At 48.9% G+C, this 138,158-nt stretch overlaps 9 protein-coding genes across 9 annotated transcripts; 2 read left to right on the forward strand and 7 right to left on the reverse strand.

Moving 5' to 3' along the window:
• Window positions 1-33,164: 33,164 nt before the first annotated feature.
• LOC128723724 (U-scoloptoxin(19)-Tl1a) lies at window positions 33,165-44,018 on the reverse strand. The gene is made up of 4 exons (XM_053817489.1): window positions 43,913-44,018; window positions 43,185-43,494; window positions 33,611-33,760; window positions 33,165-33,514 (listed from the first exon to the last, which is right to left on the reverse strand). The coding sequence occupies exons 2-4, from the start codon at window positions 43,306-43,308 to the stop codon at window positions 33,387-33,389; spliced, it is 402 nt and encodes a 133-aa protein (XP_053673464.1). The 5' UTR covers window positions 43,309-43,494; window positions 43,913-44,018; the 3' UTR covers window positions 33,165-33,386.
• Window positions 44,019-64,068: 20,050 nt separating this feature from the next.
• Window positions 64,069-66,500, reverse strand: LOC128727391 (nucleolar GTP-binding protein 1). The gene is made up of 4 exons (XM_053821301.1): window positions 66,369-66,500; window positions 65,969-66,243; window positions 64,416-65,895; window positions 64,069-64,341 (listed from the first exon to the last, which is right to left on the reverse strand). The coding sequence occupies exons 1-4, from the start codon at window positions 66,414-66,416 to the stop codon at window positions 64,186-64,188; spliced, it is 1,959 nt and encodes a 652-aa protein (XP_053677276.1). The 5' UTR covers window positions 66,417-66,500; the 3' UTR covers window positions 64,069-64,185.
• An 859-nt stretch (window positions 66,501-67,359) lies between these two features.
• LOC128727696 (cuticlin-4) lies at window positions 67,360-99,816 on the reverse strand. Its single transcript, XM_053821635.1, has 8 exons — window positions 99,801-99,816; window positions 98,728-99,097; window positions 86,345-86,408; window positions 82,757-82,802; window positions 79,996-80,228; window positions 68,999-69,643; window positions 68,768-68,917; window positions 67,360-68,668 (listed from the first exon to the last, which is right to left on the reverse strand). The coding sequence occupies exons 3-8, from the start codon at window positions 86,387-86,389 to the stop codon at window positions 68,471-68,473; spliced, it is 1,317 nt and encodes a 438-aa protein (XP_053677610.1). The 5' UTR covers window positions 86,390-86,408; window positions 98,728-99,097; window positions 99,801-99,816; the 3' UTR covers window positions 67,360-68,470.
• A 2,610-nt stretch (window positions 99,817-102,426) lies between these two features.
• Window positions 102,427-104,171, reverse strand: LOC128725012 (uncharacterized). The gene is made up of 4 exons (XM_053818730.1): window positions 103,507-104,171; window positions 103,218-103,428; window positions 102,991-103,158; window positions 102,427-102,639 (listed from the first exon to the last, which is right to left on the reverse strand). The coding sequence occupies exons 1-4, from the start codon at window positions 104,169-104,171 to the stop codon at window positions 102,427-102,429; spliced, it is 1,257 nt and encodes a 418-aa protein (XP_053674705.1).
• A 742-nt stretch (window positions 104,172-104,913) lies between these two features.
• Window positions 104,914-107,363, forward strand: LOC128723155 (uncharacterized). Its single transcript, XM_053816870.1, has 7 exons — window positions 104,914-105,615; window positions 105,685-105,931; window positions 105,991-106,132; window positions 106,194-106,276; window positions 106,345-106,542; window positions 106,614-106,880; window positions 106,963-107,363. Exons 1-7 carry the CDS (start codon window positions 105,496-105,498, stop codon window positions 107,172-107,174), a joined length of 1,269 nt encoding a protein of 422 aa, XP_053672845.1. The 5' UTR covers window positions 104,914-105,495; the 3' UTR covers window positions 107,175-107,363.
• A 123-nt stretch (window positions 107,364-107,486) lies between these two features.
• LOC128722535 (protein I'm not dead yet-like) lies at window positions 107,487-110,370 on the reverse strand. Its single transcript, XM_053816205.1, has 7 exons — window positions 109,738-110,370; window positions 109,169-109,673; window positions 109,040-109,104; window positions 108,733-108,978; window positions 108,448-108,654; window positions 108,270-108,367; window positions 107,487-108,152 (listed from the first exon to the last, which is right to left on the reverse strand). The coding sequence occupies exons 1-7, from the start codon at window positions 109,794-109,796 to the stop codon at window positions 107,596-107,598; spliced, it is 1,737 nt and encodes a 578-aa protein (XP_053672180.1). The 5' UTR covers window positions 109,797-110,370; the 3' UTR covers window positions 107,487-107,595.
• A 1,775-nt stretch (window positions 110,371-112,145) lies between these two features.
• Window positions 112,146-120,507, reverse strand: LOC128726989 (protein I'm not dead yet-like). The gene is made up of 9 exons (XM_053820845.1): window positions 120,334-120,507; window positions 115,170-115,267; window positions 114,565-115,078; window positions 114,414-114,496; window positions 114,099-114,347; window positions 113,819-114,025; window positions 113,640-113,737; window positions 113,299-113,579; window positions 112,146-113,238 (listed from the first exon to the last, which is right to left on the reverse strand). The coding sequence occupies exons 2-9, from the start codon at window positions 115,211-115,213 to the stop codon at window positions 112,948-112,950; spliced, it is 1,767 nt and encodes a 588-aa protein (XP_053676820.1). The 5' UTR covers window positions 115,214-115,267; window positions 120,334-120,507; the 3' UTR covers window positions 112,146-112,947.
• A 2,995-nt stretch (window positions 120,508-123,502) lies between these two features.
• LOC128722772 (neuropeptide SIFamide) lies at window positions 123,503-124,114 on the forward strand. The gene is made up of 2 exons (XM_053816452.1): window positions 123,503-123,748; window positions 123,811-124,114. Exons 1-2 carry the CDS (start codon window positions 123,610-123,612, stop codon window positions 123,897-123,899), a joined length of 228 nt encoding a protein of 75 aa, XP_053672427.1. The 5' UTR covers window positions 123,503-123,609; the 3' UTR covers window positions 123,900-124,114.
• A 101-nt stretch (window positions 124,115-124,215) lies between these two features.
• LOC128727565 (steroidogenic acute regulatory protein-like) lies at window positions 124,216-128,027 on the reverse strand. The gene is made up of 10 exons (XM_053821491.1): window positions 127,865-128,027; window positions 127,623-127,780; window positions 127,377-127,535; window positions 127,245-127,298; window positions 127,028-127,160; window positions 126,793-126,947; window positions 125,844-126,101; window positions 125,144-125,775; window positions 124,959-125,082; window positions 124,216-124,882 (listed from the first exon to the last, which is right to left on the reverse strand). Exons 1-10 carry the CDS (start codon window positions 128,025-128,027, stop codon window positions 124,778-124,780), a joined length of 1,941 nt encoding a protein of 646 aa, XP_053677466.1. The 3' UTR covers window positions 124,216-124,777.
• Window positions 128,028-138,158: the final 10,131 nt, after the last annotated feature.

Genomic DNA, 138,158 nt, shown 5'->3' on the forward strand with positions numbered 1-138,158 from the left:
CTAAGGGTGTCGCAGTGCCAATGGTTGAGAGCATTCGGAAGATTAACGACCGGGAAAACGGAACGAGGAGCAACCAAGTGATAAGCACCCAGATAGGGCCCCTTGCGAGCTTTCGAAGAAGAGTCACACGCAGGGCTTCCTCCGAAGAAGCGTATGTGTGTCATTGTTGGGGGCCAGGGAGGGTAGAGTTTTTTGTTTATTTTGTTCGAGTGCCCCCGCACACCCCGAGATGTGATGGCAAAAATTAGATTTGATCTCCCGAGCACCGATGACTGGAGAGGTGTTTGAATTATAAATCTGCACCTCAACGTAACGAATTTACCCAACGTGGAAGCAGGAAGCACGAACGGGGTTTGTTTCGTGGACGACCGTTGGGGTGGGTTATTGAAAATTATGCAAACTGAAGCGAGCTCTCGCTAAGATCTAAGAATGGTACCATGCAACCAACGTACGAGCCTCGTAGCGTGAGCATATTTCGATTCAACCAAAGCTACTATTGAGTTTGGCGATGCTACAAAGTATGCTTCGTTTTTATTCATATTTTGTCGACATCCACCCGACATTATTTGCCAATGTAACGGATAACGAATTGTTTGCCATCCACCTTACCCGATCGGGCCTGTTCGCTCTGGCCCCAAGAAGGCTGGCTGACGAAATTGAACTTTCGCCTTCAATCAAATTTTTATTACTTATTCATTTCTTCATTTGGCCCAACGCTCAGCAACCTTTATATCGGGGAATTTCTCTCACTCTCTCTCCCTCTCTCGCTTTTGGTCATATAAAAAGCACGGGACAGTCAAGCTTGGGAAGGACCAAAGAAGTCATCCGAGTGTGTGCACGGATGGGGCACATAAAACGCACCAGAGTGCGTGTCGGCATCCGGGTGCTTTGTTCCGCGGCGACGCGAACACTTCAACTCGACGTGATGGAAAGCTCTGAAAGTTGGAGCAGAAAGGAAAAGTGTAAGGATAGAAGAACAAACGGGAAAGCCATCCATCGCCATCACGTTTGGTTGGGCGCAAATGGAGTCGCTCTTGTGGTGGGAGCAAGAGTGAATTTGAATTTGATTTTTATTTACTCAAATTTTCCACACGATCGCTACACGCAAGCCACCATCGTGATCACCAATCCTTGGAACTCTTCATCATTCTGCCGGCTCGGTTGTGGTCGTTTTCCAGGAAACAGCCAACCGAGCACATGGGTCTTAGGGTTCGCAATGATGTGCGAGTTTTTGCACTTTTGCCCAAACCCTGAGCTACTGAGCGTGGATGGGGGAATAGTTTTCCTATAAAATCAAACCGATAGTAAATTAAATAAGCGCCCGAACCATCGGTTTTGAGACGAGGCACAAGGGTGCTAGGCTGTGGATTGATAAATTTCAAGCGCACTCAAAACCGGCCCCGGTTACATTCCCTAATTTTAACCAAACATGGCGCCGGGCGTATGCAAAAGTTTTTCCATCGCTTTCCCTGCTCAATGCAGGATTCTCCGAGCCGAGACTTTTTGTGTGATTTGTGTGGATTCATCGATGGAGTTAATAAAAGCAAAGTCAGAATGGTTTCTCTGTATTCGGATCATAAGATGGTGGAAGTCAAACAACTATTCCACCACGTTCGATCCGATCATGCTTTAGTGCGTTAGAATCAGGCAAAGGTATCAGGTTTTGCGAGGGCGCTGAGTAAACAATTGTTTTGAAAAGTTTTTTGAAAAGCCTTGCATTAGCTCTGTGACGCTCTATGCTACCTTTATAAAGGAACTAGAAATTTCCATCATGTGTGGTTTTCATACAAGAATGAATACGTCAGCACTCAGAGCTAATGCATGAAATTACCCAATGAAAACTTCTAATAGTACTCTGAATAACGCATAGTTGTTGATTAAAAGAACTACACAACAGAAACATGACGTAAGTTCATTTCTAGCTCAATGCAGCGAAAGAGTTCGAAAGCCACGCCAAATTCACGCCAGGACGCAGTGACACTTCGCGGTAATCGCGTTGCCACGTTGACCGTAAGTGGTGTTAGCGACTTCAGAAGCAGAAGAAGAAGTAGCATAAAAACAGGTTCCAATAACACTGCCAGCTCCTTGATCCGTTTCTATCCGCTTTTATAGCAAACGTGAGCATCCGGCAACAATCCGAGCCCGGTCCCATTCATCACGCCATCGCCCAAAGAAGCGAATATGGGTCACGTTCGGGCCGGTTTCGCTTGGTCCATGCACGCGGAAAAGGGGAAATAAACCTTCGCGACCTGGGTTGAGGAAAGAAGAAACATACACACGCATAAACAAACATGTCCTTGTGTGTGCTCGCGTGGGCGTGAATAACACCACGTTCCCGAACGTGTGCGCCATTTTCAGCACCATATGCCGGGCAGATTGATATTTTTCGTCCGGAACGGAATTAAATTGCACCCCCGTAAGAGACACCCCCGAAAGGCTTTCAGTGGTGGGTTCGCCTTTTCTTACTTTTAATATCATTCGACAAGCGTCAGCTTTTGAAATTGATGGATCGAGCCCTCACGCCGGGTGACACGCACCGCTCTGTCCGCACGATAAGCGTTTTTATGCCACACCCCGCCTAATGGTGCGCAGGATTTGGGCACGGTAATGAAGAAGCTCGGTCTCGAATAAACTCACCGTCCGCTTGTCCGGGGCATGTCAGCATCTTGGCGGACGGGTTGTATCACGATCCGCGCGGGCTTGCAAATCTCGTCAAGCGTCCTCCCACCGGTGACTTGCAGCTCGAGCGGCTCCACGGCTTGAAGTCGTTTATTTGACGGATCCTTTTCTCGCTGTTCCTCTCCGGCTACCCGAATAGCGAATCGTTCCTTATCGGTTTGGTGGCTGAAGTATTTTTTTCCTTTCTTACTTACCTCTTTGCTTATAAGCGAACGCTACGATCGTGATAAATCAAGCGTGTTTCGATGCGTGGCACGAACATCGCGCCACAAAGGACCACCATAAAGGCAAGGCGCGTTCGAGAGCAGTGTCAGTCAGGTGCCATCCCGGAACCCGGGATCACCGAAAGCCGACCGACCCGGCGGATTATTATAATTTTGATGGATATTTTATTGGCCTGTCCCCGAGCTGTTCGGAAGGCATCGATCACCTTTCGCACGGCGTGACGCAGCACCGGTAAAGGCAGACGAAGGTGGCTTTAAAGCACGAGTTCACGTGCTTTCGGTCGCTTTCATTTATGTTGCTACTAGAGGCCCTCGTTAACGACAGGCTGGTACCGTTTCAAACGTTCAGCACCTCCCCGAGAGAAGCGGAAATCCTCGTTTCAAGGTTGAACTTGCTGGATTTTTCTTTCTAAAGGTGATGGCGTGGCTGCTGAACGAATGGAGATGAAATTCTATTTTTTCCAGCTATTGAAAGAAGAACAAAAAAATACGAAATAGATGAACAAAATACATCCCCACGTGCATCTTTTCGACCATCGGCTATGGTATTTGGTGCGAGCATTTATTGAAACAACGAGACAGTGCGATAGCACACCGATAGGAAGCGCTCTATTTATTTCCCTCGTCTAACAATCGGAAGGAACTAGTTTCACGCTTGGAGAGAACCATTTTTGGGAGCTCCGATTGAACAAAGCGACAGATCGACCGCCTTTTCACGTAGTTTGGGGATTAAGCCCTTTGGCCAAACGGTATCGTGGAGTGGCGAATACGGAGTGTCATCGCCATGTTGCCATTACCGTCTCAAATGGGACTTCTCTTTATCCTTGCGACGTGACACAACTGACTACCCGTGTCGACGAAGCGTTCGAATGGGAAATTAATGCAGGTTAAGAAAGATGGAGTGGGTCAAAAATACGTTTTTATAACTTTTTGATCGATTTAACCACCTAAAACCCCATAACAAGCATTGGTTTGATATATTCACTTTTTAGTGCTGAAAACAAGCAAACATAAACACTCATGCAAGCAGCCCGGTATTCACTATCCACATCACAGCAATCGTCGACTTTTTGCAATTCCTTCACTACCTATTCGACGTCGCCTGCTAGGACTTGAGCTTCGTCAGCTAGACCAATGAAACATTGTTACATTGCGCTGACACCAAAGCAATGCTGGCTGTCTTATAGCGCTCTGGTTTCGTCTTTGCGTCGAGATACGTCGCCCTAATCCACGGGTTGCCTGCACGACTGATAGCACGTGCCAAAAGGGCTCCATTTGTTGCTATCAGAACACTTCGAGCGGAGCACAGCGATGACCGTCCCAAACAATGGCGCAGTGCAACTGCTGCGATCGCAGAACCAGCAGCTTAAGCGTCCCATCGTTCGTGACTGCCACGACGTCCTTTCCATGGCGATGATGATAAACGAGAAACTATCACCGAGATACGGCTCAGTTGGAGTCGCTTTCGATTGTCCCTTTGGTTCCAGAAAATGTACCCCGGTTTCGGTCCTCCAATGGAGCTGATACAAATGTACGCACCTGGCAGTGACAGGCAACGGATTTGGCTTCGAGTGTTTGGAAAATCGCAGCGATGCCAACACCGAACCGATAAGGGCCGACGGGTGAGCGATGGCTTCATGATGCACGGAAATTGCTGCACGGAGAAACCTATCTTTTTTGTTCCAGAACACGTCTTCAAGGGGAAGCTGGAGGATTTTGAGGACATTTCATGAATGTGTCGTGCTATTTCATCGGAGTGCAGCCATCGACAGCTGCCACTGGCGGTGGGTCACATGTTGTAGGGTTGGAAATTGATACGATTTCCACACCACGACATGGTGAAGAACACACGCGCCATGACAGGAAACAATTATAGATTGCGTTTTTGCAGCAAATGGCCCTCTTTCCTCTTTCATAAGCATCCCACGTCCGTCTTAGATGTGAAGCATCCCTACCTCAGATGTGGTAAGCATGTTGGACATGAAAGGTGGGCTGTTTCCAAACCGTATTCATGTTTTCCCTCACATGTTGTATGGCGTCTTTCATCTCAACCGTGCCGATAGTTAGATGAAATGCTTCACGCTGGACTGTAAATGGGTTTGATATATTTATTCAACGGATCATATGCTAATGTTTCACGAACGCATTTAGCCAGTCTCGCTCCAAAAGATGTGCTACGTTTCTCAAGCATTAGATTGCTGCTTGTTGGCAAAGAAACGAAACTCAAGGATTCATCTTTTACCCCATTAAACTGAGATTAAAGTCATAAAAGGATAAAAAGAAAACATATCTCTCACCGTTCCTTATTCGACCAAATCGCTTCACGCACCCATCTGGAAAACCCTGTGGCGTGTCTCGAAGAGCTGCGAAAACCTCCGCCACGTTCTAATCCTTTCAGAAGGTCGGTAAAAGGAGAAAAATCTTGCGAGTGGAAAAAGATAAACGTGTTCCTAGCAAAGCGGTCCGTACGGCCTCACGATGATTTTTAACCAATTTTTTAAAACCCTACGCCCAAAGCGAATCGGGTGCGATGGATGACGGTTTTTTCGTAGGCAATTTTATTTTCATCCTTTCACACACTCGGTTGACTTTGGGACGCTTTACTCGCCCGCAGTAGCTGGCTAGCCGATTTTTCTTCCGATGTTGCTTTTTCTTTTTTGTACCGCTTCCAAACGCTCCGTTGCGCGCTGATTTGCTACTTTGGACCAAACCGGATGTGTAACTAACATCGAGATATGGCTAGGCAACAGCAAAAAAAGCCGCCATGGTCATGTAAATAGAACGTACGTTTCTATCTGGTGGAATCGAAATATAGAAAAATACAAGCATCACCGCTGCTATAGGTGTTTTATTATTAAAAAGTGAAACTTCGGGATCTCCAACAGAGCAAAAAACTCCCTGCCAATCCTGCTGGATCACGGGATATTTATCAGCACGCTCATAGCCTGGATCTCGGGCATCTGCGGCGAAAGGTCGAGAAAATTATGATTGTTCCGAGAAAAATATTTATGGGCACATGGTGAATAAATTATTCATGCAATCAACGTCATGGGATTTATGGTGACATAACGTCATGAATGGTTTTCGGTTAAACTTGGTACAGTTTACAAAACGCGTACCCATCAAATGGGCTTCCGGGAGCTGCGTTACCGGTGGAGTGGGCTCGTTTTCAGTTACTCCTGGTCGAGGCGAAAGTGCGATCAATCATAGATAAATTAATTAATCTTCAAAGTGCGTAGGGCCTCATAGTGGGTGCGGAAGGACATTAATTGGGTGTTGGTTGATCAAAACCTGCTCCTGGCATGCTGTTGCGACATAAAAACTACCACCCGGAAGCAGCAGTTTAAAGCGTGACAATGGAAAAACGTTGCTTAACGAGCGGTGCCTAAATGAGAAAAGTTTCAAGCGCTGTTTCGTGTGGAAGCAATGTTGCTCGAATTAATGGATGCATGTAGCAGTTTCGAGCCAAGTGCGCTTAAAGGCGACTGCTCCATTGCTGCCAATTTTACGTCGAAAGCCACATGGAAAGCTCGCTTGCAGAAATTTAATAGAAAGGCGGTCGGAACGAAAGCGTAAATTCATCATCACCCCGGAAACCACGTGCAGTATAATGCATTGCGTATCTCGCTCTCGGGAGCACGACTCACATATATCATTACATCCATAATTTTCGGTCACATTTACCTCATAAATTACGGTCATTACTGTTACAAACGCAAGCGATACGGCACCGAAAACTAACGAGTCGGCCATGAGATTTTTTATTATTATTTTGCACTCGTTTATCTCGTTCCCGTAATTATTAACAAGCTTTTCCGGGAATCTTTTACCCAGTCTCTCAGCCGATCTCCGCTCATCAGCATGCTGCAAAAACGTGAAGAGAATCATTTAAAAGCGGCCATATTCGACCTTGCTTTGAGGGGGATTTTCCTGTCTTTTTTTTGCTTCTCGCTCATCGTTAGCTCGGACATATTCGCATGGTCGTTTCCAAAGCAACGTGAACCTTCATACAGGCTGTGTGAATGGAAATGAAGTTAAGGAGTAATTCAATTAACACCCATGACACGGTGTCTGCACGGCAATGAAGATTGCTACAGGGATGCGGGAAGGCACTCACATTATGTTTGCTTCCTTTCGCGCGGGATGGCTTCACGAAGGAAAACGGATCGACCAAAAAACCGACTACGTGCTTCGTAAAAAACCAACACAACGCCATAGTTTTTGTTTTGAGTGTGGGTATGTGTGAGTTTTTTGTTGCTTTCACACCAAAAAGACAGCAATGGCACACTCGGGGCCATCTTGTAGCGTGGCACAATAGCTCCTCCCACCTCCTTTACGGCACTTCTTATCACTTGTCCACCCTGGTGTCGCATCCCGTCCTGGTGTCCCATCTTATTTAATGTTTTATTCACACCAGTACTCAGCGGCTCCGGGGAAAAATTACTGCTTAATAAATTCATTATTTTTGCTTGCTTGAATTCCCGCGCTTCAGCAGTTCCTCCAGCATACGGGAGCGATGTTGCAGAGTAATCAAGTGCGAGTTTTACGACAAATCCCACCCCTGGTTTGGGGCATTCTTCGGCTTCCAAGAAAGACGCCTTCCCCTCATGTTAGCTCTGATAAGCGTAAATGAAATGATACGACGCTAGGTCCGAGATCGCACTCGATAGGATACGTGAAAGGTTGAGTGTAGACGCGAGGAAAACATGTTTTAAAAATGTTTCCACACCAACAACAGGTAGGAGATACACACACATTGCTAGAGCGCTGTTAATGTGCCGCGATTGTGATTCGATCCAGCCAACGATCGGAAGAATTCCATCAAGCATCGACAGAAGCACCTATTTGTCTTACTTAAGTGATTGAAAAAATTGGCGTTCATCTCACACTGGCGCGAAAATTGACACAAAAGCAGACGGAGAAAACTTCATCCAATCCGCTTCGGCCGGTTTTCTCCGCTTCTTGCTTTGCTCGTCCATCCTTCATTTTTGCTTCAATTTTCTCCCGGACGCAGTATGATTGATGCTTTAGCCGCGAAATCCCTGTAAACGATATGAGCAACACCGGCGCGCAAACCAAATTGCTGCAGATTTACGCCCTGTAACCCGCGAGCGTTTTCCCGCGACGTTGGATAAATAATAAACGTCCGTGGCGCGATCGGTGCCATGGTGCTTTTACGGGAGCGGTTTCCAAAGAAGCGCTCGGTTCGAGGTAAGTGGAGAAAAGAAAAAAGGTCAAGGAACAAACCTTCCTATAAACACGTCTCGCGCAGAACGATCGCACAAAACGGGAAAATCATTATTAATAATAATTCAACGTCAAGGTGGATTGTAAAAATTTCCAAACACCCACCACTACCAACCATCACGACGCTGTTCGTATTGTCTGGGACCTTTCGATAACATTTTTTGCTTTCTCCTGGCTCGATTGTGATGGATCTGAGGTTTCACGTCTGGGAAATTCTTACCATCAGTGCTATCGATTCATTGCATCGTGTGATCTGTAACCTTTTGGGGCAGATGAAGCAACGGAAAGCAGCGAATGGATTTTCCGGAGCCAAGAGAATGAACGTACAGCACCTTGGACCATTCTGTCCCACGCATTCGACGTACGGCGTGTGGAACAAGGCAGCTGTTGGAGCTGGTACAGAATGAAATTAAACTTTTTTCATCCACCCGAGGTGTACTGATCGCAAAATAACTTGGCAACACAGGCCAAATAGTGCGTCGGTGTATGTTTATGGTAGTCCGGGTCAACAAAAGCGAATTTTGCCAGAACGAAACCTACTCCGTTTGTATAGTGCGAAAACGCCGTTTGATTCCTGCACATTTAAAGCCGATAAAGCCATAGGTTGACTGGTTTCTATTTGGGCTGTTGGCCATCAATTTTGTAGAAGCATGTTTATAAAACAATCTGAAAATCAAGCCAGTTAAGCCTTAAAACAAGCCCACATAAGGAAAAAATAACTTAAAAATTCTGAGATTTGGAGGAAAAATGTTGGCTTAAATATAAGCTTTACTGAAACTGTTAGCTTGCTATATGAAATAAAATGACAACAAGCGAAGTACAAAGGCATTGTGCATCGACAACAATATAGAACGATTGAACATGCTCCGTAACTTTAAACATCAAGAAATCAAATTTTCACTCTCCACAACATCTTCCGTCTATTAAAAATGCTATGTGTTTGGCTTGCCTTCGGAAATAATCATCTTCATTAGGGAATCCGATCCATCACCGCTATTTCCGCATTTTCCCGCTACTGTAAAGGACCGCGCAGCTCACGATATAATCACCGCGTGAACATCAAATGCATGGAAAACTCGAGAAAACTAAGGCATCGTTTCCGCCCGCATCCGACGAATCAATTTTGTATCTTACTGAACCGTGGCACGTGTTCTCAGGCCGTTTTTCCACCATCCAACGGCGCCGTCACCACAGTTGCGGCCATTTCGCTCACGGATCGCTCTCGACTGCCACACGATCGACGCTCCATTCCCACCCGAAACCGGCCGCCTCCGCGAGTGTAATTTATCTTTTGCGTATAAATATTTATAAGATTATAAATAGCGTGAAAATAATTTCTAATCTCTCTCTCTTTTGCTCTCTTGCGAGCCATTCTCTGGTACAAACCCTACGAACGGCATCCATCCATCCGTCACTCGGTGGTACCGGTTTCACAGTGAGGTATTTATGGTGTTGGGTTGGGCAAAAACCGGTTTCAACGACCCTCTTTGGACCGTCTTATTCGGTCCTATATGCTGGTGCTATTCAACAAACGACACACATGGCTTGGGGGTGGAATTGTCAGCTCACATATTCAACCTTCTGGGTCGGGTTCGTCGTGCAGGCACATGGATGTCATCCATCCAGTTCCTAGGATCGAGAGCTACAAGGCTCTGTTCTCATTAAATACCCCTTTCCAGCTCGACCAAAGCCACCAGTACCATCAAACCTGGAGCTGGATTCGTTTGAAAGCTTTTACAATCTGTTTATTTTACATTTCCTCGAGCCACTTCCGCCGATGGAACGTGTACACTGAGTCTGGTTCGCTAGATGCAGGATGTTTCGCTAGCGTGCGGATTATGCGTGTTTCACGATCGCGTGCAACGTGGAAACCCTGTTCTCCTTTTCATGTGTGTCGGAAAATCTCTATCAATTTTTTTTAACGTCCCACCAAAGTGTGTTCGTTGAACTTTTTCACTCACTTCCGGTGAAAAAGGGCAGCATAGGAGAAACAACACTACACAAACAGCAACGACCTCCAGGGAATGAGCACGCTTCTCGCAATGTAACCTGTCAGGGTTTGGCTTTTCATCTCGCAATTCGGAGGATATCCGGTTTCAAGGACATTTTGCGCATTGAGCGAGCCTTCTCAAATGTGCTATAAATTCGTTTCCTCGACCACAACGGCACTGTCGGGGGATCGCGATCTGCTGACAACGATTCAAAGCCACAAATGCTGCTTGGTCTGTCACGCGTGACAAGTGGTAGGGTCGCGTTTGGCTGGCTGGTACTTACCGGAACTGAAAGGTCCACTGCCAGCAAGGTTGGATGGGTTTTTACGGACTACAATTAACGCTTGGCAAGCGCCAACCGTAAGCCAGTCGACCGTTACTGCGCTTGAAGGCACACGTGCCACCGACTAACGGCACGTCGAAGTACGCCCTACGGCCTAGCAGAGACCTTTTTCCGTTTGGTTCACAGCAGTTGCCTGCCGGTTCCGCAGTGTGGGTACGAATTATAGCCGCAATTAGTTTAATCAAACTAAATGCATCTCATGTTTGCTGACAACATTAATGGCTGTTCATGTCGGCTAGAATGGGTTTGAATATTGTTAATTTTTCACGAAACAAGCGCACTCTAAGGGGTGTTAAGGGCTCATGAAGGCACACTATTTGTAAAAGAAACGTCTTTTTAATTCAATATCTTTGCATCTGTAACTAGAAGGTTTGGTTGAACGATGGAGACGCCTGGTCGTTTGTAGCCTTCGATGGAGACCAAATCAATGCACGAACGTTACGCAAGTTTTCCAATATTCCTTGTAAAATCGCTTCAATCGGAAACGAGAAAAAACAACAATAACAAAACTAATTTTAAACGATTCGATAAAAAAGAATGGCACAATGCGAAGTTTTCTCTTCTCCGGTGCGCACTGTGCCGTAAAAACTTTTTCTCCTCAAACAAAAAATCCCATAGACTGTAGGCACCTTGTCGCTATAAAACGGGCTTTAAGCGCTCAAAATCCCACCCTTCGGGTGGGTGAACCAGGCTACGAGTGGTGTGGTAAGCCACCGCAGAACCGTAAACTTTTCCCGCCGAATCCTGGCCACGGCCCACCGCGTTCGTGGATGAAGTGGACGAAGCGAATGAAATTCCACCAGAGCCAGGGCGGGAACCGCATACCGAATTATCCCCTTGACTGGTCCGTACCTTATCGCCCCGTAGCCATGCGAACACATCGTCCCAGGATCCGCGCCGAAGCACTTTAGATAGGCATCGGGTTTGATTGACAAGCTCTAATTTCTGGAGCAGTAAAGAAGGAAGCTTAAACACGACGCACAACCACACTGGGTAGACTCTCCGAATAGATTCAGAGAATCGAAATGAACGGAAAGTTATTGGCAAAGTATCAAGTGGCCCCTGGCCACGGTGAGGTACGTGCAGTGGGAGTGAAGATTAAGAGATTAAGGATCTTTCCGGATGCCCGCAGGCTCTAATGCTTCCGAGACAAAGATGAGAGAATTTAAATACGTCTATTTTTGGCACGTCTAGAACCGAGAAACAACGAGGAAAAATCCTTCGGATCTTGATAGGAATTTCGTTTAGACGCTGCTAAAGCCTAAGCGTCCGGTGTTTCAGTGGCATAATTAACTGAGCTGCGTCCAGCATCAACCGTTGTCATCGACTGAACCATTTTCGCATTTCAATCAAACAGGACTTAGCGAACGGTCGTTGAGAGATACACTTTAAATTTATTGTTAAATTGCAATCACGGAGCTACACGGGAGGAAGGAAAGCCCACCGTAGCACACAATCCAGACAACAACGAACGATGCTTCCGGAAGGCAAGAAATCATCCCCAAACGAGCATTATGTGCGTTGGCATGATTCGAGCGATTTAAGCTCAACGAACACTATTTTCGTGTCCGATTGCTTCCGATTCCCGTTTTTTTTCACCCAGGCAGCCCGAGCTGGACGGGCCTCGTAATCTAGCCGTATTGTGGCGGCAAAATCTTCTGCCCTGATCCTTCCTGAGCTGGTCGGCCCAGGCAAACGATGGAGGCGCTTCATTTCTACCAGGCACCAGGCGTCTCCATCTCAGACAACGAACAACTGCCTTCGATGGAGACGCCTGGTGCCTGGTAGAAATGTGGCAAAAGAAAAGCGGTTTGCAAGCAGAACGAAGCAGATTACGTGGTAGGTTTGAACCGAGTCCCGGACGCACGCTTGGACTAACCCACCCACCCATTCACCCACTTACCCATCCGAACGGAGGTTACTTTGTCTTATTGCATTTACTCGCCCTTTTCGATGGTCTCTTCGCCCATCCGTCCTCGGGTTTGCCGGTAGACCAGCAAACATTATGCTGGTTGCTGGCGGACAAGATTAAAGCGTCCGATGGAATATGAAAAATGGTCAGCGTGGCGCACACAATGCCTGTCGATTCGAAGGCCGGACCCGAAACTCGTCAAAGCAATCAAAACACAAACCGATGATGAGGTTGCCATGGGATAGGCTCATTGCAAGGGCATCCCGTTCCTGCTCGTCATCGAGTGAAATCCGGCCAGAAACACAAAAGAATCGCTCAGTCCCACTCGGTCGTAGGATGGACGAGTGAAAAGCGAGATTGCAAACGAACGCTAGGAAACTCTCGCTCACTCTTCCTCTCTCTCTCTCTTTCTCTTTCTCACTATTTTTCTCTCAATCTCTTTCTCTCTTTCTTTCTTTCGCTCTTCAATGTGAAATTCTGCGTTTCGAGATGAAGAAACCAGCCAACATCGAGATGGCGAAACGAATGGAAATCCAAAAACTGGATGTTCATCCATCCCTCCCAAACTTACCACGAAGTCGTGCCATTCTTCTCCCGGGTACAGGAAAATGTGATGGAATTGCTTTCGCAAAGAATTCCAGCCAGACGGCCGTAAACCTCGTCCGGATGGGGGTAACAGTTGTCGTGAATGATCGGCCTTCGAGCGCCAACGACAACGACTACGAGCCCGACAACGAGCCGTAATGAGACACAGGCCTGTGGACACGGTCGAATTGGGAAGCGTACGTATCCAATGTGTACAAGCGCTCATTAACCTACATTACACCAGCTAAGGCTGGGTACGGGACAGGAGGGCGATTCACACCAGGCCACGTTTGATGCACGTCATTGCCTTTGTGACGTCAAGTGGAAACATGCATCCCTGCTGGACGACAATGGGGCAAACTCGTACCGATTGTTACCCAAATTGTGCCCTCGTTTGAGGAGATTGTAATTGCCCGGTGAAGGCGCAACGGGTCTCCGTCCGTACGGGTAGACGTACTTTTCATTACATTGTTTAACAACTGCCACATGACAATCTGGCCAATCGGTAAGCATTCTAAGGAAGGTTTGCTTCTGAACGGTGCTGGTGGGCGGTTGTCCCAAGAAGCTATCCCAACGGCTTGTCACCGTTGTTTCTACCATCTTGTGCGCATTGTCACGTACAGCGAAGAAAAGCAGCTGGTGACTCGGCGTTTGGGTGAAAGTTTAACGCTTATTAAACCGTCCCAGTGCAACTTTGTTGTCGGTTTTGTCGAGATCAACTGTCAAAAATGACACGTTTTCGGAGAGGAATAAAAAGGGCATGTTTATCGCCGGGATGCTTTCGATGGAACGTGTGTTTGTGTGTGTGTGTGCTTAGGTTGTGTCAAACAGAAGTTTTTTTGATTAGAAAAAGAACCAACATAGCCGAAAAGAAGATGCACACACCAAAGCAAACAATGTCAAACAGATACCGAACGTAATTTCACGCAAATTGCAAGCTAGCTTCTACGTCCCAGCGAGGCGACCCTCTTAACCATTTCCATCATAATGCTAGATCACCGAACCATTCGTCACAAAGCGCATCAAACAGTGTGTTGGGTGGTTTTACGTGTCTCGGAGATGGTGGCTTGTTAGCTTTTAACACACCGGCACAGCGAACACCGAAACCGAACAGCACAATAAATATTTTCCCATCGCTTCGTCTATAATTTTTTAAGAGCATCCGAAACGAGATTTCGTTACGTGCTCGTTGTCATTGGACAGCGTTCTGCGTTGCTTTTGCCTCCTTCTTTGCCATTTTGCTTTTGACGAGTGATGGAAAGATTGTAGCGGAATGATGATTGGAGTATGATATAACAGCGAGGCAAACAATAGTAAGCACATAATGCCGAGCCATCGGGCAAAAACAAATCGATCCATCCGACGTTCCAACGCTGGCTATCGATATGGCATGGCCCCAGCCCCAGCCCCAGCGATGGAGATGAAATACGACGGTTTATGTGCAGTATCAAGTTCATATCGCGCAAAAACGGTTTCCATTACTATTTGGTGCGTTCTTTGCGGGAAGCGGCCAGTACGGGGTGGGTTGAGCGGTTCTGACCATGAAACCGAGCAAGAAAATGAGCGCCAACGGACGGATGGCTTGCTTGGTGTGTTTTCTTTTGGTGCGGAACACCATCGAGCAGCGTTGGCGTGATAGCAGTAGGACAAGAAGGCAGGTAGGGTAGCATTACATCGTTCCATTGCACCCCCCATTTCCACCCCCAACTTGGTACCACCGGCCACCGAGGCAATGTTTCATCTCATTCCAAGCCCGCGAAGGGACGTTGTTTTTTCAACGAACCGCCACCTCACGCCCCCGGAAGGACGTTGTAACGGATCCGGTCCAGATTACGGATGACGGACGGACCACCGACGAAGACGCACACGAAGAACACGAAACATTAAAGCCTCGGATATATGATAATGGTTCGTCGAAGCGCCCTTCGCGCAAGGGCTCCTTGGGACGCGGTGTAGCATTTGTAACGGTTTCACGGTCGCGCTTACGCGCACTCGGACGCGATGCAAATGGAAGCTGGCAAAATGATGAATAATATGATGGAACGGAACCGGCACGCGCGTGGTCAATGTGGTGGAAAATGTGGTAGATAAAACTAAACTTCACTCATCGTGGGGGGGCGGAGGGAACGCAAGCACGAAGGTAAGTGGCATCCTTGAGCTGAGGGAGGATCTTTGCCGAGGGCAAATCGACGCTGGGACATCCGGCGTGCGATGGAGATTAACAAACGGTTTCCATATTTTTAATCCGACGGGTCGTCAAATTTTCAATTAATTTTGACCCACGGCTTCATTACGTCCGGTTCATTACGGTTGGCATGTTTGTGGACTGAAGGAGGAAAAAATTACATGCCAAGAGCATTAGAAACAGCCGAAGGTGGTCAAAATTAGTCCCCACGGAGATGGCGAGGCTGATGGAATGTTTTTCTTTTTGTTCTTTCCATTTAAATGACCCATATCGTAGCAAAATCGTGCCCGTTCAACTTGAAAGGCACTATTTCCACTCGATGGAGTCGCTTATCTACCGGTCCAGCAGTAACGGGAACTAATCAATCTGCTCGTGATTCAAGCTTACCGGCTCGATTTTTCTCATCCTGGCAAGCACGCCATGGCACGAACGCTACTCCAAACACAATAATCTATTCTTCGTGGTCCCGTGTACGTAAATCGATCACAACACGCACAGCCGCAGCACGCAATCGTCCGCGGACAGAGGAGTTGCTTCTTTTCACACTTCGTCCGGTTCGACGCATGGCAAAAGGAAGCGCTTGAAACCGAAAGCAGGTCGGAATCGAAACAAAGCGTCCATTGTTTCCCATCCGCTTGGAATCGCCGTCTATCTAAATCGAGTGCGCGTCGTGCAAGAGCACCCCCTGGGTGGATGATGATTTGATGCCACCATCTTAGGGTGAATCCTTGGAAAGGCGGATAAAAGACGCGCGAAACAAACCGGCGTTCAAAACCCGATTCTCGATTCTAAATTCCACCCGATTCTGCACCCGATCCGCGTACGCTTAGGATGTGGTGGAGTGCTGAAAAACGGTTGGCGAACCAACTCAAAGGACACGACTGTCATCGCTGGTGATTCGGCCGTTAGATAACGCGCGAGTAACTGAAGTGAATCACAATAGCGATCCCACGCGCACGTCGAGAGAGAAGGCAGTAATGATAATAGAAAGCGAGCAGCAGAAGTACTCCAAGACATCAAACGAGAGCGGCATGCGAACGAACGGCTTCCAGGGACCCAGCACCTTCGCATAGGGTAAGCGCATGGACAGTCGGGAGTGCGATAACAACCACAAGCGAACGGACGAGTGAAAGAAGAAAACGAAGGGGAACAAAAATAAACATAACACTTTCGGAAAATTAAATTGCTTCATCCGGAAAATTAATGCTATCAACGGCTTTATTAATGCGGTACTGCTGCCAGCAGCGCTGCAATCGGGTTTCAGTGTGAAAAAGGGCACTCAGAGGGCATGGCTGCTGGAACGGATGCGATCCTGGGAGCGTACGAGAAGCTCTGACGTTCCGTTTAAGGATAGGCAACAGAACGTTCGAACGATTCCCGGATCGTGTGAACTGGCGCTAGAACAACCGAACACTCGTCCGGAAGCCCCGGAAGCTCACTGGCATCGGTGTGGAAGGCTTGGGAATTAATTCTTTTTCCCGTAAACCGGACGTCAAGGATGATTTCACGTAAATTATATCATCATCAACGGCTCGCTCGCCAGCTTGGATGCTGGAATGAGAAGTGTGAGTGAGAGGGATGAAGCTCCGAGCTACCGAAGCTCAAGTGGAGCTTTCTGAGCTGAGGTGCTGATGAAAAATGGTACGAAAAGTTCACATCAGCACAAAATTCGCCTCAACCCGGTCTGTTCTCGTGGCATCCGCTTAATGGAGTCGGAGGCTAAGTTGGTAGGAATGTGCAACTTAAAGCACCCGGCGAACAGAGCCTTCGAGAAGCCAAGGGCCACTCGAGCGAACGATGAGTCTCAAGATATTGTACGAGTACCTGCTACAAAGGTTGCAAAAACACATTCAGCACTCTCGAACGATGGAAAAGAGCGTATTTACATGCCCATCGAGCAAAGGTGGCTGGCTTCGTTTCTCGAAAACCGGTTGCAGGATGATTTTAATTAGTTAAACGAGTTAAATTGAACCCCTTTTCTCCAAGCAGCTTTGTCCATACGGGCCAGCATCCTGAAAGCTTGCAGTTCGGCTAGTTTTTGATGTATTTTAAGCATCAAAACAGTTGAGTTTCATGATGCAAGCGACCGGCTTAAAGCTTCCTCGGTTCTTGGCGCCATGGAGAGTTGAAACACAATTAATTTTCGCCCCAACGAGACGCCATCCCACAAACAGACACTTTGCGGACCCAATGCAACCAGAAAGGGCGACATTGGATTGCGTTCGTGATCGTGTGACAGGGAAACCGAGCCGGACCAATGCTGCGACCGAACCTTGGCAAACCGCATGTGTTCGGTAGCTAGCATTTCTCATTTAATTTAAGTGGAGAAAACAAAACAACACCCGTTGGGGCGATACGAGAACTGGTATCCTAACCGAGGGATTAGCAGGGCTAATATTTATCGTGTGAAACTACGACACGATGTGTGTTTGAGGGAGAGTGAAAGAGAGAGGATGCTTTTTCAAGAAAATCATTCGACCGCCACCAGAGCGGTCCGTTCGGCAAACACAAACGCACTCCCTTCCCGTTCACGTTTGAAACCGACCCGATTGTTGGGAGACAAATTTGCATTCCATCCCCGAAAGCCTCCGGAATTAAATGGAAGATGGAATCTTCGACGCAGTGCCAGTGCCTGACCAACACCAGACAAGGCCCAGAAACCAACCGAGTACGATGGGTTTGCCATAATTCAATCACTTCCACTGTATAATGCTCGTCCCAACACACGCCAGCATCACATCTTTTCGGCTCGGGAACGTGTGATGTCACTCGAAAATTTCGCCCCAACGTTCCATTTCGGACGTACATCATCATGCAGGTCAACTCGGCATGCGTCATCCATCATGAGCCCCGTCCGTTCTTCGTCTTTAGGCTGCTGAAATAAACACCGCTACACACAATTCATTTGCTAATCCAACCAAAGTGGTACCCAAAACCGAACCCCTTTCGGAGGTGGGCAAGCAGTACGATAAGCGATCTATCGTTTTCCGGATCGCAAACGTCGACGTCACTCTGCCTTTGGAGTGAATCCGAACGATTGCCCTTTTCCGCAAAAATGGTGCATCACCAGCACCGGAGGGCTTTTGGATGCTGGCGAACACACGATATGAGCATCGGCCACGTCTGGGTTTCCACGCACCGGAAGCAAACATCAAAATTCACCTCACCGAGCCGAATCGGTCCGAGATCGCTCGCCCACTCGAGCCAATGGAAGCATTTACATAAATAATGCAGTCGAACTGAAAAGTAAACATCAGCACCAGGTAATGGATGTTTGCGCTGCGTGAATTGTCTGTCCGCCCTGCCCAGAGAGGGTGGTTTTGCAAATTAACCCCATCCCCAGTCGGATCCGGGCATCTCGGTTCAGGGGAATTGCATCAGTATCCCTCACGCCTGGAGGGCATTCGAGAGCAACCGGGAGAATTAGCAACCCGGTCGGATCTGCAGTTGAAAAGCTCATGGTCCATGTGGGCTTGTTTTGTAGAGATGTATCCATTCCAGGGCACCCTGTTATTGGGTGTGATCGATAAAGACACCGCCTAACAATGGCACACCTGCGTACGAAAAGCCGGTCGATGAAGGCGAGTCGATTTAATTGAATATTATCTGTTTTGGGATTTTTGGGAGCCTCCATTTATAACGCGAAATTCCTTTAGAGTTCACAACGAGTTTGTAGTAAGAAAAAAGATCATCCCCATGTGCTCTTTTGACTCTATCCACGTGGCAAATTTTAATCAGCAAATAGTGCCCAGTAAAGAAGAGAAAAGGAAGCTATGCGAGCAATCCAATCATGCAACGTTGAGGCGTAGCTCGCCGATGACCAGCGTGAGATGTATTACTAATCTCACTAAATCAAAATGCCCATCATCTTGACCGATTCTCGACCTCATCCATCACGGCGTACCATACAGAATGTTGGAGCTTATCCGCACTGACTCATCTGGTTTCCCACAGCCAGCAGGAGACCGGGAAAAATGGCTTCACCTACAGAAACATCATTCATATCCGACATCTAGGAGGCGCGAGTAGGCGCTCGACAAGCGCACCGAAGCGGGTATCAGGAAAACGGAAACACGCTTAAACAAACGCCTTTAAGCGGCTTTTGCAGGTGGGGAGTTCGCTTTTAAATACCCACAGCTCCGGTTGGCTTTCCCACACGTGGCAGGCCGATAGGTTCGTCCTTGCTCTATTCAACGGAGTTTCAACGCACCAGGTTTCAGATTCCTCGGGTTTGCTGACACGCCGTTGGCATTGTTACAACACACCGGAAGGTTGGGTGTCTGAATTCCAGCCGCTCGCATTACATCTCGGCTTGTTTTCGCTCAGCATCCAATCGGTTTCAGCTCACCTTCATCCCAGGCTCAGTCCAGTGTGTTTATTTACGATGGCAAGTGGTCGCCTTTGAAGTGATTAGGCAGGTGGGCTGGGCTCTAAATTAGCCATTCATTAGCCTGTAACAATACCCGGTAGCCCACCTCCCCCGTCAAGGCACCGAATTTATGTCCCTGTGGCCGTGCGACCCGTGCAGGATCCTATGGAAAAGAGGTGAACGAGGCGAAAAAAGCCCACCGCTACTGAACAAGCTCCTCCAGCAAAGACACTAGCATGACGGCCAATTACGGCTCGAAGCTCCCGGGCTCTACAAACAACCGAGTGCTGGGCCACGGACATGCGGTACGGACGCGTTGCAAGGGAGGGATAACATGACTAAGTCCCATCATACACGCTGACACGTCTGCCGACTCGGTGACGGACGGCCAGTAAAACTCCAAGGTCCTGATGCACAGAGAAAGAGAGAAAGTGGGCTGGTTTCAGGTTGTTCAAATATGAGGCAAAACAAATGATCCCCATTTTATCATCACCCTGTGGACAGCACGAGAGCACACAGGCGGAAAGGGAGCAAGAGAAAGAGAGAGAGAGAGAGAGAGCGAAAAAGCTCTTCTAGTGCTTGGAGAAACCCAAGGCCACCATCATGACCACCTGGCCAGGCTCCGGCGGAAGAAGCGACGTGAAAGCGTGCCTGCCAGTACGTGTTTATCTTTGACAAAGTCAAAACTGTCGTCCAGGGAGTTAGATGGACTCTTAGGGGGGTTAGATACGAGAGGAATGATCGAGAGTGGATGAAGAAGGGTTGTGGTACCAGTCCGTAGGCCAAAAGAAACAACATTGAAGCACATAAAATGAAAACCGTACGCATCAAAAGACAAAATATCACTCAAAAATAGCCGGAAGGATTAGGGCAAGGGATCCTTTCGCAGAACGTATTCCGATGGAGTGAGAAAAGGAGAGGGAACGAGTAGGGCGGCAACTTCTCATCCGGAGGAGCTTTTGCCGGTCGTGCAGGTCAAGGATTTTCGCTGGCAGTCGTTTTTCCCCTCCAGCGGAAGGCTTGTGTGATGATGGATTTTTTTCCACGCGCGCTTTAAAGCTGCGCTTGTGTTGAATAGACGGATTTCAGGCCTTCTTGGATTCCAGCCCTTTTTAATTCCCGTTTTTACTTTTCAACCCATCGTGCAGCGGAATATGAAATCCCACCGGGAGGCACGAGCAGATATTATTATTCACCTTACCTTGAGGGTATTTTTGTTCCTTTTTCGTTTGGTTTCTTTTTTCCAAGCTCACCTGGAAAATCGCCATTAGCTAACGAGCGGATGCTTTGTTTCAGCCAGCCAGAAAGTCAACGTGAAAAGGTCCTGCAATCGATAAGCACCTCGGATCTGAGTTGCGAGCGTTCCTTGACCAAGGTTGGTTATCTGCAAAGCCGGAACACCCTCGTCATCGATAGCTGAACCTCGGGAGCCCGAAAACCCCGTTGATAAGCCAACGCTCGTCCACTAATCAGACGCTGTCATCATACCCCATTCGGGGCACGTTTTGCTCGGCAATGCGGCGGCAAACTTTTGGAAAAGTTCTTTAAATCAACGCGCAAGATCGCAAGAAAAGGGACGCGTTTGTTTAGCGCTAGCCCTTCGTCCTATTGTACCTCATTCAGACAGGGCTTTCGAGCCTTAACCAAACTCAGTGTTCGGTGCGGATGGCATATGGAAATATCAAAGATCGCTAAACCTACGCCCAGCAAGAGTCAGGGCTTCTATTTGTTTCATTTTCTTTGCGTGAAGGTGCGGTCGAACGCTAATTCACCGCTTTAAATAGAACGCACCAAGACATTGAACTGCAATGACCACACGGCGGATGGATTTCACGATCGGTCGACAATCGGATGCGTAGGATGCGTTTGACGAAAACAAAAGCGATATGTGAGCGACGTCGAAAGAGAGCAAACGTACAAAAACCTCCTGCACATGCTGCGTCTAATGAGTTCTGTTTTATGGCATTTAACTCCCGGACGTCGCGTGGGCAGTTCGCACCACGGTTTTCATCCACATTGTTTATGTTTACACCATTAAGACTCAAGACGTCACTAATTTTAATTGAGGCAAAAAAAAGCGAAAGTCGAATCAAGATGTTTGCTTGGTGTCGAAATGCACCAGAATACGCTGGTGAGCCAATGTTGGCCACCGTGCACGAAAACAATGCGTAGGATGACCTACTGTTCGAAGGTCAGCTCAAGTTTTGCTCTAGGTTTGCTAGCTTTTGTGAACACATATATACCAGCAGACCACTTTAAACGTCCTTTTCCATGACGGTTTCCTTTAAAGATCTAACTCACTTGTAGAATAACATTTGTTTCGCATGTTCTGCACGATGTGCTTCCTCTTCTCATTGACTTCCGTCCATCCGTCGGAATAATAGAATCACCTCTAGCCAAAATCAAACGCATCACTCACTTTTACCAATCCGCTTGCTTCCGATACATTTTAATCAAGCTCAAAATGCGCCCCATCCAGCATCCATTACGTACCTTCATTGCTGCTGCTTTCACCGAATCCACCACGTAGAATCTCGTTAGGTCGCATTAATTCTTATTTTAGCAACGTCGATCCAATCAGCATTATCTGCGTTCCCGAATGCCGCACGCCGCAGAAAGGGCATACCTGCCTTCGGTGGGCTTGAAATCTTAATTATTTCCACGGGCTTCCGAACCGGGATCCTGCCGTTCCTTGGGCTCACCCCAAACTCAAACCATCCGGGAAAATTAGGATAAACGGAAGGAAACACATAACAAATTAACGTCACAGCTCCGCGGCAACGCAGCACACCAGAATGCTGGCAGCGGGAACGCTGCAGATGAGCGCACGCCGCGGAGCGAACTTTCTTATTATTCAAATTAACCCAACGCGGAAGCTTTTTCCGGGGGTGGTTTGTGAAGTTTTTTTTTTTGCCTTCGTTCAACCCCACCCTGGCCAATCGGTTTTCCTCCTCTTGCCGCTCATGAGCTCCTAAGCCTTTTTGCTCACGGGTGGTCGACCGGGAAATCTGTTTATCTCGGAGGTACGATAATAAAAACAAACTGGAAGGAAAACTCACCCACTTGGGAATGACGCACGAAATTCACTTCAGCGACAATAATAAGCCTCATTTAATACACAACACCGCGCTGGAGGCTTTTCAGCTTTCCACCCCTTCACGAGCCTTCGCTCTCGTTCTTCGGTGTTGATCAAACTTTGCCGAGATTTGGGAGGAGATTTTTTCTCTTTCTCGTCTGGTTCCTTCCATTGCGGAATGCTTTAGGCTGACACCTCGTACCGTGATTGCTATTTGCCGAAATCGGTGCGCAGGCGAGGTTTCTCCAGGACCTGCATGATTGCGCCGAAATGCTGAACTCCACGTTGCGCCGGTGGCGCACAGTGTCGGCTTATGTTTTGCCGATTTTGTGTTTTTTTTCTTTCGTTTTCTCCACCCACACGTTTACCATTGCCGATCCGAGTCAATAGCCGGCTCGGTGCTAATCCTAATGAAGCTGTGTATGGAGCCTGTTCCCTGGAAACCACGCCGCAAGCAAACAGGCATTAGCTGGGGAAGTTAAACACCCATATCAACGATATAAGCTGATTTGTTTTGCTTTTCTTTTTTGCACCACCCCACTCGAATGCCAAATGCCATTGGAATTTGGTGTACAATTCCGAACGACTGACTCACGTTCGTTAGCGATCCAAACGCTCCAGTATCGCGTTGTAAGGCCAGTGGGTGAGACGACCTCCAACATGCACTTATCAAGAACAAGATAGATTAGGTCGGAAGTTTTCCTCACCAAAAACCGAACAAGCATGCACTCGGCTGGCATTATCATCAACACGGAAGTATCTCGTAAAATTCGGTTTTCCAAAAACAGGCCATTCTCATGCATATTTCAGTGCTAAATAAGAACAGCTTCTTCCGCTTGCTTTGGTCGAACAGGCTGCTTCATCGGTGGGATGCGGTGCCGTCCATTCAAACTTTATCTAAACAGCTTCCAATTATGTTACGCCTCACGTAAAACGCTGTAGAGCCTCACCGTGAGATAAAACGACCCAACCACCCTGCAACGGAGGCGCCTTTTGTGTGCGCACCGGAACGGCGTTTGCGGAAGTTTTCCACATCCGGCGCGCGTCGGTGCAGTGCGAAACTATTTTCCAGGCTTTCTACTATGCCCAGGCTGCTCGTCCCCATCGGGAATGCATCGTTTGGGTGGCGTTCCGTTCGTTAAAACAATTGCCTCCGCACGATTCGCCTCGAAAGGTTCACCCAAAGTTTCGCTTCGAAATTCTATTAGAACACGACGACATTAATTGGCCATTTTCGGCGAGAAACCCACAAGTGGCGGTGTGGCTGTTAATCGAATGCCACGGCTGCAAACTTCATCCCGAGTGCCCGCCCGGAAAAGCGGTATCACCACCCGGCCATCTTAATAGTCTGTCACTGTGCTGCGCCCGAACGGCACCACCCGGGAGATGGCAAATTCATACGAACAACTATTTCACTGCCCTATCAGATCTGCATTGTGCCGGCTGCTGGCCGGGAAATAAGATGCAAATTTATGCTTCCAACACTCACGCTCTCTCTCTCTCTTTCTCGTTCTCTCTGATGTTGCTCGATCAGCCCGCAGTCAGTTGTTTTGCAGTGTGTTTCTTTATTATTATTTTCCCTCCACACGGGTTTTCTTGTTTCGCATGGTTCCGCTCTCGGCGACGACGACGCTCGTTGACTGACAAAAACAGATGCGAAAATGAGAAAAAAAAAATGAAAAACTTTCCCTGTCCCGATCGCGCAATCTCCGCTCTCTGGACCCTCTAGGAGGGTTGGACGAAAAACCAGGAGTACGACGGAGGGCACGGATAGTTACCACTTCTGGGATTGTTAATTTTTCCTCCACTGCTAGACCTTGCTCGTGTTTCTTGAGTGCCATTTTTTGTGATATTTCTCCTCTCATCGGTGCATAGCATAGTTTTTCCTCGTATTTGTGTGCGTTTTCTTCTTCCTGTTGTCACAAAATGGTGCGCTCGTTTGTTTTTCCTTGTATTTTTTGGTCTCACTGTAAACTTCCTGCAACTTTTGCCAGGTTACAAGTTTTCTATGGCGCAGGCCAATCCATCCTCCCACGGGTGCCGGTAAACCGACGAGAAGCAGGAGGCAACGGAGGCCACTCTCACTTGAGCCGGTAAATTAAAATAAATGTACATTGAAATGAATTGCCTGGTGATGATTTTCTCACAACTTCGCGAGAGCGTAATTACGGCCAGTGCTGACAGCTTCCCGAACGCGGGCATTGCTCTTTTTGAACTCAGATCTCCGTGGGATGGATGATATCATCAGTTCACTAAAGGTGCACTTTGTTCACGATCAAGTGATCTACAGTGCGATCATTAGGCGTACCGACTATCTGCAAAAAACAACTTCCAGAACTGGTGCGTTCGTGTGCGACCGTCATGCGTGAAATGAATGCATAAAATTATCCTTGCTATTTACCCACTTCCGGTAAATAATTTGCGGCTTGGCAAATGGCCGAAGCCAACCGGAAACCAACACAAAATCAAGCCAACTCGGAAATCCATTCTCAATGTGCGCATCTGTGAATCGGAAGCATTAAAGAGAGCAGAAACTATTTTCAACTCCATGCAGAATGGGACTTGAAGTGCATTCTAAGGACTTCCGGTGGTGCACAATTTAGGATTGGAGAACTTTTTTCGCTTTATGCACATTCTTTTCTTAATACTCCATCCTGTACGATTCAGGCCACGTTCCGTTGTTGTAGAACCACACGAAATTAAGCCCGAGAAGGCGTATCTTTTTCGTTAGTTTCCAAGGTTTCCGGTTGCTTCACGTATCCCAGACTGCTGCGTGTTTTGAAAGCTTTTCTCTTAGTTAATAAAAGTTGTCCTTCCACGAGCTTCTCTCTTCTATGCTACAGCTCGTTTTCTGTTCCTACACAAAGCTCACCCATAGCGCTTAAACTTCCGACTGGTTGAAAAAGTCACGGATGTTGTAGGCGTTTTTACACGCGCACACGTGGTTCTTGGACAACTTTTCTATGCAGCCAAATAAAAACTATCAAAAAATGAGCACATACTGCTCTAAGGATTGAAACGCGGCACCAGGACAATTTCGGGGAAGTAAATGGAAGCTTTCTTTGCCTTCCAAAAACCCAGCTCCTCGGTAAGCCGTAATTGAAATAGACGACGTCTCACCGGCTGCAGATGTTCCCTAGTTTTTAATTTCCCCCACGAGACCTGCTCCGATGGTGTTTCCGGAATAGAGGAACTGCGCCTTGCACTTTGAGTGGCTCCACAGACGGCTTCTCCTTCTCGGGCAGTAAATTCGTACAGTATCGCCTCATTGCGCCGGATGGTGCAGCCAATGAGCACACACATTAAACCATAAACTTGCCGACCAGCTTGACCTGCTTTGATTAAATTTCAACTCAAAACAATCTTCGCACAAAGTAAGCCAGTACAATTGGAGCCCGGACTCGTCTGCCTCTTTTCACACACCGATTCGGGTCGAGTTCGAGGCTCATTTTTTGTTGCAACACCGTCCCAGGGTTGCGGTAGTTCAGTGAGGGAAAGTTTCCGTTTGGAAAAACAACGGACCCGCAGTCCCTCGGGACGTTTGGCTTGCTCGTAAAGTTCGGTCGACGTGTGAACCATTGTGGTCAGCGTTGGGGTGAGTAACGAGGCCGGTTTTTCGTCGATGGTGCGATACCCCGAACCGGTCGACCCCGATGGACCCGGTCGAAAGGAGCGATCCACCGCACGACCGCCGACAGGAACGGAACAACGGAACAGACAGCACATGCAAATTCCCACCTGACCTCGCGGGTTTGGAATGAGGTCGGGATACTTTTTTTTGTTTTGTTTTTCGGCACACTCTCGTCTCTCTTCTAACGGGCGTCCTCGACGACCAGTCGGGTTCGCAGGACGTGATTCATGATTTTATGACACAAAACGGCTTCGCGAGTGCGCCCAGTGCCATGATTTGAGTTTTTGGTCGCGTGACGATCCGCATTCAGACGATGCCTGCCCGGGAACGAACGCCGACGGACCGGTGGATTGTACACGTAAGCCATTTGCTATGATGAATCGCTCAATGATCGGTGAACACGTCCCGCGGACATGCAGGGAATGGCAATTCTTCTCCCATCTGGATTTTGAGTATTGGATTTCGGGCTTCGTTTCGCTCTCAACTAAGCTCGTTTTGTTCGGGTCCGTATCGGTAGCCCGGCAGAAAGTAAGCGAACACTGGGAAATTAAGTGAACGCCATGGTGACTGCGTTGATTTTGGCACACACTGTAGCGATGCAACGGACGCAGGACAATTGCATACCTTCAGGGGCAACGGCGCGTAAATATTCCCTCGTGTGGACGCCTCGTACAAATTGCCCCCCTAACGCTACACGAACGATTGCGAGTACAGTTGCTGAGCCAACGGTGGGCCAAGTTTGAGACCGAACTCTCTGCCTGTGGCTGATGGTTGCACGCGAGCATGATATTTATGATCGTGTTTTTGGGTGCTCCTGTCCGACTTTGCAAATGCAGCATCCTTCTACAACCACTCGTTCGTTTGTATGGATTTGAAAAAGTGTTAGCAAAACAGGACCACAAACGGGTCTGTGAAATGCATGGAGATTTGGTCAAGTAGGTTTTGATTGCAATTTACAAAAAAGTTCAGCTACAGTTCATGTTTTGGGCTATTGCCATTTTACCATCAATATTCAATAGGTTTTCATCCATCTGACAATTTGTACTCTAGATTAATTATTCTCGATATTTGATTCAGAAATGCAATCTTCTGATCACCACCTCATGGTACGCTATTATTACACAATCAATCTAATCAACACCACTGATGCAATAATAACAAACTCCACAGCTGCGACCATCAGACCCGGCGGCAGGCGACGGTAGTGAATATTGACAAGCCTATGGTATCTCCGAGTTGTGCGAAAATTAATCATTTTACTCGTCTAATACACATGCCATCTTCTTTTTCTCATGCTACAGTACGATCGATTCCACATTTGCCAGTCAATTTGTGAGCCCCCTAGGGGAGTCACGCATTTTCTGGCCCATCAAAACTTCCTTCCAAACACCACACCATCCCACCGACTCCTGAAATGGAAAAGAATCCAGCGTCCACACCGCAGAGCTCACCACACTTGGGTGAGCTTTCGGTTAATGGAACGCAACGCAGTGCCAAAAGCTGTGCTCGACACCAACCCGAACGACAAGCGGTGCCAGTGTAGGCATACGAAAGTAACTTTAATTAAAATAACTTTCATTACAACCAAGCCCGAAATGGTGCACCACCGTTGGTGTTTTGATTACCATTGGTTCGTGGTTCTGTTCTTCAGGGGTCTCTTTTTTTGCTTTTGTAATGAAATGCCCGCCCCTGGAAGTCCGTTCGTTGCGCTGCTCGCTCGTGGCGATGGAAAATGGCTCACGATGGGCCTCCTGACCAGCTGACACCATCACCAGCCGCTGCCAGCGACGCTAGTAGGGCAAGTTTTCAAGGACACTGGCACTTGACTGCTCCCAAGCCCACAATCCGCGGTGGATCGGCTGCCAAGATGCCACAAAAATTCATTCCACCAGCTGGGGAGCGTCTAACGACGAGAAATGGTGTTTCCAAGCCTCGAAATGGAAATATTCGTACCGAGGCAGTAACAATCATGGTTTACTTGGATGTTCCGAAGACGGTGTTTTTATTTGACTCTCGTTGCGCGTTTTTTAAAGCCTCAGGCATTTTGAACATCAGAATACTTTTCATAGCCTCTTTCAATCATCAGTCATTTTAGAACGATTTTTCTAATACGATTGTGAGCTAATAAATATCCGTTTGCGCACCGGCTCAATCTCAGTGTATTTATTTGCACACTCGTTGAATAATGTATTCTTCCGACAGTTTGGAACCACCTTCATACAGACGGCTCTTTCACATCCCACTAGCCAAGGTATCATACCAGCTTTACCGTTCCAGAACAACGTTAAACGAGCGGCACGGTTTCGAGTTACCGATCACAGCGCTTAGGACGTGAGCGTTGGTTTGGCGCGGAAAGTGCTTGGAAACGGCCTGGGTCGAGATTTTCCACTTCCATCTGCAATTGGTATCGGTAAAAGTTATCCATTTGATTGAATTTCCATTTGCATGCGAACGAAACCGTCGCCCTTCGAAGCGAATCCCAAGCCGGCCGGCAACCCGACATGGCCCGGTGGAAAATGTTATAATTAATATTCTATATCTGTACCCAGTGCTTACCAGCACCTCGGAAGCCATGGCCACTGCTTTTGCCACCCATAGCCTAGTGCCGGAAGCAGGAAACTAAATTTAAATCACGTCCGATCGTTTCTATTAAAATTTGCATCGATATAGGCTGGCGACTCGAGTGGTGTGCCATTTCGCACCGAGACCCTACTGCGAATCCGGCCACTGGCAGGATGGCCATCGAGGGCTCCAAAATCACGGAACACCGTTTCCGAACCAGCCGTGCGGTGAAAGGCACTTCCAGTCACCACCCAAATGGTTATCGGTTTTGAGCGATTCGTGGGCAAGCCTACCTAGTGGGCTTTCCTGGGCTACGGGGCCCACGGCTACGAAAAATGAGGAAAAAAGATCTCTTCGCATACTCACCTTGGCTGGGCAAAACCCAAAAGAATCGATATATTCCGCTCGCGGCCCACTTCATCCTTGGGTCGCATCAACACGCTGGTAGAGGAGCAGAAAATCCAAAATTATCGAACCAGAAAAGCTCTCCGTTCGGCGAAGGACGGATGAGTGGGTGCGCGTGTTTGCGACTTTTTAAAATCCTATCCCTACCCTCGGACAGAAATGCGTCCCTCCGGTAAAAATTCTCAACAAACTGAACGAACGAACGAACGAAGAGGAGAGAAAAATGAATACCTCACCCATAATACAGTCGCAAATTGATAAAGGAAAGCCGCACGGCGTTCTTAAATCTTCATCGATCAGCATCGTAAAAAAGGGGTTTCGATACTTCGTGACGTGTTTCATGTGGAATTTATCCTTTTTTTTGCCTCACTTTTCAAACGCGATTCTTCACTTCATCTAGCTTATTGCAGAAAACTCACAAATTAAAGCCCAGCGAGCACCGAGTGAGCCTAGCAGAAAGGGTTGAAGTGCCTCGAGGTGGAGTACTTTCAATTAAAGCTTGCTGATTCACCTTCGCCAACTCAAGCCTGGCTCCTCGATGCAGAGATTAAGCACGCTTGTGTCAGCTCAGCAAGAGCCAGAGTATGTTTGGTCGAGAGCGGTGACCGGAGAATTTGCGCAACATTTCAACAAATTAGCTCCCAATTAGGAAGCGTTCGACAAGCTAAATCGTGATGGCCACCGAACGTAAAAAGCCCCTCATAAAGCATCAACCATGTGAAGTGAATCGAATCGCCTTAGACGTTTCATCTTTTCCTCCGGGTGAAGTGAAATATTTCCTTCCAAGCTAGCCCTCGATCAGGGGGCTCTTTTACGCACGCACGACATCCCAGCCCTATCTAAATTATCAGCAAATTATGGCCGGCATGTTGGGGGTATGAGGGAGAGTGTGTGTTTGTGGGGGGAAGGGGTGGGGGTGGACGAAGGATGGCTGGCGAAAATACTGGCATTTGCAAAATTACCGGCCTCGCGCATGCCGGAACCGGAACTGCCGCCGTGTCGGAAGCGCAGTCACTCGGTCGGAAATAAACCTCTCGGAATGGATCGATCGTAGTGACGAATTTTAATACCGCCCGGTCGTAATAAATTTCACCCCCGAGCTCTACCGATTCCGTGCCGGGCAGAACCATCGAATCGTCCAATCAAGCGAAATAGAGGTACGTGTATCGAATCCGAAAGTACGTGATTTTTAGGATTTCTAGCACCCCCGTTTTTTACCTCAGGAACGGAACGGGGAGTCTGGTTGTGGACTCCACCTTGAAGGTGTTGGATTTACTCGATCGTGTTTTCCCATCGATGGAACCGGCTGCAATCTGGGCCCATTTCCGCTCAAAGCTACACCTATAAATGTGTGATATATGTGTACGTTTGAGTTCCCCAGGGTCCACCGTGTAAGGGCTGCAAGGAATGGGCGCTATTGCAGGCAGGTAATGGAAGTGGGCGATAAATTTCACTCAAATGCATTAGCGTGGTGAAGGACTAAGGGGGTTGATTTCGCGCCACCCATGCGGACCGGAACCGGAAGTGCACCCGTTGAAGCCACCGTTCCGGAACACTGGATTGGGAGGCCCATAGGTAGAAAGGTAGAAGTTTTCTTTTTCCATTTCCTGCAACCGATCCGTATTAACTGTTCGACCTGTCGTTCCGGTGCAGTTGCAATCGGTTGTAAATAATACAGCGAGCTTGGAAAATCCCGCTGGCTGCTAGAGAACGGATGCCATTAGCGGGTCATTGCCGTTGATCGAAGGCAGGCAGGCAGCATAATGCCTTTAATTAGTGATAGGTGATAATTTACCGTCTTCATACGAGGTTCAGGCGTTGTTGTTTTTAGATGCCGCTAAATTTTCGTTGACATAAATCCGTTCCAGAGGAATACGCTTTTGATTTTACGGTAAGCCAACGTTCCAGCTCTAGAATGGCGTCCATAAAACCAGCATCAAAATGACGCCGTTTTCAAATCGTCTAATTACACCGCTTGATTAATCACCGGTTGTGCTACATTTGCGGCTGACCAATTATCAATTTTCTGCCAACCGGTTGGCCTTCAACCATTGTGCTTAATTTCATTTTTCCCTTTCAAATGCAACTGACACCTGAGTGTCACCGGGTGAGTGCTCGTAGGAAGCGAATTCTAAATTACGCTCCAGTGGATTGGAGCCACCACCATGAGGCCTGATTTTGCGGTCAACGTTTGTCGTGCTTTCCACCGCGAGTTCGGTTAGCTTTGCGGGTTGTGGCTTGTCCTTTGAAAGCTTGTAGTGAAAAAATAGCTCTCAAAATGCTAATTTTGGGCAGAGTTTTCCTATTCAAGGATACTGCTTATGTAGCTATAAGAAGTTATTATTACTTTTCCAAACGATCTACGTCCAAAAAACTGCTCTCGACGACGATGGAATGGGTGAGTTTAAATAAATGGCGGCACATTTCTCACAAAAAAAAAACATTTGAGCGCGGATTTGTTTGGAAACCAAAATTAACTCACGTCCATCCGGGGCAAAATTCAATATTCTCCTCATTAATACCCAGCTAGGCCTTGAGGCTGCGTTGGCCGAAACGGCGGCCGCTCGCAACGAATCGTCCGCTGATGAATTATTTGCCCAACAATTATGTTACGAAAGCGAACGAAATCAATCAGCGTGGGATCTCGGTAAAGCGCCCAAGGGGCACTCGCACTTTATGAAAGGAAAAACAATTTTAATTGGTTTTTCATCCAACGGCAAGAACGACCGAAAGTATGAAGAACCAAACTCATCCATCGTGAGCGCAGGTTCAACATAAGCCCGTTACGAAGACGCTTCTTTTGCTTATACCGACGCACCTAGCCAGCTCAGCAATCTTCAAAACGTCCATCAACAATGGAGCTAGATTACTGGTGCAGCAATATTTCCAAGCCTACTCCCATTACCGATATATCGTCGTACAAACCACTCGAAAAACACTTGTTTGACGGTCTGGTAAGAACAGGTCTGGTGAGCGAAATCACACAAGTTATTTCTGGTGGATTCTGGCCACCGTATTTAAGGTCTAGCCACCCCAAACACGCTTCGAAACGGCCGTAATCGGAAAGCCACAGCATTAATTTATTCATAAAAGCCCCAATGCCTACGTGGCCGCTAAGACAAAGCTCTCCTTCTTACGCACCTGTTCTGTCCTTATCAAAAAGCACACATACATACATACAAAGTTCAGTTCGACATTTGAATTTTCGGTCGATCGGCATCCTCGCTGAATCCCCGGGTGGCTCGGCTGATTGTGGTGTGGTTTGTTCCATTTCCGGATAATCGATATCGAAGGAACACTAGTTCCTTTCTTGATATTCCCCTTCCGGCCTACCACCCTAACACATAAACGAACGCACCAAGACGAAGCCAGACCAGGCCAGCCCGGGAAATCGATGTTTTCTTCGGTGAAACTATCTGATTTCACCTTCTTGGCGCGTTCGTAGTAGCAGAAGCGGAAGCCGACTAAACAACATAACCCGAAATACGAAAGTCAGGTACGTTTAACGTCACTTCCGCTGGCTCGCCCACCCTTTGGATCGGTCGAGACAGGCCGTTTTTCCCATTATCTCAGCATAACGTACACCATACTGCTAAGCCAGCTGCCAAACGAGCCATGCCAGCCATGCCAAACTTCAACCTCCAGCCAGGATCTCACAAGGACTCGTTTTGCCATTGGGTGAATGGGGTGGGTTGGCCGGGAAGTCGATCGAAATGTTGAAATCTTGTTTCGGTTTCAATTAGTGTCAGCTTGGCGTCGATGTACGCTCTCTGATCCCCGCTCTCGACTCAAGCGCTTCACATTTAAAGATCCTCCGGAAGGCATTTAGCCTCTAATAAAACCGTTGATGATGATTTACTTACCGTGCGGCCAGAACGACGAGGCTTTCCATGTTGAACCATGTTTCGGAAGTATGTGTGTGTGTGTGCACGAGAATGTGTACTTTCTTCGTGAAACTCAAGTGGCTGAAAGCCCAGGTTTTTGATGATGCTTCTTTTTATATCCTTTTTGTGTGTCTGTTTTCTTTCTTAAATAGCTTCTTTCGATATGGTTAAAGACTACTGCTGCACAAGACGGCGAGAGACGTCCAGTGGAATGTTTCGATTCTGCCCTATACTTGTTGCAATCTAAATTTGCGTTTTATCAAACGCATCGAAACATGCGTCCACGTGTCAACTCAACCCACCAAAACGCAACACATCTGCCCGTCGCTGCAATCCGATGATGGACGCTGTAACGCCACCGCACACTTGTCCATGCACGCGCCTCGATACTCGTGACAAGTGATGTTTTTCGCTGGTTTCACTGAAAAAGAAGGTGAAGAAAAAAATAAAGAACCTCCAACATGCGAGTCAGTAGAAATCGTTTCACCGAGTATGGTGTTACGAAGAATTGTGTTACCTTCATAGCAGCAATCCACCCCGAGATGGCCATTTTCCGGACAGAGGCCGCTGTTGGCGGGCCTATGGTTGCATTCGCTCGTCTGCACGCACACACCACCAAGCATCGCACACGGGCGCTCCATTTTGTACAGCTTCACTCCAAGGTAAGCTAGAAAACGATGGAATGGAAACACATTTAAAGCGTGACGTGATGTTTTTTTACCTCACTATGATGATGATCGTGAAAATAGCATGTTTCGTGGTTTACACAAGCCAGTACGAAGTCACGTTCTCAATGTTGCTCTCCGCGTGGCAAATTTTCCAACGCAAAAAGTGAAAATCTAAATTGTTCTCTTATCTCTGTACCTGTCATCAGGGAGACAAATATTGCTCTACGCTCACGCCACAATGCAGGGCCATGTTAGGCGTCAATATTTACGCATCGATACAAGCGATCTAGGGACATTTTTCACGTGCCGAGCGTTTTCGTGACATCCTGCCTGGGTGCAAGATATCACAAAAACAATAAAGCCTTCTCTGGATCTAATCCATTTCCATCGGCTTGTGATGAAGCTCGACGTGCGTTCAGTGCACTGCATCGAAGGGTCGCGTGATAGATCCCGACATACGCCTGACCGTGACGTTTCCATCGTCCGTTTGCAGACGAGATAAATTAGCATACGTGAATTACGTGCCCTATTCGAGCCGGTATCTCCTCGGCTTCAACGACCTGGTCACCGACACGGACACGCATCCTTGACTGGTGCTAATTGAACCGCGACTAATTCACTCCGCTTCGCTCCAGTAGCACCCAGTGCCGGCCACAAGACCGAGTGGGCAACCATGCGTCTCCACCGGACACAGCATCGGTTCAATCACCGGACACGCTTCGGCTGCATCGATTGCTCAGCGCCACCGTTCTGACACGTTCGCTAGCCTGGCTTGAACCATGCGAAACACAAAAACCTTACGCCCGAAAATGGAGCATCTTCTGCATGTAATTGCACCACCGGTGTAGAGTAACAAACGTGCCCCTTGGCGATCGGTTGGGTGTGCATTTCGGGTCTCATTAGAGTGCATTCTCGCCTGCCTTGTGCGATGATTCGAAGCCGAGGTGCGTACGACTGCTTTCAACGATGCTCAGTTGATCGCGCTTGGTGAGTTGGCAGATGGTACAGAAGGAGCAACAGCACCCTTGCTGGAATAGTACCAACACGAAGCGAACCAAATCGCCGCTAGTCACTATCTGCCACAGCAGTCATCCAAAAGGATGGGTGCTTTTGAAGCTCGCTTTCTAAATCCGCGAAAAAAATAAAACACAGGGATGCCAGTGGCGCAAAATTACAGCCTCAACCGCTAACGAACTGGAAACTGGCAAATAGAACCCGTTCAGAGCCACGGGAAACGCACAAAGGACCTTCAAAGGGCACAGCACGTAACGTTACGTTACCATGCCAACATCATGGCCTGCCAGGGACACGATGGTGCTGGGCACGAAATCACATCACCTGTTTCGGGATCGAACGGGACGGTTTGGTTCGATTTTCATCGCCTTTGTGCCAAAAATCGTCGCACGAACGATATAGGTACTCGTAAATTTCATCCCATTACGGTAGAGGAGCTAAAAAACAGCTTCAAAAAGGCGAATCTCCCTTTTCACCGGCCCAGACGGCTGAGACTCATCGCTGAGCTCCATAAACATTCCAATCGTATCGCGAGCCCCGAAAGCCCACACGGTCCGGGAAATGCTGCAACTCGATCATATTTATCGAATCGTGGTTTATCGAATTTGGTGGTTTATTTTATCTGACCACAACCGTGTCCAACCGGGGCTGGGAATTCTTTTATTGTTGTATATATACACACATTTTTGCTTTCATTCTCTCTTCAAGGCGAGCGCTGCTCGTCGAAAGCAAAGTATCACGCCACACTGTCGCTGGCTAAACGCTCAAAACATCATCGTGCCGTAAAAACGCAATTTTACGGTGATACCGTTTCTAGCTCTTGGTTGAATAGATGACGCCTGGGACGACGTAAACGAATTTTCACCATTCGACACACGGCCATGCGTGGGCGTTTCCCTAAACCGGAGCGCCGGAAACAGCACACGAGAAACGCGGAACAGCCCGTCGGAAGGAACGGTGCGGTCCCTGAAGCACGGCAAATGGAAGAGAGTAACCAAAGGGAGCTGGTAACAGCTGGCAGTCCACTTTTACCCAGTCACATCCACGGGTTCCGCATCCGCAATCAGACCATCAGGAAAACGGAGAGTGAGCTTTCAGCCCCCCAGCTGAGCAAACGAACAAAACGAGCGACGTGGGCCCTAGGCGGACTGCTTCCGGAAGCGAAACGCTTCCGATGGGACCGTTCCCGAAGCATTTTCCCGCTGTGTCCGGCACCGGTGGCAGTAATGCGCGGACTCGACGCAAGGCGGAAGAAATCACACGTTAGCGGCCATTTCCGGGACGCTCGCTGACGAAAGTGGCCAGCGTCCAAGCACGGTCCAGCACGGCTTTTCCCGGTCGACCACCGGAAGATAGTCAGCCAGTGGGTGGATCTCCTTTTTTCACAACACTTCGTGCGATTTCTGCACCTTTCCCTGGGCGATTAGGTACGATTGGATTGGCCCGTAACCTGGCCGTAGCGGAATTATCATGCAAACGGCACACGGATCTCGGCTCCCCCTGAGGGCGGCTCGTGCAAACGTCCGTGCAAGTGCCATTAACATTAATAACATCATAATAAAAATAATTCACCCCATCTCCGTCACCGTGCCCCCGGGGGATGGCAATTTTCATCCATTTTCATTAGAAGCAACCTGCGCCTCCCTTAGCTACGGCCAGCGGGTGAAATATTTTCCCACACACCAAGGTCCATCCGTTGATTACGCGCAAGGAATCGATGCGTGGAACCGGATCGTCTACCACGAGCACGGTTGCATACGTCGAGCCACGAGCTATCTATCGCGAACTGTGGACGGAAGTAAACGTGGCACCGGAAGCGAATCCGGAGCACCGTTTGCAGGTGGCTCGTGTGTGTGAGAATCAACGCGAAAGCTCGCTTGACGTGGCACAATGCATGAAATAGCACGCTCTAATCTGATCTGATGGGCGCTTACCGGCAACGCGATGCTTCCAGCTCGATGATCTCGCCCGCTGCTCTTGGAAGCGTCCTAACTAACGTCGATAAAATGCAGCCTATTTGGTGGGTTAATGCAGCCGTAAATCAAGCTCTCCGTGTGCGATAAAATCCCGAGATACCCATGCTCTCGGTTGCATTGGAAATCGGTTCCTTTGAAGGTACGGTTTTGATTTTTCATAAAGCATAACCAGGGAATAAATCCAATGCCACCTTTCCAGCTCGTCGTTAGGTCGTGAAAAATGATCCCATCCGAGCGCAACTGACGAACCAAACCGAGCAAGGATGAATGATGTACGTAAGTAGCATGCCATCATTAACATCCTGTCGAACGCAGATCAATATTGACACACATTCGGCCTCATTCAACAAACCAAAGCAAAAACACAGTTATCAACACTCCCGCCTTTGCTCGCGTCACGTAAATTCCCCACCAACCACCAGCGTCCGGCGTAATTTATTATTAAACAAAGCAATCCATGCCGTAATGACGCGGCAATAAATGATTGTGTGCGAAAGGAGGACAACCACGGCCCGGGCAAAGGCAACAAGCAGACAAAAAGTAAACCAAACGCCTTATCCCTCGACAAACACAAGCACCCGAATCCCTGTGGGAAAGTATCCTGCGTCCCCTAGTGGACGGAAACCGAACGACAAAGCCACCAAACCTCCCCAAACCCTGGTGTGGCGTTATGATAAATAGATATTCAATCAAACAACCTCCAACAAGCAATCATTAGTCATTCACACTTCTCCGGCTCCCGACCGATTGTGGGTTGCGTTTCCCGAGAACTGAACAAGCTCCTTTTGAGGCTCCTTCCGAGGCTGACTGCGAGTGGTCGGGTGGAAAACGCTCGTAATTACTACCGCTGTCGGAACCGGTCCTACCGGCGCGCTCTCTGCAGAACTGCATTCCAAGTGGGGTGCCCAGGGCAGCAGGGTGCCTCAATTTACGATAATTGGAAAATAATGTAACTGTTCAGCTGCACAATCGATCCCGGCGGAATACCTAACCGACCAGTTGCGATTGGCTTTCCAATCGTCGTGACTGTCGTCGTCGTCGTCGTCGTCCTGTACTCGGAGGTAAATGGTGTAAAATGGGCTCACACCTTGTATGTGTGATACGCATTATGCTGGCCATGTTTTGGCTGGCAATATGCCAAGGGAAGCCTTACTTTATGCATCTTCTGACGTGTGCAACTTTAACGCTCGGTTTCGTCGATTGCAAGCCTTGCAAACGAGTATAGTTTTGTGCTTAATAAAACAATAACATTTACGGGCTTTTTCTTCTTCGGTACGACAGAAAAACACATCATTTTGCTCACACACTCATACTAACACATGCTCGGAGAACCGGAAAGGCCAGCGTTTGTTCACCATTTCGCCCGAAAACGCCACAATCGGATAGCAATTACTGACGGGTGCAGACACCCGGTTTCGGAAGGGGACATCAACGTGCAGCAAAGCTAAACCGTCGCACGATCCAATCAGCGGCGAATTGTTTTTAAGCTTGTTTTTGCTCACTTCCGCCGTCGACTATTGGTCCGTTTTCACCCCCATCCGGGAAATTCGTAGCGCGATTGAGCATTCCAACTGTTAGTTCGTGGCTCAAAAAGGAAGGTCATTTTTGTTAGCGATTTTTTCCCCGCAGTTGTTAGGTGCTTTCGTCGTCATTTTCCAACCCGACGGAAAACAGCAGCAAAAACAAATCGGCTTCCTGACCGAGGTACAGGACGAACTGGAAATGAACGCAAGTGAAAGAGCACTCTTTCGGATAATAGCGGCGCAAATGAGCGTGGCAGAATCGTAGAGTGGAAATAAAAACACACAAAACAGGATAATATTTTCACACCAAACCGACCAAACGAAACTTGTCGCTGCGCTGCTGCAAGCGTAGTCTCGAAAGAGGATTATCCTCACAAGGCTTTCATTTCCAACGTACATTAGAATGCGTCCCAGTTCCGGTGTCTGTTGCATCGCATGCAAATGTGCAACTGCAAGTAATTAGTGAGCGCATTCACGAGCTTGAGAATTATTCAGGTGTGTTTTCTTGGTTTTATTTTGATAGGCATTTGAAAATTTGAATCAATTTATGTTATGAAAGCACCTGAATCAACAATTTGGCCATGTTTTTTGTGTAATTCAACACCTTTTATAAGTATGTGTTGAATTTTCTTTCCTCACCTATTAAGATTTGTTAAGCTTATTCAGTTTTAATATTGCAACAGCAGCAAAATCGACACTCGAAGCTTCAAATACCACCCAAATCGGTCCAAATCGTGACCCAAGCCCATGACAGGCTAAAAAATCGATTCCGTAAAACTACCCCAAGCTCCAGCTCTCATTGGACTGCCTTTAATGTCACTGCTTTTCCGCCGATCAGGCTGGCATCGGTTGATGGACAGCTTTATTTTCTTCCGGCCGATATCTGACACCCGCCTCCGAGCCAGCGAGATTGCACCAAATAAATCATGGCGTAAATAAACGCTCGCACGCTCCAATTTGGCCACCGGTATCCACTGCGTTCCTGTTAAGGGCAAGAATTACCCCCAGCAAGATGACTCTATCAATACCACCGCTGCTTGGCCGCTGCTGTTTACCGAACCCACCCCGATTTTGTCACTAAATCGATCACATCGGGCGTGAATGAGTCGCTCGCGTCGAAAATAAACACGATATTATAATCAATCATCATCGATGCCGGCCAGGATGCTCTCCTGGGGGAGGACTGAGGCGTGTCCGGTGGGGGTTTGGTCAAATCCACCCACCTCCCTCAAACGAAACGACGCCATTTTTACCAGTTAGCACGCACGCCATTCACGTGCCCTTGGCGATCCCGGGAGGGTTCGCTTTGTTTCGCGTTCGCCTTAATGGCTTGGGCCGAGTCCTTGGCCCTTCCAGCCCGCTTAGGGTAGATAATCCCGAGGACGCGTAGAAATCCAATCTCGACCCGTGGCACGAAAGACACCACCGCCTACCACGATCAATCACCGTTCGTCAGCCTGGGCAGGTTTGGCAGTTCAGCATCGCACAAAGCCACCCAAGTAGGCACCGAGTACGTCGTGCGGTGAATTTCAAAAACCCTTCGCCGGCTCGCTCGTTAACACAGAGACATTGATTTGGGGTGCGAAAAACTACTCCTCCCTACATTGCAATGGAACAGCCAGCACGAGCTCGAAAGAAAACAAATAAAAAAAACCATGCGCCTCCTCCGAGGGCTGATTTAATTACTGGTCCCACGTCAAGATTTATGGTGTGTGCCGTACGCGCCCAGTTGGGGCCCTTTTACAAATCAGCAAACGCAAAATTGCTGCCAACTTGTCCACTTCGCCTCGCGAAAAACACGCTTCGAGGCATTTGCTTCGATCATTCCGGGATCGACTTTAGAAGAAGAAAAAAGAAAGAACTTTCCATCCCTAAGGCGCTTCGGGCTGCAACGATTTACTTTCCCAACGATGCAGCCCGCATCGTCAATACAGGTTCGTCAGGCGGACAGGTCCGGGTTTTGAATGATTTATGAGCATTTTCGTGAAATGTTGCCATTTCCCGGCACCAGCACCCGTACCAGGGTGGAGGAGAAAAACGTCAACAAATTTCATTTCTGCTTTCACTCACCAAAACGCCGAACTGTAGAGTCCCCCGTCCAGGTGAGAGGCCACGAGCGGAACAAGCAAGAGTGGGAAAGAGAGGACAAAAAATGCCCCATGTTTACTCTAGATGACACAAGCTGACGCGGGGCTTGTCTAGGATATTTATGAGCAAAAGTTTGGTTCATTTCGCCGAGTTTTGCCACGCTCCTGGACGGCGTTTGCAAGACGGTCGCTTTTCTCGCCCAACAATCGGCATCGAGAAGGCAGCCTAGGAAACCCGATGGGCAGGATTATGCAACGAGTTTGCTTCCGTGGGGAGAAAAAACTCGTAGAAACATTTCTTTCTAATTTTTTTTTCCCCTTCAAGGTATGATTTATTCAAGCATCCCTAATGCCCCGTGGGTGTGCGAATCGCATGGATGATGTCAAATGGCGATCGAGAGAGCAACAACCGGCCGACTGGCACCAACGAGACCGGCTTATTTCGTGACGGCAATCATTATTTCTCTGCTGAAAATAATTCTCCAGCCTCCCCGCTCGAAGGTACGTCGGAAACAATCGTCGAAATTCCGCGTAATCATAACTTTAATAGTCCGGCGCTCGTTGCACGGGGCGGATCCATGTCACCGAAAATATCTCGACCGAAAGCGACGCGGATTCGGGGGAAAATTGAAAAGACAAGTTCGAAACCACCTCCACCGGATCCGGTGAAGTTGGGCAGCTTTCCATCCGCCATGTCACTGTGCCGGAGCTCATTAAAATCCGCCCCAATCCTACGTGCATCATTACCATATCTTTCTCTTTCGCGTCCAGAGCAGCGACTGAAGAAGCGGCTCTAAAAAAAAGCGCACACTCGGCAAAGAAACCGGTGAGAAGAAACTTTCGCCCAAAACGCCCAAACGCAAACGGCACGGGCCACGTGGCGACATCGCTCAAAAAGCAGCTGCTTTTAATGTATCATCAGTGGCTAACCTGGGGAAAGGGGCACACCGAGAGACTGAAACTTTCCCGGAGCGATTTCCATTCCAGCGAATTGTCATCGCGAGCATGAGGGCCAACTTTTGACTACCTCTGCTAAGGCTGGTGGGTTGGTCTCGGTATGCACCATTTTACAGGCACCCCTTTCGCGGATGGAGGTCTCGGAGACAGAAGCTTTCCCGGAACCCATTAGTTTCCGCCGAAAGTTGCCCAAATTGCTGGTTGCGGATAAAACTCACCCTGCTCAAAGGGTGTGTCCGATGGTGGGCCGAAACTTCTTCGAGGGAACTCAGCTCCGTTTCGAAGGATGCCTTGGAGACCCGAAACTCGTTTCGTGTTTCCCTAATTGCCACGTATCGTGTCCACAACGGCATCTGGTGGCATTCTGCAGCTCCCTGTGAAATTATTCTCCCATCCGACCGATGCATTAAGCGAAATAAAAAAACACAATGATCGCCTTAAAACTTCTCGACTCTCTCCGTGCTAGAAAAGGCGAAAAAATGGCCCCGAAATGACCATTTTGTGCGTCAGAGGCTCAACGACAGATCGGCAAAAAGAACAGCAACACTGGCACCCGACATTCCTCCAGGCCAAATGACCCGGCCTGTCAGCGGACTAGAAAATCCCATCTCGCTGCAGTCACAACCGAGACGCGTTTTAAATATTCTGCTCTTGTGTGGCGAAGTCCGTTAGGAGTGAAAACCACTCACACAAACACACCACAAAACACGACCCTCTCGGCTCGGGCCAAAAAAGGACATTTCGCAAAACGGTTCCGCCGCGGGCAATTAATGCAATTAATTTGTCTGTCCCAGCGAACCGTCCACGCGAACAAGGCATGGCATGGTCCATGGCCACGATCAGGATGAACACCGGCTGGACCAGCCTAGCCATGAAAATTTCTGCAAAATCGCTTCCTGCTTCAATCCTTTTTCCTCAAAATGCCAGGATCGCCTTCCCGGCGTTCAAATTAAGCTTCATTTCAGGCTCAACCGGGCCGCACCTGGGTCGAAAGATTAGACCCTGTGCAAGTTGACGGTGGCGACGATTATTGAATATTGCAGGCAAATTTGCACCCAAATTGATGCATTCCCTCCGGGCTCGTGATAGACGATGCCTTTGCGGTCAGAAATCCTTCCCACCCGGGGGTGCTTGAAGTGAGAACTTTCCAGGCCGGGTAATTACGCTTTACTACCCACGGTTGTGCACTCGACTCGAGCAAAGGCTTTAGCAAACCGATACAGTTCCATGCTGGCAAGCTTTAACTAAATTGGGACGGTGTCTTTCTACGAAATCTTCGCGAAATGTCTTTAAATTTATCGCGCCATCTGCCATTATGGTATACAAGAAACGTAAACAACAGTGGCTACTTAGTTTTGATAAAAATAATTTCCTTCAACACATTTAGATCTTTCAAAACTTCACAAACATTTTGCCGATAACTGTGTTAGACCAAATGAGCAACTCCTCAAACGCTCTCCGGCTAGAATTTTAAAAGCAAAACATTTGCCAAAAGAAGATAAACTTCATTCCAAAATACAGTCAGATAAATTTCACATAGTTTTACACTCCCATAAAACTCGCCCCCGATCGATATTTACAGCTCGATAAGAGCCCTGTCTGCCCAGACGATAGCTCGCTGCAACCATTTCACGGCTCAACCGACCCAATCCAACCAGAAGAACCACGGTAACGTTGACGCACCCGGGTGTCTTTCGAGCACTCTTTCAACAGCGCAAACCATCAACGACCCTCGAGAGTGAATCAAGCTGGCCGAGCCATTGTGATGAGCGGAAGCAGCACGAAACAACCGACAAACCACCCCCGTAGTGATGAAAGGAAAAACGCGAGCGGAAATTAATAATCACGCACTGCACGAACACTTACATTCCTGCGTTTCCGTCGACGCCGCCGGTTCGTCCTGGACGGGTAGCGGTGGAATTTCGGCGCTGTCACCGATGCAGACGGCCAGTGCCACGAGCAGCAGCAGCGCGACGGCGTTGGAATTCATATTTCACCGGTACCGGTTGCGGTGGCTGGTCGTTTTATTATACCCGCACGAGGCTACGGAAGTAAAGCCGCCAAACGCGAACCCGAGGCCGGGCCTGGAGGTCACGCAAAAACCGCACAAAACTATGCTAACAATGTCGTCGACGGCGCGGCCAAACCGCGGATCGCACTAGACTAGCTGTTGACGCTGTTGGAAGAGATGAAGAGAACGAGTGTGAGAGAGCGTGAAGCGAGATGAGGCGCTGGTGGCTCGGTTGCCCTGGCAACGCATCACATCTCCATTGCGACCGTCCTGAGCTCCTGTTCGAGACACGCCCGGTCGCATGGAGGACACACGTGGCCACAAATGTTTGCACAATGTTGCACCGCGCCATCGCGCCATCGCGCCATGAGTCCTAAAAAGGGCAAAAGGCGCCTCCATTGTTCGCTCCACGCTCGATCTCACGCACGAACAGGAACCCGGTACGCGAGTGGCACGTGGTTACGGAACAACCACGATCAGAAGGGTGCGCGAAAAAGGCAAACACGATGACCCCACCACAGAGAGCACTGTTACACATGGAGACCCTGTCCCGCAGGGCCATCAACCGAAATCATTAACCTACGCGTGTACAACGTGACAGCCCGATCGGTTCCGGGCGCAAGCGATACGCAAACGGCTACGCAAGCAACGGCACGGTTCGTACGGATCGATGTAAGGCGCTGTCCCACGAGCAACTGACTGGCAGCGATGAGTAATCAATTGCTTTTATATGGACTTATGGTGTGGCTCTTCGCTTTTTGTCACTCTTGTTTTTTGTTTTCGTTGGTTTTTGCCGCCCCAGCATACATTCAACCGCATTTAAGATTCACGGCCTTCCCTTTCCCGGGGGGCAATTGTGGAGTCGAGCTCCCCAACATGCCTGCAACGGGCGGACGTGTGGACACTTTTCAAAACATTAACTGTGGAGCAGTTTTATTCGTACTAGCCCACATCCCGTCACAAGCGCCCTTCGGTGGGAGGTGCGCTGTCGCATTATCTCGCACCCGTAATCTAACATGACACCACCCCATCCCTGGGTGGGTGGGGGTTGAAGAGAGAAAAAGAAAGAGAGAGCGAGAGAATGAAAACTCGGTTCAACCGGTTTGGCCACCATTGCCCCCGTTCGGGCCGGGTTCGCTATAAAATAAAGCGCTGATGAGCTGTTCCGTCGCTCCGTGGGATCATTAGCGTGATGGATGCGAGGTGCGTTTGTGTGCTCTCGTTTCTTGTTTTTTTTCTTTCATTTTTCCCCGCTGTCCCATGCACTGGCAGCCGGTGCATCTTGTTGAAGAATGAGAAAAACGGCGACGTGCCCGATGAAAGTGAGCCCGGGATCATCCAGCAATGGATAATTGATCGTTGCCTCTGGCTGCCATGCTGGCTGGTTGTTTGCGCTTGTTTTTTTTGTGTGTGCACCCGCCTGTTGATGGAAACATAATTGCAAAATAAAGCTCGCGTTCTAAGCTGCATTCACACCGTGGAGAGGTCACAGAACGAGTGTGTTTAGCAAATAGTTAGGTCAAGCATTGCGTAGCTGATGAAATGGCGTTTCTTGGGATTGAATGATTTGCATTACAAATAATTACTTATTTTCTCAACATCCGTCAACATACCTAATAAAATATAGTTTTGAAACATTTACTATAGAAAAATCAATTATGGAAGCAGTCGGCATTATGTTATTCGCTGTCGTTAACCCATTGTTAGAAGTTATCTCATATAGATGTTTTAATTCCAAGTAAAAGTGCTCATAAATCTTAAAAAATAACTCGACCATTTTTCAAACACGAACAGAATAGAATACTTTCATTCTATTCAAGCTACATACGAGAGCATACTTCGTTCATACCATTATGGCAATGTAAAACAACTCGAACAAGCCTCCATCACCCCAAAACAGCTGCAACATAAGCGATCGTTCCTTTAGCTCTCGACCGTATGCTTCGATTTGTGGCCAGCCATTAGTCTTCCCCAACCGGTTCTGGTCGATGTAGCAGGATACTCTTTGGCGCTTGGTCACCGGAAAAGAAGGACACGCCACGTACCACGCTGTGTGACCGGAGTCAAGGAGGCAAAAAGGACACATCCACCATTCCACCACCAGGAAGCAGACCGGCAAATAAACGTGTGTGAATAAATGATGTTGCATTCATACGACCCAACCCCGGTCCCGGTTGATAAACGCGTGTCCACACCACGGTTGAGGCTTGCGTGCGCCGTTGTGAAAGTGTAATAGATTTTTACATATTCACGCGGTCCGATGGTATGATGGTGGCTCATAAAGTGCGCCACAAGCTGCAACTGAAACACCGGAGTGCATTCAAGCATCATCCACTGCACTAAGCTCTCGCTCTACCAGCTAGCGTATACACCAGTGCTTTAGGTGTACATATTTCTATCTTCTGTTTTTGCTTTTAACTGACTTTATACACAATCTGGCTGCTATGTTCGTGCCTCGATGGCACAGCTCAAGTGGCATTAGAAAGAGGGAAAAGGCTGACCAGCAGGCTCTACACATTATTAATTTCCAGATACCCATTATCCACTCATAATCGCATCCGGGGAGTGACGCTGATCTTCACACATTCATTGCGGCATGCTTTACAGCGGTTGAAAATTGTGTTACAATATCGGTTTCGTTACTTCTACCTCATCCACGACTCACCATGCAATTGGACGGCGTGCCGTTTGCTATCGTTATCGCATTATTCAATGGTTGTGAACGAGATCCCTACGCTCGGTGCAGGATGCAGATTGCAACTGCATCCGAACTCACCCACCGCCAACCCAGGATAAATAATTTATTTCGGACGATCCCGGGGATTAAGTGCGGTTCGCAAAAATGCTTCAATTTGCATAAGCATAATTTGCCCACTATCTCTCTCTCTCTCTCATACACACACACACACACACACACAAACCTTCCAGAGGCCATGTGTTTCGGGTTGCACCCTTCTCGGCCACCTCGCACACGCCCGAAAACCCGAAGAGAAATGGCCTCTCATTAAAGCTTGTCTTTTGACCGTGTAGTTTGGCTGTTGGTTGCTGGCATTTGGACGTGAGTGTGTGCGCGCGGGTATTTTTTTCATCTTCATTTAATTGTAATGTTGCTTTATGCGCGAACCCCCTCAGCGTGGCATGATGCGGCACGGAGAGCTTTTAAATTGTGTGGCAACCTAATGGGGTAATGTGTAAATGCTTCTCGGTGCTGCTCCGGCTCGCGCCTTTGGGTGGGACGTTTTTCATTCCCTTCCTTCGTGCAGTTGTTTGGTCGAAATGCCAAATGGAACCGACCACCCTGCCCGGAGTAGTGGGACGAATTGCGGTGAGCACTTTCGGTTATTTGCACTCTTCTGCCGCAGTGGCTAGGTTGCATTTACTGCGGGTCGTCGTGCGGGTTAAAACACGGGCCCGGTTCAAATTAGTGTGCTGCTTTGCCGCATGCTCGTGAGCTTTTTTTATGACTTTCGTGTTTTTCAATTAACTAGGATTATTTTCTAGCACATTGTTTGCGCGCCACAAAACTGTCGCACGGGCCGTAAAGCTCGGTGGCAATTAAAATCAATCCCATATTTTTGTTCTTCACGCTGCTGTTTTGGTTTAACGCGTGTTGTTTTTCACCAACACTCCACGTGAAAGCTTCTCGCACACCAGCACATCCGAAAATTCAATCTAAGAACAATCCTTTCCAGCTTATCCGTCGGTCAGGTTCGCAAATGGATCCCGTTGGGCTTCTCAGTGCGACCACGTAGTTTGGTGGATTTATTGACGAAAAAGCGAATAAATAATGATATCCAAGAACTCTTTTCCAACGTTCGCAGTCAATCAGTAGCGTCTAGCTACGTTAAGCTGGCTTAAAGGATGCCTCTATCTTGAGTGTCCTGTGGCAGTGTTGTGCGAATCGAAGAACGAAACCACGGTGATAAATCTTTTGTGCTGACACAAAAAAGGTGTGAATCCGTCCTTTGCTTGCTTTTTACCGACAATTATTTTTGTCTTAGTATTTCGAGAAAAGATACCCTTAACGACTGTTTTGAAAACATTTCAAATTCGAGGCACCTGCATAAACTTCATTTTGATCTGTAAGCGAACCCTATCGAGAATACCGCAACGCAACCGTTCATTACAATTTTCTCAACAAACCAATTGGGTTCGAATCTGCAGTAGAAAAAAGCTCATTTCCCACGGTTTCCACGGTGGAAACGAGTTTCCCGGCTACCAAAGCCACTCCCCCGGAGCGGACAAAGCGTTTTCATTTCCTTATCCTTACGCGGAAAATTGTGGTTGCACTTTTCACCTCGCTCAAATGATGCCAAAAAAGAAGAAGAAGTCAACTTTCATGCCATCTAGCTCGGCTGTATTACTGGACAGGAAAAGCTTCGTACGGAAAATCGCCATGACGGGACTACCCGTTGGTTTTCTACCGTTTCCATTTCCACATCGCTTTGCCCGCTCGCAGTCCCGGATCTCATTAGATGAGGCGCGGGGAAACCGCTTCCGGTGGCCAAAAAGAACACACGCAGCGAAAGGGTCGGGCCCGAAATGAGACGCCGATGAGGATGGGCCGAAAAACACGGATCCACGCGATCGACAACATGGAACCACATCGCCGGCAAACAAGCGCCGATTAAAGAGCCGTTTTGGAATAAGGGTTTTTTGGGGGCAGAATTTTCCACTAGATTAGCCACCGATTGCCGAAAATCCCGACAATGGAGTGCCCGAGAGCGCTTCGTCCGCTCTTGGATCAAGTTCTTGTTGTTTCCCTCTTCTTTTTTGTTTTTCTCGTCTTCCACCACACTGCCATTCTTGTTCCGCGCTTCTTGTTCCGTGTGCCGGTGCCATGGCGCGGAAACTGCGGCTAGTTCCGTACTGCAGCTACGCTTGGCAAAGTTTTCCCTTCGGGGCTCGGGGAAAACTGGCAGCGAGGACAAGAGAGTAGTGCGGCACGGGTTATGGCACGCTGCGGTACATCTTGAAGCCGCTTCTTCATGGATGATTTTTCCGCATTTAGTACCATTCGAGTGGGTTTTTCACCACCCACGCCCCCGGGTGCATTTATCTCGGGCCCATTTCGTGGGATGATTTTCAGTCGATTATCGATTTTTGATTTTACGATTATTTTTATTACGATCGCAGCAAACAGGCGGAAGGCGCCCATCCCGAGCCTTTCCTGCCGAATTATCGTCCACGCTCCGCCTCGGCAGGGGGTGGATCAATTTTGCATCAAAGCACCCACGGGTTGGGAAAGTTTTTCCACCTTTTATTGCCTACCGAGTGGAGTGGAGTCCTCGAGCCGTGCAGTGAGGTGTGTCATGCTTTGATGTTCGCTTTTATACTCAACTTTTTTGTCCTTCTTTTTTTATCGCTCTCTCTATCTCTCAAACACATACACACGCACCCAGCATAATACGCCGGGAATATAGGAAGTGTAATGGATATTCGAAATAGTGCCGGCTACTGGTAGGGGAGTGTTATGCTTGTTCCCCTGAAGGACAGAACACCGGCCACAGGTAAGATGGAAAAACGAGATTTTTTTGCTCTGATTGTTTCTATTACTACCACCGAGCAGCCCGGGTGGAAGGACAGCGAAAGTTTTCATGTACGATGGAGCCACAAACGTTTTTTTGCTGAACATTTCGTATACGAAAGGCAAAGTTTGGGAGCACACTTTAATGAGATTATAATAGATGAATATCGTATGAGCAGGCAAGGATAGTGAAGTTAGACCACCAAAGATAAATAGACGGTCTGCAAATATAAATAGGATTTGTGCAGTCTCCTTGGAGAAGGTTTGTGAAGGTTAAGTTAATAAAAATATGTTATCTTTTCATACAGTGTTTATAATCCTTCAAACATATGCATTATGTGAGATTAGCAAGCGTGTATATGACACATATCAGAGATCTGTAACTTCTTTAAAATAGCTGGATAGTATTAGACCTTCATGTCATGAATAAATTAAATTATTAAAATGAAAAAGGTTTTCTAAATTGCTGTGTTATTTGAAATGAGTATGTGTTTTTTTTCCCAGGAAAGTATCTTTGATTTGCTTATATCTAAGTCACTAGAATTTTGTTGTAATACAAACCTTCCAGCCTGTGTTCGTTGAAGTGCCCGTTTCCAAATCAGAATATTTGTTTTTTTATTTGTATTTCCTTTCTTCACACGTGTCTTTTCCCAGCCGCACATAAAACCTCACAATCGACATGGGTAAATTGGTACAAAATCACATGGAAAGAAACCCCACCACGACCACTCGGCCAACGATCAATATAAACACAATTTTCCAACTCCATACCTAGCCCCTGGCTATGGCAGCTGCCATCGAGGCAAACGGGGGGAACCCTTCATTCGGTTAGCGACCGAGCTTTTATCTCTGGCAGGATTAATTTAAAACTCCTCAATCCGTCGTCCTTCCCACGGCCATCCACCCGAACCCGCCATTCATGGCTCGCTCAAATGGGATTCCTCTCGGGAGCGAGCCGTTACTTTGGCGCAAAAGGCGCACCCGTTCCGTTGACCATTAACCCCCATCTTCAGGGCAAGCCGGAATTCCGAAATCGTCCTGGGAAATCTTGTGTATTATCATCAGCATATTTTATACCGTCACGCCGGCCACACTCACGCGCATACGCATCCCGGGTGGTGGAAAATCAAATCGAATCCAAACGAACCAAAACCGGTTCGCTGAGACCGGTCGTGGCGTGGCCCTTCCCGAAAAACGTCGTCCATTTTCCGCCACTAGCCGCACCATCTCGAAAAAGCCTCGCGACGATCAGGACGAACCGATCGGCCGGCCAGATGTTGGTCTGGAAAGAGGCCTGTTTTTCTCCCGCTCCCATCGGAGGCTCAAATCAAATTATGCACTTCCAATCCCACAACCTACAGCCACAGTCCCGAAAGCTGGCCACTCGGTTCCCACGGAAATCCGAAGCACCCCATTTTCTAAGGACCTCGTTGCCATTTCCGTGGGGGTCCCAAATCGGCCCACCGACTGGTGCGAATGGGAGATTTCCTTCCTTCCAGGGTCCGCGTGTCCTTGGCGTTCCTCGCGCCGGGTTACACACCCGTTGGAGTGAAAACGGATTTCCGTTTATCGATCGCAAGCGGACTAAGGACGCCCATGCAAGGACTCGGGTCAGCGCTATATCATCGCCCGGTTTCGGGGATAGAACGAGCCACCCCGGAACGCACACCCGGTGTGCGAACCTTTCATCCTTCGCTTCCCAACGACGGCCTTCCGGCAAAGTGTCGTGGTTGTCCTTTTTTCTTTCTATTTTCCGACCCTACCTCCTACAAAAATGGGCAGCTATTTTTGGGGCCCAACTGATTAGAATGCGATGTTTAGGGCCCGATGTGCCACCGCCCAATTTTAACCGCCCCATTCGCCAACCGATCTGAGACCAGGAACCCCTGCCTTCGTGATGGCGACAGTTCGTCCTTTCCCTGGCATCCAAAGTGGATTATTTGCCATTCGGGATCAAAAAAGGTGCCCCGTTTCATCCAGGTAAGTGAATGGAGCTCAAAAAAACGCTTTCATCCGATAGAAGCGCTGGGAAAAAACGACGCAGCAGGAAGAAGTGAGTGACAATGCCAATCCCCGGAACGATTGAACGGCCACCGGGCAGAGACAGGATGGGATGCAGTGATTTCGCACTTCCGGTACCGGTTAATTGGGATAGTTAATCCGCAAATATTCAATGAACTATCCCCATGGATGGTACTTAATTTCCGGTGGCAGCTTAAGCCCCACGAGAGCCTTTCACGTGCCGCATTTGCTCGTCCCGTTCTAATCCCGTTAAAGCCAACGATTTAACATCAATCGGGTGGCTGGCTCGTTGGCATAATGCCTCCAACCCACAGCAAAACATTCGATCGAACGGGCGAGCATATTTTGCCAATCTTTCGCACGCGTGGGTAATGTTTGCGCTATCCTGTCGACCTTTTTTATCTCCTCCCAACCTCCCTCGGAGCCGAATAATATCGGCCGGATGCAGACCATCTCGGGCGCGCATTTCGCCGAATTATTTACATTCGATTACGGTATGCAAAATTGCGAACGATGGAGCAATAATATTGAAGTTGTGCGGTACACGATAACAACGCGAGCTGAACGCTTCCAGCCTGCCCTAGAGTGATTTTGGAAGCTTCAAAATGCTTCATCTAGGCATCAATTGCCCCTGCTGGCTGCTTATTGAAGCCGAAGAGTTTTGTGGAATACACAAATTAAATGATTCGCTGTAATCGTGTCCCAAAGTAGGCTGTGACTTTGTCTCTACCTGGCCGATGATGACAAATTGTACCCAGAAGTCAAGCAGGCGTCTTAAACGAAACGCAATGGACGCGTTTTTCGGGAGGATGGAATAAAAATCCATTAAACTTCGATCTGCCCCATTTTCCCCGCCATTATACCGGGAAGGAATCCACACGTAATTGTACGATTCGATGTTGCAATGTTTGTTTGTTTTGTGTTCACAAGAAACCAACCACTGAACCGTTCGTAAACCGAGCACACTGCTACAATTGGATGAGAACGTTAATAAAACTTCAAACGCTCCCGCAAGCTCAGTGAGGCGAAAGCAAAACAAGCACACAATTCCACCATGCCGCGGCCGACATAATGTTCAGCAATAGCCAATTACATTGCAGCCGCTGAATGAGAAATGTACCTCGAAGCTAAACAAATATATGTGACCGTTCAGATCGGGTCCGTTTGTTCAACCAAATCCGAAGACGGTTCCCGAGAAGACGATCTGCGAAGATGGGCGCTTCCACTCAGCGCTCGAGTGATACAGCGAACGTTCAGTGATGCGTTAAGAAATATGCGCACAATTTTATGCATCCGAAAGCATATTTTTCTTCCACAAAGGCACGGCCCGTTTTCGGGACGCTTCTCGGGAACATCCTTGCCGGCCGAGTCAGATATCACATCGCACGTTCCTAGCCCGTCTTCTCGACAAGCCAGCGACGAAATACATGTGCACCATCACAAAGCGATCCTTGCGAGCTTGTTTGTAAAATGCGACCGAATCGAGGGATGCAAAATCGGTGCCTGCGGAATTGTGGAAAGCTGGGCTGGACCGGAGGGCACACTCGAGCAGAGTTTACTCGAGAAGCGTGTTCGTTCGGGCTGAATTTATGAATTTCAATCCCAATCGCTGGTTCGCCGCGCGTTCGTCCTTTCGGTCGCCCTTTCGATGGAGGCCGCTTTTCCAAGCCGACACTCGACAGTGACATCCGACACCGGCTGAGGTTCTCTATTTCCACTTCGTTCCCGTTTTCCACGCCAAGTTTTCGATTCCCGCTGGGGTTTTTGTTTGTCTATGAACTACGACTACGATTCCCAGCCACGCCTCTCAGGCCCACGATAAACGCACATGATTTATGATGACGCCACCCCACACCGACCGGGGATGAGTGTGTGTGAGTGTGAAGAGGGGTGGCCTTCGGAAAAGTGTGGCCCCCATGAGTGATGCGGCACTGAAGGCTCTTGCGGCATGGTCGTAACGCGAAAAGAGAGCCTTCACCGCGCCACAATCGAGCTGGTCCGAGCCAATTCTGGCTGTAATCTTTCTCCTCTGTCGAGGTGCGCGTCTACCGGCTTCCGGAAGGAAGGATGAAATGGAAAATTTATTGAATTTCGATGAGCCTTCCCCCGCCCCCTTGTACTTTGGTGAATAAAACGAGAAAAAATGGTGGCAATCATTTAAAACGAATGCCGATAGTCCTTTGGGAGCTCCCAAGAAAAGCTCCTCGGAAATGGCTCTTCTTACGGGGAAAATTTTGCGAAAATGAGGCGTTTTTCTTTTCGTCCTGTGAATGGGGCCCGCGACCGATATCCGCCCAATCGGTTCCGGAAGTGGGAAAGATATCGATCGATCGATCCCATCGACGGGCATTAACGCGCGAAAGTCAAGCACTGGAACGAAGTTGGCGCTTGCTGGAGTTGGGAAAATTTTTGGGGAAGATTTCGCAAACGACACGCTCGCGACCACGCCACGTCCACGCCAGTTTTGGTTTATTGGGATGACATTTCAATTAAAATGTTCCCTCCCAGCAAAGGACCGAAAAGAAACAGCAGGCCTGCAGCAGGCTGTGGCGGAACTTGGCGTTGAATCATGTACTGAACGAACTGCGAAAAATGAACGTTCTCTCGATGGGATGGCCCTCGGTGGGACAGATGGCGAAGCGGGCTGGCCTCGTTTTCCTCGCCTACAAGCCTTAGGTCTATCGCGCGTTGGTGCGGATCGTAATAATTTATGCGCCATTCGCGAAACTGGACTAGTGCGAGCCTCCGTGGAGGCGGAGAATTATTGCAAGCCCGTTTCGTGCTCTTTAACTGCGCCGGGCTTAACGACACCGGGCGATCCTTTATTCGGGTTTACTTCGGTGAATTAAAACCGGGAAATCCTCGTCAGTCGGCCTCGTGTAACGGGCACGAGGTGCCCTTTTTGGTTTATCGCTAGCATAAAATTTAAATCTAATCCTTTGACTGATTGCAGAACCCTGGTTTTGCTTGTATCTTAGGTAAAGCAGAGCAAAGACTCTGAATTGCGTCAAACAGTTCAGTTAAATATGTTTGCCATATTTTTAAAGCGCTTTCTCCGTCCCGATTCTTTCTTCGTTTTTGTTTGCCAGAAAAAAATGAAATCGTCTCTTCACCACAGCTAATGGCATAATTTGTGTAAATATCAAGTTTGATATAAATAACCACCGCCAGTGTCATTATTCAAACAGCGCTCCTTCCGCGGCATCCCGGGGTGCATCCTTCGTGGTGTCGATCGTGTTTTTTTATTCATTTCTCCCCATTCGTTTCTTGCAGCCATCCGCAAGCTAGCGCGCCATCATTTAAAAGATTTATGACCCAACCTTCTTCTTGCATCACGAGCGGCCGCTGAGCATTTTAGCTACCGTGATAAGGCTCCAGCTCGTGGAAGGACTCGTTTGCTTGAAGTTGCAAAAAGTTTCGCTCGGCAAAATCAAAAGCTCCCAACCGCGCATTAGCGTCTCTATCCATCTCTTTCTCGTTCAAGCTGCAAATGCGTGGCACAAAATGACGGTCAAGTTTAGTTTTGTGTTTTATTCTATTGATTTTTTTGTTATTGCTTCTTCTTTCCTTCATCGCTCTTCTTTCCGAAGTCAAGCCTCAACGGGATTGAGAGATTCCGTTCCATTGTCAGGCAGGCGATCAGTTCGGTCTTTACTTTGAGATTTCTGCGTGGTTTTCCTTCCCGCAGTGTTCATGTCCACTGCTGTGTCCTTCAGCCACCCTCGCTGTAACTTCTAGCCCTCGTTCAGACTCCCATATGGGAGCAACCACGGTAAGGAACCGCACCGGAGTGCGAGAGACGGACCACGAGCCGAAGGAAAGTTGTCAGAAGTTTGTTGATTGGGGCATAAAAGTTCGCTTCATCTAACTTCGGCGCGGCCCTTGTCGCAGTAATGGTGCTCATGCTTCGGACCCGGTAGTGGCGTGAAATCGTGCCGACTCATCGCGCCCGGGAAAACACGGCAACCGAAACACCGAAACGAGCGGCCACTCGAAGGCGGCTTCCGAGAAAACAACTCCCTGCTTCAACAACGCACGCAGTCCTGCGTTTCTTCGGCCCGCTGATAACCCTACGGTGGGGGTTGGGCAAAGAAAAGAGAAGAAATATGGCGGAATTAACTAGGACAACGTAAATCCTGCGCCCAAGACGGGCACCAAAGACAAGAACGACCCGGTGGCGAGTCCTTTTCGTCCTTCTCGTGCAGTGTGTCATCGGGCAATCGGGCTGCTTATTTAATTTTCAAAGTTTCACCCCTCATTGGCCACTTTTCTTGGTTCCGCTGGTGGGACTTGAGGTTTGTGGGTAGTTTTTTTTCTCGCTCCTTCATTATCCGAGTTCCTACGTCTTCCGACACGCTGGGAGTCAAGAGTCTCTTGGGTCGTTTTTTGTGCATACCCTCTCCACAAGACGATGTATTAATCAAAATTAATTTGCTCTATTTATTTTCGCACTTCAAGCTAAGCCCTCGGACAAACATCTCGCTATCTGTCGCCCTAACCAGCCTCAACAGCCCAACCGGGCCAGGTAGACCGACAACGGCAACGATGATGATGATGATGATGACGACAACGACGGTGATTGAAATGTTTGGCAGTCCGCTTCCGCTTCGGTATTGGGGCTGTCGTGACAACCGAGCTTTGAATTTTGAGAAGCTTTCCCCAAAGGTGACGCTTCTCGTTTTTCCTTTTTTTTTTCACCGGTGTTGAGATAAACACGCTCCCCGACCCTTGTGACGCGGATAAAAGGGCATCGAGAAAAGGAATCTCTCAACCGTGTCATCCGGTGGAAACGACACAAAAACCCGAGGATGGTTCGCGTGATAAAAGCAAAATACGATTGTTTTAACGGCGCACTTCGGCCTTCAGATGGGGCCGCCTTTTATTGGCTCCTGTTTAATGGTGAGGCGCTCTTTTTTTGTCTCCCACTCTTCTCGGTTTTTATCCTAGCTTGCTTATCCTTCAAATCACCTTCACGGTGAGTCCATAAAGGATACCCATCGAGTGTTGCTTTTACCCGCGGAGTCTCTCCGGTCCGAACTGCACGTACTTCGAATGAATTGATTTTCATTTCCGCTTCGATTCCGTCGCCCTCACTGCCAAGCTTCCGGTTCCGTTGCGCCGGAGGGCGTCGAAACGTGTTTTTATTTTGTTTCGCTCAAAACCAAATAAATCGCTTTCTTTTCCGCACCGTTCACGTGCTGCTTCTTGCAGCTCCTGATAGGACATCGTTCTGGGTAACCCGGGAACTGAGCCAAACTGCCAACAGTAACCAGCATAACTGATCGAGTAAAGTTTCGCACTATCGCAAAACGGTTCTATTGCGCAGCGCTGCCACGTGACAGCTGGACAGTTCGACTCGTGAAGTTTGCCTGAATTGATTTCGAACAGAACCGGCAAACCCGCTTGTTTGGTCAACTTTTGCCAACGCTTCCGGTGGTGTTGGTGGCGGTTCGTGTCAGATGACCGCACGTTCTGCAGCGCACGAGAAACGAATCATCGATATAGTTATTGACGCAAATTTGTTTGCAAAATGTAAAGTCCAGATGTCATTAATAATTACGAACATTGCAGCGGTAAGCAGCGAATCAGGAAACCTTCTTATCCTGCCTGAAATACAAAGTACGTCAAAGAAACGTTCCCTGAATAAATGACGCTGTTTAGCTTAGCGCTGGCCATCAGCATTCAAACAGATTTCTGCTGTAAGTCTGGAATCGAAACGTTTGTAATGGTCTCTGAATAATGATTCGGTGATCGTATTGAGGTAACATATAATATATCCCTTTTCGATCAAACGCAATCAATGCGATCATTCAATCCAAGTAAAATAAAATCGTACAACATATTCAGTAGCGTATCTGTTTAATTTAAAAACCAAGTTCATGTTTGTCTTGCAATCTCATACGTAGGTCAACTAATCCTAATTTGTCTAGACATATAGATAAATCAATAAATAACTAGATAATAATTATACTATTGATTCTAAATCCTTATCAATGTGCTTATTTTTCAATGCCATTTGAACGATGTTAGATAATTTTGCATTAAAAAAATCCAAAACCAACGCGCTTGCATTGCTTTCCAACGCCATCAGATTCGATCCCTAGTGCGATTCCTATCTCCCTTCACATCCAACGGAACGGGTGAATGGTTTCCATCTGCAAGGCAATCAATCTACTCCACATATCACGTCCCGGTATGCATACTCCCACCAGACTACGTCGACCTTCTAAGCCGACCTGCCATTTTTCGTTCAATCATGATGATTAAACCGCAACAACCTTCCTCAAAGCCCCGGTGAGAAGCCACTCCGAGCCGATCCGAGTCCGGTTCACGCTTCAACACTTCTCAAACGCAGTCGCTCATTCCGATGCCGTGTGCGGGAGGTGTTGGGAGTCAAAAGGAGCATCTGCTTCCCATCCTCCGTGTGATCCTCGTCAGCCGGTTGAACATGGCGCTCAAACTAGCGATTGCATCCATTATGCATTAATGCACACTATCTCGCTGATGTTTCCAGCCCGCTTCATAGAAATCTCGATTATTATCAACCACCCGGCCGCACCATCTCGAACCAACCTTCGAGCCCTGGAATGAGTCCCACCCGGAATGGCGCGCGTTAAACCGTGCGTACCCTAAAACGCTCGTAAATAACTCAAAACCATTTAAAACTGTGCGCGGGTGGGCGGTTAGCGCAATTTATGGCGTATTTTCCAGCACCCGGGCAGGTTTTCGTATCGCATTTTTGGCCAACCCAACCCCAAAATGCCCCAATCCCGGTGGTGGAAATGCCGAAAGTCATCGCAGCCACGGTTGCACCCGCAGGTCAGCTTTCCTTCGGTGTTCGGTTTCAATATTAAGCGGCATACGGTCCCGTGGGAGGCTGCAATTGATTCCGCCGAGGGCTGGAGCGGGCTGTTGTTTAATTAAAAATACTTTATCGTACGCGTAGGCCAACCGGAGCGTCCCTTTTCGGGTTCGAACGTGGGGACATTTTGCGATGAAATTGGATACAATTTTGGGCTCCAACGCTGCGTTTCTCTCGCCACCAAACTTGGTTTGGGCTCACGATTTTCTGCCCACACTGGATGCGTCAAAATTACGCAACACGATCAATCGACCCACCCCAGCGGCACGTGGTCGTGTCCTGAACCCGGAAAACCAATCCAATCCGTTGCGGTGGGTTGGAAAATGAGTGCCCCTTCGTTTCCCTACGCCTGGGTCAAACACTCGGCAAACCCGCAGGTGAAGTGCAGTGCATTAATTTAGCGTTTTAAAAACCCATTCTGGCTGGAGTGCCGGAATTCTACGGTAACAGAATTAAACAATTGACGATCGAACGATTCCGAACTCTCTTTGGCATGCTCCCCTGGCCAGGGATGGTTAAGTGTACTCGAACGGTGCTTTATGGCTACGGTTCGATGAGCCGATTTTAAATTGTGCTGCATTTTATGGCAGGAATTGAGTGGAGTGGGATCGAACAAAAAGTATAATTTCAATGCACATTCGCAGAAACGGGCACGGATGGAAGCATTCTCACGAACGTATTTTTATCCTTATGTTTTACACTCAGTACCTGGTAGTGATGTATGCGAATGAATATATCTGCACAATGTATTTCCGTGAAACATTCTGGCCGTCATTACTTGCAGATTTAATTTTGTTACGCAAAAGTAAACTCATTTTGTACAACTTTTCAGTAACAAATCATAAGCAACTTCGTTGTAGAATTCTCGATCAATACGTGTAATCAATCTACATAAATAAATTTTTAAAATCATCTCCTGAATGCCTCAATAAATATTCATTGCAAGCATAATTACTCAACATGGTTTTTGCCTTGTAGTATAGATATTCTTTTATTGAATCGTGCTCATAAACAAAGAGATCCTTTAGCCAAACAAAAGAGAACACCATTCCGTTCTGCCAGCAGCCAACAAAATAAGGAATAGCAAACTGCACAACGCAATTAGTGAGACGGTAATCCAATACAAAAGCGGCGGGTTTATATTTTAACACCCCCAAATGGCTTCTCGCCATCACTTTTCCACCCCTAACCAAAAAACAACCTCCCAATCGCACACGATCGATCTCCACCGCGCAAATGATTCGATTCCGTTCGTACCATTAATCATTCGATTCCGCGCTGCAAATAGCTCATCTATCGATTCCAAAGTCCAGAACCTAGCGCTCCACTACGTAGTTCGGAATCGGGACTACGATTTAAAATAAAATCGCCTTCTTTTTTCTTCGCTGACAGACACACACACACTCGCCCTCACCAATAGCATTGGCAGATTCTATTGCGTCAATGGGGCTCGGGACCGTGTGCCGGTTTTGCTGGAAACGGGTCCGAAAAAGTGTTTGGCAAACAAATTCGCAAACTGGCCAAACATATCGGCGCCAAGGCTATCAGTCCGGTCGGCTGTGCTGCTGCCACCCCAGAATGACATGCAAATAAGGATCCTTGTCTCGCTGTTCCGCACACTCCCGACCGATCGATTAGTCACTTGTGCCGTTCGTGATTGATTCAGAACCCGAACAAACAGTCCCATTTTCCCACTAACCGTCCTAGGGCAGTGTCAATGTCAATGCCAATCGTCTCCTTGCGGCACGTTATGACGTGACGATCGCGATCGGTTCTTCCTCCCTTTTATGGGGTGGCTGTACCTTCTCCGCGACGTGCCTCCATCTGGCCATCGTAATTTAAATTGTTTTGTTTTGTTTTGATCAAGCTCAATCGGTTTTGCTTTTGATTATTTGTTTTTCTTTTTGCCGCCACCCAACATGATCGCCATTCTGCTCGATCGAGAGAGCGATCGATTGGTGACGGGTGTTTGATTGGATGAATCGAAACGTTGCATCATTCCTGCGCTTGGTTTGAAGCCTTTCTTTAGGGCACGTTGTCCAGGAAGCATTTTTACATTGTCAGATAGAGAATCAAAGGTACAGTTTTGCTTTCTAAGTTGTCAAATGTCCTTATTTGCTTTTGATCAGTTCGAATGATTAACTATGATGATTGGTATAAATTGTATGTTTAAAAAGATAACTATAACTCCACAATAATGCTGCTTCTATGGTTGTGGGTTGTATTATAGTTTTATTAGTAAAATAGCGGTTTCAAATTTGTTAAAAATTTGTACAAAATTGTTCAAGCACCAGCTTCAAAGCTAACTACATTCAAAAACTTCTCTGAAACCTACCAAAATGTATCACGCTTAAAAGCTTTTGCATTGAAAAAACCATCAACAAATCCCCTTCTGAGCTATCGCGGTCAATTCGTACTATTTGTAAGCTAACACAACGTAATTCCTATGTGCCATGAACGAAGCAGCGAATGGGCTATTCATTCTATCACTGATAACCGATCGCTCGGAGTCCACGCTCCCCTGCAAATTATTCCCAAGCGCCCCTAGAATCAAAAACGAGGTCAGGCATTTTTGATTCGACTGCGCCATACTCGCCATGTGGCTCTTCTCAACTATTCCAAAGTCACGTTTCGATGCTTCGATCCGCGAACGATGTTTGCTTTGCAGCCCGAATGTGTTTCGATCGGGTTCGATTCCGCCATTTTTCTCATTCCTCCACCTATGCCATGTGCATTGCCGTTTGTTTTCATCAACCCTTGGCCGAGACCACCTTCCAAGCGGATTGCCGGACTGGGGATTCCGACCGTCCCGACCGTTCTAATTGATCCTGTTAACCTCATCGAGATTCGCATCCACAGCCCCACGTCAACTGCGGTACCGGCAAATGAATCGATTCCCCGGCACACGTCATCCGATCCAAGAAGCAGCCGTCTCGTGGCGCGTAACAATCAAACTTCTTTATTGGCCCTAACGTGAGTTCGTGCCGTGTTCAGTGCGGGAGGATTCTGTTTCACGCGCCGCGGGAAATGGATCCTGAGAACGTGCCGCTCGTGAGCGATGGAAATGGTACGGTGTTGGTATCCGGCGTTCTTTGCATATCCTGCTCTAGCTCTCGCGCGTCATTGGTGTTAAAAATTACGTTCAAGAGTAAAATCGGTACCCAAATGGAAATGTTCATTCGTTCAACGAGCTTAGATTCCAGCACACGAAACTCTCCATCAAAGTCGCGGGAAAACATCCAATCAACCCCACTTTGATGCGACGCTACAAGGATGCTCTATTCCGGTGCGAGAGCCTGCGAGGAAGCTCATAAAAATTACCCATAACATGCACATTGCTGAAGCAACAAATGAAATGTGACATACTTAATTGGATGATATCCCATTCGTCGTGGCGAAAGACGAAGATCCTACCGAGAGGATAACGATACTGGCAAGACTGGCGGGCCTTTATGGTAATGCATGTTTTAATGAGTTTGATCGTTTGATGCTCCGCCGGCGATGGCGTCTGATTGCGGCGTAATCCTTCCAGATCCGTCCGATCTCCAATCATTAGTCGGTGAGGCGAACAGGCGGAGAGTTTTTAATGCGCCGAGTAGTAAAAGGTAAGGACGAAGCATTAACACTTCTTCTTGGCGGCATTTGTGTCCTGCGATTGCGGCAAAGATTCGGGTTCTACAGGTAAGTGTTGAAGATGGGTCGATGTCGGTTCTCTTTCTTGCTTTTTTTTCTTCTGGGCGTCGTTTAAAGTTTGCAAAATGAGCACCGAACGAAATGGGTTGGCTTTTAATCACGGATTAAGAGAGTTTCGTTACGACTTGGCAGTAGCAATTATCCTAACTATCGGAGGCTGGAGTAACGTTCGAGGACGTGTCCGTGTCGTCCTTCGAGTGCCGATAGGTAAACGTCAATCTTCGTTTGGATCACAAATTGTCCTGTTTTCCATCAAACCAACTATCCGACCACCCTTGCAATTGTTCTACCGAGCATCATATTTACACCTTGTGCTCCGGCTATTAATGGTTATTATTCGATTCATTGCTGCATATTTAATGCTTGATAAACTTATAGCGATACAACTGACGTGTCCCTGAAATAAAACTGGTGAAAGGTTTTGTTTGATGATTTACCCCAGTGGCTGTTAATTGAAATAGAAACGCAGTGCGAAATAAAAACCCTTGTCATAGATGCACATGCACGCGTGCATCCCGCATGTCATCCGATGCCGTTGCAACACCTATCATCCGCCAACCGATTGCCCAATATTTGTCCTGCCTTCGCTCAAAAATGCGTGGGCCATAATACTATTTAAGAAAAAAACCTCTCTCCTGTCGATGGCGGAATGATGATTGGTCTGACGAAAGGCACAAAAAATTGCCACACAAATGTTTATCCAATTAAAAGCCATCCAGTGTCGAATAAAAAAATAAAAGCAGGCCTCACCCACGCAGCACGTATCAACGCATCATAAATCATGACCGTGGCATGCAGGTTGTAGGCCGCGTTTCCGTACGGTTCATTTCCATTTTTGCGCTCCTCAAACATGCAATTAAATTACGCCTATTAAGGGCCACGCGGCCAGCGCGACATAAAAGGGCCACGCGCGATAAAGTGACGAGAGAGAGAGAGAGAGTGAAAAAAAGCACAAAAAGTGCCATGCATGTGCCGCATCCCCAGTCCAACCGGCTCGTCAAAATGCCAACGAGTCATGTTTTGCTTAATTTTTGTCACCATTTCAATTGAAATTGTTTCACAACTGCAAAACGAAGTGCCAATCGAATTGGTAGAGCATAAAAAAGGAACAAACCGTCAACATATCCGCAATAATGCAGCTATTTGAATGCCGCACCGATTGCACGCGGAATGCATTTGGCAGGTGACGGTTTCTTATCATAATTTATTGCTATCCGGTTTGGGGTAAGGTGTCTTTATGCCTCCGGTGCGACTACTAAAAGGCGCCAGCTCTAGAAAAGCTGCTACTTTTGCTCCTCCAGCCGATAAGGTGCGTTTTGGTTCGTTAAAAAGATTGCACGCACGCACAAAGCAAATAAAAGGGCTGGGAAATTCGTGGAAATGGAACCGGAACTGGTTGCAATGGATACGCGCGACCTGCGTGGTATAATTTATCAATTATCATACGTCAAATAACGGGTCACGAAGCACCGAATGCACCTCGAAAAAGACGTGTAGAAGCAGCATTAACGCGCCTGCAACCAAAAACCGGTCCAATAAACGCCATTACCGGAGATAAATTTAATTAATTCTCTAATTAATAGCCCACATGCACACGCGAAACGTCCCGTCGGTCATCATTCGCGACCACGGCTGTGCAACAAACGTGCTCACACGGCTTCGGATGCTTGGGATCGGCCTAAAATGGGCGCGTATGTCCCGACGGAACGGCACATCCGTATCAGCTTCGAACTAACCGGAGCGTTGCATCCGGCTCCAGGGCACGGCTTCAGGAATTATTAGTGCCCATGCCCCAGTGGAGTCTTTAGCACTCCTTCCAGTGACCACCTGGGAACGCTAACGCGAGAGTCCTATGCAAATGGCCTCGCACGTCCTTGTCCCGGCAGGCCTACGGTGCGCACGAACCCCGAGTCAATCAGTTGCGCATTACGATACAGATGGTCAAATTAATAAACCATCTGGTTCCTGCGCCAATCTGCTCGAATCGACCATCGGGTATGGGACGGGACCGACCATCAACCCACGGTTCATTCGCATTCCGTACGCAAATCCCACAAAAATCGTAAATTATTTATCGAACTCCCTCTTCGCCGGGATCGGGGAACACGTTTCGAGTACGGAACGAAACCCGGTTGCAACGTGTCCACACACGCGGTGCAATTAAAATGCGACCGCAATTCGGTACATCTCCTCATCACCGTGTGCTGCACTTGGCGCCTTTCCGCAGAAGGACACCGGACGAGGATCAACATGCAACTCGACGCACGAAACACGCATTGGGATGATAATTCCCGGCCGAACCGTGCGTTTGGCATACGACGTGGCCGGTGGCCGGAAATTGTTTGCAACTTTGCGCAGGTTTCCGGCTCACGCTTCATCGGGTGTGTCCATTTGCAAACCGAACGAAGTAATTGAAACCACCGTTTCACCGGTGGGTTCGCGGTTGAGTTTAATTTTTTGATCGCGTTTTCGCAAATGCAAACACAGTCCGCGTCGTTGCAATGCCAGTCAACAGTTGGGCGTTTAACGACGAGCGGCGTTGGCATGATTGAAATTTAAATCAACCCGTTAACAGGGGAGAGAGACGATTCTTTCATCGAAATTCCAACAATAAACTTCAAAAGGCACGCTCTCACAGATTTACGGTTACTCAATAGTGTGTATATATATTTTTTTCATGAAAATAAGCCACGCACATCCGGGCACGAGAACGAAAGAAACTAAAAACTGCACAGGGCGCAAAGAGACCAAACTAACGACGATCGGTTTTTCCGGTGCCACGTTTACCGGCAAACAAATGCTTCGGTTTAAGATCCGGTATGTGACGATCGGCTTCACCCTTGCGGGACATTTTCGTGACCCGTTTCGCGATGTCCCGTTTCGCCATGACCTTCGCCTTCGCCTTAAGCTGCAACAATGAGAGGGTTGGTTTGAGAAGTGTGTTAAATCGGGTTTCCACCACTTCCAGCTTATCACACTTACCATAACGTCCTTGATGCCGAGCTCGTTGCGGGGTGTTTTGCGCTTAATCGGCAACCCAGTCGCTCGGCAGATTGCCATCGATTCGTGATCCTTTTTGGGCGTCTTCGGTCCACCGACAGCCGGGAAAACGTTGCGCCGAATGCTGACCTGGTTCTTGGCAAAGTTCGTGTCCTCCGTACCGGACATATCGAGTCCGAGGTTCTCCATCGTCTTACGCAGATTATCCGCCTTTCGTTCACGCACCATCGACTGCTTGTGTCGGGGCATGATCGGTCGTCCGCTCTTCATCGCCAGTTTGCGGGAGTCCTTCAGCTGGAATCGTCGCAGGCGAATCTGTTTGGCCATCTCGCGGATCTCCAACAGCGTCTCGTCCAGGTTAAGCGGCGGTGGCTCGTAGAAACCTGACTCCAAGCGTAAGCCTTCTTCGCGCTCCAACTCCTCCAGCCTCTCGAAGATGTCCTCGTCGATGTAATCCGCAATGTTGACGCCATTCATGAACTCCGGAATCACGTCGTAACGCTCCTCCTCGGCAATCGTCGTGTAGTTCTTCTTCAGATCCAGCGTGTACTCGTCACCCATCTCCAACTCGATCTCCTTCTCGAGCTTACGCTGTCTCTTGGCGATCTTTTCCGCATTGGCAGCTCGAGCAGCCAGTACAGCAGGCGGTATAACCGCAGGACGATCCTTTTCATCGCGCTTTTCCGGCATCGCCACGTGCAGCCGATTCAACACACCATCCAGCTTCTTCGTCTTCAGCTTCTGATCCACTCGATATCCGAGCAATCGCTCACACGCCTCCAGTTTTACCTCCATCACACCCTCCTCCGTAGCCGTGGACATCTCCAAAATCGGGATCACCTCGCGATCCTCGGACAAACTCTCAATGACACGCTGCTTATCCGCCGGCAACTCGCTGAACTTCAACACGTCCGTCTTGTTGAGCACCAGCACAAGCGGTTTGTTCGCGAATAGCGGCTTAATGCTGTCGAACAATTGCGCTTGTTCCTCGATCGAATGACCACACTGTTCCGATACGTCCATCACGTACATAATGCAGGCACGCAAATGCGCCATTGCCGTGATCGCTTGCATCTCGATCACGTTACGTTCCTCGAGCGGATGATCCAGGATCCCGGGCGTATCGATCACCTGCCAACGCAGGTACTTATGATCCATGTGCCCGACGTAAAGGCTCTTCGTAGTGAACGCGTAAGGCTGTACGTCGACGTCGGCACGTGTCACCTTGTTCAGGAAGCTTGATTTACCGACATTCGGGAAACCGCACACGATGATCGTGCGTGTGTAAGGATCGATCGACGGCAAACGGGACAAATGTTGACGGACCTCCTCCAGATACGTCAAGTTTGAAGCTTGTCGCGTCATAATCGTGGCCATTCGACCGAGTGCGGCCTTTTTCAGCTGCTTACAACGGTACAGTGAATCACCGAACTTCAGCAGACGCACGTAATCCTTGGCGACACTGTGAAAACGAGCAATTTCACAACGTTACAATCGGTGCGTGACGTTTCATTTGACCGTTACTGGGTACTCACGTGTCGATCAGGTGTCTGGCGGTGTTTAACTGACCCAAGGCAAGCTTGTAGTGATCCTTATCGTACAGCACGTTCATAAGATCCGCATAGAACGGATGCACATCGTCCAGCTTGGGGAAGTCCTGGATGATCTGTGTCAGCCGATCGTGGAAGTTCTGCTGCGTGTACTTCACCTTGCGCATGTAGAACGCACGGATACGGCTGATTTTGTAGTGCTTGTGTACAACGGTTGGCGTTTTCCGCTGGGTCTTCGATAGCATAATATCGATGAAGGCCTAGAGAACGAGAAGAGGGAAACATTTCAGCTGTTTTCCTATCGATACGGGTCTGCGTGGCTCACGCAACCGATGGTACACAAAGCGGCTTTCGTGCACGTGTAACATCCATCCTGAGCGCTTACCTTGGCGGGCGGCACCACCATGATCTTTTTGAAGTTGTACAGACTCATTTTGGTGAGTTTGTAGTTACAATTTTTCACGAAAACAGGAAAAATTCAACTACGCACTACCCGACACCGGGCAAAACACGCGGTGTTGGTATTGAAAAGGAATGCGTTTGACAGCAGACGGCCGAACGTCAACAAGAAGCGTCAAACACCCGAGGGCGAAAGGCGAAATCGTTACGCTGCGAAAGAAATTGGTCCATGGGATCGTCAAAAACAAGCTTTTAATTTGACTCGATTTCACAAAAACTTTCAACTCAAGTACCAGGAGAACATACTAGTCAGGAGGTAGATTTTTGCAAAAATTATTGTGCGAAAAATAATTCGAACGATACAAATTTAGTACAAATTTCAAAACTAAAAACGCTTCAAAAAATTTGCAACAGATGGCGCTAAAAAAATTAAAATTCCAGTTGCACTATTCACTCATAGATGGCGCTTTGCAAAAACGCTTGAAATATTTCAAATTTCACGCTTGAAATGTTTCAAGCGTGTTACACTGAGTAGAATTTTTTGTCGTACACTTGAAATTTTTAAATTTTTAATTTTAAAAAAATTAATTTTCTCGCATGCTCTCCTGTTACTTACGAAAAATTTTTCTTGATTTTGGTCGACCAAAAAGCGACTACTTTTTATCTTTTTTTTATTTCTTCCCGTTCATTTTGCAGGCTTTTAGGAATTCGCAAGCAATGATTCAAGCAGCGTGGCGGCACTTGATGTATTCATTTATCGACACAATATATTTGAAAAAAAAAATGTTTTCAAACGGAAAGGTAACGAAAAGCGACTGTAATGCCCACCTGATAAGAAAATAGTTATTTTATCCAATTTTGATTGTTTTTCTTTCTGATTCGTTTTATTAATGTTTTCGTCGCATGTTAACCCCACGCAGCCTGCTTGGATGTTCAAGAATGCCATTCTTTCAAAGTTATTACACCTTGCGTTCGATGTTACTTATATTCACATTTTATTAATGTCACTACTTCCTAACCGTTGTGCTTACTAGTTTTCGATCAGTACGTTTTGATGCATCGTTTCGTTCACGTTGAAGGGTGGCTCGTTCTACGGCTCAGTTTTGCTAAATGTGTGTAAAAAAAAAAGGTGAAACCCTTCCGTACGAAGGGCTCGTTTGCTCCTGCACGATTGTTTCACTATTGGCTAAAGTAATACACACGTCCTTACCCTACGCACGGCACAACCACAATACGAGAGAGCATTTCCGGGGAGCGTGGGAACGTTTTTGGAAACATTCGAGGACGAAGGAGAGGGGCGATTAAATAAATATAAAAAGTATTAAAATTAGCGATACACCTTTTTACAGAGCAACTCAAAGTTTTGGCAGTTTTGCAAGCGGAAGGCAAGCTCGATCAGTCGAGTCCTCGAGCGTAACCGAAGAAGTCCTTTTGTCCTCAAGGACATTGCGTGGGACGATGTGGTGAATTATGAAATGCCTCAATCATATTGCCGTTGTGCGTTTAGTGTGCCCGTTTCAGCGCTCGACCTACGTTTTTTCGTTTTCCCTCTCTCTCTCTCTCTCTCACTCGCTCTCTTGTTAGGAAGGCTCACAGGGATACATGGGAGGGAAGCAATAATGGATCGTGGAATGAAATGGAAACTAGCTAGAGCGGCTTATCGAAGGTACCCATCACCTGACTTAGATTCGGAAAGTGAGCGTGTTGTGAAGGATCAAAGATTAATCGATCAGGATCGATCGTGCTGCGAAGTAACGAATGAGACACAGCCCTACCGGCTAGTAGAATTAACGTTAAAAGTAAACGAGGAGTTAGTTACGCTTTCCAGAGACCTGCGGCGGAAGGACGAACTTCTTGACTATTCGCCAACTCCCAAACCGCAAGGACTCTGCGATATTAGCAAAGCAATCGTCCGACATCGAGCCGGATTGCTTCGGTAATATCTTAAAACACTATGTTCAATTCCGCACCATCCTAATGTCTATGTCGTGTACCTTTTAGGAAAAGGATCGTTCGAACGTTCGAGGCAAAGGCATCACAGAGTAACGGAGGCACCTAGAGAAAGGTGATCGATCCGATCGACGAGGCCTAGCTGCTGTGCGAGAAAGCCGTGTTCGTGTACGGTCCACTGTAGATGGAGCTGCCCGAATGAGATACGGACTTATTGCTGCGACGTGCGACAATACACATCACCGCAAGGACGACGGCCAACATCAGGCAGAGCCCGGCGATGGCTATGGCAACGGCGAAGCTTCGCTGGGACACGCAGATGGCGTCGTCCGGTGTCTGAAAGGTGGAAAGAAGCACAAAAGGGTAAAAAGGATCCTGACGTGGGTAAAAGGATCAACTGACAGCTGTCACAAGCTCTGTTGACAAAGTGTTTACCTTCTCCTTGAACACCGAATCCGCGTCATCGCTGATCACCTCGGCGTTCTCGTTGACGTGCAGCCCGGAGAAAACCTCGATCGTGGCTGGTTGTCCTTCTTCCTCGGTTTGTCGCTTTGTGCGTCGGTTTTTCCCCGAGCAAGTGGGTGTCTGGAAATGTGGACAAGAGAAAAAAATCCCCCCCATATCACTAGCTGCTCCTGACAGCTTCCAACGGCAGCTCAAGCTTACCTTGTGACAGTCAGGGTCTTCGAGCCCACAAAGTCGCACGTTACACTGATAGTACACCGACGAGGTGTACGGGAATTTGTGTGCCGGGAAGGTGACCGTAGCCTTACTCCGATCAGCCGTGTACTCGAACGGACCAAGGATCTCGCTGTCAAGTGGACATCCTTCATCGTTGATCAACTTCTGTTCACCCCAACCGAGTCCATCTCGTACGAGACAATCAGTGACATGCAATCCGTACTGCTCCTGCTGATCGATGTTGATGACAAGCGTCAGTGGATCACCGATCTTCACGTTCTCCGCCAATTTATCGCCTGCAGTGAAGATCTTCATGTGACAACCTGGCATCGCTTTCACGTCCTGATCGTCTTCGGTGGCAGCTTGAGCCACTGCAGGTGCCAATGCTCCTTCGTCCTTGTTGCTGTCCATCGAACGACCATGTTCCCGTCGATCAGTGCCACCTTCAGCACTCGTCAGAGCTTGAGGTCGGCTATCTCCTGTGGTATGATGTCGGAAGGAAGCGTTCTTCAAGGCCGCAGCACGACTCTTGTATCGACAGCGTACGTGATAGCCTCGCCCCAGATCGGTGACGAGCTTGAGATGAGGCTGAAGCACGATCGTGTTAAAGAACTCGATCCCACCGTCGTCCTGGAGAAGCGAAAAAGAAGGAAAACAGTGAATCAGAAGCCTGGTGAAGCGCTCTCTGGTGGAGAAATAATAGCGATGTCCACCTTTGTGGAATCTGGCGTCTGGCGATCAACTGGTGCCTCTCAACAGCCTGCTTTTCAGCTCGGAAGAGCTTCACTTAAGTCTCTCTCCGAGCCGCGGTAATGAGCTTCTGTAATTCGGTAATGAAGGTATTCAACCTTCGATCCAGCTGGGAACCGAGTGTGGAATCGAACCCGCGAAGTTATCCGCACTTCTTCGCCCAGCAACGTCCGGTCAGCTTTAATTAGCGGCATCGTGGAAAGCGCAATGTACGGTGGGATCGAAAGCATGCAAAAAAAAACACGCGCAACAGCCAAACAAACGCCCACCAAGGGTCGGTTGCGTTTTGTTTTAATGAACTCGCTCCCAACAACGCGTTGGCCAACAATCCCATCATTAGTGCCCGAGTATGCTAAGGGCAAACTCCGAAGTACTGCAATTTTGGGGTTCGGTGTAATTTCATCTGACGTTGGTTTTTGGTTTTCTGGCGAATTTGTTCGACCTCACGGGCGTCCCGAAAATCTCCCCCTGCAAGGAATTCGTAATCCCAGAAGGATGGAATATCGCGCGATCACCTAACTGCACATTAAACAATCAAACAAGCACGCGGACCGGCCTCTTTCGCGCCCTCGACAAGGGTTCATGAACCGACCTACTGGTCTGCGAGCGTGGGGTTTTCCTTTTTTTTTTCGACGATCCTTTATTCAAATTATTACAGGTTACAGGCCACACGGTGCGGTTAACTGTACCCCGGTTGAGATTCTGCAACGCCACAATGACAAGCCTGCCCTTGCGATAGATAGCTAGATAGAACACCCTCGGCTTTTGGAGCCGGTTCTTCTTCGACGATTGGGCCTTTCGATCAGCCTGTAAACGGTTCTTTTGATTCGTTTTCAATTAGGCGCAGTGGCGCAGTTTTTTCTTCCTTCTTTCCCTTTCGCTCTTTAGGGGTGAGTTTCGTTTAGGGGTGAGTTTGCCTTAAGTGATACACCAGACCGAGAAGGTGTTTTTCGGCAGACTCGTCCGTTGAGCCGAAATCGATCAAACAACGCGCCGTACCTCAGGTGTGAGAAATCGGCGTTCGGCGAAATTAATTTACAAACCTGATGAATCATTGGCTCCAGATCTGGCTCAGATTTGGGAGCTGGAGAAGGCGGAGTGTTCTTTCTCTCGTTCTCTCCTTCTCTCGAGTGGGGTCTGTATCAGAAGAACAGTCGAGGACACGCACCAGACACCGGGCACATGGGGCGAGATTTGATCATGCTGTGTTGGGGATGTGGAACGATCGACGGACCACCGTGGCCGATGTTCCACCCAGTCAAACACATACACACGGACGCAAGGGTGCCTGTCAATGTGGATCTTCGCCATATCATGGGGCCGGAATCGAAATTTAGAGTACCGCTTTGGACTACGGCACAGGGCAGTCAATAAAAAAAGGCCCCTTAATTTCTTTGATGATCTTCAACATGCACGGCCCTCTCAAGAAGGGTTTGGTAGTGAAAAACGGCCCTCAAAAGCCCAAAATGGACGTGAATGTGACGTTTCATTCCTTCAGACCGCTTGACAGAACAATGGTGCGATGACTTCCGGACGATGCGCACGGGAACGGAACGCGTGTATCGGGCGCAAGTTTACCGTTTTGGTGTGATTTTGTCTCCCATTTTCAGGGTCTGGTTTTCGACCAAGGCTTCTGGCAAAAGGTCTGGATTGCCTTGGCCGAGAACGAGCGTGCAAGACGATGAGATATCCAGTAATGACCATCTGATGGGTGACTTCCGCGTTGATGAGTCCCCACACAAATGCCAGCAGCGTGAAGATGTAACGACCAAAATGAAGCGTTTGTTCACCTTCACGAGGGTTGTAACGTCGGATGAAGGCACGGCTTTAAATCGCTTTTTAATTGTGCCCATTCGAGCGAGGGTGTGCTGTTTGTTTTTGCGCGTTTCCGAATGGTGGTGATTTTCAGCCAGACCGATTCCAATTAAAAAACCAGCGATGGGCGTCCTTGAAACCGGTGGTTCCTTTCGAAAATCCCCCCCCCGTACGGTGAGCAATTGTTGGAGCGTGACTACGCCTCTGCTGCTCGTGATATGCCGCCTTATCGGCCTGGTACCGAGGGGTTTATTGACATTCGAAGCCGTGAAGCGAAGCATCCTGGCGCAAGTTGTTACTCAACCTGCTGGTGGTTGGTGGATCGAAATGCATGCATACCCAAGCGCACAAGCTTTCTGTTTCGGAAGCATCGAAGCCGGGACATTATTCAATCAGCATGACAACGCAACCGAAGCCTCAGAAAACGCCATCGTGGTGAGTTTGAACCTCTTGGCCAAGCGTGTCGGAGAAAGTTTGCGCGTTTTGATAACACACCAAGGGTGTTGCGCCTTTCACCAAGAGGATCGCCTTTTCTTACACGAAGAGATCGTGATTCAACACCTCAACCCCGTTTTAGATAACGTGGGGTGGTTTTTCCGTGTCAGTTACCGATCCCCTACCGATCGTTCGGAGTTTGATGGGTGGAATTGGTGATTCAAGGTCATCGGCGATTTTGCCATTTCCCGGGTGCCGGTTTTTGCGGCTACTTTCACCCGGGTGGAAACTCACCCCTCCCGACAAAACAACCGTTACAACCCGTGGCTCGATTGTGACCCGGTTTTGGTTCCACTTCCCGGCGAACTCGGCGAAAGAACGTGCCTGAGGGAAGAAAGTACAGCGCGGTTTGTTTCACGATTCTTCGGCTGAAGTGGCCCCAAAACCGACCTAGGCTGGGGTGCTTTTTTCCACGCCGTTGGGTCGTGGCCCCGTTTAGCGCGCTTTCCACACGGGTTCCATCATTCCCGGTGCTGGGCTCGAGTTGTGGGCTCGAATTCGATCGGGAATCGAATCGGGAAGGCCTCCGGGATGAGAGCCACAGTTGTGTGCTACTTTGCGCGAGTTTCAACCCGCGGTTCGGTTCGTTCCGGGTTGGAAGTTGCGCGGAGTTGAATTGCTGCATTTGTCGCGCATTGTGTGTGAGTGTGTGGAACGGAAGCGCTATCTGGGGTAGACCATCGTTTACCCTCACCGAAAGCCTCAAGCTTGAGAAGAAGTTGGAATGGGCTTTGTTAAGAAAATGAGGTCACAGACACGGACAGACCCCCGTCGGTGGGTAAACCGTTAACGGGCCGCCCTTCTGTTAAAGGGATGCGTTTTCCACCCAGACTCTCGGCCCTTTTTTAGGCTCGATTGGTGACACGAAGAGACACGGGACTCGGGACAAAACGCACACGAAAAAGCTTGAGCCAAGACGACGACGAGACCCCGTTTACAGTTATTGCCGGCATCGAAGGGCCCTTCTTTCTGTCCACTTTTCGACCCCCGAAGGGTTGGCCCTTGATCGTATCGAAACCACCCATCGGGGTGCACGAGAGCTGGCACGAGTGAGACAGGCGTTTAGTGAAATTATGCAACCATTAAGGGTAATATCTGTTGATTTTTGCCCCAAGCAGTTTCATGCTGGAGGAGGACGTTGGCCACTTCACACCGCGAATGCACGCTAAAGTGCACAATTATACACAATTACACGGTTGCGTAAACCAAACACAGGAAGCTTTCGGTGGTGGAATCGGTTGAGCTTTTCTTTCCCGCAAGCCTGCGAGCAGTGGGTCAAGTTCCTGCGCCACCACCGGCCACATACCGTTAGCTGTTCCTTCTTCCTTGGTTTGCCTTTTTTTCATTGCCATTTTCCTGCCATACTGGCGCGTTTCTGTTGCGGCCGTCCATAAATATTGACGAAAACATGACAGCCTGCCCTCGGCTGGGGTCGTCATTGGACGCGAGATCGCTGGTCTTCACCGGAACTGGCTACGAGTTGCCGGATTCGGTCGCGGCCTGCGTTCCCGTTGTGTGACCCTTTTTTTCCTTCACATTTATTCTCTTCCTAGGTCGGCGCCGGGCGCCGCTTTTTTAAACATTTCCGTATTCCCGCGGGACATGACCGGCGAAAAAATGATTCAAATATGCGCGCATCTTTGGCCGGCATGGGAATGTGCTTTCGTATTTATGAGCACAAGAAGGGAGAATGAATTCTATGCAAAGAATTTCTCGTTTAGGTTGTAAATTAGCAAAATGAAACAAACATAAATCTCCAGACATCGTGTGCGTTAAAAGAGCCACGCGAGACGAGAATTCACTCCCATGTTCCCAGGCGTAATTCGAGGATCAACATTTCGTCCATTATTTGTACAGTTAGGCGTTCGATCGCGATCTAACAATCCACCCGATCGTACACATACGCGATCATGTTCTTTCTCCTTGGCATCCTTGGCTAGCTGGCGTGAACGTGTACTAGCCTGGCGTAATAATAAAATTGTTTGTTTTGATGCGAGCGATAATTGAAAAATTAATAAGATCGTTCGATCATTACCTAGAACGAGCTGCCTGTTGCTGCTTCTGCCCCCGGGGTGGAATGATTGCATTCACCGTTGCCCAAAAAGGTGGAGAATCTTCCCTTTTCCACGTTTTACCGGCACCTTTTTTTCGTCGAGATTTTATTGGCACAGTCCAAAGCCGCAGCCGCGATTCACTGTTAACAATTTCCTGCTTCCAGACGCGAATTAAATTTAACGCCCGTGTGAAATTTCGACCGTTTTTCGTCCGAAGGGTTCTTTTTCTCTTCCTTCACCGGTTCAGTTTATACTGCCTATTCGAAGAGGCTCGAGCTCTCAGCTGAGCTTCGGAATCTCGGTGTTTGTGGGCCGTCTTTCCTCTCCACGACTCCCCGTGGACTCCCCACGAGTGGATGGTAATTTTCCTCCAATTATCTCCCCGATCTGTGGCATGTTCGTGCACTTCCCGCGTCGCTTTCGTCACAGATTTATGTTTCGCTCCGTTCGTCAGCCCCTTCCGATGGATACCGTACGGTACTGCGAATGTCACGCAACATTGTGGCTAATATTGTGATCGTCTCGGGTTCTCCATCGGGCGGAAGTGGCCCACGGCGGGTTGGCCCATTTTCTGACTTATGTTGCAAAATGTCTGTCCGCGCCCGTCCGTCAAAAGAACTCCGGGAAGAAGCCGGTGAAGGCAAAAAAAAGACAGCAAGAAGGAACCGGGAAACCCATTTCCATTCGCCCCATTCCCGGGGACTAATTTCCAGCCAAATCGGGAAAAATGGTTCCAGCCTACGGGCACAATAGATTCGAGCTCCAAGTGCTTCCGCATGCGCCATCTCACCATCCTGGCTAACGGGGGATACCCGCGGGAACCGGGACCCCGAGGCCGGCGGGAAATGGCCATAGAAGACCAATTTTCCGACCCACTTACGGCGGGTGCGCCTGCTCGCACACATCACCGCCCCGCGGGATCGTTTAGCGAATGGAAACGGGATCGCGGAGAACGAGCGGGACTATTTTTCTTTTTTGTGAGTTGTGACTTGTGAGTTACCCGCGAAACCAGTAGCGCCGCAATGGAAACGGACCGTTCGGTTGATAGAGATCTTGGGTTGGGTCGAGCAACAACAAAAAAAACGAGAGATAGAATCTCCCATCCGTCGTGCGAAAAATGGTGCAGAATTATTAGCGACAGTGGGGCCATAAAAAAATGGGTTTATTAAATCCCACCGGGCTCCGTTCTTTTTCCATTTGATGAAAGACGAACCCAACGATTCCCTCCCAGCGTTTAGGCGAATGTGGAACCTTTCTTCGTTCGCGGTTCATTCTGAATTCAGCCCCACGATGACAAGAAAGTTCCCACACAGGGTCGGGAGCAAACGAAACGGATGACAGTTGGCACTGCAAATGGAGTGATTTATCGTGGAAAACCTCCACTCCGTGTTCTCAAGAACGTTTCCTTGAGGGAGGTCCCGAAAAGCGGCCACCTAAATTGAGTCACAGCGCTAGATTAATTGCTCCGCGCATTCATTACGAGCTCGAGTGGTTCTGGTTGTGGCGTTATCTAGGTTGCGAACGGCGAAGGCACCAAAGAATTGAGCGATCATAGCACACGAGGCATTGTGGTTTAAACATTTGATCTACTTTCTGGCGGGCGAGATTTGGCATAAATTCGGACTCACAGAAGGAACTGGGCCGTGGATACATTTTTTTACAAGAAACCCGCGATGTTGATTACGATTGCGTTAATGCAGGAATGAAAGAACCGTTTCGGAAGGGTTCCGTTTTTTCGTTGAATAGCAGCTGAGAAGCTTCTCTCGGGCCATCCACGAGATGGTAATCAGCCGAGAATGGGTAAATTTTGTGCACACATCAGCGGGTCGGAGTACAAACAAGCTGCTGATGGCAGTGCTAAATCGAACCCTTATTTGCATTCCACCCCAACAGGGGTAGCCCATCAACCGGTTCGTTGGTAAGCGTTTTATGATCATTTTCCCTGTGTTGTGTGAAGCGTCCTCTCAGCTTAATAAAAAGCCAACCAGCTTGACTCGATCGTGGCTCATGTTTCTCGTTGACCGCAACAAACGATCGGTTGCGGAAAACATGCAAAACGTGGCGATGGAAGGGAACTTTACAACCCCCACCAACCGATCGATTTATTGCCCCTTCCATCGACGACCCCGGCTATAGTGACATAACGCGAAGGCTGTCTCTACTGAATCTCTCCGGATTTCCGAGCTCGAAGCTTGTCCGAGCGATAAGCAAACGATCGTTGTTGTTTCGAACATCAGCTACGAGTGTCTTTTTCCACTGACGATCTGTACCAAAACGGACGTCCAGCTTGCGCAACGGTGGTTATGATTTACTGGGCTACTGGCTTCATATTTTATTCACCAGCTGGTCAAGCTGGGTGGCTCGAATGGATTGCGCATTGGCAATTCGTTGTTTTGTTTCCTTCCATCTGGCGCGTGTTCTTTCGATCCTGTTTGCGGTGGAACACGATAAAAAACAAGAAGCAATCAAACCCAACCGAATGTCACTTTCGAACGCGTCCTGCTGGGTGGACGGCCTTCGAGCCGAAAAATGTCAGCTCTTTCAGCCCCACCAGCCCCGGGGTGGAAACTTTGGCTTTGGGCACCCTTCCACGCAAGCTTCAAGCCTCGCAAAGTGGCAATATCGCTGTGAAACTGGTTCGACTGAACGCGCAAAATACCAACCGGGTGATTAAATAAAGGCCTCCGTTCCGTTCACGTTGGGTCGATCATGCAAGCGATCGTCACACAAACAAGCGAACGGTGCACACAAACACACAGTCCCAACACGGTGAAGGAAAAAAGGTTGCCAGTGGTCATTCGCTCGTCGTCGTCGTCGTTGGCGGGGATTAATCACGACTTCGAAAGCCCCGACCCCGGACAGGGCGGATATTTTGCTCACTGAAGAACGAAACCAACCGCCAACTTGAACGCGGTCTCGAATGGAGCTTTGCGTCGGAGCGAAATGAAGGAGAAAAAAAGCTGTGTAGTCGAACGAAAAAAGACCCCAGCTGCTGGTGTGCGTATGCCGCGTGAAACGGCCCTCAGCGAAACAACCTTGAGGACGATTACGCCGCCAGGCGCCTTTTTAAGAGCGAACACAGAACACCCTCAGGCGCACTTCCCTCAGCCACAACCCAGCCTGGCGTTATGAAATAAAGCGCTCGAACGGCCGTCCTCGACTTCTCGACTCTTCCTATTTTGGTGTGGGCAAGTTTGCTTACCAAAGTGTGCTGGGGCGCGAACAGTTCCGAGGATAAACTCATTACCATCGCGAGGGCCGCTGGAAGTCGAACGGGTTTTGGCATTGGCGACAGCATCCACCCTATGAGGGCGCCCATTGAGCGGGAGTCCATTTGCATTTGCTGCTCAACGTGGTGTTTGGCCGTGCGTGAATTATGTGCGTTTTGTGCGCTGAGGCTACAGCTGTTCACACAAACGATGGGACTGCAAAACTAGCCCCATCTCGTTAAACGATGATGCCGTGCCAGTTGTGCAAAGATCGCCCTTTCCATTGTCTTGCGTGCCGCAAATGAGGTGTTACCTACTCCGCTAAGGGTTGGCTTCGTTATGGGGTCCCGGATGGAAATTATTCGAAGCAGACGAGCACGTTCTCGGCCACCTTTGCCATCATTTGGATGGCTTCAACGCAAAGGCCATCTGTGTGGGGTGTTTGTGTCAGGATGTGAAGACGCGCGCACGTAGAATTAATGAAGGAAACAGCGATCGTGTGCGGGGGAAGGTAGAGAGATGATACTCGCGCACCTTTGGGTCGATATTTTTACTCGCGTGACGCATGATGATCATACACGAGCTGTGTACATGATCAGCACTGGCAATTGCTTACGTGGAAGCGCTAGCAAACGGTCCAGCTGAGTGATAAATGCGCCTTCGATTAGTCATGATTTATTTTTGGTTCAAGCCTGCGAGATGACATAGGCGCAATTGACTCATCGTTCGCACTTGTTTGGAGCACAAATGGCAAAGAATAACGCTCTCAGCAGGAGCATCCCATCAAGGGCAAATAGGTGGGGTCAAATGACCTCGCCAAACGTTCGAAAAACACACCAAAAAGTACCGTGCGCCGTTGGGGATGGCATTATTGCGCCCCAATCCAATCGCGAGCAATTGTTAGCCCCACCGGTAGGCACGTATAAGGAAACAGGAAGTCCCTTCTGCTTGAGGTAGGTGTATTTCTTTACCGAGTTGTTAGTTCTTCTCCTTCTGTTGTCGATTAATTGAAGGTTGCTTCGTTTTTGTTTCTGTTTTGGGTATAGTTTTATGGCGAGCTAGAAACGCATGAGTGGTCGTGGAAGGTATAAAAGAGTGCTATTGTGCCTTAAACGCGCCTATTGACGCCTTCAAAACCCATCCCGACCAATGCGGAAGCTGCCGGCGTCGAACGGAGAGAAAAAAATCGAAAGACTTCAACGCTTCAATTTGAGTAACTTTTTCAAGCGACGAACCCCCACAACGAAGCGAATGACGCTCGTAAGGGCAATTCGTTTCGCGTTGATGTCATCATCTTTGGCGTTCGTTGGTCCAATTTCTTCACGTCAAATCGCACACGCAGCCGCCATAACCGGGTGCCGTTTGAGCGCAAATTGGGGCGCGAGATTTAAGCAAATCCCGTTCTAACTGCGTTACCCATTTCGATCGCGGCTCGGGAACCGCCTCTTCCATGTAGCACGCATGCCGATTCCACGCAACCACCGATGGCGCGTATGTGGAGCATTGCGAACCGGTACCGCATGTAAAAAGGCATTGGCAACGTGCATATGCATGAGAACATCGCCCTCCATCGGGGCCTATCCTCAAGCCGCCTAGAATCGATCCGTAACGAATTAGGCAGCATGTGTGTACACGTTCCGGTGGCTTCTGTGCGTAGACACTGGCACAATCGCCCTGCTACAAACCCGTACAAGATTAGGGCACGGGAATCGTACCATTAAAACGCTAATCTCGTTAGATATGCGATGCTTCCCGGTGGTCTTCGTATTCTAAGTGTGTTCAGAGGTTTGTGGGTTTTTTTTTGCCGTCCCGGTACGAAGATGGCATGCATTTTCTCTGCCATGCGGAAAAACCCCAAGCAACGCGATGGGACACAATTGTGTGTGTGTGTGTCTTATTGCTGGGAACGACCCTTTTCCATCCGGTAGCACGACATTCTTTTCCAACGCGCTGCTCTAAAAACTCCACCGTCGTCGTCGTCGTCGTCAGTACCCATGGAAACTTGTTTTTCATCATTCCGATGGCAGAAAATAGACACCAACCACGGACCGATTGGCAGAAAGTGTTCGCTAAAGGAAAAGCGTATCACCCATTTGGAGCGAAGAAATCCAAGTACCATCTCAACCCGCAAACGAACGAGGTACAGATGGTTGGGCATCTGTTTTCGCATCACAACCGCAAACGCAACCGCACCAGAGTTGATCGATAAGTCAACCAGGCCAACCGGCACGTTTATCCCATTCCGGTACCGCTCAAGGGCGTCCATCGAAGGGTCCAAAGGTGCGTTCGTCGGTGCTGCTGATGGATGCGCGATCATTTGCATATCCACGCGCGACATTGACACGGTAAGGGCTTCCACGGTGTTCGCTGTTGATGATAGCCGATCTTCCCCAGCTCAGGCCGGTAATAGGGGTTTGTGTTGCGCAATCCGACGAAACGCTTTACGGCGGGTTTGTTTTATTTCGCGTGGGACAACGTGACCTCCGTTAAGGTACGCTAATATCCGGGATCGCGTTTGACGCAAGCCACCTCCGCGATGATGTCAGCCAACGTGAGGTGGCGTAGATCGACGTGGAATTCTAGCCAATCTATCAGAACGTGCCCCCGTGGGCGTTCAGAAAGCAACCCTCTAGAATATCCACCCACCCTTAGAACTTACCGTCTCGATGGGCATCGTGTTGCAGCTCTTCAGAGGCAGCTTGTATCGAAGTGGACCTTCCTGTTCGTGGTACTCGGTGAGACAAGTCGAATTTTTCGCCAACCCTTTTGGGTACACCATCCCGCTGAACTGGCCGTTCAGGTTGGCCGGTGCATCCTTGATGGTGATCAGCATCGAACCCGACTGACACTGTATCCGTACGGTCGGTTCCTTGGTGAATATCGTCGTCGAGCCTGAAACGACAAAAGGACAGACGGTTTGCGATCAGCCAAGAGCGGGCGGCACATTGTGGGTAGGTCAGTGAACTCTTTTCCCGTGGGTGAAGCCGCCTGGGGGAGGTGTCTCGATGATGGCATTAATCCGGCCCCGAAGCGATCGAAGCAGTGTTTTGCCTGGCAAGCCCCAGTCCCAGTTCTCGAGCTGGTCAGCCAGTAACACAGACGACACGGACTCACGGGATGGGCATTATTTTACGGCCTGGTACAGACAAACCGCACCTACGGTGACCATCCACGGCATGGGCATGGCATCGTCGAGCTAAAGCGCATCGCCGTTTGCGGCTTTATTGCTCCCATTTATTTTAATGTCCCACCAAGCGGTTACCAAGTGCGAGTGCGCTTCGAGTGCGCTGGCCGACAAAGAAGCTTCCCGACGGGCTCGAAATCCGACTCCAAGCCCAGCCGCTGCACGGCGATGGAAAGAGCAACGGAATTGCAAGCTGAGCAGGAATGCTCGCTCGTTCCGGGGGAATGTTTTCCTTCGTTTTTCCGCACAAACGCGAGCTTCCGTGCATCTCCCAAATCTTCTCGGTGAAGAGTGAAAGAATCAAAGGTAAAAAAAAGGCAAAATGAAAAGCCAAACGACAGAAAGATATATCACATACGCCACCGCGGTGGCCACCGGAGTGCCACTGTCGTTGACCGCACCGTTGGCTGGGCAAAGTTCAACGAACGTTCTACACGAATATTGAATTACTTTAACGCGCGGCAGTACTTGTTCACTTTCAGCGCGGCCTCTGCCGTGCTAGCCGAGCTTTTTCTCTCTCTCTCTCTCTCTCTATCTCTCTCTCCCTTCTGGTGCTCTTCTTTATCGGGCCAAGTTCTTGGGCCCTTTCCTTCGTGCAGGTTCCTTTTCCTGGTCTCCTCCTCATTAAACGGCCGTTTTGCTGGTTTGTTTTGGAACGGTCTTCTGGGCGCTGGGCGGAAGGCTTAGTTTTAAGTGCGCTCGGGAATTGGAAGTGAATAGTTCTTGGAGATCCCGCGGATCGTTGGCGCACTGCATCGGCACGTGTGAGGCGAACTAAAGATCGAAAGAGAGACGGAGAGACACTCGCGCATGCGCTATGGAAGAAAATCCGAGCGTCTATTTTCCTTTGCTGCAGCGTGTGCTTTTTTTCTTTCATCTGCCAGACGGACCGATTTACGCATTTAATTATCGCCTCTCGAGCTTCTCGGTGGACACTAGAGCTGCCCTAGAAGAGGTGGAATTTATTCCGATCATTGCAGATGCAGCTGTACCACCTCGCGAAACGATGCATTTAAGCAAGGCTTGCGGAATGGCATCTAATCGTGCGGATAACAGTGACATTATCGCAAGAGATTACGGGAAAATAGTGCTGCATAATATGAGAGCCCTTTCGTGGTTCTTCTCAAGGGCAATAAATTAAGCTTCCTTCCTCCCATAAATCAATGAGGTGATAAACCCCTCTCAGAACACACGGAGCCTCTACTGATCAGGTCTAAAAGCGTCGGTTCTCACAAGATTTTACAACCCCTCGCGACTAACGGGTTCCCGGCCATCTAAGCTGACCGCGAGGGTTAAGATACGATCACCCCCATCCGGCATAGGAAAGCGATAAAGGGCAAAAACACGCACTCACTTAGGAAATTAAAAGAAGCAGAGGGAAACCCCTCGCGATAGAACCTCTAAATGGATGCGGTCTTCGCGGCGTTTCGCGGGTAATTTGCAACCGCTTTCACCTGTACCCGGGTGTACGCAATAAACGAGCTGATCTTCTGCACTCTCGCACTTTTCTTTCGCCCCCTAAACGGACGGGTTTCCACGGAGTTTCCAATAAATCCGCCCCAACAATCGGCCTCCGACAAAAAAGGCGCACTCACCGGGAAGGTTCTGAACGCTTGCCCGATGGCATCCGGCTTGAGCCCCGTAATGGATCGTTAAATGTGGAAGCTACTTTGAATGGACCCGCGCTACACTTACCTGAGGCCTTTGGGGAGTAAGAAAGAAATTGATTTATGCCGGACCCCGGAGAGTCGGAAAAACCGTGGAACCAACGTCCGCTAACGGGACGAAGCATTCGAGTCGGGTGCGTGATTTTCCTGCGGACCCCGGTGCAGGCTGATGGCTGTTAATGCGCTTAGCGGCAATGAGGCCGATGCAACCGAACATGGTTCAAGGGTTCCCAAAAATTTTCCTCCCCAAATGTGCCCCGTTAGGGTACGCCGTTTGAAACGGGAAGCAAACAACAGTACAAACAAGGGGCTGTATGGGGTGAAAGAAAAAAAAAGAACCTAAAATCCCGCCCTTGTGCAGCGCGTTTATGGACCCCAAATTGTTCGATGTTTACTGGAATTAAACAAGCGTGTGTCCGTTGAATATTTTGCCTCCAAAGTGGCCAGTTTGAATCCGCTTCGTTCCGTTACATCATGCTCGGCGTTACCACGTGTTCCATTTGTCACACATACCATACACGGCCCCCAAAGACGGCTAACAATTACGAACCCGTGGACGGAATACTTACGCTTCATGTAGGGAATCTGCGCGCCATGTGTGAAAGTTGCTATTGTCTGTGGAGAAAGAAAGCAGAACGGGGCAGATGGGTGGATTAGTTTTCCATTCGAAAGCAAATCTAAAGCTAATAGACAAACGACGTCGCGTTGAGGACCAAAGAAATCACACACTCACATGGTTCACAATGCGCCATATTTCGTTTTCACCTCTCTCTAAACCTGACAAGGTGTTAGAAAGACCGAACCGAAGAAACAAACGTCCAGTCCTGGGGGCCATTTGTTACATCCATTCCCGCGCTATCTCACACGCGGCCAGAAGGTGTTGGTGATTTGAATCGCAGTTTCGCGATCGCTAGTTCGTAAGACGAAGCCCTCCTGCTAACAACACCGCAGGGCGTAGGCCGTCCTCGTCCTCCCTGGGGGGTGTTTTTGGATGTACCGCCCCGTGCTTGAATGGTGATAAATTCTCGGTCCGAATGCCCCCTCACGGGAACGCTCGAGAAACCCTGTCGACGGGTCCCTATTTCCCGAGGCCGGTCGAGTTAGAAATTATGAGACGCCCTCGAAGGCGAAGAATAATGGCGCGGTGCTACTGCTCCTGCTGTGCTGCGGTTGGTTGGGTGGAGAAGGGCTAGTTTTTTGAAAGTTGAAAAACAACTTACATCGGCTTTGGTGGCGTTCCGACGACCGAAAGCGAGGGAAGAAAAAGGGCACTCGTTCGGTAAGTGAACGGAACGCGCCGCAAGTTCCGTGGCTCAGCGAAACGAGTCGAACGAATCGAACAGACCCCGTGTGTTGGTGTGTGTTAAGGGCTCACAGGGAGGCTGATTCCCTTAAGGGACACGGCCCGATACTTATCGGTCCTGAAGTTCACGACGGCCTCACTGCGGGAAGGCAACCGAACGAGTGAAGGCTCCATGCGAACGGAGATCAAATCTGGCCCTTTGGAAACCCGGACATAAATGCAACCCAGCGTGCGAGCACGAGAAACGCCCTGGCGACCCTTTTTACCGTGGTGACTTCAACTTTGTAGAGCGCCACGATCGCCACAATGGCGGCCAGCGACAGCTCAGAGACCGTGGCCCAGGACTGAGCAAGACTTATCGCATGTGAGTGGTGTTTTTCAAGTCCCAACCTCCACCCATTCGGATATGTCAAAGTACCAAGCGAAGGGTGGCGACTAACGGTACCTTTCGGCGTGGAAAACGGCCCTCCCCTAAGGTTCTGGGTCAGGTCTCGGTCGGTACGTACCGATACCGCCGTCGACACCGTCGATGCCGCCCAAATGCAACGGTCACGACTTCGACGGCCATAGCCGCACAAGGAATTGTAAATTAAAATAATAGCAATAATAATACTGCAACACGCTTCACGCTGCAGCTGCACAAGGTTCATTCCTTTCGATCGGCAGCCCAATTTGCTCCCGAACGTGCTCCCAAGCCAGTGGTGGGTTTAGTAGGGGGTCTGCGTTGCTGGAACACGCCCAGCATCGAAACGACACACGCATCACAGACACGCGCGAAAAAAGGGTCACCCTTAGTGTCTGTGTGCTTACATGCGCGTATGTGTGTCTGTGCACCATTGTTGCACGGTGTAAATGCTGATAATTACGCCATCGCGTAATTGCACTTCCCGAGCTGCAACGTCGAGAACGAGCTGGATCTTTTTTTTTTTCTTTCTCGTCTTCCTAACACCAAGCAACAGTTAGAATAATGAACTCACAACCCGAGAGCATACACACACACACACACCCGTGACTCGTCTAAAATTTTGCAACCTTCCTGCTACCGAGAGTCGCTGGACAATGGCCGGCTGGGGATGCTTGTCCGATGAAACCCCCGTTGTTGGGTTGGGATTCTCGAGAGGTGATCTTCTTCGCGGTCACGCGGCAACAATAGCCTACTGTCAGGGAAGCAACGGAGACGAACGTGTGTGGAGCACCGTAATGGCGGTTGGACAAGCCACGTGGGCAGAGGTGAACCGTCTCCACCAGCTGTTCGCTTACGTAACACACCGACAATGTAGCCAATTTGCATCCAGCGTACGACGAGTTGCAGTCGTTTGGTCGCATCGTTCCACAGCTACAAAGTGTCCCTGGAAACGCAGGGGCCTTTTGTGTATGTGGGGCTCGTTTTTTAACACCTTGCTGTACATTACATTCTCGTTCGAATGACCAGACCAACGGATGGCTAACCGCTGAGACGAAACTCATTACACCACATGCCTGAGGGATTTCTCTTTTCTCGCCAGCAGCAGGTCAGGGTGTGCATTTAAACTCGCGGTTGGAGATCGCAAAGAACGATTGGCATAACTCTACAAAAGGCGATCTTCGAATAGACACCACCTAAGGGACTCAAACCACAAGACGTCAGAGGGCATGACAGTGACAAAAAAACCGCCAACGATCGCCCCTTAAAAACACCCAAAGCTTCTCTTGGGCAAAGAAATATCGGCCCCAGGCATAGAGCGTTTGATTGGAATTCTCGAGGGCACACATCGTAAATCAAACTGTTTGCCCAAATCCGCCAACACATTCCATTCCGTGCTGATAAGCATCACCATTCGTGAGGTTCAACGGCACTAAAGACTGCCGGCTGGGGTCCAAAAACCGGCCCGACTTATCGCTCCATCCCAATCCCAAATTCACGCCCGGTGACGTCGAGATTGCCCCACTTATGAACAGGTTGCTCACGAGCTGTCGAATTCTAGCGTGCCGTGAGGTTGTTTCGCAACGCCGAAATGACGAAACACATGCTGGAGCTCGAAGATAGGGCGAGATCTACTCGAGCTTTCGTTAGGTTGGTGTGCGATCATCCCTTAACCTTGTCCTTGCTTAGTGCCATCTGCATGATCGATCTTCGTCGTCTTCGAGACGTCGTTTGGGAACGTAAGAAAGTTGTTTCTGCACGCCGAGCGAGAAACGAAACGACAGGCATTCTCGTGTTTTAGACCGGAGACTCGCGGCGACTCGTTGACGGACTCGACGGGTGGCCATTCCGGCTCAGCTTGACAGGAGGCTCGGTGCTTTGATGGAACGAACCCCAGGCCGGACATGACAGAGCCGAGTACCAGGGCCGTTTGCCAAAACGACCACCGCCATCGTGCAAAACCCGTTCCATGCCACCCGGTGTCGGATGCATGGTTTGATCATTATCATCGCATCATGCGGCTTGAGCTGTCGCGCTTGGTGATTGGAAAAAAGGGCCCCCACGAGAGCGTCCTTTTGCGGATGCGCCCAGTTAGAACGGTGGTTACGATCGTTCGCGTCCCGTTTACTGTTACGATGGTCTTTAGGGTGGCATCGAGCGTACTGATGGCAAGCCAACTTAATTGACGGACCCATGCCGCCGGCGATCGATTCGGTGCAGACACGCAACCGGAAATTAAAATTACGCAGCTCCGATCGCCGCCGGGAGCACCCTTACGTAGGGTAACTTCTCTTTCTCTCTCTCTCTCTCTCTCTCGAGGGAGTTGATGAATTCACGAAATGTGGGCCAACGGAAGCGCCCTTTGGTCAGCGACGGGCTTATGTACAAGAGATGGGTTTCGGTTTCTAATTTAGACTATTTTTTTATACTTTTATCGATTTGATTACTTACCAAAAAAGAGAATAGTGCCGCGCAAACTATCGAGTGTTTCTCCATTTTGATTTCATTGAGGTGTCTGCAAAAGGGAAAGAGAAATAGTGAGAACGTTAGAGGAGGAGAAAACAAAACATATCTAGTGCCGTTGAGTGATCGAAATCTAAGCTCGCGATGAATTTACAACAAGCCAGCAAAAAAAAAGCCACGGAAGCTGGTCAGGGAAATGAATCTCTTTTGCTCCCTCGAAGAGAAAGTGCCTGCGAATCCCAGCGTTGGGCAGCTGGGCCTGAGCATGATTAGACCCCGTGTGCGCCAATCGGTGTGATCTTTCGATCGAGCCGGAAGGAAAACCGATCATTTTCCCCATTTTAACGCTAGATCGAACCGATTCGGGGAGAAATTCGTACCAGGTGAATTAGACAGAAAAAAAAGCCACATCCATCCTACGTGCGCCCGCGATGGAATCGTCTCATTAATTTTGGCCCTGGCCGATGAAGGAAATGTTTATGCTAATCCCCCATTTTGCTTTCGTTCCCTACCGTGCCATTCGCGAACCGGTGAAATTGGGCCTGTTGGAGTGATAAATGTAAATTGGGGATGTCGATCGCGAGCTGGCATTCTTGCGGCTGATCCCACGGAGAATGCGTCGCCAATTTTATGGCCTTTAAAAAAGCGATCAATTTTATTCCCGCCCGACGTCGACACGACGATGGAGAGAAATTTGCGAATCTGCCACAGGCAGTGTCGCGTTTTTTATTTCACAATCTTTGGACGAGTCGGAAAAACAGGTTTGTATCAACTGTTGTGCGCGTCTTCTTGGGGTGAGATCATCGGAAATTTCACCTCCCGACAGGTTGCGAAAGCGAAAAAAAAAACACACAATCACACAAATTACCTCCATCTCGTATTGAATAATGGATTGTCACCGTCGTCACGATGGAGCTGGTTGGAAATGGGTAGACCCGTATCCGAGTCGGAATGAGCCGGAAATGATTGCGGGCTTAGCAGTACAGTAAAATATCGTATTTCTTCCCCTACAGCCGGCACGGAACCGGTTCGATCCGCCAGCTCGTTGTGCCACATTCGGAAGCAGGAAATAGGAAACGCATCAGCATCGCTTGCGCATTCGCTCATTTTCCCAGCCCCCGGAGCCATAGGAAGGATGGCGAAAGGAAAATCGACGCATAAGGTGCCCCTACATCCGCACGACGCACGGTTCCGACAACTCCACCCGGGGGATGTGCATTTTTCATTCACGCTTCCGTTTTTCCGGCATTTCGTAAACACCCGGACTGCGAACCGACTGCCGGTTACGGTTGGCATCTTGCACCATCTCTTCCGACTGGTGGTGTGGAAAATGTATGCAAAATGGGTGGCAAGCACCTCCAGCCTGCACGCGCCACAGCTTTCACCCACCACCATCACCTGAGTTGGCCTTTTTGTTTGCGGAATTGTGCTTTCTGTTTCTCGCGTTTCTTCACCATCCTCCCATTTCACACTCATCTCGGTAGCGATCGATTGGTGATGGGGGTTTCCGTGTGCGTGCGTGCGAGCGTGGAAAACGCACCCCTTCGGAGCAGGTGATGCAATCGAGACGACGCCAAGAGCGACATTTTGACGTGCGCGGGTATTACGTGTTGCTATTTGAGGGAGTGCAACGATACGGAGCCAATCATTCAATTTGGGTGCGCGAAAGCAAAAAGGGAAGTAAATGTGAGGTGATCGTTGCGATCGTACCAGGAAAAGTGATCGGTAAGTCCGTGAAAAAACAATACGCAATTCGACAGCACGCTTGTCATTTGAGAAGGTCGATTTGTTTCTTTTAATGTGTTTTTCCTTCAAGCCAGCTTTCCGCTTTCGCTCAGAACATGAACCAGAACCATTTTGTGAGCTGTGGAATGCGAGAAGCCATTTTTCGCTCGTTGGCAGGAAGGCTTCTTTGTGCTGATCAGCCTCAAGCACCTGAAAGCACGCGGGCATGAAATTGGCGCTGCGCGATTTATTACACCGCTGAAAGCGCGCTTCAGGATCACGGGTTCGCGAAGGTACATAAATCATAACCCCGTAACGTATCCTCTTAAGACCAATAAATCATCGGTAGAATCCACCAAACGATCGACGTGCGCATTTCCAGATCAGATAAGGCCTCTCAGCTGACCTCACGCTCGAAAACCACGATTGGTAACACGGTGAGAAGTAAAATGGCCACAACAACGAGACCGCGAACCCATTTCGGGTAACTCAGCTCCACGACGTAACCTCAGCGAACCTTAAACGGTCGCAAAAGCGATAGCGTGTCGTGTTGCTTGGCCACACAATTTCCACCCTTCGCTGTTCGCAGGACAAGGACCCTAGATCCGTCAAACGGTTGAGGCCCTCGGAGCTATCTGGCTAGCGGCGTGGCGTATGAAAATTAGCTCACACAAGCTCACACGGCACCTGAGCCCTTCGGGTACATGCCCTGGCAAGACCTCACCTCAGAGTGGTGGGCGAAAAACCCTTCACGATCGGTTGCTCGCACCGTAACATGCATCATATCGCGCTCAAAAGAGGCCAGTTTACGTCGATCCGAACCGCGTTTGTTAGCTGCAAAGGCAGCGGAATGGCATGACGACATCGTGGCGCTTTTAAGGAGAATTCGAGATCGCCCGGCATGCGTTGCGTCGAGAGACTAATGGAGCCGACTTGCCCTGCAATGGGCATTATCATAAGAATGACGCCCCATGACGCCGAGTGAAAGACATTTCGCAACACATGCGGCTCGTTTAAGGCTCCTTATTAAAAATTAATTTTCCTCAACCCCTTGCGGACGCCTGCTTAGACGAATGCTCAAAACGAATTCCGCAATGCGCGTATGCGGTGGTATTAGAGAGCGGATTAACCGGCGAAGCAAATTGCATTTTAAAATGCACCGACCGAGCGGTGGGAGGGATTCGCGCAAGATTTACGGATGCGTGAAAGTGAAAGGAGTCGCTGGGCTGGAACCGAACCGAACCGACCCGGCGGCCATCTTTCGCGCGGCGAAGTTTCGCGCCTAAAAGCAACCACATTTTCGCGCCCGCACCTTCGCATCGGAAATCGAAAACAATTCACGGATCGTTCGTTTTCGTCCGTTGGCCAGCGCTTTGTTTGTGACGAGGTGACCTGAAAGTTGGCGGATCATTCGCCGTTACGTAAAATCAACCCCAGAATTTCTCCAATTGTGACAATCCTGTTTGTTTCTCTGACCGGGTCGTAACCAGGCATCATCATCGAAGAGGAGCGTAATAATATTTACTTAACGGCCGAATGGTTCGTTGTTTGTTACGTTGATCGGCGAACTACGAGATGGCTTTTAAAAATGCCCCCAACGATTAGATTGCACAATGGGCATCAGAGAGTTGAACACAAATCCATACACCCTCCATTAAAGGTGACATTTTTACGCACGATGTAAGCTTGTAACGTTTAGTTTCCACCGCTTTGAGTCATTTGTGACGTTTTCCCACAGCCCACGGAATGGCCATTGCAAGTCCCACTTGATCAATTAACCAACGACAAGATCGGCCGGCTCGGAGGAGATATAAAACCCACAACGAACGCTCCAGCACTCTTTTACGCCCGAGGCTGGTCAATTATTGACATTTCGCCCCTCCACGGCAACGGTTTGTTGTTTCTCGGAGAAACCCAAATAAGTGGGAGAGAAAAAAAATAAAAAGACATCTACGATCACTACATTAACTACGAACGGCCCAAATTGCCGTGCGACTTCAGCAAACGAGCTCACCCCCGGGGCGATTCTGGTTCATTCCATCACTCGTTGGAGTCGCCAACGGGCGCCCTAGAAATGCGCCGACTACGTTCAATGTCAATTTTAAACATAATTATGATGTGATTTTGCCACGAGATGAGATAATCGCAACCGCAGTTTCCACCACGGTGCTCTCGGAGATGTTCGCAACACGAAAGCGGGTGCGCTTTAAGCCTTAATTGTCGTTGAATGTCACGTCGGGCCGCTTGGCTCATGGGGGTGCACGAATAGGAGGCCCTTTGCGGTGCTTTGTCGACAAAAGATCAACCTCCTCGCATTAGTGGCACTGGAAAGGGTCTTGTCACCGGCTGGCGGCATGCGTAGTTGAAACGAACAATGATGCCGAGCTGGTTGGGTGCGGCTTTGGGGTCTGTTGGGTTTTTTTATCAGCTTTTTATTTCTGTCACTCAACAAACCGCACTTCACAAAGCAGACCGATCGGAGGGCCACGAAGAAGCGATTTCTTAAGAGATGAATCGTTCTTCAGACACTCTTTGGTTAGAATCCCCTCTTTGGCTGATGACGCTTTTCCCAGACAAGCAATAAAACCCATCAAACTGGCCTCAACAAACTCATCGTACGATACTTCATTGTGAGCTCGCTTTGTGTTTACAAGCGCTGTACAAAACTCAAACACGAGAACAACATCTCCTCTGGTACGGAAAGCGAGGCACACAAATATTGGCTATTTTCCGCATGGAGAAGACGAATAAAAGCTCAGCAGGGTTGCGCGAAAACTCACCCCGTGTGCAATCGATCAATTCATCTGTAAAGCAAATTCTCCCGACTGGCTCACGATCACGGCATGGTGCAGAAAAATGAAAAACTTCGCAAAACAAAAGCCCCGGGAAGTCGACTCAAACCGCGATCGGATTCGATAAGATCCGGCTGAGTGAGAGAGAGAGAAAGACAGAGAGTTCGAGCGATCTGCAGACAAGAGACGAGGGATGTAGTACTTTTCTTTCCCTGCGCGATCCTTTTCGCCAAAGATTTATGACATCACCGTCGCGACGTTGACGCAGATGGATTGATCGCCATCGAACCGTGTCTTCCCGCGGGCTTTGGTTGAGCGCACGCGGTCCAAGCGGCTGCATAATTACGAGCGCCACCGAGGGGCTCAAGCAAAGCATAAGCAGCTTTCCGGAAACTCACGCGCGCACTTTCCTCGCCAGCTAACAGTACCCTGGGTTTGGTTCGTCTGCCCGTTGGCAGCGATATTAATCGATCGACCGTTGCCAGGCAGTCCCGATACCTTGATTAATGTCCAACCGAGACGCCTACCGCACCGACTGGCGAGGGCTGGCTCCAACCTGGGCAAACGCGTTCTGCAATTAGCATTCTTCACTCCCCATTTTGCTTGCGTTGGATCCGTTGCCGGTGACGCCACGCGATTCCCGTTCGATGGAGCTGTCCGGTTTCCGCGTGCTAATCGCTCGATGGTGCGGTGAACATTGATTGGCAGTAAAAGGAGTGCTAAATAAATATGTCCATCTCATACCCTCGAGGGCAGGGAATAATCGTGCTATCAGGACCGCGATGGTTGACTCCTTTCAGCATTCAAAAATAGAAAACCCGAATCCCCACAAAACAAGCTCGTGGTAACGATGATGATGACATAATTGGCGATCTCATCTCTGCGCGATCTGGCGCTCTCGGCGCATTCGCGAGCCAATCGCATTAATCACGTTGATCACTTTCAGCCCCAAATTGGGGGCTGATTTGCGGGCGATAGGAGATTTATGAATCGAACCGCAAATTGGCCCATTCGGGGCAAATTTTCGCCCGCTCGACAATGAGGCTTAAATGATCTGTTGTTCTTTCTCTCTCTCTCTATCTCTCGTAGGTGGTGGATTTTTGGGGTCGCCTGTCAGATAATCCGATCGGCGAGGTCCGATTGCAGATATTTGCTTTCAACTGACAGCTTTGAGCTTTGAGGTGCGGGATATTGCGTAACGCGACCGACATGCCCATACGAGAGGCAGGTTTTGCGGCCATTTAACACCACCACACACCTCGGCCTCGGGAGACTTGCGCTGGTACAGGACAAAGCGACGAACCCGCTCACTCGTGCGATACGCGCTAAAGCTGCGTGATTTTTGGGGTGCTTTTTGGACGATTTAAAAACTCGTTCCTTCTCAACCCGCCCGCTCACCAGTCACGATGACCTCAGTGAACTGCTCTGGACCCACGTTTGCACACCACACCGGGCGGGAAATAAAGGTGGAACCTGTCCGAATGAGCTTACAAATCGTGCTCGCCAAAAAGTGGGTCGACGTCGCACGATGACTTTACGAAAAACCAACCACAACGGCAGCAACAGTTGCAGCAGCTATTTTCAGCGCAGTAATGAGGGAAAAAACCAACAGCCACGCTGTGGAAAATCCGCCCCAACCGCACCGATTAGTGCCGGTATCAATCAAGCGATCTCGTTTCAGGGCGATTTGTGCACGACCGCCACATCGCTCCATCGCTCCATCGCAAGCCAGCATAATTTGGATCTCGCTCCCGCAATGGTGTCCCGTAATGGTGAGAATTCGGTCTAATTAATTCCGTTAGACGTTGGTCTTTGTGGTTGGAGGCTCCACCTCCCGGGGACGGAAAAACAGTTAGCTGAAGGAAAATTCGTCCCCACTTGGTCGGGGGAAAGATTTGAATCGCTTGAAGCTAATCTCCGGTCCGATCCGTACGTTGTTCCCGCCAGTGAGAATGAGTGTCTCAAAATGCCTACATTCGAGTGCCGAGTAGGAGTAGGAGCGTCTTTTTTTTTGCTCTTTACTCCCATCATCATAAAGGACCATCCGTCTTTTACTCGACAATGAACATTCCTCCCTCCCAAGTAGAGAACGAATCTGTACGAACAAACCAGCAAAACGACTTTCCTATACGAAAATATGATCGTCTCGGCACCGCTCCTGAAGCCTTCCAGCTGCTCTTCTCCAACATGTACGATGATCCGGTGATTGTATGTTAATTGCAGATACACCACGCAGCAGTATAGAGGGGATTAAAGTGTAAAAAAATCCACCACCCCATACACACACGCACGCGATCTTCCTCAACAATCGGTCGATCTGCCGACCCGGCCCTTGTGCCGAAAGCGCAGCGAATGCTAGAAAACCCCATCGCTCATCGCGCATCAATGCCGAAGCTTGAATCGGCCAATTTCAATGAACGAGCAGCCCCGTTTGGAGTGGGCTAATATCTATTGTGAAGAAGCGCGCCAAAGAACCAGCCCACTGGCGGGCACAATAGCGAACCCACATGGCAGCATCACCGCAATCTTTTTGGGAGAATCTTGTGATTCTTCACGGGCTTTTAATGGGCTGGATGCGTCCCATCGTTCTAACTGTATCACGTGCGGGCGCAATTGGGAAGGCATCTCCAGTGGGATGGTAATTTTGTGCCCCTAAAGATCGTCCCGTTGACGATCGTGCGGGAAAAATAAACCGTTGTGCATGAAATTGAACAAACAAGTAGATCAACCAGAGGGTCTCGAACGGGACGGATAAAAGGACGCATTGCCGGACGGTTCCCTGGGCTTGTGTGTGCGTAGCAATTGAGCATAATTTATTCAGCAGCATATACCAACAAAGTTTTCCCATTTTTCGTGTCATTTCCATGTGCAATCGAACGTCGTATCTCAATCGCCGCTTAATCGACAACGCCATTTGAAACACAAGTGCTTTCGGATGCGCGTTCCAAAGATGGCCGACGGCTTCATCGTTAAATCACGCCGAGTAAACCCCCGTGGTCGAACGGAAGCGTACCGGTTGATGCGTCATTTGCATAATGGTGTCGTTTTCCGAGCCACAAACCGTCTCGCGATAGGGCAGGAATGCCAAAGTGGCCATGCGCGCGCGTGCGGCAACGTAATTAATTGATATGCAACCCGTTAGGATACGCCCCGAGGAAGGAGCCGATAAGAAATGTGTCACCGCACGATCGTTCCTCACAACGCTTCTAACACCGAGCACTCTACGCGATAGCATTTGAGGTGGAGGGATTGCTTTTTAAGTCAACGATTAGAATGCCATAATTATGTTGCTCGCCCATTCCGAGCCATCGCGCGTTCTGTTGACTCGGTTCTGGTCGCTTTCCGTCGGTTTGCTGGCATTCTGGCACACATTTCCCTCGAGAAAAACCGGACGCGTCAAGCCGACATTCATTAGAATTTTAAATATTTTGCCAAACTATGGCGCGCTCGAGTTTCATCCATCTTGCCGGATGCCGAAGGTTGGAAGCGTATTCTGTAATCGTCCATCCATCCGGAGCCCGCATGATCGGATGGCTTTGGAGTCGCTCGATGGTACCATGAAGGAGAAAATGATCGGTTTCGGTTGCACCGGGATCACCGGTTGACTCCTGTGGTTCACTCACAGCGATCTGGCGCCGCTCCCAGGGCAATGGAAACTATAATTTTTCAAATTTACAACATTCGCAACACTGCCGCTCGGCGTCGTGAAGCCACACGACGAGGACCGTAAGTGGGCCACTGTCGGCCACTTTAATGAGCGTTCGGGCTTGGTTCAAGAACAGACAGCCCTTCCATCGTGTGTCCGCCATTAACGATCGTCTCGAACCCGGCGTAGGGCCAACGATGGGCCACTTTCCTTTTGATTTGCAGCTAACCCTTTTTTCAACTCCTCACGTGGCTCGTGACCGACTCTCGGGAAAAAGGGCGGAAGACAAAACCGACGGCCTCCGTCGATCAGGACGGCGCGATCGGACCCTCCCGGGCGGGTTTATCGTTAATTTGAGCTGACCCATTTTTGAGACCTCAACCACACACGCGCGCTCAAACCGTGAAAAAGCCGTAGCAACTCGAAATCAGATTTCGGTTGATCGAACGATCGACCGGTCGTAGGTGGTGGGCGGAAACGGCAATTAACCGCGAAACCCGCGAACCCCATTTACGGGGTGCCGGGTCCTTGTGGTCTTCCAGCCCAACAACGGGACCAGCTAAACGAAATTCGGTGACGCCCCAAGCGAGCGATTTAACCCGATCTAACGCGGGAAAGCGTGTGGCTTGGCTTGTGTGGATTAAAACCAACCCGCTCGTTATTAAATCCCGCAAGGGTGCAATAAACTTCGATCGTGGTGGTTATCGCACCTGGAATGGGCACGGATGCATTCCCGAGGCATTCCCGACTGCCGCAGAACGCACAGCTGGTGAAAGCTGGCGGGCCAGCGATCGGTCCCGTGTGGCTCCCAGGGCAAGCCGTAGACGAGGCGCAAGGAGACGTGAAAAACTAACAACCAAACGCATAAGGTCTAGCGGTATTGTGGCCACATCCCCAAAAAAAAATAGGAAAAAAGAATTACCAGCTCGCCGCCGATTGGGAAATCGAATTTCAATTTATTTTCCATTTGCTCACCGCGCTGCTTTTGGGTACCCTCTATTTATGCTCCACCTTGGTGCGCCCCTCCAGAAAAGAAAGAAAGAGAACGAGAAGGAGAGCGAGAAAGAGAGTATGTGAGGTGAACAAAAAGTGCGTTTGCTTTCAATGACCTCGGCGTACGCCAATGTAACGGCTTCTTGACTTGGACTCGTGGTTTTTCCCCTCCTTTTTTTCCACTCGACCGCGTTGGAGAATGGCTTTTGGGGTCGAAAATGGCTTCGCTAGCACGGCATCGAGCCAACGCGAAAAGCACGCGTACGAATTGGGGAACTCGGGGCTTCAGAACAACGCGCTGGTTTTCTTTTATCGTGTGCCCTCAAAAATGCCCGTACTGCTGACCTTGCAAATAATGGAAAAGCGTGCGCATTAGAATCGCACACGGTGGTATAAACGCTTGGCTCGTGATCCATTCCTAGCAGGAGTCTGGTCCCGCTCAAGATGCGTATTCAAATTTAACAAGGTCTTGCTTTCGAACGGGCCGCGCTGGAGAATGGAATGTCTTAATCGTGCGAATATTTCTACTTCCATTTTCTCCCTCAAGCTCCACGAAAACGCACATTTAAGAAATCGACCAAAGCGCGCCTCATTCCCGTGGCTGCTGCGTGGGTCATAAATCACGCGCGAATAATGCGGACCCCCAGCCGGTGGGCTTTCGCAAGTTTCGCTCCAAGTTCACGGATTGAAACGTCTCCGTGCTTACCTCGACGGCTAGATTAGGCGATCGGGCGTCTGCGCCGGAAAGTAAAATCAGGGTGTGGAAAAATCACCACCATCTACATTCACAACGGGGCGCCCGATGGAGGCGTGCGTTGCCTTCGCGTCCGAGGTTTCTGGCTCCGGTATGTTGGGGCCTTGCAAGAGCGATGTGCGCAATAACACTCACGCTCATGATTCGCAATTTATCTCCCAAGTGGGGGGAAAATAATATTGTACGTACGGCGCTGTTTGCAACCGTGGCCGGGTCTAGCTTCGTTTCCGACCATAATGAAATTAACGCAATCAACATCCATCCATCCATCCATCCATCCCGCCAGCAGTCGTTGCGGGCGTGCGTGCAAATGAAGCAATCGCGAGCTCGTTCTCGCGGCACGTTCACCTTGTTCTTGTACGGCCAGACTGGGCTTTTCATACGCCCCCATCGACCACACACACACACACACACACGATGGCTGGGTACACGGCCATCTCGAGGGCCATTTTATAAATGCACCACCTCCACGCTGACGGAAGTCAGCTGTCTTACGTGGGTGCACGTGAGCTTCTACGCGACGACGACTCAGTCGGACGCCTCCACACCAGCATTGAAGTCTTTCGTTTGATCGTACGGTTGCTCGCGGTTTGGTTGAACGTTCGCTTGGCGTTGCCGATGACATCACGCCGCCATGGTCGCCGCGAGCTCCTCGCGTCCGTGAGTTGAAGGTTAATCTCACCCAGCGACGTAATGTCACGTTGACGAATTTAACCAGAGCCCCTCGAGTTGAGTAAGCAACCATCTCAGACTGTGTGTGTTGGGGTTTTTTTAATTATTTTTCGCTGATCTACTTGATCGCTAGAATGAAAGACTTCAACGCGTGCTAGGCGACGAACGTGAAGAAACGAACGTCCGCCTTCTTTGGTGCTGATCACACGCATTCTCATGACTCACACTGGTACGATCAGGATCGTATTACGCCATTAGTACGCCCACCCGTAAACTCTTAACACCCTCACCTCCGGAGGCTTTTCATAGCGGGCATTTCCATGACGTGTTTTTTTCTGCCTTCGTGCACGCAAATTTAGCACCCTTTCGGTTGGGGAAACTTCACGAATTTGGAACTAAATGTTCGTGTGAGTGCGTTTGTGTGCTTCTATCACGACCAGCCACCTTTGGCAGCCATCTTTTTACAGCTCTGCCCCTCGACCTTGCCCTAAGCGAGCAAGTGCCCCGTGGATCATTTCATTTGCCTGCGCTATCTGGCGTCATGCTGTTTCTTTTTTTTTGCGTTGAAACCCGGTGGGGAAAAGTTCATGGGAACGTGAGCACAGCGCACTCGCATGAACGGGGCCGACTCCATTGTAAGGAGTGCGAATTCTGACTTGTACATCATACATCTCCCACAGCACAGTTATGCTCGGTGTGTTGTTTTTCCCATTACGTAACCAGCTTCCCCTGGGTTGCTTTCCGACGATAACGTTTGATATTCCGCGGAACACATGCGCGCATTTTCCCGGATTTCCCCCCAGGGAACTGCTTCGGCTGCTCTTTGCAAGCCCGAGCTTACTTTTTTGCACGAGTGGACGGAAGGTGAGCAAAAAATAAATAAACAGATGGGGAACAAGCTAACGGAGTAGAGCTAAGGTTAAGTAGAGCGAGGAAAGTGATGCCCGATCCCGATCTAGATTTGCTTAAGCGGAGCAGCCGGTAGCAGTGGCGGCACTGTTCGGTCGGGCAGAAAACTCCCACGGCCCGTTAGGAGCGGTTAAAGCTCAATGCCGGAGTAAACGGAACGGTAAGAAATATCAATACCGTGCCATTCGGTGGCTTCCGGAGGCGTTAGAGTTCGTGGTGGCGTTTGTCGAGTGTTTGAAACTTGCGATTTTGCGGATTCATGTAAATACAACCCTTTGGTATCATCGACTCGTGCCAAAAGTTTCAAATCATCCCGTTGAATGAACACTTCCGGATACCGATCGCGTCCATGGATAGAGTCCAAACCCGGTAGCGAATCCAAAACCCGGCAGTTGTGCCGCCGATCGGAGCTCTGAGATCATCCTCAAATTGTACGGGTCATCCCCGATCGATCGCTGACGTGATTGAGGTGGGCAACAACAGCGATATACAACAAAAAAAATCCCCAACTGAAATGAAGGGGTTTGAGCCGTTCCACGACAATCCGGGAACAAACGCCGCAGCTCCAAATTATTAACAACCGTGACGGCGTACTTTACAGAGCATCGCCACCGATCAAGGTAAACGGGGCTGCTACCTGTCTGTCCTGGTCAGTTGGCAACTACCGATCGATTGAAGCGACTAACCGGCACAACATCCATCAAAAAACGTGAGAAAAAAAACCAGACAAGCTTCACTGACACTCGGGAGGGTTGAAGAAGAAATTCGAAAGGATACTCGCTTGGGTGCCCGCAGATCAGCCCGTTTGATAGTCAACGGCCATCTGGTAACCGGTCGACCGGTGAGAGGACAACCCCGGCCTCCGTCGGTAGATACTTACTTTCCACTTTTTCGAGGTTACGCAACGTCTGTGATCTGAACGGTGATCGATGGGGAGACTGACCACGGCCCGGTTTCTCGTCGCCGGTTTCTACTCGCGTGACTCTGGCCACGTTCTCTCCCTGCGAGGCCGTTCGAGGAAAGCGTGAGTTTCGCGGGAGTGTCCTCCTCGCTATCTCGCTCCCACACTCGGTTTCGGGATTCGGGATTTGTTTCACCCTTTGACGATCACTTTACACCTACCAGCACACTGCACACGCACACGATCCGTAGTCTCACCGGCTGAGACACACGCTCACAGGATTCCTTGGTGCGAACCACCTCACTGCACGCACACGCTCACTCACTCATGCATTTCCCTTTTCCAACAGCTGCGAGTAGGAACGACACCACGGGGAAGGATGGGAAATGAGAAAAAAAGGGAGATGAAATTATGAGAAATGAATATTGCCGCCCAGCGTGCACCGCCGACGAATCCTCGAACGACACGATATCTCGAACACGATCAGCTCGAACGATCCCAGGATCCCGCCGGACAGCCGGGGGTGCGAGCTGGAAAGGCAAACAACGCAAGGGCGAACAACAACACGCACCCCTACGGACTTGGCACCGGCTTGCCTTCAGCTCGCACCCTCCATGGCGCTGGCGGATCCATATATTTCCTAGCTCGCGCCGTTCTCTATCCTTCGTCCGTGGGCCGCAACTGTCGAGTTGCGTTTTACTTTTAATCTGCTGCCAGCGGGTGACGAAATTAGGAAGGAATGAATTTTTCAACACAACAGCAAGACGGCAGGACCGGAAAACAGATTGAAACGGCTCGAGAACGGGCGCACTGTCTCGCACGAAAATCGGCGGAAAACGGAAAACAAACACTACCGCGTATGGGAAGGAGTCAAGTGATCGTGGGATGCGATCGAAAGGTGAATGAGAGAATGAGAGGGAAACAAAAATAAAATAAAATAAAATTGCCCGCCGGGGATCGCCGGGGATCGCCGGGGATGTCGAAACGAGCACACACTGCCACTGCCAGCAAACCAGCCAGCGCGGAAAACGCGAAACAGAGCGACGACTTACTGTACCGCTACGAGGCTACGAACCGAATAAGTTTGTTGCGTCGGCTCGGGAGACTTCAACGCGACCGCAGACTGGAATACCTTGAAAATGTTGCCCATGGGTTGCGTTTCTTATGCGCGGTGGTAGAAGAAAAGCGTTGCGATTCGACCACACGTTGGCATTTTTCGTTTCCTCGACGATCAGTACCGTGTTTGATTCTTGGGAAAGAGGGGTATGATTTAAGGTCCTTGTTTATTTTGGACCGATTCCACACTTTAAGGCAAACATCCTCTAGGTCGCTTTGATGCCTCCGCAGCTTTTGCGTCTCTTTTGCGATCGTTTCCAGCTAGCTGCATCTCTCTTCTCCCCCTACCAAGACGATCGTGTGCATTTCCCGCGATCGTGTGTTTGTGTGAGAGTGCTGGAATGCCGCATTCGTCTGAGCGATTGCAAGACAGCACTGGCTGAGCTGGTAGTAGTGGAGGATCGAGCCTCGATCGAGACCGTGCATAGTGGGCCTGAATTGAATTTGTGCCCTGGCACGCGGCGCAGCATTGCGTCCGTTAAGTAAAAATAATTTAATTAAATTTGATTTTACGGACTCGGAGTGCCGTTCGCCGTTGCTTTTAGATGGGGTTTCTGGCCTTTTTCATCAATTTATTTCATTGAAGCTAGAGCACTGCTTTCGATGAGCCTTTTAAGCGGGCGTAAATTTGTTTCTCACCCGGTGGGCCAGCCAGATGCAATCGCCGACCGATCGAGCATGCCGGGAACGCAATAATTGCGATGTCTATTTTTAACGCGCACATCCAGAATGGTTGCTCCATTTTTTCCGTTATGCCGCAGGTGCAGGTTGGGGGTAAATTAGGCTCTTTTAGAAGTTAAATCGTCTTCAGAATGAACTGTTTTGTGATCATCTGCTATACGGGGTGTTGTTTTTTTGACTACTAATCGACAGAACAATCAAACAATATCAACACCCCAGGGTGTACAGTCACAGCGATAAAACGAGGCCAGTCCCAGCTGTGTTGGCTTGAATAGCTCAAAACGGTGGCACCAATCGCCGACCCAGCACCCTTAATTATGTATGCGCAATGCGGTCTCGTTCGTTTTTCCCAATAGGACCCAAATCGCTCCCTTCATTTGCTCTGGATACTGGCGATCGCCACGATCGGCAGCAAGTGGTAGCGATCATCACACTTCATTAGACCATCCGAACTAATGATCGGCCGGCACAATGCCTGCATTAGGAAACCCTCCGTGGTCGAAGAAAAAAAAACCAAAAGTGACCCTAATTCGGCCCGTCGAGCAATTAAGGAAACTTTTTCTCTCATTTACTTTCGATCTCGGGCGATCATTAAGACTTCCTGGGACCGCGCGGCGCAGCATCCTCCGGTAAATGGTAAATGGGTGAACGCGCAGCGCAGAAACATCGGCGAACAAGAAACAACCTCATATGAAAACATAACTCAATAGATACGGAAACGGCGGCCCGTATCTCAACGACCTCCCCGGAAACGACATCCGAACGAGCTTCGACACATAATCGGTTCACCGAAGTAAAAGTGTCCTCATTTCCCGCGTGTTCTGCTCTAAGCTCAGCAGCTGCCCTTCCTAAAATGGGTCATATCAGTACGCGAACGAGCTCACCGCCCGTCGTGGTCATTTGAAAATCGAGGCAAAGCCCAAGCGCGGGTCCTAAATCGAGGCTGCCAGCCCACGACCCACGCGCGTGCCGATGCGTTCGGGCGCCATTGCTGCTGCAATCGCGTGCCACCACGCCATGCAACGCAAACTTGTGCACTTTTCCAACATGGCGTTCGCGCAGCGGGACCGTTGCGTGGTGTGCGTTGCTTGACAAAAAAACCGGACTCCACGATGGCCTGGGTCTCAAAGCTTGCAACACGACCACATTGCCACGTGTGCAGGCAGAAAGAATGAGAGAGCGAGAAGGCTGAACCCAAGTGCAACCGAGACGGATGAATGCAATATGCACCCGGTGCGAAAAATGCGGCACCGGAGACAAAGCGCTCTTGGGCGGCGTATTGCGGGAAAAGCCCACCGAAAGAATGCGCAACAAAGCGCACCGGTGGTGAAGGGTTGGCTACCGGAAGGGCTTTCCTCGCGGGAGGAGGGGAGAGGGGGGGGGGTGCGGTCCATACACCAACGAGAGAAAAAAAAGCCTTCCGATCGAGTAGCATGCGGTGGACGGGCTTTTTTTTCGCGATCATTGCCTTCGATCCGCCGCTTACCAGGAAGGCTCTCTGATCGTGTGCAAGGCGCGGCACATGCAATATATCCGGCGTGATCGATCCGATGTAAGAAGAAGACACGCAACCCCCTGGCTGGGGCCATCGGGGATCCTCTCACAGCGTTACGCCCCTCAAATTCTCCGCACCGCAAAGCCTTTATCGGGTTCTTGCACCCGCATCGGAATGCACCACGTCGATCGTGGAATGACTAATCGAGGTAAGAAAAGAAACCCTTTTGAGCTTCGCTTCCTCTCAGACCATCTTCCACTTTCCACACCGCACCTTCTACCGGCGAATGAAAGGCGTGAACGGACGTACGAAAAGGGAAGAAGACAAAAATGCTACTTTTATTGGCTTCCAAAAAGGGGCCCTACACTAAACCACCCTCGAACCGGCTACTGCACCGCTTCGTCCAGGTGCCGAAAGTAGTCCTTCTCGAAGTCGTTGATCGCCTTCGACTGCTCCTGGTTGAAGTTGAGCTTCTTCATCTGGTCCACGCTCAGCAGTAGCTTCTTGTAGTCAGCCAATACCTCGGTGCGTTGCTTCCGCAACTGCCGGATCTGCTTCTCGTAGGTGAGTCGTTCCTGTCGGGCGGCATCGCGGGTTTCCTGGTGTCGGCGAACGCGATCAATTGTAATTTATGGGCATATTTAATGGTCGCTTCACAGTTTGGGTCCGAGACGTGACGAACAAGAAAACACCTTCCGTTTGTTAGGGCACACCAGTTGTGAGGAATCCGTTGCTTAGCAACTGGTCAGGAATGCACAACAAGCACCCTACCATGTGTGACTCCGGCACAACAGCTCCATTTTGAACATTAGAGAAAGGATCCCTAACATTAGAGAAGGTGTGTTCTTGGCCGTCATGCATCTCGGTAGAACTTTAAGTTGAATCGTTCTTTCAAATTCTCCTCCATACCCACCTAGGGGTCAAGTTCAACAAACGTAACAAACCGATACCTTTTCCGAGTCGTTAGCGATGTTCAGCTTGATGCGAAGACTTTCGACTTCTTCCAGAGCTTTCAGTAGGCGCTTCTCTTGCGTCTGGTTGGTGTGCGTCAGGTTGCGAATCTCCGAACGCGCCCCAAACAACTCCTTCGCTGAACCATTCAGTTGAACGTCCTTTTCCTGGAACCATCACTCAAATTAGTTCGCTTTATCAACGCACCAAAACCCTAAAACCGCACCTTCAACGTTTTGTCCAACTCCACGTTGCGCTCCTCGAACTTTTTAACCGTCCGCTCGAGCGCCCCGTTCTTCGTCAACAGCTGTTCCTTCAGCGCCTCGAGTTGCTTGAGTCGATCGAGCGCCAGATTCAAATCCTTCAGGTTCGCCTCATTCTGCTTCTGAACGCCTTCCAGCTCTGTCTGCAGGATGGCCACCTTCGATTTGAGGAATCTATAAGCCGGAAGAGGTGTTCATCATTCATCGACAAGGATGCATAACACACACCCGCATACAGTTCTCAATACCTACTTGATGAGTCCTTCCGAGCTGATGTTCTTCTTCTCGAGCACTTTCGGGACCACGTCGGCCATGTTCTTGGAGAGATTGCGAGAAGTTGCCGCTGACGTCACCGATTTACTTGCGATCAGCATTCCACCCCCACCAACACCTACTCCTCCACCACTACCACCACCAACACCGGTAGCAGTCCGCTGGCCGTTGCTCACCTTCCGCTCCACCGAGACAGTCGTGACCTTCACCAGCTGCAACTGCTGGTTAGCGTTGTGGGCACGCGTGTCCTTGATGGCGTCACACCGGAACTCGGTGAGGGTTGTCCGGGTGGCCTCCTCAGCCTCTGTACCACCCCCAAAATGACCAGGTTCACCCACCACCTCGAAAAGGACGGCTCCGGATCGTTCATCCGGATCGTCTTCGTCAGAACCCGTGCCGCCTGCGCCGGTAGTCGTATCGATTGAGGCGCCCAGATCCGATGAGGACGAATCATCCCCAGCACAGGGTGGCCCGTTGATGGTTACCGGTAGGTTATTCTGCTTCTTCATGCCGTGGCGAAGCCGGCGCTTCGTCGTCATCCAGCTGACGTTCTCGTTCAGCTCGAACAGTCCGCGTGACTTTGCGTTTATTTCCTCGTTCATGCGGAACAGCACGCGTTCCCGCTCGAGCAGCACCGGATCCATTTCCCGTCGGATTGAAAACGTCACCAACCGGTACCGGAGAGTGCGGAAAACTCGCGAAAACAAAGACAGGATCACACGCGCCCCGTTTGTGAGGAGATCGACCACAGGAAGAGCGCTCAAGCGTGGAGTAGTTTTCCCGTCGAGATCACCGTTTTTCCTTTACCATCGACGCGTTTCGTCCCGAGCTCCGTCACGTAGTGGTTTGCTGCGTGAAAAATAGCCGCGTTGTTCGCGCGTCACCGGCATGTCGCGCTGGCAACCGACTAAAGCCGGCCACGGTTGCCATGGAAGGCCTACGTCGACCACCGGCCGGTATTGGGTGCTTGTTTGGGCTGCCAAACAACGCGCCGGCGACCTGTTGATGGTTGTTGTCGCTCAGCGTCGATTGCGTGCCGGGGGTTTGTTGACGCCGGAACACATTCGGAATGTCAGTCGGAGTTGGTGAATATGTTCGTAATCTTGATCCGCCAATGCTCGAAGGACCGTTCTAGATACACGGGTACGTGCGAGTGGGGAAAACCAATGGAAACCGGCACCGACTGGCAGTTTTGGCGGAAATTTAACACACTTTGTTGTGAGGGGTTGTTTTTGATAGGGCGACTTCTTGGCGCGAGAATGACGGAACAAGTGTATATCGCGCAATTGAATGTGGGGTTCGCATTAAATATACAACTGGGCTTGGATTCGTCATCGTTTCATGAATTCAATTTGAAAAGATTCTTTTGATTTGGCTTAACAATTTGTTTTATTGATTGAACTTAAACGAACAGTTATTTTTGCATTTTAATAAATATTTCGAATGTAGCTATCGTGTTTGAGCTACAGTAGGATTCTTTTCTTATCGAAAAAGCCACAATATATAATTAAAAAATAATCATTTAATTATAAAAAATGTGCTTCCCACTTGGATCTGTTACATTTGGTTCCGAACACAAAACATTTTGCAACAGAAACAATTCAATCAAACTGTTTTTAAAAGCACTAACTAACTAAATATAAATGAAAATTTTCCAAAAATGGCTCAAATAAATCATCAGCAATCTAGACGCGCAATAGACCTTCTCCAAGAAACGTGTAGCTGTAACTACATCAAAACCAATGCCGTCTTCCGAATGGAGTGCTTTCCCTCAACCGCTTATCGTTATCTTCGATATGGCCGATGTCACTGATTGCACCATAATTGCTCCAGGAAGGTGATTTATTGTACGTTCAGTTTAGTCGTTCGAGCAGCACGAACAGCCCGAATTCGCTTGACGCCAACGGAGAAAGTAACCGTAAAGCAGCTGATTGGTTTCGTTACATATACGCCCCATAAAAACAATCAATGTTCGCATTATCCAACCCTACCGTGCTCGTTTGGGTGCTTTTGGTGGCATGGTTCGGAATCGCTCGAGCCCAACTCGAGCTGGCGAAGAATTACGTCTGTACGGAGGATTTCTGTGACGTAAGCTTCACTTGGAAGGTCGTCAGATCGTGTACACCTTCCTAAAGTGAGTCTCCCATTTCTCTGCAGAACTATCGCGAAAGCAACGCATGTGACACGTTGAAGACGGCTTGCCGAGCGCAGAATGCCACTCATAATGGCATCATCTTTCCATCCGCGACGCCTTGTTCCTGCTGCACGACCTGCGTGGAAAACCTAAAACTCGGAGACGATTGCTCCGTAGGTGGGCTAGGCTATCCTGTGCCAGCTGGGATCTGCGGTCCAGGCTTATACTGCAAGGTAGCCGAAGGTGACGAACATCCAACCTGTCAACCGAGTAAGTATCAAGGTATTTGACCAATGAACACACTTCTCGAGAGCTCGTGTTGCTTTCAGTGTTGGAATCGAGCAAGTGTTTCACCGCACAGAAGGCTTATGACGACCAAAGGCAAGAGGGTCTTGTAGGGCATTTGCTGCAACGTCCAGAGTGCGATGGTGATGGAAACTTTCAACCGGTACGGTGCATACCGGGACAAACGTAAGTGACTGTTAGTAGGTCTTCTTGAGACTTCGAATTCGAATCCATTTCCATCCATCAGATGCTACTGCGTCGACGAGGACGGTAAGCGGATCTTCGGGGAAGCCGTTCATACCGCCAACATTCAGATCTCCATGCGATGTGGTAAGGAATCGCATTCCTAACAACCCCCATTACCCGTGAGTGACATCCCAAAACGCTTCTTTTTCTAGAATGTTCGCGATTGGCAGCCAAAGCACGCTCCTTGCTGGACTCCAGGTATCCCGTGCTAACATCACGTTGCGATTCCAAGGGATCCTTTGATCAACTACAGTGTGTCGATGACATGTGCGTGTGCGTGGACATGCACTCTGGCCGGCCAACGTCGGACCTACGTAACGTGACTCGTGGACTCTCTAGTTTACCGTGTTGTGAGTATGCTCTCATATCCTTAAAGATGACTCCTCGCACAATTTAAACCGTTGTCGCTTTCCATTACCAGTCGATAAGCGGCTGCACGAGAACACGACCTACCTGCGAGACTGCGAGCGTGTTAAAATCGCACAAATTTACGACATCAGCGAGTACGCCACGGGTGAGTTTAACGTGCTGGAGTTTGATCAGGACATCTGTCAACCGGATGGGTACTACGATCGAATCCAGTTGCACCCATCCGGAGCGTATCACTACTGTGCTGATCGAGATGGGGCCCTGATCGAGGACTACCGGGCTCCTGTGAGCTCGCGCCAAGCTGCGACCATGAACTGCAGTGAGTAGAACGAAGGAGATTGCGTTGTAGCAAGCGCAACACAGGGCCAATCTAACCTTGCCGATTTCGTGCACTTCCGCAGAGTGTGCTCGAGCGAGGAAGCTACTGCTGGACAGTCGTAGCCTGGAAATACCGGAGTGTTGTCCAAATGGCAACTATCAGAAGTTGGCCTGTCGACGAGGCGAGTGTTACTGTGTAGATGAAGACGGAGGTCAGGTTGGAATCGAGCGACCTGCACGCGAGAAGCAACTGCTGCCCTGTTACAATGGCGGCGATTATTGTCCACTGGGTTGATGAGTTAGACCAGAATGAGTGAGTTCCGGAACGTGTCCGGTGTACGTGTCATTTCCGCGGTGAAGATGTTTGTTGCATCGACAATGAGCAGCACCCTGGCCGCCATGTTTTGGCACGTGTCAATCGAGGGAAGGCTTGTTTTTGTACGAATCGATGATATGTTAGCCAATAAACATGCGCACAATGTAGCTGAGCTGGGAGTCCACAATGAGTTATGGCACGGCTCGTCATTTGCATGCCAAATTAACCTTGAAGCATCCCATCATCCACAGGGTGGTGCTTGTTTTTAACAAATATTTATTACTACCCGTAACGGACCGTCTGGCTCTACCAGCGGCTCTTAATTCTAGATGCTTACAATCGAATGGCACGTAGAGCACGTTAAAGCTAAAACATTGCACTGAGATCGGGAGGTGAAGGCTTACACCAGCGTCTCATTCAAGGGCCGAGCCCAATCCGGGAAAGTCGCCAGCTCGGGGAAAATGACGGCACCCCACGTCGGGAAGCTGGCCCATATGATAAGCAACGTAAAAATGGACGGTCCAATTCCTGCGATAGCCATGTCCTTGATGGGAATATTGCCCACTCCGGCGACGATCGCGTTCGGGGGTGTTCCGACGGGCAAATGGAATGAGAAGCTGCACACCATCGCGACCGGGAACATCAGGTAAAGCGGGTGGATTTCGATTGCAATGGCGACCTCCGCTAGCACCGGCAACACCACGTTGCAGATGGCCACGTTCGTGGTGAACTCCGTCAGGAATTCCCCCACCAGGCAGAGCACGAACAGCAGCAGTAGTGGTGGAAGCGCCTTGAGTCCGGCCAATGACTGTCCAAGAAGGGCGGACATACCGGAAACTCGGCCACCCTCGGCTAGGGCGAATCCACCCCCAAGCAGGAACAGCAAGCTCCAGGGCGTCTTCTGATTGATGAATCGCCACGTGATGAGTCCTGGCGAAGGACGCTTCGGTAGTTGACCTACGGAGATCAACCAAGGAGTTAGGAAGTTGGCTTGAGGGCATCTGCAAGAGCGAAAGCTCTGGCGAAAGCACGGAAAGCTTTCGAAAGCTCACAATCGACTTGCATGCAACTTACCCGGGCCCTTGCGGAAAAACGATACACAGTTCCAGTCGGCTGGCACGATGAACAGCATGATCACGACGAAAATGGCGGGAGTCGCGTCTTTTATGCGGCTGCAGACCAGAGAAAGGTTAAAGCGTCAATAAAACGGTGGCATAAACATGTGGCTTTTGAAGCATGGAGCGTTACTTACACGTCTGGCAGCAGATCGGCCCAGCCCATCATGAAACCAGGTTCGCGAGTGAAATACAGCACCACCGAAAGGACGAAGAAGAAAGCCACACCAATCTCGTGGGAAGTCATCGGACCCAACTCATAGTATCGCGTTTCGATAACGCGCTTCGCAACGGCTTCACCCTCTGGGCCTATTTTTGCAGCACGCGCATCCTCACTGTTCGGTCTGCGGAAGAGCACATCCGTGGATGAGTATCCTTGCACTCAGAGAAAAGATTCGCAACCATCGATTGTTTAGTAATACCTGAACATTCCCATGAACAGCCACTGCAACCACACCCAGTTGAGGAACGTGTACAAAACCATCCCGGGGACGTTGTAGAACATAAACGAGGGAAAATCAATTCCAGGTGCCTCCGGAAAACGACTCTCGTAGATGCCCTTCAGCGTAAGGTTCACACCGGAACCAACGATCGTGCCAACACCGCCGCACGTCGCCGCGTACGCCGTACCGATGTAGTAGCACATGGTCACCTTTGTCGGTCGCGGTCTGCAAAGTCGAAAGTGGTTAGCCTTATGCTGCAGCGTCGAACACACACACATTTACGAACCGTTCTTCCTCGTCCAAGTTGCTCTCGATCGTGTTGGGCTTCTCGTTCACTTGGCAGAGTCCTTGCTGTGATGGAAAGGCTAGAATGAGCGATAGGTTCGACGACCTACACAACTTCCACAATACTCACCGCTTCCAACTCCTCGAGAACGGCTTGCACAATGGGACACATCATGGCCACGGTCGCCGTGTTGGAGATCCACATCGAGACGAACATCGTCACCATGGTGAGGCCAAACGTGAGCCTTCGTTGGCTACACCCAACCACGGAGATCACCTTCAAGGCGACGCGCTTATGCAGATTGCAGTACTCAACAGCCAGTGCCATCACGATGCCACCGATGAACATCAACATCGTGTCTTTCATGTACATCATGCACGTCCGGTTGGTGTCCAGGATGCCCATCATCGGGAAAAGCACAATCGGAAGCATGGACGTGATCGGTAGCGGTAACGCTTCGGTGATCCAGTAAACACCCATCACAATCACGATGTATAGGCATCGGAACGCAGGCGAAGTCTCCACAAGAAAAATGGTCCCAGCAAAGCATGGCACCAGCAGCACCAGTAGGGTCTTCCAATAGACCCCCAAAAACAGGCACATCCGGCGACAACATCCCACCGGAAGTTGTGTGCTGAAATCGGACAGATCACAGGTCAGCAGGAAGCACAATTTGAAGCTGACTGGGAGGAACTTACAGCGTTTCATCCAACGCCAGCTGCTCCTTCTTTATCACTCGCGTCTGATCTGCCATCATAGCACGAGCGTCTTCACTGAACCACTATCGTTCGTCCAGGTCTGATTACCAGACAATGGGACCTAATTGAGCTGCCAGGAGGACTGATGGAATCCCCACGGCGTCACTTGCGAAACACTTGCCCTACTGTTACTTCGGTAATTCTGGGTGGTTTATCACGGGAATCCACGATCCGAGCACCCTTTTAAGCGGCCAAACAAACACTAAAACTTCTGGAGTCTCGCGGTTCTAGTACACTTGTCGACAACTTGACAGCCGCTTCTCGACCGATCGTAGTAGGCTCCTGTTCGCTCTCACACTCAGTCTTGCTACACGGCGGTTCGCTCACTCTTTGCAACCGCAGCAACCTTCGGCCGGGCAACGGTCTCCTTCGACCGACGGAAGCTGAATGAGGGGATGGCGCGAAAAAACGCATCCTTTATTGTTGATGCGCGGTGCGACACGCGGGATCCGGTGTGGGGCGGATTTCGACCGTTTCGTTTGGTTCGGTGCTCAGCTGTTTAAATTTTAATTCACGGGTCGTGCGAACAGTTCCCCGAGTAAGAATAGTTCCTCTTGTTTATTGGCACGCTTAGTGATGTTTATTTAATAGGAATACAATGATGTTTGAAAACTGAGGAATTCAGCGACACGGAGCTAGAAAATTACCAACTAAATTGATCGCTTTATGAGGAATAGAATGGGAGATCGTACCTAGCAAGTGGCTTCCAGCGTCAAGGCTCGCATCCATTCTTATCACCACGCAAACCCACCTACCCGAGGTTGTGCTGCCTAACGACCTAATTTTGAAAACTATTATAAGGTTAAGTGCGTGTGCGTTGAGTTGTTGGGAAATCCACGCTCACTGGATCAGGTAGTATAAGCCTGCAACAACGTGCGATAACTACCGATATTAAAGTGCAATCAAGAGCTGGGCATGGAGAAGCCCACGTTTCATTGGTTAGCAACCATCTGAGTTATTCACTGCAAATAATTACTAGCAACCTCACCAGAAGTACTTTTTGTTTCTCCCTCGGACCGATTGGACGATCGAGCGGAATTTCGGGGCAAGGAGAAAGAGGATTCATCGCCTGTCGATTATTCCGTACGACAAATCGGCAAATGTCGATTATGATGCAAGAGCACCGGCTCTTTATCTCTGTTCAACGGCAAGTTCAACGTCTTCTTCTCGCCGATGCCATTCAATCCTTGACCCAGCTATTAATTTTATTAGTTCGGATTAAAGTTGCTTGAGGCATCATCATCCTAAACTGCGCCATCGATGACGACCATGCGTTGATTTTGGACTTTAGGGACATGCTGAACATCATGTGATGCGATTATGTTCCCTAGCCTGGAATGCGGCCCTAGAATCACAAACAAGATGCCGCCTGACGAACGATGACGTCTCAAGGAGCTGACGCGATCGTCAGTAAAAGGCCTGTAGGGCAATCGTACGGATCGTGCGCACGTTGCGATCGGACGCGCCAAACAGGAAGCACGTTTACGGATCGCTAGATGGCATTGGACACGGGCAAACGACTCCCATGCGGCACGTAGCCTGAATATGGGCACTGCACGGGGTTAGTTTCACCTTCGACAATTTCGGCGCGTGGCTGAATGCCAATCGGGTGGCGGTTCTCGTTGCGAGTTGAGAATTGGATCAATTCGGACCCATTGAAGGTGCACGTGTCGTTCGGTAGCCCGCGTTTTAATCAGCAATAAACGGTAATCTTTCAGGTGGAAACATTGCGTTCACCTATGGAGCACTTCGCCATACTGAGGTGGCGCAATTTCGATCGCTTTGAACTCTGCGGCCGAAAAATATCCATTAATCAATAAGCGGGCTTCGATTCTCACTGGAATGGAAATGTAATTGATCGCAAACAGGGGGACAGTCTCGCACCTCCGTTCCATCCGTTCGATGTTTGTTTGTGCTCGCTGGTCGGTGGAAATTACAACCCTATTTACCAAACATCGACACGTACTAACCCGGGTTATTTGTATACCGAGGAATTTCAATTTGTTCCACTGATAGTGTTGATAACGTGAGCTTCGGAGCTGCATCAAAAGTAGCAAAATTGTTTGCGATTCCTCCCACTGACTCGCGACGGCTTTTAGTCGTCTTTTTTCTTTGCTTAGGCATTGATATGCTGCGTTGGGTGGCCTTTTCATTCGCGATAGTGATAACGATTCGATGTGCCTGCAGCAACCATCGGCGCATGTTAGCTCATCCGTAGGTCGATCCCGGATGAAGGCTTACTTACATGACGAGCCCATCCTTGAGGTGTCCGTTGCATTACAACTCGCCCGATTGCATCGCATAAACATGCATGTTCAATGAAACAGGCGTACGTAAACAATTGTGGTATATTTATTTATTTAATCTCTATCGTTCTCTCCTTCCTTCATTGTCTATGTGCTATGTTTCTACTGCGTTGGCATGTCTCACGATTTTTCATCATGATTTTCTTCTGCACTAGTCTGCTGTCGTCAATCGTTGAGTACATTCACGAAACGGTGTCCTGTAAATGCAGTCGTGAAACGAACAGCAAACGGCACCCCTTCGTATCAGTCGCCTTTATTCTAAGTAGCTTGAACGATCCCTTCCTGTCACACTGGAAGACTAACTCGAAAATTGCACTCGACAGCCTATTCGATTTGTTGCTCTGCTCTTGGGAAGGTATCCTTTTTTCGTGCTGCCTGGTGCAGTGTGTTAAAGGATAAATGTTATTTAAAAAAAAGAACAAACAATGTACATATTAATCTTTCATCCGCGATCGTATTCAGTGCAAAGTATCCAGCCATTGTATGTTGAAGTACTTCTTGAAATGTTTCTCCCACCGACAGCTCCATGCCGGATTGGTTACTATCGATAATGCACGTTCTTATAGGCAGTTGTTTCATTAAATGCATCTACATTCCGAAACAGTCTGCGCCCTTCCTACGAAGCATTCTTTTTTTCCGTTCCACCCTTACTTTTGGCACATGTTTTGGTACGCGAATGAAAATATTCCAAAAATTAAACAACTCCGCACCAGCGGAACCTCATTTCCTAATTCGATTTTAGTTGCGGTACTCTTTTATAAGCAGTACGTCTCACTAAATCGCTGCTCTCGTGGTAAGGCACCTCGAAATTGTTCATCTCTACACCTACTGTGGCTTTACCGTCCTAATTTAACGTCGCATTCGTGGCGGCCGTGATGACTGGCCTTGCCCAGTCTGGGAAAGTGGCCAACTCTGGGTACACGACGACACCCCACGTCGGGAAGCTGGCCCAGATGACGAGTAACGTGAAGATAGAAGGTCCGATACCGGCGATTGCCATGTCCTTGATCGCGATGTTACCAACACCGGCGACGATCGCATTCGGGGGAGTTCCTACCGGCATGTGGAAAGCAAAGCTGCATGACATCGCTGCCGGGAACATCAGATAAAGCGGATGGATCTCGATCGCTATAGCCTACGATCAAACAAACGGTGAATTAGATCGACACCTTTCGATAGGCCCTTTGAAACATACCATCTCAGCGAGCACAGGTAAAATCACGTTGCAGATGGCCACGTTGGAGGTGAACTCCGTGAGAGTTTGAGCTGTTAGGCAGACGACGAACAGCAGTAGTAGTGGTGGAAGTGTTTTCAGACCAGCCAGTGATTGACCGAGCAGCGTGGACATGCCAGATACTCGGCCACCCTCAGCCAGCGCGAATCCACCACCAAGCAGGAAAATTAGACTCCACGGCACCTTCTGGTTGATGAACTTCCACGTGATAAGTCCCGGTGTGGCTTCGGTTGGCAAACGTCCTAAAAAAAGAGTTGGGTGATGAGGATCCCAGAATTACCGTCATGCTTTCTTCACCATACCTGGATTCCTACTGCAGAACTTCAGACAACGCCAGTTGGCGGGAATCATAAACAACACTATCACGATGAACATGGCCGGTGTCGCGTCCTTAATCTTACTGCAAAAGAACGGAGAGCAAATAGAATCTAAGTCCATCTGTGGTACTCTCAAAAACTATTTTTAAATGATTCTCACGTACACAGTGTTCAACATGTCAGCCCAGCCAGTGATAAATCCGGGTTCACGGGTGAAGAACAATACCACGGCCACAATGAACAGAAACGCAACGCTCTTCTCGTGTGATGTCATCGGTCCGAGTTCCTTGTAGCGTGTCTCAATGACTCGCTTAGCCACAGCTTCTCCTTCTGCACCGATATCAGCTGCCTTCGCTTCGGGGCTGTTTGGTCTGCAAGGCACAAAGGACGAAAACAAAACCGGTGAGAAGAGACCCTGTCACGCGCCAGGACATGTCGATCTACCTGAACATGCCCATATACAACCACTGCAGGTACACCCAGGTGAGGAACGTGTACAGCAACATGCCGGGAACGTTGTAGAACATGAACTTCGGGAAATCGATGCCAGGTGCAGTTGGGAAGCGACTCTCGTAGATACCCTTGAAGGTGAGATTAACGCCGGAACCGACGATCGTTCCGCAGCCTCCTAGCGTCGAGGCATAAGCCGCTCCAAGGAAGTAACACAGCGTCGTCTTTGTTGGTCGAGGAGTGCTGAAAGGATCCGTCAACAAGGATTAGCACGTGCTCGTGTTGTGAAAAGACTCAATTACAACTCACTCATCGTCCACCTTGCCCTTTCCGAGCATGCCTTCCTCTTCTCCCGTCTTGCGACTGCGTTGGTACATCTGGCAGAGTCCTTGCTGCAAAAGCAAACAACAAAAGCATCATGAAGGCGCATTGATACTTGAAAGCCTCCAGTTTTATTTACCGATTCAAGCTCCTCTAGCACAGCTTGCATGATGGGGCACATCATAGCGACAGCTGCCGTGTTAGAGATCCACATGGAGACGAACATCGTGACAACAGTCAAACCGAAATTGAGCCGCCGTTGACTGCAACCGATCACGGAGATCACTTTCAGAGCGACACGCTTGTGCAGGTTGCAGTATTCGACGGCCAGTGCGATGATGATACCACCGATGAACATCAGCATAGTCTCCTTCATGTACATCATGCAAGTTCGGTCGGTTTCCAACACACCCAGCACCGGGAACAGGACGATCGGTAGCATAGATGTGACGGGAAGTGGCAAAGCCTCGGTCACCCAGTACAGCGACATGGTCAGCACAACGAACATACATCGGTAGGCTGGAGAAGTGTCGATCAGGAACACCAGTGAGGCAATCATTGGAGCAACGATGACGACCATCGAGCGCCAGTACGCCCCAATGAACTTCCCTATTCGCCTGCAGCAACCGACGCGTGGAGCTGCCGCCGATTCCCTGGTTAGTTATTAAAGAAACGAGAACGTTACAATTTGCCCAATCAATCGACGAACAACCGGCCCAATTGGGCCTGGAAAAAGGCACTTACAATGCTACCGCTTCATCCAACTCGCGCTCCTTCAGATCGGCCATCTTGCTATCGAAAGGGCTTCAACTGACGATCATGCGATGCGACCGTAGCTCAACCTGCGGAGAAAAATCAGCCCGAGAGCGGGAAAGCAAGACGTTAAAACCCATCATTACACGAGCCATCGTTCTGTCGTCCCGCGTTGTATGCGCCGGAATGCACTTTCTAATTGCTCGTCCCCTGGCAGAAGGGACGTGTGTACTCCAATTATGGAAGAATCGTAACGAGCGCATTGCCCTACACTCGTCTTTCTCGAACACGGTCGACCCTCGCGAAGGGTTTCCAAACTCGTCATGTCGTGGGGACGTTGCCCTTTTAGGTTTGTGTGTTTCGGGGCGTTTTTTGATGATTTCGCTCATGCGACAAGCAAACGAACCGGCAGAGGCGAAAGGTTATCAGAGGAGCAAATTTACATTCTTGCTTGTTCGCTTTGGGTTGCTACCCAAGAACCATTGCGATCGGGAATTCAACTTTGCTGGACGCAAACCGTCCATCAACATGTTTTCGATTGACCATTATCGCCCTTCGTTCACGCATTGTTTCGTGCATCTTCTAGATGCGATTCTACTCAATCGCGGGGCTTGAGTGGAACAACAAGGCATCGAGTTAGTTAAGCCCGTTGGAAGTAGCGAATGATTCAAACTCGTGCTCAACGCGCGCTGGCTCCAGAACAAGTTTCACAATTATTACCGCGCAATTTATGCGCCAGCTGTCGTGTACTTTGTACGACAACTAACGCGGCTTCTGACGCCCCGGAAATCTATACAAAAAATACTCCCCCATTCGCGCCCATGGTCATGGAAGCTGCTGGCCCTTCACGAACTTGTGTATAGGTTTTGCGTCGTTTCATGCTCGTTATGACGCGCATTTGAATCGTTTTTGAAACGTCACAACATGTGCTCGCTTCGTAAGGGCGCGCGGTCTGCCGATAAGGAGTGTGTACTGTTATCATGCGCTGCCAGAGTTCGAAGCTGGAATCGTCTTTCAAGTAGTAGAACTTAGAACGCTAAAATCGTTTTTTCTAGCTCTCTTAGCTTCGTGTGATCGCCAGGCCTTGTACGTCGTTCCAAAGCGTGCACCCTCAGCACTACTCCGGTGACACTGAACTTGACCAGACTCAAACTGGACACTGCTCGGAAACCAGTTCTCCTGATCCGAGATTTTTTTTTGTGTTTCCTTCACCAGCTCTTGGCAACACACCATCACCAGACGGCATCTTTTCTAGCGTCGTTTGCATGGAAATGAATGCGCAAGCCAAACAGCACGGACGCAGGAATCCCGTTCCATTCATCATTCCTCGATCGCGGCACAGCGTTATTCGCAAATCGGTGGAACAGGTCTACCGGGAGTTAAAATCGAAAGTAAAGCACAATTACGATAGTTATCTTATCGCTCGATGGAGGCATAGTGTCGATGAGGGGAGTCAAAATATTTCGTGTATTTTTTTCTCCTCTTTTTGGGTTCACTACAAGCTATTGACCGATGCGAAGGATCGCGAGTACCTGCGTGAGATTGCGTTCGAGATAAACTACAATGGCGCTGAAGCACGTACGCACTAGCCCTAGGGTGGAGTTCGACCTATGGCCAAGGTGTACTTCCCTCTAATCAAGGTGTTATTTACCCGAACCGAAATAAACGTCAAAAAATGCGCCACTTTGGCTCTTCACACGCTAAAATAAAGCTTCCGTCATGCAATCGGACCAGCCCCGACTGCGGGCTCCTGATAAGAACCCTTATCAGTTGGCACAACATGGTGGACCCCACGGGGTTGTGAAGAGGAGGTTAAGCCACCAGAGTTTGCTCACTCGCTTACATCTCGCCGTAGGACATTCCCAGATGAAACCAGATGAGAGAACACAAGGATCATTGGAAAGTGGGTTACTTAAGCGGTAGGATATTGTCCCAACAAACGCCCGCCAGCTCATGCACCGTTTGCTCAATTCATCGGATTTATCTTCCGCTTGGATGTCGCGGGTTTAATCGCGGGATTAACCTCTTCCTCGATAAGGTGGCCGCGTGTGCCTAGGGTTTCTTTGAGCGCTGATTAACTCGGAATTAGCACACCAGAGAGCGATAACAACGCCGGCAATCTTATCGGACCGCTGATTAAACTCGCAAGAAAACTGATTTCACAAATCAATTTCTGTTTTCGCATCTCATGCCTCGATATTCTGTGCACATATAAATCGCATCCCCCCAGCTTAACCTGACCAGGGAACAGACCTAATGCAATAATGCGCTAAAAATATTCATCCTTCCCATGACCATCAACGGCGGAACAACGATCGGTCGGACTTTGGGGCACAATCAGGCTGGGGGCCGTTTCGGCGCGTAAATTGACGTCAATTCCATTCCATCATCCATCCTGCCGATACCCAAACAGCCGTCCATCGAACCGAGTACAAGGGTCAGTCGAAGCTCTTACGCAACGCCCGCCTAGAACGCACGCTTCGAAGGCAAGAAAGCGTGAAAATAAACCGATGAATCGGTTCTGCACTGTCCGACGAAGCGTTGTGTCGGTTGTCACTAATGTCCGACGCCGAAAACGCAATTTTCCCGGCTCGGACGAAACCGGTAACCGTCGAGAAGGATGCGTCCTTGCAGGCAGGATAAATCGGGGACACGGCTCACATCGGACACCTGTCCGGCCAGGGTCGTGTGTCTAGGGCGCCTACTCTGCCAGGAGATGGTCTAATTTTAGACGACTGAAACTTATCTCTCGCGGTCGCGGTATGCAGAAACGGAAGCGCCAACGAACCCGTGCCGTAACCGTTGCGCCATTGCGCGTCAATAATCACGTGTGCGAGTGATGAACTTGATCGCGCGTTTCGCTTGCGTCACCCTCGAAATGGGTTGCATTGGCGTTCGATTTTAGCCACCCCCAGCACGTTTAGAATTTCCTTTTTATTTTTCATTTTTTCCTCATACCACATTGGGCGCTATATCGTTCTTCGTTCACGAGGTATTCCGTGTATCAAATATTGACACAAGGCGAGCCCGCCACGGCAACCGCGACGATGGCGTTGGCGATGATGAATAAGTCATGCCTCCGACGATCGCTTGCTTGCAAATTTCCCAACCGGTTCCAGGCGGTTTCGAACGATCGTGAAGACGCTACGTGATCGGGTGCATGCACACGAACTCGCAAGAGGTTTAGCGCGTTTTCGCAAGGATTGCACTTACGCGTTGACGAATGGTGGAGTTAAGCGAAATATTCGAAGAATTAGGTTCCACGGAATTACACTCGCAGCAACGGCACGTACAAACAAGAAAAAAAAATGGCCAAAAACATTCTCAGACACAACACAAAAACACAGCCAGACGGAAACAACTGGAACAGGTTCCTTGCATGAAGATCGTTCGAGAAACCCACCGAGTTGTTGATGCCAGACAACCTACGAAAGTAAAAAGCCGCACAAACGATGACGACCCGCAAAAAGGTCGTACATATTTTTATCGCTCCACTTTGCTGCGTTATCAGCAGTAAAGTTATGTTTATGTTACGAGAAAACTCGCACAAGACCTCCGTCCGTTTTAGCTAGCGGAGAGAAAAAAGGTTCACGTTATTTGGACAGGTGATCGCGAGTGCGTTTAGATCATTCCGGGATGGTTTTGAAGCTGGATCCGCAGCTGAACCAGTACTGAACCAATTCACACTCACACCCGCGTGTATTGTTCGAGAGCAATCTTCGTTCGTCGGTTCTTCTGCGTCTATTTAGCGATCGCATGTCGATGCAAACGGCAAACAACGTGTCCGGTTTGGTCTTGCGTGAATAAACTCAACCTACTGGAGGCCGCTAGCTGCATCGAGGTGTTCTTTCAACGATCGTGACGAGCCTCTGCTTATCCTGATGACGATAGGCGATAGATGGCGTTCGCAACGAAATCGATCGGCTTCAATTACCAACCGTTCGTGACCGGGTCATCGTCACAAGCGGTGAGGGTGCCAGAAATATGGCGCCTGGCCTTCGCAATGGCGATGCACGATGGCGTATTATGTAACGGCGGCCGTTACACACCGATAGAGGCCACAATCGAACTCCTCGTCCGAGGTGTTCCGGCTCTTCTTTCGAACGATCCAACACGCTAGCAACGGCTTCTGTGAACTTTCCACAGACCCGGTCAGAGATCATCGCCTGCAGCTATCAAATTCTCGCCACTCAACGCTCAGCTGATAAGCCGCCAACCGATAGTACGGGGTTCGAATGATGGGGTCGAGCGAAAACAAGGGCCTACAGAGAAGACCTCCGTGCCCTTAACATCCATCTTGCAAACATGGCGGCTCACGCGGATAGACTTGCACTCAATGCAGTTTGTTTTCCATCACTGCACCCAGATATACCAACCAGAGTGAGAGAAAGGGAACAACATCCTGCTTAATCGTGTTTAATTGTACAAACTAATGGTTTGCTTCTTATGAGCCGCTTCCTGGAAATGAAGTCGTCATCGCAACTGACGATCCGCCGGTCTGATGATCTCGATCGTCACAGCTGAGCTGAGCGTTTAAATGTGCCTTCCTCCAGCGCTCTACATTCCATACGGTGCCTCTTTCTCAGACGCACTCCTCTACACCCAAGAGGAAAGCGGACACGTTCTGGGATCAGATCACCATCCGATCGCCCGTTGGGAGAAAAGCCGGACGAAGATATTTTTATCCGGCCTCATGATGAAGCTATTTTTACTCTGCCCACGCTCTTTCTCGCTCGGCCGTCTCTCACGCCGTCCTTCGAATTTTGTCTAAAACTTCACACCACAAACACCGCCCGAGGATCAAGTAGCACGCACAGACACACACGCACACACACATGCACACCATACTCCCACGAATGCAAGATTTTCCAACTGCACAGGAGTGCGTGGAAGGTATCCGTGATCGCTTTCTGGTCGGAACAATTCACATTCATGAAACTCTCGTGGTGGGCGATGGGAGATAATTTTCCATCTGCGCTAACTCGACGAGCTCACAGAACAACCGTCACCACGCAGGCACTTCGCAGCAGGCGATACGCACCACCGAACCCCGGGAGAGGAACAAACATGTGTGCTTCAGCATGAATTCAGATCCAGAACGTCCCGTAAAACCCTTTCTGGGGGAGGTTTTTGCTTCTCTAATCGTTCGGCGTACCTTTTCCACCACACGCCTGCTTGCTTGCACCGTTGGCGCTGCAGTTGCAACGGCTGCAACCGATGCACCGTTCCGATTCAAACAAACACGCCGGCAAACCACCACTCTCGACCACACACCAACGTTTCGCGCGGCTGCACCCTGGGAGAACACTCACGCGCGACCGCTGCAGCGACGCTTTGAACACGGAATAATGCTGATCGATCGCCGGCGAGCATGGCTGGTCGAACAGGCAGCCGTTGAGGAACAGCAGTGCTCAAGCATTTAACCCTCTAGTGCGCAATGAACCCCTGTCGGAGGGTTAGTATGTTTTTCTTTCAACCTTGGAGTATCGGATTTTGTGTAACGTCGCTAACAACGGTGGAAAATAGAGCTACCAATTGGTGTTGAATTTTTGTTGCACTATAGAGTGAAGTTATGTTACTTTTTTGCTTCAACTATAACTCCTGTTTGGAGGAATAAATTCTTTTGCTTGCAACTTTCTGAGACCAACATATTGTCCACCAACATGTTAAGCATTATGCTTGCGTTCACAGCATAAAAAAAACTTCTATATTTTTGTACCAAGCACGATATTTAAAGATACCAAACAGACAACTAGAATTTAAATACGGATCATTTTTCCTTATAAAAGGAAACATGTTTCGCATAATCCACATAAATGCAGTTCTACATAAGGGATAGAAGCGATGGAGTCGCATAACCGTCGCATAAGACCGCACGCACTCATGCTGCGGGTTTGGATGAGTTCCCTGGCGCTATCGTTGAATGGTTAGGAGAAACATATGCGCACCACATGGGGTGGTTTCTTTTTGGGAAGATTTTATGCAAAATAATTCTATGTTACATTTGATTGAACGCGATCACTGCTCCATTATACTCCGAAACAAGGCATTAGGCATGAAGCTTAAATGTTGTCTCTAAAGGAGTACTTGAATGGCCATACAGATCGGCTCCTTCCTAATTAATTTATGATTAAAAGCAATCCTTATAAATTAATGAATCATCCCCCTAATGAATGAAATCAACTCTGATACTACTACACCATGCAAATGGTAAAAAAACGAGCACGAAGCAAAAGATAAGTGAGTCTGGGTCAACCCATCAAGAAGGGAATTCACTGTAGGAGACACAGTTTCGAAAGATACGATTGCAGTGCTATGACGAAATAAACTGCCTTCGTCACGAAACTCAGAGAAGCGTGCGGCCTGATGCAACAGCCGGTTCATTAACGTACGTTTTATTTTGTTGGCGGTTAGATTTGGATGCTAGAAACGTTAGTCTAAATTTCCCAATTCTCGGGTGACTTTGCTAACTTTGATGGGAGTTATAAAGGTATTGATGGTTTACTTACAATAGAGTCGTTCTAAAATTAATAGTTTATATAAATGTGCTGGTATCCTTCTTGCTTGTCTCGATTGAACAAGGTTGTGAAATAACACTCATAACTCGCCATGCAAATTCCTCCTAGATGAGATTGCGCTCGGAACAACACGTTGCAGTTCCGATGCGCTATTCAATACCCCAAGTACATGCATATATCAGCATAGTGATGCGTTTGAAGCTCCGCGAGGTTTACCGCAAATGAAACACACGGCACGAAAAGGCAGCAAAACCGCGCGACCAGTACTCTCGCTGTGCTAACGGTCACCGATTCCAATTACACCACCAGGTAATGTGATACACTTTCCCGGGCAATTGTCAGCATTTACGAACCAATACACTCGAGTGCCGCGGAAAAACTGACCCGCTTTGGTACAGTTCCCGGCCCCATTTGGGAATCAACGAAAGGGGTTTGTCCAGAAGTCGGAGGTTCGTACGAGTTGCTCCGCCGGTTTCCGGCTGCACCGACGTCGGGAACTGTTGCATGCAGTGTTAATGATAATTCCATACATTTGATATGCTGGGACGACCTTCCGCGCCCGCCCACTCAGCCGCCTTTCTCGCCCTTTTTACGAGGTTCTTTATGCGACTATTCAAACGATGAATAATGGTATGTTCGTCGACGAGCCGAAGTTTCGTTGCGGTCTGTATTTGATTGATAGAAGGCCGACCCCATCATAGCCTGGTGGCCGTTACACCGGTTCGTGAAGGAAAATCAGCCCACACATCAGCTGGGGTGGTACGTTTTTCCTTTCCCGGACCGGGTCACGTTATCAGTGACTTTCATCAAAGGCAGCTGCAAGAAAGCACCCAAAAAAAGCGCTGTGTTCCGTGCCGTAGTCGTAAATATTGATTGATTCATTGTGTCAGGTGATCCGGGCTGAGCTAGCAACATGTCGACCATAGCGCGGAAGCTTCCCAATCCTCGATAAGGACGACAAACAGGTAATGCCCACCCGTTGTCGTTTGTCCACACGGGGGCTCTATTTTTGCTCTTTTTCGGCTCATCGATAAATCCATGGCTTACTACGCGGCTCAAAGGCACATTTAACGCGCGACCGAGCCTTATGAGCCTGCTGCCTGCTGTGAGCCCCTTTGCGTGACACGCGGATGTTCTAAATTATTAACTTCCCTATCCGGCGGTGGCACGAAAATAATTACGAATGTCTCCAGGATCGATTCTCGCGGCCGATACGCGATGTTGGCTGGGAAAAAAGGAAACGGGGAAAACATTTGGGGTACGTTCCCAGCGCTTCAAGCGGAAATGAAGGGCGCTGATGGTGAGAAAAAATCGAACAACTTTGACCTTTGGAAAACGACGCCTCATTTTTCGCAGACTTTAAAGCGATTAAAGCCCACTAGAAATGGTTTCATTTGCTCGCGTATCCTGTGCCAACATGGTAATGGGATTTGTTTCAAAATTTGAAGAGCATTTTTTTGGGGATGTCGCGTTAACGAACACAGAAAAGCTCGTATCCTGGTAGAAACATCAGCCGAACCCGAACACCCGCATGGTGGGGCTTTTCGCGCGACGCATATTGCATTCCCTTTGCAGGGACATGTCCGGCTGGGTGTAATTAATTGAATAAATTCTAACCCGAGCGCCTAATTGCATTCAAGCCGGCGAGCCCGTTCGCTCTGGGATGGTCGGGAATTGTTTTGGGATTTCATATTACCGGCATGTACATTGGCACGGCTTTCGGAAAGATGCTGGCATTCTTCTGGTGGGCGCCAACTTCCGTATAAAAGATAACCCGACACCGAGGTTTAGCATCAGTCATCTGCTAGCATTCCACAGCAAGGCAATCCATCGCAAGTCCGTGCAGCCTAGCAAAAAGCTATACAACAACCATCCGTGTGGAAGAAACACTCCTGCAAAGTATCGAACATACAATGGCTTCCTACAAGGTGCTCGGCAGTCTCATCGTCGTCCTGCTGGTCGTCCTCGCCTTGAGTGGACACGCCGAGGCTGGATACCGGAAACCACCCTTCAATGGCAGCATCTTCGGCAAGCGCAGCGGAAACTCGATCGGTAAGTAGTGGATCGCATCATTCATCTTCGCCGGAACACTGATCAAACTTCTATCGTTACAGATTACGAGGGCAACGCGAAGGTTCTATCGACCATGTGCGAAATAGCGGCCGAGGCATGCCAAAGCTGGTTCTCGCAGGAACAGAAATAAGACCAGACCGCAGCGTTCGCTCGCTTCTCGCCTTTCCCGCAGACAGACATAACTGGACGATTTGGTGTGCTTAAGAGATGTTTTACATTACGCTACAATATGGATCGCGATTCCGCTCGAGTGAGCCTGTTCGTGCCGCGCCCCATCGCAGTGGGCTGAGGGTTCTCATGTAAGCGTTCTATTCCGGAATAAAATGTTTTGTGTCAACAATCAGCAAATCATTCCAGAACGTGTTGAAACATATTTCCAAGTGGGTAGAAAGAAATCATACTAGTGCCCAACTCGCGGTTAAAGGATCAACACAAATGCGTTCGAATATAATATTTGTTTTATTCATATCACAATAAAATAATAACAATACCAAACGGACATGTGAGCAGGATAAATCTCCGTAGAACATAGATTCGAAAAACCACGCATCTCTATGGTAGCTCGAGAGGGGAAAAATGCAGACTCTATGTGTTACTTAGATTGGTGAATAATTAAGGCTTACAACAATGAGTGGCTGGGATTATCGCCGTTTGATTCAGTACGTTATCGGTCCAGTTACTAGCATTCGTTTGGGTAATTTATGCACCAATGCAAATTTATCTCCTTTCGCTTTGCAACACTGTGAGTGGAAGCGCCTTCGTCAGTTCTAATAATTGACTAAAAATCTCATGCAATAGCCCGATCCTTGTATCCTTGGTTCCGTAGCAATTCTGTTTTGATCTAGTGGCGGTGAAAAAAGCGCACCAATTTTGAATAGTAAAACAAAAGGAAATCAAATTTTGTATATAAAACAGACTCTCTATCTTAAATTCAAATGACTTTTCATGTGTAAAGCGTGAACAAAACGATCCGATGAATGGTGACGACGCGATGCAGGATTCACAGCTTTACGTAGTGGACGAGGAGCCACTAGGCACTTTTCCTTGCTTGCGAAGTTCGACAACGTGCTTGCGAAGGTAGGTCATGTAGTCTTGCATTAGAGTGGTGTAGGCCTGGAACGAGAGAATTGGAAACATATTGATTAACAATGTCTTAAAAGGTCCATTGATCAATGAGCCGTTTACTTACAGTGTCTAGCACGTAGCGTGGGATGTAACCTTTCAGATCCAAGCACAAAAGCCACTCGAAAATGCAGTGATCCTTATGATTCTCAAGCTCTCGCATCGCCCAGCATGACAGTTTATTTTCCCCACTAAAACAAACATGGCTTATCATGGATACGATTCAGGATAAAAGCTATCGCAATGGCTTACCGAATATATTTGGTAGTAGTCGAAGCACCGGGATAGTCTATACTGATTGCGGCACTCACGTACACGTTTCCGCCTTTCGCCATTCCGATGTCCTCGCGTACTGGTCGTTTCTTCTTCACGTCCCGCTCAGCCACAGGTATTAACGCTCGCTGCTCTTGGTCATCGGTGAGTGCGTCGGAAAACACGTCCTCCTGATCGGAAACGGCGCCGGCGGCGAAGTCCTGTGCGCCCAGGCTTTTGCTGAGCGTTTTGAATGCAGTCTTACCCCTCTGTTCTGTGCAGTTGCCATCGCTTTCCCCACCGTTCGAGCTTTTTAGCTTTAGCTCACCGTGGGACTGGCTCATCTGAGGAACCGATTTCGATGAAGGCATCTTATCGCCCACCGTTTCTCCTCGGTTGCTACCCTCCAGGTCACTCTCGTCGCTCTGCTCGACGGAACCGGTGCCTTCACGTTCTTCTGTCACTGGGGACAGATTTATCAACGGGTTTGGCAAGATGTCTACGCCCTCGATCACCCGACCGTCTCGGCACAGATGCCAGCAGCGAAGGTTTACAAAATCACGACACTTCACGACACCACCACCACCGCCTACCGTCGCCTGATAGGAAATATCCGTGTGGCTGTCGATTTTCTGCAATTTGGAGAAAGAAAGTACATTGAAACGCAAAAGTCACATGCCACCTTCTACCTGCAGCGTACCCGAATGATTTTCGATTCCAGCAGCGTCGGGTTCCACTTGGGCACCTCTTCGATTTTGTAAAACAATTCCTGCAGCAACTTACGTGCGGGGTAGTGGATCTTCGCAGTAAGCTTGTAGACCTTGCCTACCTTCTCATGCTGGCAGCTCTGGATCGTGTCACCTTTTTCGGTCACTTTTTCGATCTTCCAGCCGTCAGCTTCGAGCAAGGTGTACGCCTTTCGGACACATTCTGCACCCATCCTTTTGAACTCATCATCCTGCATCGTAAGGTAGAACGGAAAGAAAATAATAGGACACAGTCTTACTAAAAGCAGAACCAACTTTTTAACCCGGCAGCGGAGAATCAATTGTTACATCCGATCGAGCCAGCACCCTCGATCCGACTGATCATTACGCAGTCGGATGTAGATACACAATAAAGTTCGACCGTTTTATAGTCGTAGAAGGTACATTTGAATAATATATACATCCCATCTCTTGATATTCTTCTCGCGAGGAGAAGATCTGCATTTACGATGTGATCGGTGCTGACCTGACCGATTCAACCATTTTCAATGTCAACGAAGTTGCGCAAAGCTACTTTACAAATCAGAGAAAATCACAAAAACACCACACCCACCGCCAGTCGCTTTAAATTACGGAAAATTATCACACACAAATCTTTTATCTTGTACCAGGATCCAAATCCTGCTGGTACGGTCCCAATATGCAAAATGATTTAGTACAATACACCTATATATACCTTTACAAACAGATTTGGTATATACAATTCAATAAATACCAAATATATTTTATCGATGATATACAAAATATAAAACTAAAATTATAAGACGAGCGGCTGCTATAAGGATGCCACCAATTACCATAATGGAATTAGGTTATTAATGATTGTTCGCACGCCGTTATCCTATAATCAGAATGAATGTCTTTTTTAAGCGACCACTTTACCTGCTCATCTTCTTCATCATCATCTTCGCTGTTATGAATGGAATCGTATGGTGAGTAAAAGTTTCCTATACTTTCTGTGCGGCCAGCAATCGATGCACTTAGGAACGGCCCCAGCAGCGGTGTACGAGCGTCCATCGAGCTGGGATTTGTTATCGCTGCAAACATAAAAAAGGATTGCAAAAATGTGATAAACTCGCAAAGGGAATTCTACGAAAGCCAACTCATTCATTCGTACCGACGAAATAATTCCTCGCATAGCGTTCCTGCGGAATAACGCGACAGTCTAAAAACCATGCTTCGCCCCACGCGAGCACAAACGATACTACTATCAGGAGCACCTCGAACACCGGTTGCGGTGTAGCAGTCCACTAAACGGGTTGCATAAAAAAGGAGACAAATGAGCATTAAATACTCATCCCGTATAGGATCTAATCTCCGGATGGGTTACTTACGTTGTAAAGAAATACTTTGCTAATAAGAAATGCACAGGAACTAGTTGTAGATAGCTGAAAAAGAAATGTAAGAGAAGTGTGTTTCGTTATAGTACAATAACGCCCGGAGATTGAGATGTGCTTTAACCTTACCGCTATCACCAGCCAGTGGCTGATGCTCAGCAGCCCATAAAACAGTATCAGAAAAATAAACCTAATGAGGGCAGCTATAACGACATCAAATAGCGATGTGTAGACCGAGTAGTGAAGGACCTGAGTTTGCAGTGCATGTATCACGTTGTCGCCAGTAATCTGAAACGGAAGTGGAAGAACGCCAAAAGTTCAAAGGTCAGCATTGTCTTGCAGAAAGGATCGCTCTCGGGTTGAGGGGTAGCATACCACAACGCATATGATCCAAAGCAGAGAGATGAACACGACGTCGAATGTAACGAAAAGGCAGAAGAATCTTCGGACGACAGACATGCGGCCCTGCTCCATGTATCCAGCGATGAAGTCCTCGCTAAGCAGGTTCACCGTGTGCGACTGCGAGCGTGACACTATGCAATGAAAAGGCCACGGAATTAGAGATCCCCTTTTTAGTCATGGGTAATGCAGTGATCGCTCTACAAGGATTTACTCACTGCCCAACGGGTTCATAGGCGGACCGCTGCCATATCCCTGGGAACCATGCATCATAGAATGATGATGTACCACCGGCATTTGTGTTTGCTGTTGTTGTTGTTGCGAATACTGGGTGGAATAGAACGAATGTACGACGGTTCTGAGGTCATCTTCTTCACCCATTATATTTTGCGTGGCATTTGATAACGTTTCGCGACTGTTAATGTCACATTAGTTGGCTGGTAGAGACGAAAGGAGCATGAAATCATTATAAGCACGTTTGCTGCGTTGAATCGTAGAAACGGGTAAATGGTGCAGGAAACACAGATTGGAAATTAGTGATAAACAGCTATACGATGATAACGAAACGCAGAGATCAAACAAAAATCGACACAATCATACAGAAATGGTGAATGCATCACAGGATTTACAAAACGAGCCAAGCTTAACAATAGCAACATACGTGAATGAGTTTTTTTGTTGTTGGGTGAAACGTGATACTCGAACCCAACGTCGATTGCCGTTGAGTGATCATCTCTACGGACCTAAAATGTCATTGTTTGCAAGCTCTTTAACCAACACCTTATTTAGTTGCGCTAGTTTCCCATTTTGCTGCACTGATAACCGCACCCACCAGTAAGCCTATCTATCTATAACGTCTTTGTTGTTTGGCGCGAGGCGATAACAATAAGGAAGTGTATTTACAGTGGAACCAATAAAATGCCCCACACACAAGCCCACAAACATCAGAGCAGCACAAACGTGGCCAGACCAGGCTAGAAAATGGTTTACAGGAGGGAAACAGAAACAAAAGGCCGTCTCGACAACGTCAGGCCTATGATGACTCATGAAATGCATGCAGATGCAGGTGCATTATCATCGCTCGTCGGACATCCATTTACCATTGCCGTGGAGGGTTGGGTGCCAATTTAACGCCAAATCGTACGCTCTAATCGTGTCCGCTCATCCGGGGGCTCCGGGTCTCGTTGGTGAAAGCGATAAGATGGGAATAGCGTGACCTCAGCGAGAGTTGACGTCGATGACCGTGGATCGGGAGCCGCAGACGGCGTACCGCAAAAGCAAAGGAACCCGGTGACGATAAAGCAACCTGCCTAGAATTGTAGGTTGTTTTCACGGGTGGTGGCTCTTTCACGGATCACGGTGGAAGTTTGAGCGACATATGGCCGCGGAAGCCTAGACAAACAGCACACGCGAGGCGAAACTGAACAGGATGAATAGCAGCAGCACCAGGAAGGATAGAAGGCACTTGAACACTTGGGTACAGCCGAGTTTCATTTTTAGTGCAGTACGACTTCTGCGACGCATACGATATCCAAACAGGGAAATATTCAAAGAACTCGATAACGCATCCAAGGGAAAAGGTGTTAGGGTGGGTCAATTAGTACTGATTTGCTTGATTACGTTTGCAACACAACGTACACGACACTGTTGCTCTGCTTTGCGCGGTATCTTTCGTTCACCAGCACAGTGGGCCTTCATCCGGTTTTGCGCAACAGTTTAGATAGATTTGCGTCGGAAAAGGATATTTGCGTGTTGGCCCTCTTAAAAACGTAAAGAATAACAAATTGTTAACTTCGTCTGTCTCTGCGACACAATGAAAACATGATTTTGACAAACAAACCAGAAAACGGAGCGAATGTTTGACAGCGTATCCTGAGAGAGTGGTTGTGAATTTTCCTTCCTATCATGCAACACAAACACAGTCTCTCTGGATGTAAAATTTTCAAAACAAACGTTGTAATTCAATTATTTGGGTCGTAAATTTCCTAGATTCATCTCATTTGGTATCTAAACTGTCTTTTTACGAAATATAACAGTAAGTGTAACAAAGAAAAAACCATAGAATTTACCTAAAACAATCTACACAAGTGCATGCTCGACCTAGCACGTGTTTGATTCAAAAATTCAGGCTGGAAATTTGTACACAAAAAGCCAAACAATTTACTGCTTATTTCTAACGTTCAACGTTCAGCGAACATCAGAAAATATTTAAGAGCTTGGTAAAAAACAGAATAAGCGCCCCCATGTTAGTAATTTTGTGACAAATGGTAAAAAGAATCAACAGAAAATCGCTTGCATTGCTGTCAGTTGAGTGCTGTCAGTATAATGCTGTCAATGCATTCCAAGATGTATAGAAAAGCTGAGCAAGGCAACGTTACAATATGAATGTTAAAATATACTTAATTTATTTATTTCGATTTTACTTTACTATCCTATGAATTTGTGGCTAACATCCAATCGAATAACATCGGGAAAAGCTAATGGCTAACATCTGACTATCGATTAGGTTCTATAATTTCACCAAACACTTTGTTTCAGGTCTGCTATATTATTTTCAGACAGGGGTTAAATGGCTTTGGTTTGATATTCAGTGTAAAAACTTATATTACATATCACTCAAAAATAGTGAGAATAAATGAGAAGCAGTATGCCCACATCATACATAAGAATGTGCTGCAAATTGCATATCTCACAGGCGCTGATACCCTTGCTTGATCATGCACGAGATCATGTGCATCCTGCACTTCTTACTCATCAAGCTTAATTGATGTTATTCGCGTTCTTAAAACTAAGATTCGTTTTCCATGCCCTCGGTCATCTTGGTGGCGAAAATGGCGTGTAAATTTGAGAACTAAAATGCTCGCAATCTGCCCGAGGATATCGAACCGCGACTACACCCGCTCACGTTGCAATGGAAAGAATCGCGTCCAAAACCTCCGATGCGATTAAACGTAAAGGGTGCAATTAGTTCTGCCATTTAAAAGCATGCTACCGGTATTTGACACAAACCGGACCGAGGACGGTTCCGCATGCTATCAGTACGTTTGCAGGACACGACCATGTACTGAAGTAATCATCCAGCCGTCCGTCGAGGGGAATTTTGCCAGAAAATGTAAAGAACAACACCGTATCCCTCACATCGCGTCGTCGACCGGAGCTGCTTGGCCAAATTAAAGCATAAACCCTTCGAGGCAAATGATTTTGATACGATCTGCTTCTGGTTTCGGTTTGCCGCTCGGAACCGACGCCACTGCCAGTGCCAATGTTTGCCGATGCTAACTTCCGAACATCCCCTGACAAGATATCATCTCGCCCTTGTCAGGGCCCGGGCCTGGGTCCTGCGTCACCGACCTGGCCGTGAATGTGCAGATTAAAACAAAAGCAACGAGGGAGAACAGGAATAAAACAACGCACGGACAACACGCCCCGTAGTCACAGAAGTCATCGCGACAGCGCGTGCAAAAAACCAGGTCGCAAAAAATGAAACTAAAAATGTAAAACTTGGGAGCCGCACAGCAAAGACGAACGAGAGCAAAAAGCCCCAGATAACCTTCTCGCCTCAACACCCGTCGTCATTGGGGTGAATAAATGCAGCACAATGCTAGCGCTACCCAAAGAAACGGACGTCGAACGGTTGGGTTTGATTTGAAATGCTAATTTTAAGCTCCGTTTTGGCCTCTCCATTCGTCGCCCGGGAGGTGCACATGCAAGAACAAAGGCTTCCTCTCTTGGGGCCGGACACTGGTCGCGATAACACTCCTCCCCCTGGGGGCAGAAGATCGCGATCTACCTTCCTGGAGCGGGCAAGATCCCCCAAAACATGAGGCGTGCCCGGATGGGTTTTGGGGCCGATTTTTTTCTTAGTTTTTCGGTTGCATGTAGCTACCTTTTTCGATGTATGTCCCTTTTTTGTTGCTTTCGGTGTCTTTGGACTTTCGCCTTTCGCCATGTTGCGAGACCGGCGCCCTCGAGCTTGATAACCATCCCATCGGTTCGGGAAAGACGTCCGAATGGGGTATTTCTGGCTTTTGCGGTGTATTTCCCGTGATCCGCCCAAGGTCTTCGAGCGTTCGGTCGCCGTTCGGTGCTTCCTTCCAGTGGCATTGTGGCAGTTTTTTTGCCGGGTTTCATTCTCAGGAAGGACACACTGCCTCCGGCGATCGATGTTTGGGGCTGGGCTGACGGCGTCCGTCGGCGTTTTCGAGGCAATGGAATTTTGCGAATCGCATCGTACCGGCTCCAAACGGAAGGACATCGTCGTGGCAGCCCAGTTTGAAGTTTTACCGGACCGGTACCCATTGGAAGGATATTATTAATGAAGATTAATGACCGGCTAGTCATCATCGGCATGATCATTCGCTGGGTGGCTGATAATTTAATAATGCCACTAGATGAAGACGAAAACCACCGGGAACAGGATCGTTCCCCGGTACGATGATGCTCCAGTTTCAGCGATCTAACGGTATCGCCTTTAAAAAGTAAAGCTCATTTACATTGTAAAATGCCGCATGAAAGGAACATTTATTGCTTGATTTCGTTACACTTTCACAGGAAATCTGGAGGCCTTTAAAACGTGTTACTAACCTAAAATATTGGTTCAAGAGAGCGAAATGAAATAAGGGTGACTACCAGAAAGGCACTTCCATGATCAAGGGCATAATTTAGCACCATTTTTTGTTGTCTCAGAATGGACGGTATCAAATGTTACGCTTGTAAAGTTATAACAGGCTCGATTAAATGCTCTTGATTGCTCATCGAGACAGGGAACACGAACTATTTCCCTAGTTCGATCAAGTGCCTCCACAATCCTGAATGGTGCATAACGGTGCTGGCCGGAATTAAATTGGTGCAACCAAAATTGAAGAAAGACCCATGTACATGGTTGGGATTTGCTCGTTTTCATAATGAAAATTATTTTCCGCTTAAAAATGGAAATGAATCCGGCCAGCCAATCCGGGAATGGTGCCTGTCCGTTCGGCGCGCTCCCGTCTCTATCTCGCGCGTGAAATTAGCATATAATGATGCCTATTAAATGTAAACATATGTTTTGATTTCAGCCAATCGATTAGTGCTTATTCACGGTGCTCATTTTCCGAGCGAGTCCAGCTGACCAGCGCATCCCGGGCCGTGCCGTGGTGTTGAAATTGGGCAACCCAGCAACCAGGCTGGCACCAGACGTACTGCTTTCTGGTTATGATTATTCCCTTCCTGCGATGCAGAGGAGTTCCACGACGCGACTAGAGTGTGCTTGATTAGCTCCTGCTCGGTCTACGGCCTCTAGAACACGAGTACGAGAAGAAAACATTATGCCAAGAGAAGGGGCAAAATCGCAAACATAATCGTATTTTTAACGCTGTGTGTTTTTTTTTTCATCCCCCATGCAAACATAATCGTTCGAGGTCGACATGGTTTTGGTGGAGTTTGAAAATCGATTGTAAACCTCCTCCAAACCTCCTCCAATGCCCGCTTCATGATCGTTTAGTTCCGTTTTCACTTTCCAGCGCGCAGAAGCGCCCTTTTCTCTTTCTCCCAGTTCTGGGCCTTTACGCTGCTTCACCTCGGCGATGCTCTAATGGTGATGTGTTTGGGGCAGCATGGGAGCTACACACACTCATCCTCCCAGACCGGTCAGCCTCGGCTACACTGATCGTTTAATCACTCAGATTGCAGCGCGCATAATTGCGGATTGGTTTATCGTACTAAACACACCAATTTTGGGGGGCTAATTTCGCGGACCCAACGGCTGGAAGGGTGCGTTTTTCGGTGAGTTTTCGATTTTCCTTCACCAGTAGGGCACCGGCACTGACGCACAGGACCGGAATCGATGCTACGAGTTGCGCGGGTTTTTCAGAGGAAGCGAGAAATTATCGGTTGACGCACCCACCCAGGCCATGCTGGAAGAGAAAATGGCGGCGATCATCATCGCCCGAAGCGCGTCCTCGTTTCGGCTAACAAACAACCCCTCCAGCTTGCGAGTTCACTCCATTTTCCGGCCAAAGATCCGCGCTACGAGGTGACCGGGAGAAATGAGTCAATGGAAATTTCGGCAGGCCCTTACTGGCCCAAGCGCGTTTCCGACGGTGGCTTTCCGTTATCAAGAGATGAACCGTGGGAACCTTGGGGAGGATGGGCTGGCGCAGAAACCGAATCAAACGAGATGTTTTCCCAGTGAAATGGCTAAGTTCGAGACTCGGCACCCGGGAAGGAAATGATTACGATAAACGATTTGCAATTATTGGGTCTGCGTGTGTGTGTGTGTGTGCTTGGGGCCTGGAATATCTCGCACCGGATTTCAGGGCTTGGACTGCTGGTTCCATATGGTTCAGTGAACCACGTTGTAAACGGGCCTATTGATCACCAAACAACGATCGCTACTAGGTGGCTCGTGAACACGTGCTAGCACAGTAAAATGCAACTTATTTGAAGCAAAACGATTGCTTTTGCCGGTGGCGTTTACTCGGTAGCAATTGACGAAAGCCAGCTGAAATATGGGGAGCATTTGTGCGAAACAAACTCATCAAAAGAATAAACAAACAAACCCGTGTCTCGATGACAATGAAGCATGTAAATTGTGCGACTGTCCGGTCCGATTGAATAACCATTCCCGTGCGCCCGTGTCTCATTATGCGAGCAAATGCGAACATTCTATTTAGTGGACTGAACCATAGGAGCATAACGCGAATGTAGATAAAATAAAAGACCCCTTCTCGGGTGTGCAAAAGATGAATATGAATAAAGCGAATAAAGCAACAAGCGTATGCACATTATTAATTGCGTACGCGGCGTAATGACAGCAAGAACAAGCATGTCGAAAACGGCCCGGTACGGCTCGCTGGGGCGCATTTCCTGGCTTCCGTCTAGGTTGTAAGTGAGCCGAGGGCTAAAGCTCGGATGAGCAATTTGTTGTTTCACGCATTTCCACCGCATTTGGTAGATTGTGGCCTGGGAAAAGCAATCTATTAGCCCGTGGCGTAGTGCTGCCCAGAAGTTGAGGTGTCGCTCGAGCGTTGAAAGGGTTCATTCTCGACACGCGATCATCCGCGAGCCGGTTCGTTGGGAACTATGTCCACATTAACTATCCAGGCACCGCCGTGCTTGTGTGCATCCATCCGATGGAATAGTTTTTTACGCATTTGAAGACAGTTTGGTCCATGAAGGGCCTGCGTGATCTGTGCGCTTTCCATTTCCCCGTCGGAACTCGAGTCCTGCGAGGATCGGCACCCAAATCCGACGGCATTTGTAAGGAATGGAGTTGCGATGCACACACCGCATGAGGTAGAACTCGAAAAACCGCAACTCGATACCAAAACCTACGGCATCGAACGGCCTGTTCGAAGATGCTTCACCACAGCAGCCCCTAGACAAGGAGAACGCGAAAGAGAGAGCGAGATAGAGCGAGAGGGTAATTTTGTATAATTTATACCAATTTTGCTTATAATTTTCATTTCTGAACTTCACTTTTTCGCTGTCTCTCTCCCTCTAAATCTCTCTTTCTCTCGTGCGTGCGGTCAGTTCGCGGTCCTGGTGCGATTGCATCGATCTTGCTGCCGCCATTGGAGTTTCCGTGGGTTCAAAGGTGCCAGTTCCAAACGGCAGTCCGTCCGTTCGGCCTGCCATACCATGCACAGGGAGCCTGGAAAACGGACAGACTAATGCGTAATGGCAGAAAAAGCGGACCCAACGTAGCCCGTTCGACACGTGAAGGCTTTGCGTCGAATCTCGAGGGCTCGAGGCCGCTCTGTGTTGCCGTTTCGGTCGTTGGCAGGCCAAGGGAAAACCACCCGGACCAACCGGACACAATGGCAGCGTACGCAGCGTCGACCGATGCTTATTATTTTCCACTTTTCGAGCCATTTTTGTTTCGTTTTCTTCTTCTTCCATGGTCATGGGTCGGTGTAATGCTCACCATAGTCTTGGCCCAGCGTCACGGGGCTAGCATCCTCCAGTGCAGCATCACACACATCCGTCGAGGCGAAAAGTCGAGCTTTTGCGCAGGACTCGACCACTCGTTCAACCACAAGCTGGCAGCCATTGGTGAAAAAAGAACGAAACTGGAGCCAAGATTAAGATCTGAAGCAAAGGCCGGCCTGAACCGATGATGCACTAGCGGTGCGATCACAATTCGGTAATGATCACTCATGATCGGCATGATGGCGATCATGAGTGTTGAGCTTAAGTACGCTCACGGAGTACGGTGTTTCGTTGCTCGTGCGGCCGGAGGGTTGGCTCGAAAAAGGATGCACCAGACGGTGGAAAATGTGTATGTGTGTGTATGAGAGAGAGAGAGAGAGTGTTTTTTCCTCGAGTCCCGTTCGACAGTTCGATTGGGCGCTGAAAGAAGCTGATCGAGACCAAGACGAAGACTGCTGGTATTTTTACTCCTTTTCCCGCCATCCGGAGCGTGCCCAGGGATTGGGGCTTATTAAGAGAACGTTCCATTAACCATGTGACTTACTGTGCACCGACTTTAGTTTGTTATAAGGTCTCAGCAAAGCGCACATGCTTTTGATAGGGTGTGCCATGTCAAGGTGAGAAGATCCTCGACGGGTAAAAGGATACACTCTTTGTTGTTAATGATGGGGATTGTGCATGTATGCCGGGCTTTAGCATTATGAGTTTTTCATCATTAGCCATACCTTTCGAGGGTGTTTTATTTCTTCGTTGTTTAGTTCCAATAGATTCACTCCCACCAGGCATTCTAAGTGAAACGTTGGCTTCGAAATCGCTCCAAAAAAACCATGCCACGCCATTTTATTCTACTCCCCAAGAAATGTTCTCCCTATTCACGAACATCTGTAGGGTTCCCTCAAAACATTCGCGTTATTTCGTGTTCCCAGTTTTGACCCTTTGTTTTCATGCTTATAGCTTCGTTCACCCTCCAGCCTATCCTTCTTTTAAGAGCCATGTGTAGAACGTAAAATATCCAACGCAAACCACAAAAGCCTGGCCGCAGGTTGATTTTGTATTTTTGTTTTGCATTGTATTATTATCACTGCCCAAGGCTCGCAGCAACTCACGTGTTGTCATATTTTCAACTGAAAGAAAAAACAAAGCAGCTGGGGATTGAGAATTTTCATAATAGGGAGCGGAAAACCGCATGACATTCAATCGATGGGTGAGCTGATGTTTTGAGTCATTTTTGTTTGACTAGCTGATCAACGTCTAGTCCGCCATTAAGAGACACACCCAGTCAAACAGGGAACGTGCGCTCGATCCGCAAACGATGACTCAATCTGTGTCAATTAATACCACTAGCTGTTGATGATTGATTCCTCCTGCCAGGGTCGCTGTCTATTCCATTACTCATGAAGACCTACACCACTGGTGTCCCATCAATGGTGAAAACCATCTATTATGAATCGCTTTCGCCACCGGGGAGTTGCGTAAAGTCGGCAAATAGAACGTAAGCGAAGTGCTTCTCACCTTGGCCATCTGGTCGATCGGTTTCCGATCGATCGGCATCTGTCAGGACATGGCTCGGACATGTCGCCCTCGGGAGCGTGGAAAACGATCAGGGTGATATTTTCGGACAGCATCTGATAAGCGGGTGAAAATCGCCCCGCTAGCACTGATAATAATAATCATCCACATCATCGCCGTCATTCTGCCCGCGACAGAGCTGCGCGAGTACGAGATTCGCATCCGTGTAATTTGCGCGTTAGTGTTTAATTTACGAAAAGTGAAATTTAAGCATTTCGCCGTGCTCCAAACGGGCGCTTCCAGTGTTACGCGTACACACTCGAGCGGGAAGATGGCTTTTTTTCCGTCGGTAAAACATCCTCCGTGTGGTGAAGCGAGGGCTTTGCATAAAAACGGGCAATAAGGGCCGGTTTTGGTTTGCTCGCATGTCGCCACGCACTTTAAGAGCGCTTCAGATGAAGCAGCCGCCGACGGCGATTGGGGCTGGATAATTCCTCGGGACGGCAATTAGAACGCGCGGTGTGGTTCTGCAAGCGACAGAGAGAAAGAAAGAGAGCGAGAGAAAGAGAGAACATGTATCAGCGAAAATGATGCCCAGTTGGGGCAGCATAATTAGTGGGTTTGGAATTGATAAATGGTGACTGTGGAAGGGAATCGTCGCGACGGCATCTTCCTACCCCAAAAAAGGGCAGCATTTGATTCACAAATCTGCACACTCGAGACGGATTTGGCATTGGAATGGATTTATGAGCGGAAATAAAACGCCCGAATTGCTTGCATCGGGGAAATGCAGCGCCGCCGTTTACGGAATCGAGCAGGAAAAAGATACGAAAGCTTGGTCTCGAAATCCACAACCATCAATCTGTAATGACAGCTTGTTTGTAAGCTCGATCGTAAGGGCTTAGATCGTAAGGGTAGTCTCTAAGCCCAAGCTGATTCCCGGGAGGCCAAATGGTCGTAGAGCGATTAAAACGTGATTTCATCCGAAATCCGAACCCGCGCCCGGGGTGTTAATCAAATAGAGCGCTCGCATCGAGCTAGAACGCCATGGAGGCTACCTTTAGGTCTCGCTTCCACATTCGGCACAACCAA

This window comes from Anopheles nili, chromosome 3 (assembly GCF_943737925.1).
Source record: "Anopheles nili chromosome 3, idAnoNiliSN_F5_01, whole genome shotgun sequence".
NCBI lineage: Eukaryota > Metazoa > Arthropoda > Insecta > Diptera > Culicidae > Anopheles > Anopheles nili.

Coding starts and splice junctions, on each gene's coding strand:
- LOC128722535 (XM_053816205.1), bottom strand. CDS start 109,796: ATGATGGCAGATCAGACGCGAGTGATAAAGAAGGAGCAGCTGGCGTTG. Junction 109,105..109,168: donor TTCTCGAGGAGTTGGAAGCG/GTGAGTATTGTG, acceptor TTTCCATCACAG/CAAGGACTCTGCCAAGTGAA. Junction 108,368..108,447: donor GCCGATCTGCTGCCAGACGT/GTAAGTAACGCT, acceptor TCTGGTCTGCAG/CCGCATAAAAGACGCGACTC.
- LOC128723155 (XM_053816870.1), top strand. CDS start 105,496: ATGTTCGCATTATCCAACCCTACCGTGCTCGTTTGGGTGCTTTTGGTG. Junction 105,616..105,684: donor GTACGGAGGATTTCTGTGAC/GTAAGCTTCACT, acceptor ATTTCTCTGCAG/AACTATCGCGAAAGCAACGC. Junction 105,932..105,990: donor ACATCCAACCTGTCAACCGA/GTAAGTATCAAG, acceptor TGTTGCTTTCAG/TGTTGGAATCGAGCAAGTGT.
- LOC128727696 (XM_053821635.1), bottom strand. CDS start 86,389: ATGGAGAAACACTCGATAGTTTGCGCGGCACTATTCTCTTTTTTG. Junction 80,229..82,756: donor GCAGATTCCCTACATGAAGC/GTAAGTATTCCG, acceptor TTGTCGTTTCAG/GCTCGACGACGATATTCACC. Junction 68,918..68,998: donor AAGACCCTGACTGTCACAAG/GTAAGCTTGAGC, acceptor CCACATTTCCAG/ACACCCACTTGCTCGGGGAA.
- LOC128727565 (XM_053821491.1), bottom strand. CDS start 128,027: ATGGGTGAAGAAGATGACCTCAGAACCGTCGTACATTCGTTCTATTCC. Junction 127,536..127,622: donor TTTGGATCATATGCGTTGTG/GTATGCTACCCC, acceptor CTTCCGTTTCAG/ATTACTGGCGACAACGTGAT. Junction 125,083..125,143: donor ACTACTACCAAATATATTCG/GTAAGCCATTGC, acceptor TGTTTGTTTTAG/TGGGGAAAATAAACTGTCAT.
- LOC128722772 (XM_053816452.1), top strand. CDS start 123,610: ATGGCTTCCTACAAGGTGCTCGGCAGTCTCATCGTCGTCCTGCTGGTC. Junction 123,749..123,810: donor GCGCAGCGGAAACTCGATCG/GTAAGTAGTGGA, acceptor CTATCGTTACAG/ATTACGAGGGCAACGCGAAG.
- LOC128723724 (XM_053817489.1), bottom strand. CDS start 43,308: ATGAATTCCAACGCCGTCGCGCTGCTGCTGCTCGTGGCACTGGCCGTC. Junction 33,761..43,184: donor GTCGACGGAAACGCAGGAAT/GTAAGTGTTCGT, acceptor ATCGTTTTCTAG/CTTACCTTGGAGTGAAGCTG. Junction 33,515..33,610: donor GGTGGATTGCTGCTATGAAG/GTAACACAATTC, acceptor CTTCTTTTTCAG/TGAAACCAGCGAAAAACATC.
- LOC128727391 (XM_053821301.1), bottom strand. CDS start 66,416: ATGAGTCTGTACAACTTCAAAAAGATCATGGTGGTGCCGCCCGCCAAG. Junction 66,244..66,368: donor TGGTGGTGCCGCCCGCCAAG/GTAAGCGCTCAG, acceptor CTCGTTCTCTAG/GCCTTCATCGATATTATGCT. Junction 65,896..65,968: donor GCCAGACACCTGATCGACAC/GTGAGTACCCAG, acceptor TCGTTTTCACAG/TGTCGCCAAGGATTACGTGC.
- LOC128726989 (XM_053820845.1), bottom strand. CDS start 115,213: ATGGCCGATCTGAAGGAGCGCGAGTTGGATGAAGCGGTAGCATT. Junction 114,026..114,098: donor TTGTATATGGGCATGTTCAG/GTAGATCGACAT, acceptor TGTGCCTTGCAG/ACCAAACAGCCCCGAAGCGA. Junction 113,738..113,818: donor GCTGACATGTTGAACACTGT/GTACGTGAGAAT, acceptor GTTCTTTTGCAG/TAAGATTAAGGACGCGACAC.
- LOC128725012 (XM_053818730.1), bottom strand. CDS start 104,171: ATGGATCCGGTGCTGCTCGAGCGGGAACGCGTGCTGTTCCGCATGAAC. Junction 103,159..103,217: donor AGTTGGACAAAACGTTGAAG/GTGCGGTTTTAG, acceptor TGATGGTTCCAG/GAAAAGGACGTTCAACTGAA. Junction 102,640..102,990: donor TCGCTAACGACTCGGAAAAG/GTATCGGTTTGT, acceptor CGCCGACACCAG/GAAACCCGCGATGCCGCCCG.